Source organism: Vigna angularis, chromosome 6 (assembly GCF_016808095.1).
Source record: "Vigna angularis cultivar LongXiaoDou No.4 chromosome 6, ASM1680809v1, whole genome shotgun sequence".
Taxonomy (NCBI): domain Eukaryota; kingdom Viridiplantae; phylum Streptophyta; class Magnoliopsida; order Fabales; family Fabaceae; genus Vigna; species Vigna angularis.
Window position 1 is genome coordinate 28,997,742 of NC_068975.1, and position 120,057 is coordinate 29,117,798.

The 120,057-nt window shown below is 32.7% G+C and overlaps 7 protein-coding genes, 1 long non-coding RNA gene and 1 pseudogene across 15 annotated transcripts; 6 read left to right on the forward strand and 3 right to left on the reverse strand.

Moving 5' to 3' along the window:
* Positions 1–9,386: 9,386 nt before the first annotated feature.
* Positions 9,387–50,733, forward strand: LOC108342814 (E3 ubiquitin-protein ligase UPL6). Of its 3 annotated transcripts, none has more exons than XM_017580633.2 (26): positions 9,387–9,976; positions 12,789–12,886; positions 13,039–13,166; positions 16,334–16,445; positions 19,017–19,197; positions 24,341–24,523; positions 25,195–25,377; positions 26,592–26,667; positions 27,480–27,598; positions 27,693–27,994; positions 28,107–28,203; positions 28,519–28,626; positions 29,502–29,585; positions 29,663–29,749; positions 29,910–30,050; positions 30,136–30,261; positions 30,958–31,056; positions 31,613–31,680; positions 38,175–38,241; positions 38,826–38,996; positions 39,312–39,401; positions 48,093–48,173; positions 49,258–49,331; positions 49,409–49,480; positions 49,589–49,678; positions 50,419–50,733. In XM_017580633.2, the coding sequence occupies exons 1-26, from the start codon at positions 9,818–9,820 to the stop codon at positions 50,483–50,485; spliced, it is 3,063 nt and encodes a 1,020-aa protein (XP_017436122.1). In that variant the 5' UTR covers positions 9,387–9,817; the 3' UTR covers positions 50,486–50,733. The 3 variants fall into 3 exon arrangements, with proteins under 3 accessions (XP_017436122.1, XP_017436121.1, XP_052735614.1); XM_017580632.2 differs by having other exon boundaries at positions 9,388–9,976; positions 28,519–28,659; XM_052879654.1 differs by lacking the exon at positions 19,017–19,197 and having other exon boundaries at positions 9,388–9,976; positions 24,367–24,523; positions 28,519–28,659.
* Positions 50,734–52,001: 1,268 nt separating this feature from the next.
* Positions 52,002–61,806, forward strand: LOC108342978 (uncharacterized). Of its 3 annotated transcripts, none has more exons than XM_017580938.2 (13): positions 52,002–52,317; positions 52,392–52,601; positions 52,704–52,828; positions 53,490–53,982; positions 54,105–54,290; positions 55,259–55,552; positions 55,936–56,088; positions 57,110–57,264; positions 58,481–58,586; positions 58,687–59,628; positions 59,919–59,997; positions 60,631–60,990; positions 61,315–61,806. In XM_017580938.2, the coding sequence occupies exons 1-13, from the start codon at positions 52,213–52,215 to the stop codon at positions 61,503–61,505; spliced, it is 3,399 nt and encodes a 1,132-aa protein (XP_017436427.1). In that variant the 5' UTR covers positions 52,002–52,212; the 3' UTR covers positions 61,506–61,806. The 3 variants fall into 3 exon arrangements, with proteins under 3 accessions (XP_017436427.1, XP_017436426.1, XP_052735101.1); XM_017580937.2 differs by having other exon boundaries at positions 52,003–52,317; positions 60,628–60,990; XM_052879141.1 differs by lacking the exon at positions 52,002–52,317 and having other exon boundaries at positions 52,453–52,591; positions 60,628–60,990.
* Positions 61,807–63,502: 1,696 nt separating this feature from the next.
* Positions 63,503–67,748, reverse strand: LOC108341850 (30S ribosomal protein S1, chloroplastic). The gene is made up of 7 exons (XM_017579504.2): positions 67,354–67,748; positions 66,373–66,648; positions 66,043–66,123; positions 64,798–65,079; positions 64,604–64,714; positions 64,234–64,320; positions 63,503–63,766 (listed from the first exon to the last, which is right to left on the reverse strand). Exons 1-7 carry the CDS (start codon positions 67,612–67,614, stop codon positions 63,662–63,664), a joined length of 1,203 nt encoding a protein of 400 aa, XP_017434993.1. The 5' UTR covers positions 67,615–67,748; the 3' UTR covers positions 63,503–63,661.
* Positions 67,749–72,213: 4,465 nt separating this feature from the next.
* LOC108341807 (probable protein phosphatase 2C 13) lies at positions 72,214–74,635 on the reverse strand. Its single transcript, XM_017579460.2, has 2 exons — positions 74,247–74,635; positions 72,214–73,600 (listed from the first exon to the last, which is right to left on the reverse strand). Exons 1-2 carry the CDS (start codon positions 74,433–74,435, stop codon positions 72,605–72,607), a joined length of 1,185 nt encoding a protein of 394 aa, XP_017434949.1. The 5' UTR covers positions 74,436–74,635; the 3' UTR covers positions 72,214–72,604.
* Positions 74,636–87,998: 13,363 nt separating this feature from the next.
* Positions 87,999–92,164, forward strand: LOC128197416 (uncharacterized). 2 transcript variants are annotated; one of them, XM_052879285.1, is made up of 3 exons: positions 88,008–88,086; positions 89,688–89,885; positions 90,847–92,164. In XM_052879285.1, the coding sequence occupies exon 3, from the start codon at positions 90,852–90,854 to the stop codon at positions 91,812–91,814; it is 963 nt and encodes a 320-aa protein (XP_052735245.1). In that variant the 5' UTR covers positions 88,008–88,086; positions 89,688–89,885; positions 90,847–90,851; the 3' UTR covers positions 91,815–92,164. The 2 variants fall into 2 exon arrangements, with proteins under 2 accessions (XP_052735244.1, XP_052735245.1); XM_052879284.1 differs by lacking the exon at positions 89,688–89,885 and having other exon boundaries at positions 87,999–88,086.
* Positions 92,165–94,167: 2,003 nt separating this feature from the next.
* LOC108341923 (polygalacturonase At1g48100) lies at positions 94,168–98,979 on the forward strand. 2 transcript variants are annotated; one of them, XM_017579607.2, is made up of 7 exons: positions 94,168–94,257; positions 96,230–96,714; positions 96,856–97,023; positions 97,138–97,182; positions 97,262–97,469; positions 97,571–97,652; positions 98,224–98,979. In XM_017579607.2, the coding sequence occupies exons 2-7, from the start codon at positions 96,313–96,315 to the stop codon at positions 98,729–98,731; spliced, it is 1,413 nt and encodes a 470-aa protein (XP_017435096.1). In that variant the 5' UTR covers positions 94,168–94,257; positions 96,230–96,312; the 3' UTR covers positions 98,732–98,979. The 2 variants fall into 2 exon arrangements, with proteins under 2 accessions (XP_017435096.1, XP_017435095.1); XM_017579606.2 differs by lacking the exon at positions 94,168–94,257 and having other exon boundaries at positions 96,079–96,714.
* An 826-nt stretch (positions 98,980–99,805) lies between these two features.
* Positions 99,806–102,207, forward strand: LOC108342226 (uncharacterized). Its single transcript, XM_017579966.2, has 5 exons — positions 99,806–99,941; positions 100,043–100,106; positions 100,650–100,694; positions 101,383–101,480; positions 101,671–102,207. The coding sequence occupies exons 2-5, from the start codon at positions 100,053–100,055 to the stop codon at positions 101,756–101,758; spliced, it is 285 nt and encodes a 94-aa protein (XP_017435455.1). The 5' UTR covers positions 99,806–99,941; positions 100,043–100,052; the 3' UTR covers positions 101,759–102,207.
* Positions 102,208–104,236: 2,029 nt separating this feature from the next.
* On the reverse strand, positions 104,237–109,737 carry LOC108340921 (probable boron transporter 2; annotated as a pseudogene).
* Positions 109,738–114,255: 4,518 nt separating this feature from the next.
* LOC108342673 (uncharacterized) lies at positions 114,256–118,071 on the forward strand. 2 transcript variants are annotated; one of them, XR_008250064.1, is made up of 8 exons: positions 114,256–114,559; positions 114,733–114,862; positions 115,247–115,315; positions 116,188–116,223; positions 116,992–117,048; positions 117,148–117,207; positions 117,684–117,794; positions 117,870–118,071. It is a non-coding gene; the product is annotated as an uncharacterized LOC108342673 (long non-coding RNA). The 2 variants fall into 2 exon arrangements; XR_008250063.1 differs by having other exon boundaries at positions 114,787–114,862.
* Positions 118,072–120,057: the final 1,986 nt, after the last annotated feature.

Sequence of the window (120,057 nt, forward strand, 5' to 3'; positions counted from 1 at the left end):
ATTTATCATCCTAATAAATAATTAATCTTTAATTATTAATTAAGTATTTGATACTATAGTTCTGCCTCAAAAATTAATAATAATGTGAAAGTTATATTTCGGTTGTTAGAGATTTTATATTAACTAAAAGTAAGATTAATTATTTATAGAATATAAATCAATTTCATGATAATGGATTCAATATTAACTTCCTATGAAAATATTTTTTTTTCGTTTCACATATACATATATCGACATGAAAAAAAAATGTAATTTGTGAATATGAATTAGGTTTAAATTAATTTTCTGAAATGCACCTCCTAATAGTTTAAGACTTGGATTTACTACACTAATCCCACCATACCCCCAATCTAATCTGATTGTATTAAGGATAAGTTAACTCTAGCGAATGAATTAAATCTATATATAGAAATGCTTATTGATTAAATTGATGAGTTGAAAACATAATGGTAGAAGTTTTGGAATGGCGTCCCCCACGTATAGAGAGCTTATTTCTTGGTTTTATTGGCAGACGTCAACTTTTTTATCTTTCTTGATGGATCATAATGAAAACCATGTCACATGTGTGTTGATCCACCTTTCTAAGAAACATGATCACATGCATATTCCATATGTTCCACTATAATGCATGGTGAAAATTTTGGCTTTTTGGTCTATATGCTCTGAAAAGACACAGCACAAAACGCGTAACATGGACCAAAATGTTTGGGACCCTCTATAATAGGCCAAACAACAGTACACACTATAAACGAACCAAACCATTCACTTTAATAAATTACGAATATAGGAACATAGAACCTAGCTCAAGTCACAACCTAGCTTTTGAGTTCGAATCACCAACATTTCCTCCCAAGTGGAAGGCAAAACCCAAAACCACTCTCTTCACTCTCTTACCATATTAATCATTTCGTCCATGTCACAACGTATGGTCTTGGAGTTTGAACTACGCAGCAATGTCCCTTCAAACTGCAAAAAAGCACTACAATTTTAACTTTCTTGTGGAAACCTTAGGCGTAGGGAACATCTGGTTTCGTTAAAGCCCAACACCATTATTCCTTCAGTCGAATCACACATGCCTTAAGTACCAATATTAATATTATAACTTCAAACACATGCAGCAAGTTTTGAAATTTCTTCTTTTCTTTTTTCCTCTTTATTAATTTAACCCTTAAACTGTTCAAGGCATTCGAGAACCCATTAAAAAAGGAAATGATTAACGACTCTTTAATTGGCAATTATGGATCATGCTTTGTCTGTTTTGTTTTGATTCTTTACTTAAAGTTTGAGACAAAAGGACAAAAACTTTATGCTAATATGAAGCCATTTCTTGTGGCTTTCACACCAATGTAGCAAGCAAAGTCCATCAAGACAAAGCACACCATTCGTGCACTACTTAGTGCTGGTCAGCAAAAGGAACGCATCAATTATCTTATTAAGATATTATTATTATTATATATCCCAAAGAGGAAGATTCTTGGTCAAACCAAGAACGTGTGTTTCATTCTAATGGTATTATAAAATGCAAATAATAACCACAATACTACTTAGAAAGAAAAAATTGGACTTGTTTTGATCTTTTGATTTCAACAGAGCTATGTGCAGTGATTTCATTTTATAGGTCACAACACTCTGGAAGGTATCTCAAACCTGCCACTTGATTCACATTCAACTTTGCCTCTCTTAAGAAATCAACAAGCTTAGCCAGTCAAAAACAATACCCAAAAACGGGTATAAAAAATAAGGGTCAAAGAGTCCAAACGGAATGTCAATGACCAAAATATCTTCTTATATTAAGAAATCATCCTAATTAAGTGGGTGAGTTAGTGAGTCAGCTAGGTTAGCATTGTGGCTAAAACTAAACATTTCTGTTAATGTTGTCTTGATCATTGAATTAGAATCAAGCACTGAAACCTTAATTGATTTACAACCTAATACCATTTGAAATCATACAAACAAATAACCCATTTTCTATTTCTGTCGGGTCAACTGCTACCAGTTCTCGCCGTTGGATATCATGTTTCGGTTACAAAAACATATTGTTATTGACTTTTATTTGGGTGAACATGTACAAAATGTTGTCAATTGAAAAATTTTAAGGATTCCTTTGCTAAGTTGTTTTCCTTTTTTTTTTTTGCTGTATTTTTGTTAATTCTTAATCAGGATTGGGCCAGGAGTGTTGAGTTGGACTCTTTTGTAAACTTGAATATTACTTGACCAGCTGTTTCTTCCTGTGTCTCTTTTTTTCTTTCTACACTCCCATAAATTGTAATATTCTCATTTACCCCTCATTAAAAATCCTAATCTTTTTTCATTCTTTCTTCCTCAGTTCCATGGACTGACCTGCACCTCCCTCCAATTGTTTTTCTCTGTTATTCAAGCCCCCTCCTCCATCAATCCTTCAATCCTTTACATGATTACCATCCATCATCTTCTTCAAGTCTTTTCTCTTCGTATGGCTAGGTAGTTAAGAGTGGTTTGTAGTGGAGAGGAGAGAAGATACAATAACTATAACGGAGGAGTCATGCCTACTTCTGATATGTTCCTTTTTCTCTCTAGTGTCGACTTTGGCGCGACGAAGGAGACTCAAATCACAGAAAAAGCAATGTAGGTCAGTTCATGACACACAAGAAGAAAGGGTGAAAAAAAATTAGGGTTTTAATATATTTTTAACGAAAAATAAAAAGAGAATGTTATAATTTATCGGGGTGCAAAAAGGAAAACAGAGAGGTGCATTAAGAAACAGCCTATTGTACCATATAAAACAGAGTCCACCAAGTATGTTATTCAAAGGTTGATGATATCACTCTCTTGCATTTTGCTCTTTGCACCGCTGATTTCTTTTTCAAGATCTTTAAGAAAAATATTTTTCTACGAAAACTATTTTTTCCAGTACATGGTGGGGCCAATTGGGGTATCTAGAAAAAAAAAATCCATGAATGTAAAAATAAAATAAGTTCAAATGATAATACGTTTATTTAAATCTAAAGGCCCGAATATATTTTTGGTTTGGGTCATGTGTTTTTTTAATGCAAAAAGCTTTATCATTTGCACACATGGGTGTTGCTCCCTCCACCACCACACCTTTCTTTCTCCACCTCCCCAATTTTTTTTAATTCTAATTATATCCTTAAATTAAAATTTTTTATTTTTACTATTTTAATTTATTTCAAACCTAGTTCTCCTTACATTATTAAAATATATTAAAAATATATTCAAAAATAATAAATCAAAACATTTAAATTAAATTATTAAAATATTTCAAAAATAAAGAATAAACTAATAAAACAAACCCTAAAATTAAAAATGTAACCTTTGACATCCTTCAACGGATGTCAACATTCGTTTAAGGAAAAAACGGATGTCAACATCCGTTTAAGAAAAAAACGGATGTCGACATCCGTTTTACCTTAAACGGATGTTGACATCCGTTGAAGGATTTTGACATCCGTTGAAGGATGTCACCTCCGTTTAAAGGTTACGTTTTTTATTTTAGGGTTTTATTTGAAGGTTTATTCGAATACGCACGTTGAGAAAGCAACACACGCACTGCACCACTCCACACACTGCACCACGAGAGCCACACTGCACCACGAGAGGGAGACTGCTTGATAATTCTTTCCACCACCACCCTTTACAACTTGTAGTATCTCACAGCGACAAAAGAAAGAGATGAAGAAATATAATGTTAAAATAAAAGAAAAGTATTTTACTCATGTACGGAGAACTAAAATAGATTATTAGTGGAATAGGTTATGAATGGGTAAAATTAAAAAATAACCCTAAAAATAAAATTTTAGTTAGGGACAAAATTGTAAAGGGGAGGTGGAGGGAGAAAGGTGTGGTGGTGGAGGGAGAAACACCCCACACACATAGGTGTTTCTTTTTCAAATAAAATACTTTCAATAATTTGATTAATTTCAACTATACATGTGTTTTCTCTACTTGTTTAATATTTATATTAATTTCATCACTTTTTATTTTTTTAAATTGTATTTGATTAACTTTGGAAAATGTTTATAAATTTAGAATGTTGTCAATAGCACCTAATTGTAATTAATATTTTAAATAAAGTGATTTTAATTAAACATCCTTAAAAACTCTTAATGTATAATGTTGATTGATTACTTATAATTGGTGACGAATTGATATTATAACTGATTAATTTATAATCATTTGTTTAAACATTAATATTTAGATAATTGAATGAGTTTGATGACATGATTATGGTTAAAAAGATAATTTTATCTGTAAGTAATATTTATAGGAATGAGAATGACCAGTCTGGTGTCATATTATGTATTTAAATATATTTTTTTGTCAATTATTGTGTCAACTACTTAGTTTGATTTATTTTTATCTTCATCTTTTTATCTTTATGTTTTTTTTTTATCTTTATTTTTTTATTTATCTTCGTTTTCATATATCTTAATATTTATTTATTTGTAGATAGTTTAGTTTTAAACTTAAATTGATACATAAATGTTATTTTACACCAATAGTGCACCACTCCTTTAAAAATTTTGGAGATTTCATTTTACTGCGAAACTTAATACACTTACCAAAGCTTCACAGTAGCCCTCCTATGGCTTAAAATTAGTTAAGTTATTTGTATTAAACATTAATTATGTCAAAAATTCATTTGCTATATTTATAATTTTTAATTTTGTCAGTAAAGAAACCTTCTTTGAGAAGACGACGAAGAAAAATAAATTTGTGATAAAAAAAATGTGTATTAGCAACAAAAAAGAAATCAATTATTTTACTTAATTATTATACATCATTTAAATTTAATTTAAAAAAAAAAAACACCACGCTTATAAAACATCATTACCACAATTTTCATCTAATCAACTTATTTTTCATTTTTTTTTGTCACTTTATATCCTTGTACAAATAAAAATATATAAAAAAACAGCACAAAATTGAATTTCTAGAAAACCAAATTGTAGCTATTTTTCGCGACATACTCATGAATTGCAGCTTAGAATCTATGTACCAGAGACCAAATTCTTACTCTCTTGTATAAAATGTGGTATGTTTGTAATAAAAAAAATTAAAGTATGCCATCCTAAAAAAAACAGCAGTGTTATATCAGACAAAATTTCTGAAAATGTTGATAAAAAATGTAAGACTTAATAGGAAGAAACATGCTCAAAAGTAATATGTTAAGTATTGAAAAATATAAAAGGTTTCTTGATGCCTATTATTGATGTAAAGAAAACAACTTTGAGATAAAAACACTATAACTAAAGCACTATAACCACTACAAGCGCACACGATTACTAATACTGGTTATGGAAAGCAACGTTCTCAAACAAAAACTTTAAAAGGTGATTGATTAGAGATTCAACTTAGTTTTAAATTCAGATTTGGTGAGTTGTTTTCTATAAGAGAATAGACAATCAGCATAAACAAAGTTAAAAAAAATCAAATAAAACAATAAATCACTAACACCAACTTTGATGGTCTGATTATCTTTAATGACCACTTGCTTAAACCATTATTAGAAGAATACGAGTGCAATAAAGAAATACAATATAATAGAGACATAAATAAGAAAAAATACACTTTATTCCTATATTTGGGATAACTAATTTTACACAATGAGTTGTGTTTTTAGCACACTTAATAATTTCATATTATTTAAGATAGTTTAAATACTCAATCATTCTTATACCTTTCCATATATTTTTTAAGGACAAAACTCCGACAAAATTTTATGTTTTAAAGCGAATAATATTTTGAATGTATGGTGATTGACTATAACCATGTCACTCGATGAACTTGAGATCATAACAATTTGAAACATCATTTATGCTATTATTGATTTTGAAATGTGTTTATAAACCCAACAATGTCATTTGTGAGGAATTGTAATTGTCGAAGTTTAAGTCTAAAGATGTTTCTTGGGTTTAAGATTGTATTAATATGATAATATACTCACATAATAATATATAGTAAAAGTAATTCTAATTTGAAAACTGATTGAGGAAGATAAATTGGTTGACTTGCAGATGTGAGAATATTGAATGTATTCCTCTTGTACAAGTTTAAGGAAAATGGTCATGTGAAACTCATTGAAGTCTCACCCTATGTTTGTTTAAGGAAAATGCACAAATTCTTCATGTTACAGTCTACAAATCTTAGAGAACGAGAGTGATGATTTGTGGAATGTCTTCTTCAATTTTGTTAAGAGAGAACGAATTTGTGATGATTTAGCATGACTTTTTACATGATTACCTTTGCATGGTCGTCCAATCACATCCACATGCCTTGGTGAAAAATGTTTTATTTTCATACGTGTTATCAGTTGGAATGTGTATGCAAAACATGATGTTATTTGTAACAACAATCGTTCTTTTACGTGAGGTTGGGTGGAGAGGAAAGTGAATCATTCTCAACTCGTGCTTTCGTACATCAGTCATTGTACGTGATATTAGTTCAATGTTAAATGCTACCCTCCACTACACTAAAAACATATAAATTAAATTATTTATAATATTACTTTTTTTAATTGATTTTAAAATTAAGAATTATAAATTATTTGTAGTTATTTAATAATTATATAATATATTTTAAATTTTGTAGTGAAAGACTAAAATTAAACACAACTTTAAAGGTCATGGAATGAATAAAATTTTGTAACTTTGTATTATTTATTTACTCCAATTATATATTTATTTTCTCAAAACTATTGTGAACATTTTTCAAATTAATTATAACTAATCCAAAAATAATTTTATATTAATTTTAACAACAAAAGCAATTTTATAGTCTTTCTACTCTCTCTCTCTATATATATATATATATATATATATATATATATATATTATTTTCTAACATTAATCAAATTATTTTAACTTTCACAAACTTTATTCTTAAATCCACTCACGTTACCTCCAAATTCATTAAGAAAAAAAAACACAAACTTTACCTTTAAATGTATCAAATTTCATCCACTTATTATCTCTCAAATTTATCATTTCAAAGAAAAACACTCCTTAAATTCATCGTCTCAAAAGAACATGCCATCAAAATGAAAAGTACACGTAGAATTGATTTGTCCCATATATCTTATTGAAGAAGGAATTTGGATTAAGTTCTATATTAAGATAAAATGATAATAAAAATCTGTAAATCATATTTCTTACTTTCATTTTTTGTTAATATTTATTTATCTTAATTGTTTAAAATGATTACTATTTCAATTGAATGTATTATCATGATTAATTTTAAACATGTTTTAATTAATTTTTAATATTTAATTAATAATATGGGTCGTATATTTATGTTTAAGGTTATTTTCTTTTTATATATATTTTATTTAATCGAGTCCCGTAAACTTTGAGCAGTCATGGTAAATTAATGTTAATGATGTTAAAAGGTAATTATTTGTTAATTCAAATTTGCTTCTCTCTTTAATCTCCTTTGTTCCATTACACGACTCAATCATAAACCATGGCGACAACTACCACCACTCCAATGACACCTACCATCACCATTATCACTTCAACGACACTAACCCCTTTCACCCTCTCTCCTTTACCATGTCCACTATTTTAATTTCACATTCTCTCTTCCAACCTCTTCCAACCTTTACATGTTATAAACCTTCATAAAACTCCTAAAAAAAACTAAAAATCCAACAATTTGAATTAATCACAACCATCAAACTCGTGAAAGACACAACCACCAAGAAATCAAAATCAAATAAGCAAATTGGAACTTAAGATTATCATAATTCACCTGAGGCCAGGAAATAACACTTGGATATATGAAACCTTATGTTGTTGGAGTAAGAGTCAAAATAAAGGATTGCACCTTACAAAACCCTACATTAGGTAGAGTTGGGATATTTGATTTTGTATAGTTCCTGACTTTAAATTTTACTTTTCCAACTTCTTTTTATTTTTAACATAATGATGAAAAGGAGGAGGGTGGATGTGTGGTGAATAAAATGACAATACACAATGTTTATTTATTATCAATTCGCAACAAAAAAATTCCGTCTATGAGAATACTATTTTAAAAATATTTGTTAATATTTTAAAATTTGCAAATATTCATAAATACTTGCAAATATTTTTAAAAAATATTTTATATATATTTAAAATAAAATATAAATTAAATTACAAAAAATATAATATAAATTAAATTAAATACAAATTAAAATTTATTTGAAATTAAATTAAATTAAATAAAATATAAAATAAATTTTCATTTTAATATTTTGCATGTAATGGATACATACAAATACATATATTATAATACTTGCATCGATTCGTTTATAAACAAGTATAAAAAAAATCTCGCTATCTACTATCTGCAAGAAATAAATCTTTGCATATACTATCTATTTTTCACGAATTTTATCACAAATACCTAAAAATATGGATAATTATCGTTAGAACCTTAATTATTATTGTACTTTGATGATGGAGAAAAAAAAACTTGATGGACACATGTCAACTTTATTGATATTAATCCTTATATAGAAAAATGTTTCATTAACCCTATTCAAAAGATATGAAACTAAAAAATAATAAATACAAAAAACAAAAATAAATTATAAATATAATCATAATAATAACAAAGTTACTAATCAAACCATTCTAAATCATGACCGAAAGTTATTTCATAACAAACAAATAATTATAAATATATAATTTTGTCAACTAATATTTCGTAATCTCAGATTAAAGTTTAAATAATCAATAATCCAAGTATTTATAGTACAAACAAAAACGTATTAATTACTTATGGTTATTATAATTAGGATGTAAGAATAATCAATATTTCGTAACAACTTTTTAAAGAACGAGATACCTTTTATTTCATATTAAAGTTTAAATAATCAATAATGCAAGTATTTATAGCCAAACAAAAACGTATTAATTACTTATGGTTATTATAATTAGGATGTAATTATAATTAGGATGTAAGAATAATCAATATTTCGTAACAACTTCTTAAAGAACGAGATACCTTTTATCTCATATTAAAGTTTAAATAATCAATAATGCAAGTATTTATAGCCAAATAAAAACTTCTTAATTACTTATGGTTGTTATAATTGGAATGTAAGAATACCCTATTGACAATAAACAATTCGAAAGATTGAAATTAAAATATTATGTCAACTTTATTGTTTTTTCTTACTCTCAACTAAGTAGAAATAGTTTTACCAATTAGTTTATAAATAATCAGAAAAAAAAATTGCGTAAGTGTTGGTCAATTTAATGAAAGTATATTTCTGGTTGCTTTACAAATCTGTTTATATTGAATTAAATTGTTCATAGTGGATAATAAACCAAGAATTATAACATTTAATTTTCTCTAACCAGCATTGTATTTTGGGAACTTCAAATATACACAAGTTTTTTCATTTGGCATTTGAACCGGTGGTTGCTTGTTCCTTTCCATCAGAACCTTCCTGGCATATGAACACACTTGACCGAGAAAGTTAAAGAAGATTCGCGTTTTCTTTTCTTTTTCTCATTTTCTCTTTGGAGCATCTTCTGCTTATAAATACAGAATTACTATTCTGTATTATTATTATTATTATTATTAATATTATCATTTTCTTCCGCATAATCGAAACCTGCAATTTACGATTCTCTTTCCAGCTACTGCCGCTGCTGTGGTCTCCATTTCCAGGGGGTTCCACTCGTTGAAATCTTTCTCATTGCAGATTTAACTCCGCTTCGCGTGCTTCGATTGTTCTCTTCGCTTCTCTTTCTTTCTTTCTTTCTTTTTCATTTTTGAAAATTAGGGCGTGAATTGGGCGAAGCTCGCGTGGGAAGGAAATCGAATAAACATGTTTTTCAGCGGCGATCCTTCTACTCGTAAGCGTGTTGATTTAGGCGGTCGCAGCTCGAAGGAACGGGATAGAAAGAATCTTCTTGAACAGACACGATTAGAGCGGAACCGGCGTTTGTGGTTGCGCCAGCAGAACTCTGCTGCACTCAGGATTCAGGTTTAGTTTCTCCGCTTCCGCATGCATTTGAGATAATTGGTTATAATCACTATGAAGTAACTTTAATTCAATGGTCTAGTTGCTGTGAAGTGTACCTCAGGTGGATCTACCATGCGAACAATTCTTTATGTTTCTTTGCTTCCATCTTGCAGCTATTGTTGCATTTTAATGCCTTGATTTTGGTAGTGAGTTGCTTGTGGCAATTTCAATTGTTGTTTTTGTAGTCTTAGGTGTGTGTACTGTCAAGTGTTTCAGATTCTTTAGGATGTTTTTGAGACGTGATGATGGGTGTTCTATGTACGCATAATATCATTAGGAATCAGACATAGTGACTTTAGCTGTTTTGAGTGGTGATGCAAAGCTAACTGCTGATTGACTATCGTCATTATTATTATTTTGATAAAAGACGTAGGAGAATTTTACCAAGATAGAATGCACCAGGAGGAGGATATGAAGTCCTCCAATAACTATAATGAAAAAAAATATACAAACATAAATTACTAACATGTGCATATAAGTTCTTTCAACTGCTTGGTTATTGGCGATAACAATTTCCTTTAAATATCTGAGCAGAGGGCCGGGGAAAAGCCATAAACTCATTCCCATTCCATAATTAGATATAATGGTAATGGAAATAGACTGCATTTTGGACATTCTTATCTGTTAGAGTTACAAAACTATTCACGAGCCTCCCCCTAACAACAACACACTCCAACTGCTTTCACTAGAGGAACTAAAGCACTTCACTGCCATCAAATCACAGATTCTTCCCATAACTTTGAAACCTGTGATAGAAAGTTGGTCCAAATTGTTCTAAAAATAAATTTTGCCTTAAAATGGTGACAAAGGTCGTTTTTTTTTCCATTTTGTATAACATTTAAAAAAAATTCATAGTAAACTTTCTTACTATTATTTATACACACACACACATAAATGATTTATTCATCGAATAGAAAATATTGACACTAAAAACACAATTTAAAACATATCAAGCAAAAGTACATTTTTTATATTTCATATCAATTTATTTAGTAGTTTGTTATAAAAATATATCTTTTATTTTATGTGGTATTTTATTTTGAATTTATTGAATAAATTATATATATTGTTTTATTGCATGATTTTAATATGTTGCATAATTTAAAATTAAGTAATAATAAATATAGTTAGTAATAACATGTGATATTCTTTTCTCCATTTGTACCAAACTTAATTTTCTTTCGTCATTGAAGGAAAGTGTGAACAACTTCAGTGTCAAATAAGTTTAATTTGTTTTTAATAAGTAGCCATGGGTACATATGATTGATGAAATGCAACTACAATACTTTTTGTCAAGAATCATATTGGATCTGAAAGCTACATGCTGTAGAGGAAGTCAAGTTTTTTGTCCCACTTGGTGAGCTCGGTTTCACGTATCACACCATTTTGATCTACTAATTTTAGGGATATTCCTTACCAGAGCTCTCTCTAGATGACTTCCTTTAGTGTCCTTTTTTATTTCCCCCGCTTCCTTTCATAGGACCAAAGACCATGCTGTCTACTTTTTCTTCACTTGTTCTTCTCGTGACCTTCTTTTTATGTGCCCAAACCACCTTAATCAATTTTCTACTACTCTCTTGTTAATCTGTCATACAGAAATCTCTTTTTATATATAATAGTTCTATATTAGCATTCTCATTTTTGTTTCTTTTACTTTTCTCTCATGCTGTTTTCAACATTCACTAGTGAGAAGCATAGTAGTATGATAAAACTCGTTGTTGAGTTTGGAATATCATGCAATTACAAATAACCCCATATGTCTTTCTCCATTATATGTAATCCTCATGGATCCTGTGTGACTTCGTTGTTGATTTCTCCATCCTTTTGTAATATAAACTGATCAACTTGTGGAATGCCATGTCCCATTTTTCCTACTTAAGCGAAAACACTTTTTTTCCAAAGTCTATCTCCAAAGTTCAAGTTTAAAGTTAATGTAGGATTTGCTGAATATGTAAAAGCAGTAAAAAGGTTCTCTATTTATAATGATCAAGAATGCAAAATAAGGAAACAAAATAAAGGGTAATAAGGGATATAATCATATAATCCCTGTTCTCGAGCTATATATCTAACCATATCTTGAATATTAGCCATGCATACTTTTCTAGTTATACAGTATCATATCTATAACATTCCCCCTCTAGATGGAGTATATATCATGAAACTTGTAATAGGGTATCATATCTTTAACACTCCTCTCTTAAATTTCAATTTGATTATTCCTTCTTCTCCTTGGTCAAGTTCCAATGATCATTGAGGAAATAAAAGTGTAGTTCTTTAACAGTTACAATGATATGGCATATAAAATGACCGAATCAATTAATCATGCATTGCACTGCATACATAATGTTTCAACATTGAAGATTTGGTTTACAATAGTTTGCCATGCTATTTAACATCTCTCATCTGTACAATCAAAATTTAAATTCAAATTGACCTTATGAACTCGGGTAAATGCCTGTTGAAAGATGCCATGCCATTTACTTGCTGTAAGAAAAAGAAGTTTGTGCAATCCTAGATGCATTATTTTTTTAAATTTAATTTTGGTCAGTGCTCATCCTTTTTTTGGTTCTATGAATTTGTTTTATAAAATTATAAAACAATTTTTAATGTGTACATCTATGGGAAATAAGCATTTCATATTTCCCAACTTTAAAGCTTAGGCCCTTACAATATGGTTTCATATGTGCTATAAACATCTATTACTGGAAAGATGATGAGTGTTAGTCTATCTTTCATGAGCGTCTTGCAAATTGTTGACTGATTCTTGCTACAGAAATGCTTGAGAGGGAGAAAAGTTGTCAGAACAGAACAGTCTAAACTACGAGAGAAATTTCTTAGCATCTATGGGGAGAACTGTCAGAATTTAGACAGGTGAAATTGGATTGTTCACTCTGAATTGTTGCATGACATCTATTTGCTTCCTTTCACTCGGTTTCTCTAAAAATTATTTATTTATTTAGTGTAGTCTGACCCAAACTCTGCACTATTAAAACTGAAGTTAATGCCACTTTATTTGCATTCAGGAATGCTTTTGGTCCAGATTCAGATTTCCTCCGTCAGTTCCTCTATTTCTTTAATGCAGAAAATATTGATGATTTTTTAATTCTTGTGCAAATTTGCCGATTGCTTCAACAGTTTGTTCAAGAGACTGGTAATTTTTAATCAACGTTCCTTTTGTTGTGATATTGTAGTTTATTTCATAATTTACATTTTATTAGGTTTTTAGCAAGTTTCTGCAAGCTGGAATGTCTATTTCTTTTACATTAAGTCCTTCAACCACCAGAAAAATATCTGTTTAACTGACAATGCAACCCAAGCCTTGTCTGACTGAGTGGAGTCAATTATATGGGCATACCAACCAATGCCATCAAGCACGATGAACAACCTGTATTTTAATAAAACAATTTATAGGAAGCTCTCTTTTAGTAGCTCTTTGATAATTATGTGTTTATCTTCGACCCTTTGAATTGAATTATCTTTCATTTGCCAATATATACGCAGCACATTATTAGTGTTATTTTTTTATATTCATTCTATATATATGTGTGAATATATATTTTAATTTATCAGTCTTATTATTCTAAATGTTTTTTATTTTGTTAATAATAATAATAATAGAAGAAGAAGATTAATTGGTTCGTGGTTGGGGTGGGTGGGAGATTATCAGGTCACTGGGTTTTGGAATGCACTGAATGAGAAATGTGTCTCTGCCGCCAACAACTCTTCCTTTGCTGTTGGAACTGGGGAGAATATATTTCGGAGCCTTCATTCTGTAATATTTCAAGATTATTTATTCTAGAATGGGAGAGAATGCATTCCAGAACCCTCATTTTGGATGCTAAAATATTGTTCTTGATTGCATGTTTGGAAGTTGTGCTTTTATTACTTTCTCAAATGTCCATTCCAGTATAGTTTTTATACATGCACTTTTTTTCTTCACCTTCTGTGAACATCCTACTAATAGCTATATTACTACTAATCATCACAAGATAATATAAACATATAAGTAATGTTCATATTACACTTTAGAGTCTCTTATATAAACTTTCATTCACACAGGGAAATTATAGATATATACATATTTAAGAAAAGAAATCAAACAAAATAGAAATTATTTTCCCTCTCTAGAAGTTATTTCTGTTGAGATTTTTCTCCTGAGATATCTTGGGCTCCCATGTAACGATCCATCTTCACAATTTGAAAACAAGACAAAAAAACACAACATGGTAATTCATATCTTAAAGTCTCACAGTCATGTGTATATCAAAACCATATATGCATATTTCCACAATTCATACATGTAATTGAGCAATTCCTTTTTAAATAAGACCATCTTGAACCAATTTGACCCACCTGCAACATTCTACACTTTTCCTACCATAACGTCAACATATTATGTCATATTGCGACTCATTTAGAGTTTCAAACTCAAACTATACAAATTCACCATTTTTTTATCACTTTCAGCAATTCAATATTTTATTCATATAATGCATTACTAACTGATAATGTATATCAAGAACATCAACTATATTTCAAACCTAGAATAATCATCAAATTTCTAAAAAAAAAATCATCACATGCATTATCCAAATAAAAAACACAAGGCTTTGAATATCATCCAACAAAACACATTCCCAACACAAAAACCAAAAAACATTGTGACGAAATCACATCCATAGTCCAAATCATCTACTCTATGGTGCTATCAAATTATAACTAGCTTCACTTACAATTTCAACTTGTTTAACCAAGCTTATGCTCCCAACTTCGCTACTGTCACATGAAGGTAAAATCTGCACATAAAATACTCTGATCAACAATCTAGTCATATCATCACACTCCTGGACTGAGAGAGATTTATCTTTGCCTCATAAACCTCACATTCAAAGTCCTAACCCAAGGCATGCAACCCTTCCCACAAAACCATCTCAAGGAAAACAAGAGCAAAGAAAAACTTACTAAAAAATGACTTTTGATAAGACAAAAGTGTTATACTCTCCACCATGATCTCTAAGATTGACTTGTATCTATGAAAGGATGAATAACTATTTCAGATATCCAGAGAGAAGGCATAGGAAAAATGTTCTAGAGAAGATGGTGTTTGTAAAATGAAGTTTGAACAATTAGCCTTTTCTATTTAGAAGTTTTGTTTACTTAAATAATAAATCATTCATACTTAATCCAATTAAACTACTTCTACTCTTAGCCAAATTAACTTGGTCCTTACACTTTGCACTTTTACTATCATAAATGAAGAGGGTATATTGTAATTTTGGGAGGTATTGGAAGCAATGTCCCCAATTATGTAACACCAATAGTGCAATTTCCATGCAAATCATTAATGTGGAATTCCTTGATTTTTTTAAATAGTTCTTCCAAACATCCAATCCCCTTCACTTCCACTCACTTCTACTCACTTCCTTCTCTCTTCATGTACCCTATACGAAATAGAGGATTAATGGATGTGTTGTAAGAGTAACTCCTTTATCTTTCCTTGTTATTTTTGTTACCAATACCTTTTCCATCTTCATTTTTAATGCATCCACATTATTGAAATCTATTTTCTTCCTTTCTGTCGCCTGACATTTTTGTGCATATATCTTTCCTCATTTTGGGTGAATGAAGATTATTATAACCCCTTAAACGCTTAGCTTTTCCCTGGCTACCCAATTTTTCAGCACTTTTACAAAGGTGCAGCGTGTTGAATCATTTACTCTAATTTGTATATTTTCTCTCCAAACAATTATGTGAATGATTAATGATTTTCTCATTTCTCTCAATGAATTCTTTGTCGTGGATAAAAAAAGTGATAATGTACCACATGACAGATGCTACATCTATAATTTATTAGTCATATAAGAATAAGAATATTATTAGTACCGCGAACTGAACTTCCTGTTTATGAAAGCACTTGCATCTAAGATATTATTGAAATGACATTTGCTAAATATGTTGAAGGATGTACCCTATTTCTGTTCTCATTGTTTGTACGTATTTTCTGCTGAAGGAAGTCTGGTTTTATATAAAAAATGTGGGTATATTTGAGATAGCAGTGAGGAGAATGCAATTGACAACTTAGTCCCACTGTTTTTGTTCCTGCATGTCTTCTGTAAGCCTAATCACAATTCATGGAGTTTGACTAAGTATGTAGACATGAAACCCAAATCTATCATTGTTTTTGCTGTGTGCTGCTGATCTAATATAGAACAAAGGCAATTATTGGTTTGATGATATTTGCCTCTGCATCCTTGCTATTTCTGCAAGTTTTACTTTGGGAATGGAGCTTAATGTGTAGGATTAAAATGTATGCAACAGGGGATGTTGTCCAACTTTTTGCTGCTGAGGACTACTTGTCCAGGTGTGCTTTGGTGAACTATCGAGTGAAGCAATTTGTATATACTTGTATTCGTGCTGTACATCATAATAGGTTGGTTTCATTTGTTTTAAATTCATTAACTTTTGAGCCTTTGGCTTTTCTATATTTTCTTGCTGATTGCTATTTTCCTTTTAGTTTATTGTTTTTTTTGCGTTGGATTCTAAGTTTCTTGTTGCTGTTAAACAATACTACCTCCTTATATCCTTTTATTAGAAGAAGTAAGCAATTAATTGATTAACATCAATGAAAATAGCAAAGTTAGTTAGTTTTAATATTAATTAATAATGTCGTAAATTTAAATTTTATTTAAAAAATAACCAGAGAATTAAATTGTTCAAGTGCTGATTATATTTATCCACACTACTTGTAAGTCAAGGAATAACTTTTCTTTAATGAGTATAACTTCTATGGTTAATAGACCAATCAATGCATCCACTTTTATGGGCAATAAAAGTCTCATTATTAGACTTTGCAGTAAATTAAAGGTATAAAATTTAATTCATATAATTATGATACAAAAATTTGCACCCATATGTTTCCTGTATAGAGGACTGGGGATATTATTAGTTTATTTCTTCTGTTTCATTTGTGATGTTTTTTACGAGGTCAGTAACTTAAAGTCAGAAAAAATGGTTATATATATATATATATATACATATATATATATATACATATTTTTAGATATGAATAATTTCTGGAAATGGTTTTTTGTTTAGACTGGACCTGTATTCCTGAGTTTTCTTGCTTACTTCGATTGGAACACGTTAGAAGTGGTGGCTGAATGGTGAATATGAAATTGAAATGGGTTATAGCCTATATAGGCTGTGGAGGATCTTGTCAATACTTTGTTCTTTTAACTTTTATTTGATTGGCTTGTGTTAAAGATTTAATACTCATGTTGTTCTTTCTTCTTATACCCTAAGCTTTTGGGTGAGTTAGTTGATGACATGGTATCAAGGTCTCTGATCATCAATCCATCCTTGCACCTTCTGTCATAATTAAGTTTATTTCAAGAACAAATGACAAATGCACATAATTATGTGGGTTTGTGCATTTATCGTGGTTCAAGCCCAAATAAATGGCTCATGAGAGGGAAACCTTTTTTTCATCAATAACTTCACTTTTGGGAGAGTTCGTTTTATTAGTGAGAAAATGGAGGCTGTTTGATGGGTTGGAGTATTTTTTGGGAGAGTTTGAAAGCAAGTTTCTACTGCTGTTTTTCAGTTGATTCTCAAATTCTCTAACCATTTTTTTTTATAAAATATAATTTATTAAAGATAGCAGAGAAAAAACAGAGGTAGGGGAAGGATAAAAAATCTCCAAGGAAGTTAAAAGAAGGTAAAAGTACTAAAGACAGTTAATGTAAATAAAAACGAACCATGTTTTGCCCAGACCATACATACCTGAGATCAGAACTTACAGAAATCATTTGAAGATCACTATAAGGGGTCTGTAAACACTGCCCTATCCACTCACATATCTAAAGGCATTGGTATTCCCCCTGACCCCTGGATGAAGGATGTGGTGCACAATGCTATTAGATTTTGTCCCCTTTTATTTTCTTAAAAGAGCAATATTATTAAGTGTAATAAACCAACTCCTCGCAAAGCTTAAGCTGTGGGGTGTGTCAGACAAAGTCTACATGAATTGTTTTATATCAAACATGCCTTTCATGCCTTTGACTTAAAGCAGGGGCAACACATTGATCCTCTCTACCTTGTGTTGTGATTTATGTTTATTTAGAAAAGTGGGAACATCAAAGAATTGAACTCTAGACCACATAGTCACATAGTCTAGGGATTCAAGAGTTCTAGGCAAGTTAAATTTCCAAGAATTTTACCTTTTAAAGGACCCTGGATCAGTTAGTTTTTATAAATTCTTTTCAACACTGTAACAATTTCTAAAACTTTTCATATCTGTAACAATTTCTATTATTTGCTTTCTTGATTTTTCTCATGTCTAATTTTTAAATACATATGGTTAAACTATAGGAAAGAGAGAATTACTGAGCTGAAACTGTATGTTTTTTAGACAACAGAAATGCTTTTTTACATTGAGCAAATGAAATCAACAATAAAATAAACAGAGGAAATTTGATATCCTTTAATAATAAAGATACAATAGGAGAATAATAAAAACATTTCTAATATTACATATATAGTGTAGATATTATTAATTATATAGGATCTACTACTTTTTCTATTGTTACAGCACCTAAATGCTTGTATGCTATAGACATAGCTTAGTTGTTAAGGAATTTTGTTTTTTTAAAAAAAGCTATCTTAATAAGATTTTGATTATTATATATCATGTATACAGGTTATGGTGGATGATGAATTAAACCAGGGCTCTGGTTTGGGTTTTTCTTGTGCCACTTTTACTTCTGTAATAATGAGTTTGTGTTGTCATTGACCTTTTAAAAGGAAGACACACTTGGCATGGATTTTGATGTTGCTGCATTTTTTTTTGAAGAATACTTTAAAACCGTGGAGAATTTTTGTATATCTACTTCTTGTTCCTTTGTTTCTCTTGGGTACATGAAATTTCACATATATAATATAGATTGATAGGTAAGGATTGATTTTTGTGTTATCATGCTTATATGGTATTTTTTCTGCACAGGTATCACTTGAAGGATCAGCTTTTATTAACTCTGAAGGAGTCTAATGTATCTGCTATTCCTTTATTGGAAGTCTTAGTATTGTTGATAGATCCTAAACTGCCGTGGAGCTGTAAGATAGTATCAAGTCTGTCTAAAAACAGTGCATTTAGTCTACTTAGAGAGATTATTCTTACAGGAAAGGTAACATTGCAATTCTTTATTTTTTAGTTTTTATTTCTTGGCACCCTACAGCATCATCCCCATCTAATGCTATATTAAGGTCAAGGAACAAGTTAGGACATCTTGGTTTAACATATTTATATTAACTATCATTGTGCGTCATCTTTTAATTTTCTTAATTGATAATCATCGTACTAAGTAAATATGTTCACCGTAGTGTTAGGAGCCAATAATTGAAAAGAGAAAGAAAAGAAAGGTTTCCTATTGAATACAATAAAAGAACAAAAATAGGAGAGCACTCTCTCCTTCAAGGGCTTCCCCTTTGCAAAGAGCTGAAGCTCAAACTACAATAATTCACTTCTCTTCTCCTTTCCTCTCCTTATTTTACATTTATATCTAACTAACACCTCAAGTAACTAACTCATGGATATCTTAACTAATTTCTTCTGTGTATCGTAACATGTAGTGTATATCATAATGCTTTCTATCTTTATATTGTGTGTGGGAGCATTTTTATCCTGGATAATGTTCTCATCTGAAGTTTTCTTGATGTGTAAGGAAAACTCTTTTTTTAATAATAAACAACTGTGGAAAAACATAAAATCTATATTACTTTCTTAAAACTTATTACAAGATACTACCTATTTATAGAACTATGAATCTAATAGTTAGGCACATCTTAACCTAAGTTAGGCACATCCCAAAGACATAAGTTAGGCACCTCCTAGACAAGTTAGGCACCTCCTAAGATACATAAATATTACATTTGATATTCCAACACTCCCCGACAAGTTAGGCACCTCCTAAGATACATAAATATTACATTTGATATTCCAACACTCCCCCTCAAGCTGGATCATACATATTGTATGTGCCAAGCTTGGAATAAACACACTCAAATGGAAAGTACATCAATAAACTCAAATGGAAACAAAGGCATCAAAGATCCAAAGACGTTGGAGGTCCAAAATTCTTTGTTGGACAACTCCCCAGTGGTGGTGATACTTAGCAGTGTATCACAAGAAGATCGGGCTAATCTCTAGCCCAAGAAGAACTGACGCAGTTGCGTCTATCTGAGACGGTAGTTGGCGGCGAACGGTGGTGGACAGCGGCAACATGAGAGGCCTTCAAAGGCTAAAAGCCACAAACCTGTAGGGTCTTAAGCACCCTAAACAACAATGAATCTTTAGGGACTTAACTGCCCTAATAACAACGAACCTGCAGAAACTGAACTGTCTGCAATGTCTAACAGCAACAAACTTGTAGGGACTTAACCACCCTACAACGGCTGAAATAGCAACAAACCTACAGGGACAAACTACCCTGTGGCAGCTGAAACTTCCCCTCACATGGAGGTGGAAGAACGGGTGAGAACCGATCCGTACAAGGGACAAATCTAAAATCCCATAATATCAAACGAGTCAAATCAGCGGTCGATCTCAAAGAACAACTCCACATGAGCTGTTACAACAAGGCAAAACGGCCCCTGGACAGCAGAAACGGCGTGTGGACAATGGAAAAGGCGCCTGGATAGCGGCAAACGGCGCCATAGAGTAGCAAACGGCGCCGGACAGCACCAATCAGTGGCTGTACAGCAGCAAACTGTGCTGTACAGCAGCAAACTGTGGCTGTACAGCAGTAAACAGTACCTGTACAGTAGCAAACAGTGCCTGTACAGCAAAAAACAGTGCCTGTACAGTGGAAGACAGCACCTGGAGAGCGGCAGACGGCGCGAAGAACGGCAAACAGGCTTGGTCACAGGTTGAATCAACGGAACAGCAACATCAAAAACATCACTGTTGGGAACAACAGTACCCTGGTTCAGATTCTTCAAAACAGAAATTGATTAGTATTTGGAGTCGGCACATCAGTAGTACACGCATCCAGCAAAGTGGAAGTCACCGGTCCAGCAATGAAACATATTATGAAGCACACGGCCAATCACGTCCAGTAGCTTGGAGAGATTAGGAAGAGCACGGAGGGGGAACAACAGCACTTCACGGTGGGCAACAACCTCCACCAGTCCAGCAACTTCCATCCAGCAGCTTTGGGGTGAAAACAACAACTGGTCCAGCAAGGCAGCAGTAGGCACAAGGGAGCTGGGTCACGGCCATGACAGTGGCACGTAGGGAGCAGCCACCAACAGCAAGAAGAAGCGGAGCAGTAGCAGCGTCCAACCTTCACGCGGACAGAAGAACGGCAGCAATGGCTTCTCTGAGGGTCTGAACAGAGAGAGGAGGTCCAGACGACGGCTATGGAGGTGTCGCGGAGACATTCCGACGAGCAGAGGGCGGCGCGTGGACAGCACGCGCCTGTTTGCAGCACACAAAGAGGCGGCGCGTGACGGAGCGTGGAGGAGAATCAGGCGAACCCACCGGCGGGGTTGGCTGTCGCTCGAGGAGGCGCTTCCGATCCGCTGGTCATCGGACGGAACTGCGACGGTGGCCGGCGGTAGACGGTGGCCGGCGGCGGTCGACTCGGCGGTCGACGGTGGAGAGCAGCGGTGACGGCGGAGAGCAGCAGTGCACCTCAAGGCAGTGGCCTAGTTCTCTCGGTCTTGGTCATTGATTGGTAGCAACATGATAATCCCAAAAATAACTCAGCATCACTTAAAATACCAGTTTCAGCTACTGGTCCAAAAGGGAAAGGGAATGGGTTCAAACCCCATTCTGAGACAAATTCTAGAAGAGGCTAATTTCTGAAGAAGAGACTTTTAGGAGGGGCTATCGGCGGCCGAGTCGGCGGCTATGGTGGCCGGCGACGGTGATGGCAGCGGCGGCGACGGTGGCTGGCCACAGACAAAGGCTGGCAACAGACAGTAGCTGGCGATGATCGACGGCAGAGACGACTGGCTGCACTAGTGCTTACTGGAATTTTAGGGACTGTCGGCGGTGGCAACAGCGGCGGACGGCGTAGACAACAGCAGAGAGATGCGAGATAACCGCGAACAACGACACTGGACAAGTGCAAACAGTAGTGATAGTATTGGTGGACAACATATGACAGAAATTTTAGGGGCTGCCGGCGGCCATGGCGGCCGGCCGCCGGCAGACAGCCAAGACCACCAGAAGAGGATCAGACAACTAGCTCTGATACCATGTGGAAAAACATAAAATCTATATTACTTTCTTAAAACTTATTATAAGATACTACCTATTTATAGAACTATGAATCTAATAGTTAGGCACATCTTAACCTAAGTTAGGCACATCCCAAAGACATAAGTTAGGCACCTCCTAGACAAGTTAGGCACCTCCTAAGATACATAAATATTACATTTGATATTCCAACACTCCCCGACAAGTTAGGCACCTCCTAAGATACATAAATATTACATTTGATATTCCAACAACAACTAATGTCAGACTGTTGAATTTGAAGATGTGTTCCTTCAATGTTATAATGTGGTGTTTCTTTTGGACTTGACTTGACATGTGATTGAATTGACTCAAACGTCTGCTGTTTTACCTAAGACGATGTTACATGGATTTCTGGGAGATGTTAGGGACTTCAGTTTTGTCCAACCTGATTATGGTCAGTACAGGCTGACGATTTTTCAAACTGATCAAACCCAAAATTGAACAAAATTACATATCATTGATTTTCAAAATAAGTTCTATGCAAATGCGGGAAAATTATTACATTTATCTTATAACTTTTAATTTGTAAAAAAATTTCAGATTTATGTTATTAGTTACTTTTAATAGGTGGGAGTGGTGCATATATAAATAAAACATGTTAAAGGTGAACATAAAAGGAAGCTACAATGAGTGAACTTGCTGTCTAGAAGTACAGAGTAGATATTAATTGAGTCAGCTTCTAGAAGCTGGTGGCAGATAACATTTTATTTTCTAATGGGTGGGACTGAGGAAAGCCAATAATGTAGTTTATTTATGGATTAACTTCATTATTGTTACAAAAAGGCTGTAGAGCATGGTTATTGAACTCGCGAGTTAACTCATTAACTCGGTCGAGTTTACGAGTTCACGCAGTGCTTTCGAGTTAACTCGTTCTTGTTGTAGGATTGGTAGAATCGGTTGTGGACTCGTTAAACTCGCCTGAAAATGCGAGTCTAGTTCCAATTTTGCGAGTTTGAGAAGAAATTTTGAAAACATAAAACAACCTTTTTAGGTTTTTTGAGCTTTTGTTCAAGCGTTGGTTTTGTTCTCATTGTTCATCTTCGTTCTCGCTCGTCAATCTCATCGTTCGATCTTGCCCTCTGTCGCGCTCTCGTTCATCAGGTTCACCCTCTGTGGTGCTACCGATCTCGCCGTCTGTTGCACCTTCGTTCTCATGATTTGATCTCGCTGTCGATCTTGCTGTTGATCTTGCCATCAATCACGTCTTCGAACTCATGGGTTGTGTATGTGTAAACCCTTTGCCATCAAAACTGTTGGTGATGTCTAAATTGATTTTATGTTTTAACAGCAAAGTATTTTATAGCACAATATTAATGGGTTTCATTTTACAGCACTGCACCAGTCATTTAATTTTTCAAAAATAAAGTTCACTGCACTGTTGAAAAACCCTTGCTGCTACAACATTTTAAGCTCTGGCATTTTATTTTTTATGTTTGTAGTGAAGTTTTTATCTCATTATGTTCGGAAACGCATCAAATCCAGTAGAAGTTAATCCAAGTGCATCTTCATTAGTTAAAAGTAGAAGTAAAAATGCTCCGAGAAGTGGAGGCATATTTAGATTTAAGCATCATCTATGAATTAATAGTTTTTTTCATGTAAAGTAAACTCTTACAAGTTTACTGAACTCTCACAAATTCATGTAAACTCTTGAGTTTGACAATCTTGCTGTAAGGCTGCCAGACAGTCCTCTTACAAGGCCAAGGGAGAATATGCCCTTCATTGGACCACAAAATTCAGAATGCTCTTGTATTCAGATCAAAGCTTGTTTTATATTATTAATGGAAGTTATTAATCTGTATGAAGAAACTTCAATGCAGTGTATTGCATGTGTTTGCGTTAGTTATTTGTGTGTCATTAATTCGAGGAATTCTGAGCTAGTGGATCAAATGTACACTTGAATCTTATATTCCATCCATGTCATAATTCTAATCAGACTGCTTCTAGTTTTTTTTTTTTTTTGTATGATATTTATGTTATACTATGCTTTACTTGAACCCATAAACTACCTAAATGATCTACTGCAGGATAATGCTGAAAATTGTATTTACAGTGAAAAAGGATCATCATTGGAGCGTGTGCTTACTGTTCTAACTAGCCACATTGGTCAGAAGCCATGTATCTGTTCACCTACTGATGCAGTATATAGCTTCTCATCACAGATCCTTTCGATTCCTTTCTTGTGGCATGTTTTTCCAAACCTAAAACAGGTATTCATTTTACTAACCTATTTAATTGACATCCTTTTCTCTGTTTAAGATGAGGTTAAACAGAGGTGTTTCTCATCAAAGATGTTTATTTGTTCTGTAAATATATGGGAGAACTAAAATCCAGATTGAAGTAGTGTTCAAAGTATCTAATCATTTAACATAGAAACCATGTATGATGGTGATGAAATTCTTGGAAATCATTGAAAGAAGTTTTCCTCGGTAATTTTAAACTCCTTTAAAATTCCTTTTATTTCTCCCCTGCTGAAATGCAGAAAATTAATACATTCCAAATTCTTTTTGTGCTGATGGATCTTCATTGTGAAATCTACCAATATAGAATATAATCCTGTTAACCAAAACGGAAGGAAAAGGTCAACATGCCATTCATAATTCAAGTAAAAGGACCACATCGGAAAAAAAAAATCTTTATTTATGTGTTTTGGGCGTCTCTATGCTACTTGAATAATCTGGGGGATTTGGTGACCACCTAAACTGATTAAAATATAAATTATCCTTGTCTCTTTTTGCTTATGTCTTTGTCTTTTCAATTCTCCAGCTTTCATGCTGAATTTTCCTTGGCATGTTGGATAACGTTCTACAACTATTTTTTTCTACTTGCGTTAACCTTGAAAAGTCTTGTGAGAAGTGGGATTATTTTTTTTTCTACTTAGGTATTTGCAAAACAGGGCCTGGGTCAACATTACGTTCATCAGATGGCAACATGGTTACCAAATCTGATGAATTCTCTTCCTAATGATATATCAGATGAATTTCCTACCTATGCCTGTCTTCTTGGAAATATATTAGAAACTGGTGGAATTGCTTTGTCTCGACCTGACTGTTCATTTGATATGGTAAGGAGACTACAATTGCCATTTGTTATTGTTATTCTAGTTTTTAATTTTATATTGCTTTTTATAGTTTAAAAAATGGATTTTAAGCCTAACTAAACATCAAAATTGGCTTGTAAGGTGATATATGTACTATAATTTGATTCGAAATCTCCAAACATATCCTTACGTTGAGAAGGAGAGATTTTGAATGAGCGATTAAATATTTGTGTGCGACTAGATATTTGTAGGTAGTTTGGTAGCTAGTTTGTCTATTAATTTATGGTATAAGAGTTTTTATTTGATTGGCTATACCAGATGTGATAGTTTTTCCTTGAAATTTATAGTTGTGTTGCTTAAACTCTACGCCTATTTTGCTCTTGGGCCTTGAACATTTTTATTCCATTTAAATGAAATATGGAGACTTTTGGTAAATGATAAACATAGAAAAGATGACTAATCTTAATGCATTGTAAGCAACATTCGATGTTGAATATAGTTGAATATCTTAATGATATCAATCTTCGTGGTTGAATATGGTTGAGTGCATTATTAGGTATATACATACTAGTGAGTAGTAAGTACAAAGCTCATATTTTAACGCATTAAACCATGTATATAGTATAAAATTGATGGTCTTAATAATTGAAACATAATTTCTTTTAAATTCAATTTGAAATTATTTATTGGGACTTTTTCTTTATTTTTGTTAGCTTGCAATCTTTTCATTGTATATTAATGGCGAGGCACTTAATTTGCAGCCAAAGGAGCTAGTGTAATGCATTAGAAAACAATTATAAGGAAGACACATGATTTATAGTCAATATATTCGAAGTCTTAATAATTTGATTCTGCTTTAACTATTGACCTATATAAATGTAAAACTTCTTTGTAATACAAAATTTTCGAAATTATGCAAAAGAAAACAATTTTTCTTGTTACTCTTGGTCTCTTGTTTAGGATGAAGGAGGAAGCACTAACAGATTCAAGAACATTTACAGGCTTTGTGGATCAGGGCCGTAAGGCTATGCATTTATCTACCATTACGATTAAACTTTTAACTATCTTCAATTCATTCTACACAAAGTTATGTCATTAGATATGACTGTGAAAGTGTATCTTTAATTTATTTTTGATCGGGAATTAGGCTTGGTGGTTGAAGATTCAGTCTTTAATAAGAATGAAGTTTGAAAGTTATTGTTAAATGCTAAGTTGATTTGTGTTTGTTTTGTATGCAGGCTGTAGACCTTGCTTCTGTTACTACATTTTTGCTGGAATCATATCCATCTCCGACAAGATCTGATGGTAGAGAGAGTACGATTCTGATCAGACATTCAAACTTTTCTTATTAGAGATATTATTCTAGTTTTTAATTTAGTGAGGATATTTCTGAATTTTTTGTTGATTATCGTAAGGTACAATTACATCTATATATACATAAGGAGACTAATTAGGCAATAACCTAACCATTTAATCAAGGATTGATCAGCTTTACCTATATAAACAATCCTCAATATATACACATATACATTGACGTTATGAAGAAAGAAGGCAATTACATCTCTGGCGGCAATATTAAAAAGGCCAAAAGAGGAAATAAAGAGTCAACCCCAGGTGTCTGAAAAATTTAATTAAGTAGTCTATACTTTTGTTTGTGGTATTAGTTATAAAAATGAACTTAAAAAAAGTAACAACCTTAGGCAAAAAATTGACAGAAGCCAATAATACAGTTCTATCTTATAACAGGGGATCCATATTGCAATTTGTCATGACCCGTCAAACAAAGCTTAAGTTATTATTACGTGAAGGGACATGAATGGTTTTATATTACTTCTAACACCATAACATAGCAGCCTAGTTTTACCTGCAACCACTGAGTGTATAATTAAAAACTGCACAAAAGTGGAAGGACACTTTTTTTCAGAACCCCAAACAAGCTAATCTATCATAGAAAAGTTAACTTGCAATGCAAAAATAAGTGTGCAACTGTTTCTATGTTAAATTTGAACATAACTTGAATCCTGGTTACTATATTCAATCATAATTATTAGATTTATCCTTATTTGTATATGGGAGATGGTTCTCTCTTTACCATTTGTTTTTAAGCTGTGAATTGTTAATTTCAGATTCTAAAATTGCCGATGATGAAATGACTGGCGAAGATGAAGTCATGGAAGTAGTTTTGGATAGGAAATTGAATCAACAAATTTCTAATGCCATTGATACTCGCTTCCTTTTGCAACTGGTATACCATCTTGCAAATGATTTCTGTATAATGTCACTTTGTTTTAACCGTTTATTTTGAAAAATTGATGAATTGTGTGTTTTGTCACATGCAGACAACTATATTATTTAGAGATTTTTCATCTTCAAATGGTTCAGATCATGAGCCAGAGGACAGGGAGGTTGCAGCTGTTGGTGCAGTTTGTGGATTTTTACATGTTATCTTCAACACATTGCCACTTGAAAAGATTATGACTGTACTTGCCTACAGAACTGAACTTGTTCCTATACTTTGGAATTTTATGAAACGGTGCCATGAGAACAAAAAATGGTCATCTTTGTCTGAACGGTTATCATACCTCTCTGGCGATGCACCAGGTTGGCTGTTGCCACTTTCTGTATTCTGTCCTGTTTACAAGTAAGGATCTTTTATACTATTTACTTTTTTATTACATGCTTTTATTAATGCATGAATTGTAGATTCTGCACACCTTTAGTGTTTCCTTTAATCATAACCTGTCTTTTATCAGGCATATGCTCATGATAGTTGATAACGAGGAGTATTATGAGCAGGAGAAACCACTATCACTGAGGGATATTAGAAGCCTTATCACTCTTCTAAGGCAGGTAATGGAATGGAATGGAATGCCTGTTTTAGTCAGACAAGTTGTTGAGAGTTCAGAGATTGAAATCTATAGTCCCAGGAAAAGGGGAATTCACTCACATATTTAAAATGAAAAAAAAAAACAAATCTTTCTAGCTCTCTAATCAAGACCTAAACAAGGATGTATACCAATGTGTACATGCATCAGTGTTCCAAGAATTGACTATGCTACATTTTGAAAATGTCAAAAAGATCCCTAAAGTTTTAGTGCAGTGCCCCTTACAAATGTAACGTGCTTTGCAGTGGCAACTGATTTTTGAAGTTTTCTGTTTCTGCAGGCTCTGTGGCAGTTATTGTGGGTGAATCACACCACGTCTGCCAATTTGGTAAAATCGGGTCCTGTCAGCACAGCACTTAAAAAGCAGTTCGAAGCTATTCAACAGAGGGTTAGCATTGTAGTCTCTGAGCTTCTGTCCCAGGTTGAGCAATTTTTCATGTTTCCACACTGTTGAACTTGGAAGATGTTAGGAAGTTAAAAATATATGAGAGGAGAAATAAAAGAGGAGAGAATTAAAGGCGGAAAACTGGTTAGTTAGTTAGTAGAGAGAGAGAGTATAAATAAAAACATAGTTGACTGAGGAGGGGATTATGAGATATTTCTTTTGGGTATAGACTGGTCATCTTTTCCAGTGGAGGAAGGTTGGCTTCCTTGGGGGTGCATACTTGTATTTTCTATACATTACATAATCGATAATACATATACATATACATTCATTACTGTTGTTTGAGTGTTGAGGTGAGAAGAGAGTGTAGATTGGGTTTCTTGAATAAAGAAACCTAACAGAAGATGTGATGATAGTATGATGTTTTTCCAAGGGCATCACTTGATGCTTTACATTATAATGGGGTTATACATTTGTGGCTTCTATAGTGCTATTCTATAATTATTTCTGGGGAGTTTTAGAGAATTTGGCCAGCCTTACATTGTAATGGGTTTAATGTTTCTTATTCCACTTTGAAGGATATCGAATATTTTCTGTAGTGGTGCTTTAATTCCTTTTTCACTAATAAATAATATTATCTCTGGTCCTTTTTTATAAAAAAAATTATATATCATTGGTTTCCTATAAAAAAGAATGGAAGTATATTTTCTTCTATTAATTACAAGGAATATTTAGAGGTTATCCATACTCTTCGAATACTTAATTCAAATTGCAATTTCTTTGATACCTCTGTCCTAAAAGGGCATCTGCACTACTAATAACCTTATGGATCTGAAGGTTCTTTTATCTTCTTCCTAATTAACCTTTATCCCCCACAGCTGCAAGATTGGAACAACAGAAGACAGTTTACATCACCCAGTGACTTCCATGCTGATGGGGTGAATGACTACTTTATCTCTCAGGTATTTCCTATACAATTGATATTTAGGGTTATATGTACAGAAACATGATTTGTTAGTTGTGCAAATTTTTTCTGCAGGCCATTATAGAAAATACACGAGCAAATGAAATTTTGAAGCAGGCTCCTTTCTTGATACCATTTACTAGCAGGGCTAAAATTTTCACTGTAAGAATCTCACTAAGTTCTGATTTGATTCAATTAGGGGTTATTTTTGTATTACAGAATTACACTGGATGATAATGAGCAACTTTGGAGTTTCAGATTATCATAATATGTTACCTAAGTGTTTCATAAACTAGCTTTTGTCTATTTATTGTTTCATCAGTCTCAGCTAGCTGCTGCTAGGCAAAGACAGGGATCTCAGGCTGTTTTTACTAGAAACCGTTTCAAAATACGTCGGAATCATATTTTGGAAGATGCCTACAATCAAATGAGTCAGCTGTCAGAAGATGACCTTCGAGGACTGGTAAGGCCTATGCTAATGTTTACTAACCATTTCCTCCCTGGTCGTCAGGAGAGAACTTGTAAGTCATCCTTCAATGTAATTTCAGATTCGTGTGGCTTTTGTTAATGAATTTGGAGTTGAAGAGGCAGGAATAGATGGAGGTGGAATATTCAAAGATTTTATGGAGAACATCACACGTGCTGCATTTGATGTGCAATATGGATTATTTAAGGTCATATGGATATGATTTACTGTTTGTGTTTCATGTTTCTTAACGTACAACAACTGTTAGATATAAAATGATTTTTGTGCTTCATCTGATAGCTTAAGCTTTGGGAATGGCCTCCGTTAACTCACCCTTCTAAATTAAAGTTGAATTTTAGCACAAGTTAGGCTTGTACATCATATTTATTCTCGCTTTAGTTCTAAAGGGTTCTTGAATGGGAGGCGATGCTAAATATAAAACTCTTCATGCTCTTTTGCCTGACAAACCTTTTGGGATAAGCTGGTTCATTGCAAAATTATTCACATGTAGCCTAAGTTTAGTGCAGAATTGGATCTGGATACTGTGTTAGTACTTTTCATTTCAGCACAGTAGCCAAACTTGAGCTGCAAATTCAACTTTTACATATTGTTGCAGTGGAGTGGCTGGTTTGGGGTGTATGGGTAAAGTGTGAAAGACAAGAATTGTAGTGAATAAACTTTGCAGTTCTTTGTTGAATTTTGAAAATGTAACTGCTATTATGCCTAGTAATAATGACCAACTGTTTGTAATGTGTCATTGAAAATATTTGAAAAAAAAAAGCTTGAGTTTTGAAATCTTTGATTGGACATTGTTTCAGCTAGACACCTTCTTGATAGTCCTTATATTCTTACTTTGATTTATTGGTTTATGATTATCTGAAGTTCTGAACATCATCATATCCAGGAGACAGCAGATCACCTGCTTTATCCTAATCCTGGATCAGGAATGATACATGAACAACATCTCCAATTTTTCCATTTTCTTGGTACTCTTCTTGCAAAGGTATGTTTCTGTCCATTTTCCTCTGTCTTTTTAGTAAGGTGTATCAAGACATCCTATATTTTCTACAAAGTGGCCAAAATAATCCATTCCTTACATGATTTATGAAATCCTACTTTTCAGTCCTTTTTATATATGAAATCAGAGGCTATGCAGCGTTAGTATTTGGCTACCTGTAGTATAGTCCTGTAAACTTCACTATCCAGATGTCAAGTTCCTAGGTGCAAGATGGGTGTTTTAAGATTTCCAATAATGTATAGCAGGAACAAGGCCAAAATACTCCATTTAAGACCTGGTTATTCTCCTCCCTTGAGATAGTGTTTTGGGGTTTAGTTTGGATCAAGCAATCTGGTATAAGTTGCATAGTGATTGACTGTGCTTTGTCGGTCATTGGTCTGTATCAGTTATTTGTTTGTATGCGTTCTTTTTCTTGTGTGTTTGCATTATTTTCCTATATTGATTTTGCTTGATTAGAACAACACTGTGTGTTTGCATTCTTTTCCTATATTGATTTTGCTTGATTAGAACAACACTTCACGCATACAAAATACTTTTGCAGGCTATGTTTGAAGGGATTCTGGTTGATTTACCATTTGCTACTTTCTTTTTGAGCAAATTGAAACAAAAGTAAGACTTAGCTTTATTGGTTTGTTTGCTACAGTTATTATTTACTCTATTTAAGTTCAGATTGTTCAATGCTCAAATCTTGAGTTTCCATGCATTTGTTTAGTTGCTTACAACTGCTTTATGTTGATGTTTTGTGATTAACAAATAACACTTGGTAGCCTTAATGTAATGCGTAGCTGGTTGTGAAATGTGTTTATTTCTTGAAGTGAATGGGCCTATAGAAGTGGATTTCTACTACTGCATTAAATGAGTTTTTTGTTTTTGTAATTTATTTGTGTTTGTGTGGGACTTCCACACCCCTTCTCATGCCGAGTATATACATCTCATGCGTAGGACTAGACTTTAATATGGTCTGATAGTAGTCTGATAGCAGGTGGAAAAATATGCCCAACAAAAAACAAATATCGCTAGGATAGACTCTAACCAGACTCTGATACCATGTTAGATATGATAAAACTATGTATAAGATTAGTCTCCCTTGTGTCTTGTTAAGAAGTGGACTTTAAGCCTAATTCAATCCCACAAAACCGGCTTGGTAAGGTGAGGTTTGTACTCATTTATATATTATAAATCAGCCTTATCTTTAGGTGGGACTTCCAACAACCCTCTCACGCCGAAATATAGACTTCGTTTCGAGCATGAGACTAGACATTAATTGGTGGTCTGATAATAGCCCGATAGCGGGTGAGACAACATGCCCAACAAACAACAAATATAGCTAGGATAGGCTCTAACCATAACTTTAATACCATGTTAAGAAGTGGATTTTAAGCTTAACTCAACCCCAAAACCGGCTTTGTAAGGTGAGATTTGCATCCACTTATATATTTTAAATCGGCCTAAGAAATATCTGAGTTTACCAAGATCTTTGGTTTGAAAATGGTGGCAAAGGTGTTGTTTCATCTAGGAGATGCCATGGTGGTCACTGCCTGTAAGAACAATGTCATCAAGCCAAATGACGAGACCTCACTTCGAGTCATACCAAATTGTTGACTATCAAAAACTTTAGGCTCTAAATACTAGACTCTAATGTCATGTTAATGTTGAAATGCATATGCATATGTTACTGTGTAGCTACTGTGTAGCCCAACTTTGATGGTTGGGATTAATTCCCACCTACTACATACTCTATTTATAGAGTATCACACATTGTAATAAATCAAAAAAAAAGAAATAAAAACTACTTATGTAGTTATTTAACATGGTATCAAGAGCGGGACAAAATCTGGCTTCTGTCATCTCCGTCACCATCGCCGCCGTCAACGCCGCCGTCACCGCCGCCGTCGCCACCGCCACCGCCGCTGTCCACCGTCGCCTTTCCTCCGGCGAAGTCAAGGGTTAGGTTCGCCCTGAGAAGCGCGACCCAACCCTGGTGGTCGCCGTCTCATTCGTCGCCGCACGCTCCCACACGCGCCACCTTTCTCCGGCGACTCTCAGGCGCGTGCATCTCACGCGCCACCCTCCCGGTGTCAGAGCGACACCGCGTCTCCACCAGTCGTCTCGCCTGAGCTCCCTGAGCGTGTTTAGGCACTTCGTTTTGTGTTCTGGTGTTTTTGTTCAAGACCTAGGGTTTTTCTCCCTAAAGCTATTTGTCTCTGTTTCAGTTTTTTTTTCAGATCTGGAATGGCTTCTTCTGGAATTAATTCTTCCTTCTCTGCAACTCCTATCATTACATCTGCAAAGTTGAATTGGAAAAATTATTTGTCATGGTCTTCTGCGGTGGAATTATGGTTTCTTGGTCAAGGACACCATAATCACCTTGAACAAGATGCATCTATGGTCTCGGAGGAAGAAAAACCCCAATGGCAGAAACTAGACTTCCAGTTATGTGCTGTGTTGTGGCAATCGGTTGAACAAGAAGTTCTAGATATAATGAGACCTTACAAGACTTGTTTCTCTTTTTGGAAAAGAGCTCAAGATATTTTTGCTAATGATATACAAAGACTTTTTGATGCAACCGAAAAAGTATCCTCTCTCAAACAAATCAATCACGATATGATTTCTCATATAGCAAAGGCTAGAGCTGCAGTAGAAGAATTAAAAACATTCTTCGTAGCTGATTCATTAGAAAGTATTAACAAAAGACTTGACAAGTATTACATGGTCTTAATCCTTAGAAGTTTGCACTCTGATTTTGATCATGTCCGTGATCAAGTTTTAGCAGGAGATCAAATCCCGTCAATGGATAATTTGGTTACTCGACTCCTTCGAGTACCTACTTTAGTGAAAGAAGGGAATTCAACTGATGTTATTGAAACTGCAGCAATGGTAGTTCCACAAGGAAGAGGAAGAGGTAGGAGTACTCGAGGAGGTCGTGGAGGTCGAAGTGGGCGTGTGCAATGCTCATACTGTAAGAAAATTGGCCATACCCAGGAAAGATGTTATTCTTTACATGGTTTTCCTGATAAAACTGTGCAGGTGTTTAGATCTGATAATCCAGAATCTAAAATTTCCGACGAAGAATATCGAGAATTTTTGAGGTACAAATCTGAAAAATCTACCAATCTTGATCAATCATCCTTAATGTCAACGGCATGCATTTCTCAAACTAGAGAAAGTCAAAATTCATGGATACTTGATTCAGGTGCTTCAGATCATCTCTCTGGTAACCTTCCTTCATTTTACTCCATTTCCTCTCAAAAAATTCCTAATTTAATTACTGTTGCCAATGGATCCAAAGTAGCATCTCAAGGAATTGGCAAAGTTTCATTATCTCCTTCCTTAAATTTAAATTCTGTTTTGTACATTCCTCATTGTCCTTATAATTTAATCTCTTTAAGTCAATTGACTCGTTCACTAAATTGTTCCGTAACTTTTACTGCAAATTCCTTTGTTATACAGGAACATGGAATGGGACGTCTGATTGGGGAAGGACGTGAGTCACGGGGACTTTATTATCTAAAGCCTAGTTCATCTGTTTCCTGTCTTTCAACTTTATCTCCTAAACTTTTGCATGATCGTTTAGGTCACCCAAGTTTGTCTAAATTAAAAATGATGGTTCCAAATCTTAAAAACATTAGTGTCTTAGATTGTGAGTCTTGTCAGTTAGGGAAACACGTTCGATCTTCCTATCCAAAGACATCTGAGACACGATGTAATTCTGCTTTTTCCACTATTCACTCTGATATTTGGGGACCAAGTCGTGTTACTTCCTTTGGTTTTAACTATTTTGTTACCTTTATTGATGAGTTCTCTAGATGTACCTGGGTTTATCTAATGAAAGAGAGATCTGAACTTTTAGACATATTTATGTCCTTTTTTAATGAAATTCAGAACCAATTTGGAAAGACAATTAAAATTCTCAGGAGTGATAATGCCAAAGAATATTTTTCTAGTAAACTCTCATCTTTTTTATCATCTAAAGGAATCTTACATAGGTCAACATGTCCTCATACTCCACAACAAAATGGTATAGCTGAAAGAAAGAATAGACATCTCATTGAAACTGCACGTTCCCTGATGTTAAATACTAATGTTCCTATTCATCATTGGGGGGATGCTGTCCTCACTGCCTGTGTTTTGATAAATAGGATGCCTTCTTCTTCTATTGATAATAAGATTCCTTACTCCATAATTTTTCCACACGATCCTCTATATCATGTCTCTCCACGTGTGTTTGGGAGTACCTGTTTTGTTCATAATGTCTCTCCTGGTCTTGATAAACTTTCTCCAAAGTCTATTAAGTGTGTCTTTTTAGGATATTCTCGTCTTCAAAAAGGATATAAATGTTATTCTCCCTCAACAAAAAGATACTATATGTCTTCTGATGTCACATTTTTTGAAGATACACCCTTCTTCACGTCCTCTAAGCAAGAATGTTCATCTGTTCAAAACATGCTTCCTATCCCATCATGTGATCCCTTAGTCATTCCTACTTCTCCAGTTCCCAATCACACTCAAAATGCAGATGACATTATTCAACCACCTCCTCCCTTGCCTGAAGATCCTCGAGACTCAGCTCCTTCTTCACCAGATTCCCAGACCATGGATCCTTCACCCTCTGTTGAATCTGATCAGGCTTGGCCTATTGCTCTTCGGAAAGGTATTCGATCAACTCGTAATCCTTATCCTGTTTATAACTTTTTAAGTTACCATCGTTTGTCTCCTACCTATTTCTCCTTTGTTTCCTCTCTTTCTAACATCAAAGTTCCTAATAATGTTCGTGAGGCACTTGATCACCCTGGATGGCGACAAGCCATGATTGATGAAATGCAGGCACTTGACAATAGTGGTACTTGGGAACTTGTATCTCTTCCTCCTGGTAAGAAACCTGTGGGATGTAGATGGGTTTATGCTATTAAAGTTGGTCCTACTGGTGCAATTGATCGGCTAAAAGCTCGTCTAGTAGCAAAGGGATATACTCAGATTTATGGTCTCGATTATTGTGATACATTTTCTCCTGTAGCCAAAATCAGTAGTGTTCGTCTTTTTCTTGCCATGGCTGCCATTCGACAGTGGCCACTTCATCAACTGGACATTAAAAATGCCTTTCTTCATGGTGATCTGGAAGAGGAGATATACATGGAGCAACCTCCTGGATTTCGTCGTGCTGCTCAGGGGGAGTCTAATTTAGTTTGTAAATTACGTCGTTCACTTTATGGTTTGAAACAATCACCTCGAGCTTGGTTTGGTAAATTTAGTCGTGTTGTGCAACAATTTGGATTGACACGATGTGAAGCCGATCATTCAGTATTTTATGGGCATTCTACTCCTAACAAATGTGTTTATCTTATGGTCTATGTTGACGATATTGTGATTACAGGAAATGATGTTGCGAGAATTGCTCAATTAAAAGATCACTTGTTCAACCACTTCCAAACCAAAGACCTAGGTCGGTTGAAATACTTCCTTGGTATTGAAGTGGCACAATCAAAAGAAGGAGTCGTCATTTCACAAAGAAAATATGCCCTTGATATTTTGGAGGAAACAAGTCTTACAGATTGCAAGCCTATTGATAGTCCTATGGACTCAAATCAAAAGTTAATGAGAGACCATGGTGAACTTTTCTCAGATCCAGAAAGATACAGAAGGTTGGTGGGAAAACTAATATATCTTACTATAACAAGACCTGACCTTTCCTATCCAGTGGGAGTTGTGAGCCAATTTATGCAAAATCCACATATTGATCATTGGAATGCTGTAATACGCATCCTTAGATATGTAAAAGGGAATCCAGGACAAGGAGTGTTATATGAAAATAAGGGAAGTTCTGAGGTAGAAGGATATTGTGATGCAGATTGGGCTGGTTGTCCAAATGATCGGAGATCTACCACAGGATATTGTATACTCCTTGGAGGCAATCTTGTATCTTGGAAAAGCAAGAAACAAAGTGTTATTGCTCGATCTAGTGCAGAAGCAGAATATCGTTCTATGGCCTTGGCTACCTGTGAACTCATGTGGATCAAACAATTCCTTCAGGAATTAAAATTCTGTGAAAATAAGACTATGAAGTTGTATTGTGACAATCAAGCAGCTCTTCACATTGCCTCCAATCCAGTGTTTCACGAAAGAACAAAACACATAGAAGTTGATTGTCATTTCATCAGAGAAAAGCTATTGTCCAAGGATCTCATTACAGAATTTGTCAGTTCTAATGAACAACTTGCAGATATTTTGACTAAGTCTTTAAGAGGGCCCAGAATTCAGTTTATATGTTCCAAGCTTGGTGCATATGATCTATATACTCCAGCTTGAGGGGGAGTGTTGAAATGTATTATGCATATGTTACTGTGTAGCTACTGTGTAGCCCAACTTTGATGGTTGGGATTAATTCCCACCTACTACATACTCTATTTATAGAGTATCACACATTGTAATAAATCAAAAAAAAAGAAATAAAAACTACTTATGTAGTTATTTAACAGTTAAAAAGTGGACTTTAAGTCTTACTCAACTCCACAAATTTAAGCTGTACTCAACCTCACAAAATTAACTTGTAAGGTGAGGTTTGCACCCACTTTTATATATATATATATATATATATATATATATATATATATATATATATATATATATATTCTAAATTGGTCTTAGCTCTAATCGACGTGGGACTTCCAACAAAAGCCATAAGAACCCAAGAACAAAGGAAACTAGAAAAGAACTAAAAACCTATCTTTTAACAGAGACACAAGTTTCCTCTTAGAGTTTCTAAGTGTGGCCTAGTGAAAATGTCCTAATTAATTTTTGGATGTTCCACAATTGTCATGTACTCCGGGGGTACAATGATTGACTTCCTATTTTATTCCTGCATTCAATTCAAATTACCTTCGATCCTTTATAAAGGTTATGAATTTCTTTTTATTGTGTAGAAAATAAACAAGAAAAATTACATGAACTAATAGGACAAAGGCATATGCAAATTACTGAATAAACATGCCTGTTCTAGGAATATGTAGAAAATGAATGAGAAATTATGCCTAATTATTGATGCATTTGTTAGGTGAGAGGAAGCTATACTTTTCTTTTTTTATGTCTTTATTTTCTGGTTGTATCAGGCACAACTATCTAAATGATTTGCCTTCCCTGGATCCAGAATTATATCGTCATCTTATTTTTCTTAAGGTAATAGCTCATCTTTGGCTTTCATTTCCTGACATCTATTTCATTCTTGTGAAAACTCTACTGAAATTAGTTTATGTAATGTTAGTTATCACTGGACTGAAGAAGGTCTCTTGAAAATAAAATAACAGCTTAAGTTCGTATCCAAGCTATAAAAAAACTAATAGAACTCTATATAGCTTGACATAATTTTTTTTTCCATGAGCAGCCAAGTGTCGATGGTCCTGTGTTGAATTGATATGCACTGTTATGATTAAATGTAACAATTCAACATTCATATAAACATATTGTCATGCTTGCATGTATGATCAAACAACTGAAAATCAACATTAGAATGGACGGGGTATCAGCATGAATCTTATACATTTTTTGACTACCACATATTAGTGTAACTAATCCTACCAAATATATACATGATATACTGCCCCAAATACAAAATATATTATAAGACTATGTTGTCCTTGGATTAGAACTATGGGTGGGGAGTTTGTTACAGAATTGCTTTTAGAATTATTGAAAGATTACGTGTAGGAAAGCCTTCATTATCTCGGTGAGTGTGTCAATCTTTTCCCTCTTTTTTTTAACAGCATTATGAGGGTGACATTTCGGAGTTGGAACTATATTTTGTTATAGTAAACAATGAATACGGAGAGCAAACAGAAGAGGAGCTGCTTCCACGGGGAAAGAACATCCGTGTTACTAATGACAATGTCATTACTTTTATTCATCTAGTAGCCAATCACCGCTTGAATTTTCAGGTAAAGTAAGGCCTACTTTGAATAAAGTTTCTCAATTAACACTCGTGTAAGAGAAGAAATAAATGGAGAGGTGAAATCAACTATTGCACGCTAAACTTTTAATATGATTTCTTGTCTAAAAGTCTAGTGCATAAAATGATTTTAGCTTTTTAGTTTATGGGAAATTTTGATTCATTTGACCTCTCTTTCTTGTACTTAAAGTGTTTGTAGAAAAAAATTAACAAAACAAGGCTTCATTTTCTATTTGATTTAAAATGCATCTCAGGGTGACTGTATTTACGTGTCAAATGTATTAAAAATAACTATCTTTTTTAGATACGTCAACAAAGTTCTCATTTCCTGAGAGGATTTCAGCAACTTATTCAGAAGGATTGGATTGATATGTTCAATGAGCATGAACTTCAGGTTTCCTTCTATCTTGACTGACTTTTAGGCCTCTAAAGCTATTCCTTTTCCATTTGAATTCCTGTTCTTGCATGGTGATCTTATGGGTCTGATCAACAATTGCATGCTTATCATTTTCTCCTACATGGCATAGTTTACACTTGCCATTGCTAGATGGCCAATCACTCGGCTTATTTTTGTCTCTAGCTACAAATTATGTTTTTAATGATCAATAATTATAAAGTGAAAAGTTGGTCTTGACTTTGTTATATTTGCTTATATGGTTTTACCTTCTTAGGAAGTTATTTTAAGTCTAATTTAACTTCATAGAACAAGTTTTCCACTTGAGGTTTGTTCCTAGTTATATATTATAATTTGGTTATATCTCTTGTTGACGTTGAACAATTTTAATCTTTTATAGTCTTTTTCCTAAGCTTTTGTATAGAATGACAGTTTTGGGATATATAAAACCAAGGTTGTCAAACTTGAAAATTTATGTAAACTCGTGAAAGTCCAGTAAACTCGTGAGAGTCCAGTAAATTCGTGAGAGTTTACTTTACATGAAAAAGAAATACTAATCCATAGATGATGCTTAAATCTAAATATGCCTCCACTTCTCGGAGCATTTTTACTTCTACTTTTAACTGATGAAGATGCACTTGGATTAACTTCTACTGAATTCATAATGAGATAAAAAATTTCACTACAAACATAAAAAAATAAAATACCAGAGCTTAAAATGTTGTAGCAGCAAGGTTTTTTCAACAGTGCAATGATCTTTATTTTTGAAAAATTAAATGAATGGTGCAGTTCTGTAAAATGAAACCCATTAATATTGTGCTATAAAATACTGTGCTGTTAAAACATAAAATCAATTTAGACATCATCAACAGTTTCAATGGTAGAGGGTTTACACATACACAACCCATGAGTTTAAAGACGAGATTGACGGCAAGATCGACAGCGAGATCGACGGCGAGATCGACGGCAGTGGGAACGACGGCGCGACGGAGGGTGAACCTAATGAACAAGAGCGCAGTAGAGGGCGAGATCGAACAATGAGATTGACGGGCAAGAACGAAGATGAACAGTGAGAACGAAAGCATTGCTTGAACAAAAGCTCAAAAAAGCTAAAAACGAAGCCGTTTTATGTTTTCGAAATTTCTTCTCAAACTCGCAAAATCGGAACCAAACTCACATTTTCAGGCGAGTTTAACGAGTTCACAATCGATTCTACCGATCCTACAACAAAAACGAGTTTGCTTACGAGTTATCTTGAAAGCATTGTGTGAACTCAAACTCGACCAAGTTAGCGAGTTAACTCGTGAGTTCGTGAGTTCGATAACCATATATAAAACATCCTTTAATACAATAGATGATTTCAAAGTTATATTCCTGGATTTACACATGGACACATTTTCACCATTTGCAATGGTCTGATTATCTTGACATGCAAATTAAAGTGCTTAGGAAAATGAGTCGTGTGATCAATTGCTCCTAAATGAACAATCCAAACACCCTAATGCAAAGGGCCAATAGCGTTGAGTGTGCTCTTACCTTTCATGGGTAGGGTATATGATGATCTAGCCAACTTAATAATTGATTCAATCACTGTTCTCAAATAAGCAAGTTCCTCTTTAAAATCTATGACTTCAGACATTGAAAAACACATAACAAGATAATAGAAAAAACTTGTTTGGAAAAATAATCAAATCATTGTCAAATGAGACTTCATGCTGCTCCGAGGTCCCAACAATCCTATTTTTGGTGACAGCAAGTGGGCGCACCTTTCTGGTTTTTGGTTGGCCGTTATTGAAACAATCCTATTCATGCTGCTCCGAGGTCCCAACAATCCTATTTTTGGTTGGCCGTCGCTCGAAGAGACGGTCCAGATCCGCAGGTCACCCGTCGAAACTGTGACGGTGGCAGCGGAAAGCGGCGGCGACAACAATAGCAGTGACGGCAGCGGAAAGCGGCGATGGTCGGCGACTGGCTGCACTGAGAATAAGAGAAAATGGACCGCCGATTGAAATTTTAGGGGCTGCCGGCGGCCATGGCGGTCGGCCGCCGACAGACAGCAAAGACTCAGAAGAAGATCAGAGAACCTGCACTGATACCATGTTGAATATAGTGAAAAACTATATTTAGATTAATCTCCCTTGTGTAAAATACACACATAGGGTTCTCTATTTATAATAGAAGAAATATGAGCTAAGCCCAAAATACAAATGAGAAATAATAACAAACTAACTAAAAGATAAAAGATATAATATATCTAACAACAGGAAACTGAAGAGCTACGTTTAAGAAGATAAAGTCCTCGAGACTCATGTCCTTCTCCAATCAGGCAACCCGTACCATGTTCCTGTATAACAAAGGAATTACCAGTAAAGGTTACAGAACAATTTAAGGAACGAGTCAATTGGCTCAAGGAGATTAAATTGTAAGGACAATGAGGAATATACAAAACAATTTAAATTTAGTGAATGAGATAAGGAAATTCCGCCAATTCCCTGAGATGCAACTTTGGATCCATTGGCAATAGTAATGAAATGAGGGATTTTCTGAGAGGACATGGAAGAGAATGAAGAAATAGTACCAGAGATATGGTCAGAGGCACCTGAGTCAAGGATCCATGGATTGTGACCTTCCACAGATTGAGATATACCGGCAGTTGACACATTGGACATGGAAGAGGATTGGTCAGGATTAGAAGATTTTCCAGACTTATACTTCAAAAATTCTTGATATTCTTCATTTGAAATTTTGGGTTCATCAGATTTCAAAACATGAACGACCTTGTCTGGATATCCATGTAAGGCATAACATTTCTCTCGAGTATGGCCTATCCTCTTGTGCACTGAGGAGGCATACCACGGCCATCACGTCCTCCTCGGTTGCCTCTGCCTCCTCCTCTTCCTTGTGGTGCTACCATAGCTGAAGTTTCAATAACACCAATTGAACTTTTGTCTTTAACTAATGAAGGTACCCGAAGAAGTCGAGTAACTAAGCTGTCCATTGATGGAACTTGATCACCAACTAACATTTGATCATGAACATGACCAAAATCTGAATGTAGACCTCTTAAAATTAAGACCATGTAAAACTTATCAAGTTTCTTGTTTAGGCCTTCTAAAGAATCAGCCACAAAGAAATTCTTCAATTCTTCTACAGCAGCACGGGCCGTTCCTATGTAAGTAACCATATCATGATTGTTTTGTTTGAGGGAAGTCACTCTTTGAGTTGCATCAAAGAGGCATTGCACATCATTAGCAAAGATATCCTGAGCTTTTCTCCAAAAGGAGGAGCACGTTTTGTAAGGTCTCAAAATTTCTAAGACTTCTTGTTCAACAAATTGCCTTAGAACTGCACATAGTTGAAAATCAAGCCGCTGCCATTGAGATTTCTCTTCTTCAGAAACAGTGGAAACATCTTGTTCAAGGTGATCATGGTATCCTTGACCAAGAAACCATAACTCCACGGAAGAAGACCAAGATAGATAATTTTTCCAATTGAGTTTTGCAGAAGTAATGGTTGGAGTAGCAGAGAGAGACGATGTTCCAAGACCAGCCATGATAAAGCCAAACAAGAAAAGAGGGGAAAAAAAATTGTGGGAAGAAACCCTAAACGGAGCAACCCTCAACGGAACAACAAATCAGAGACCACAATACACTTAGGAGACGAAAGCGAAACGATCGACAGTGGCGCGGTGAAGATCCGACATCGGAGAGGCAGCGCGTGAAGCCCATGCGCCCGAGAGTGGTCACAGAGAAACGACGCGTGACGGCGCGTCGAGAGGAGGATGAGGCGGCGACCACCAGGGATGGGTCGCGCTTGTCAAGGTGCACCGAACCCTTAGCTTCGCCGGAGAAAATGTTGCGACGGCAACGGCAGTGGACAGCGATGACGGGGGCGGTGAACGACAACGTCGATGGCGGCGGAAGCGACGGCGGGCAGTGAGTGGCAACGGCAAACCCTAACCTGCTCTAGATACCATCTTAAATTTGGGAGAGAAAAACTAGTGATAATTGTTAAATATATTATATCTTTTAATTAGTTAGTTATTATTTCTCATTTGTATTTTGGGCTTAGCCCATATTTCTTCTATTATAAATAGATAACCCTATGTGTGTATTTAACACAAGGGGATATTCTCTCCCAATCTTCTCTATTTCTCATATGGTATCAGAGCCAGGTTAGAGCCTATCCTAGCGAGTTCTAAGTGGACATTCTATTCTTCTATTCCACCTGCTATCGGGCCGTTATCGGACCACCCAATTTCTACTATCACGCACGAGATGTCTATACCTCGGCGTGAAGGGGGTGTGTTGGAAGTCCCACATCGACTAGAGATAAGGCCAAATTAAAATATACAAGTGAGGTGCAAACCTCACCCTACAAGCCGGTTTTGTGGGGTTGAGTTAGGCTTAAACCCACCTTCTAACATGGTATCAGAGGTTAAGTACCCTCACGTTTTTGGGGTGATGCAGTTCTCACAGCATGTTATCTTATCAACCGCATGCCATCTTCCGTCCTAGATAACAAAATCCCTCATTCTATCTTATTTCCTCAAGATCCTCTGCATCCATTACCTCTTCGAGTTTTTGGGTCTACATGTTTTGTTCATGATTTTAGTCCTGGTCTTGATAAGTTATCTCCTAGGTCTCACAAATGTGTCTTCTTAGGATTTCCACGGTCACAAAAGGGCTATAAGTGTTTTTCCCCTTCCCTCAATCGTCATTTTATCTCTGCTGATGTCACTTTTGATGAGTCTTCTTTTTACTTTTCACATCTATCTTCTAGTTTTGTACCTCTCCCTGTTACTGTTGATATTCCTCTTATATGTGATCCTCCTGGTGATGCTCCACCCATTTTGTCTTCTTCTTCTTTAGACTCTCATTCACCATAGGATCATCCTTCACCTCCACCCCTTCAGGTTTATAGTCGCCGTAATTGTCTCCCTCATGACTCACTTTCGGTGCCGCCTCATGTGTCTCCTCCGGCTCCAGCAACTGAGTCTGACTTGCCTATTGCCCTCCGTAAAGGTATACGCTCTACCCGTAACCCTTCCCCCCATTATACTGCTCTTAATTACCACATATTATCTCCATCTTTTTATACTTGTCTCTCATCCATTTCTTCTGTGTCAATTCCCAAATCTGTGAGTGATGCCTTAATTCATCCTGGTTGGCGTCAAGCTATGCTGGATGAATTAAGTGCTTTACATGAAAATGGAACTTGGGAGCTGGTCCAATTACCATCTGGAAAGTCTGTTGTTGGTTGCAGGTGGGTGTATGCTATCAAGGTTGGTCCTGATGGCACGATTGATCGTCTGAAAGCTCGACTGGTTGCCAAAGGCTACACACAGATTTTTGGTTTGGATTATGGTGATACTTTTTCTCCAGTGGCAAAAATGACCTCTGTTCGCCTCTTCATTGCCATGGCCGCTCTTCGACAATGGCCTCTTTACCAACTTGATGTCAAAAATGCTTTCCTCAATGGTGATTTGCATGAAGAAATTTATATGGAGCAACCGCCTGGCTTTGTTGCTCAGGGGGAGTCATCTGGATTGGTATGTCGTCTTCGCAAATCCTTATATGGCCTAAAACAGTCTCCTCGGGCCTGGTTTGGTAAATTCAGTGGTGTTGTTCAACAATTTGGTATGTCTCGCAGTGAAGCGGATCATTCAGTGTTCTATCGCCACTCGAGTGCTGGATGTATCTACTTAATAGTGTATGTCGATGATATTGTTCTCACAGGAAGCGACTATCTTGGCATCTCTCAGATGAAACAACACCTTTGTCATCATTTTCAAACCAAAGATCTTGGCAAACTCAGGTATTTTTTGGGTATTGAAGTAGCACAATCCAATGATGGTATTGTCATATCTCAGAGGAAGTATGCGTTAGACATCTTGGAGGAAACAGGGTTAATGAATTGTAAATCTGTTGAGACACCTATGGACCCTAACATCAAACTCCTACCAAATCAGGGGGAGCGTTTCTCAGATCCTGAACGGTACAGAAGACTAGTTGGTAAATTAAACTATCTTACTGTTACGCGTCCTGACATTTCCTTCGCAGTTAGTGTGGTGAGTCAATTTCTAAACTCCCCATGTGAAGACCATTGGGATGCAGTTGTTCGCATACTGAAGTATATTAAAAGATCACCTGGAAAAGGTTTGCTATATGGCCCTAACAACGATACAAAAATTGTTTGTTATTCAGATGCTGATTGGGCTGGTTCCCCTTCTGATAGGAGGTCTACTTCTGGATATTGTGTCTCTATTGGTAGCAACCTGATATCTTGGAAAAGTAAGAAGCAAAGTGTTGTGGCAAGGTCCAGTGCAGAAGTAGAATATAGAGCTATGGCATCAGCTACTTGCGAGCTTGTGTGGCTTAAACAATTGCTTGGTGAATTGAAATTTGGAGATGTCACTCAAATGATACTTATATGTGATAATCAAGCTGCTCTCCATATTAGCTCTAACCCTGTCTTCCATGAGAGAACCAAACACATTGAAGTTGATTGTCATTTCATTCGAGAAAAAATCATATCCGGAGATATCAAGACTGAATTTGTTAACTCAAGCAACCAGTTGGCAGACATATTCACTAAGTCCTTACGAGGACCTAGAATTGATTATCTTTGTAACAAGCTTGGAACATATGATTTATATGCTCCAGCTTGAGGGGGAGTGTTAGATATATTATATCTTTTAGTTAGTTAGTTATTATTTCTCATTTGTATTTTGGGCTTAGCCCATATTTCTTCTATTATAAATAGATAACCCTATGTGTGTAGTGTATTTAACACAAGGGGATATTCTCTCCCAATCTTCTCTATTTCTCATAATAATATTATTACATTGTGTGTTGTGTTTCTATTACATCAAATGTCCTATATAAGGAGCAAATAGACCAGTACACACAAGCCCAAAACTCAAAGTACAATCATACAATACAATATATTTCAACAGAATCCTAACTTTCTACCTCACTCGCACACTTCAATAACACTCACAACAAGAAATTTTAATGAATATGCTGTATTCACATCAAAGAATCAAGAATACAACTGGTAAAAACCAGGAGCTTAACCTTCTTCACCAGGTCTGAACCGGTCTACAACTCAAAGTACAAAACTGTCTACTTGTAACTACAAAAGAGGTCCATTTTATAGACCTTTTCCCGCCCCCTTAACTGCACAACAATTAAGTACTCATCTTTATTTCTCTACTATCTTTCTCCTTTCATAAACCCTCCATGTCCTAACAATATGTCACTTTTACAAGATCAAAAATCAACTCTGTTGTGAACAAAGTCTGTCAATTTATAGCCAAACAACTAAATTTTCATTAGGTTGTAGTTAAACACACACTATGGTATCTTAAAGGTACTTTGTTCCATCGACTACATTATCAGCTATCATTTCTTGTGGAACCCTTGTCATGGAAAAGCCTTTGGTGCTGCCGGTTGGGTATCTGTTATTGATGATAGATGTTCTACTTCAAGAGCAGGAGTTACATCTATTGATGATAGATGTTCTTGGTTCCAATTTAACATCTTGGTAGTCTCACAGGCAGTGAATTACTGCTTGTTCTAGCATTGAGGCTGAGTATAGAAGTTTAGCTCAAACTTCCACTGAATTAACATGGATTTCTACTTTGCTCACTGAAATGAAAGTTTCATTTACAAACAATAGCTTTTGTTGTAAGCTGTTTCCTATAATTAATCTTGTAACCTTATTTCAGATGTGTGAAAATAATAAACCGTTCAGTTTGTTTCTCTCATTTATTTTCTTCAAGAAATTCGTAGTTCAGGTTGAATTCCACTCTTACACTGCCTCAAAATTCTCCAGCTCCTTCACCAATAACTTGTATCACACTTGAGTCCCTTAATACACCATCTATCACTTCTGATCCATCATCTTATTAGTCTATTTATGTTCCTAATAAAGCTACAGTAGTTAACACTCGTCCTATGTAGACTAGATCTACATCTGGTATTCTTCAGTCCAGAATTCATCCTTCATTGTTTCTTACTCATTCTAAACCTGAAATGGTTAAGCAAGCTGTTGAGGATGCAAGTTCTCGGGCTGCAATGCAGCAGGAATATGATGCACTTATGCAGCAAAATACATTGGACTTGTATCTCTACCTCCTCATAGACAAGTTGTTGACTGTGGGTTTATAGAGTCAAGGAAAATGCTGTGGCTCTACAAATACATATAACGCAAGATAGGTAGATAAGGGGTTTCATCAAGTACCGCAAGCACCCCTAGTCCACAATTAGTTGCAACCTCTTTGAGAACTTCCTTAACCATAGTCTCAAGGGGTCCGACATTATCCAGATATAAAACTTAAAGTAAAGCATAGAAAGTTTAGGAAGTGCAGACGAAAAAGTTTGTTTTATGAAATTGAGTTTGGTCTTGAAGTTCAAATTCTAAGAGGGTATAAAGTGCATTCCGAATGATATCCATGTATTGTAACCAATAGCCATAGTTTTTTTGTGAACATGTAGTAGTTGGAAGGCTTGGACTTTTAGAATACTTATTTGTTGATAAACTTCAATAGTTTTCTGAATTTTTTTATACACATTGTTTGACTGCCAATCTTTCTGGATTCAGTTTTCAACTAATTCAAGTTTTCTTTTAGAATCTGTAATTTGTCTCAATGTAACTCAACTTGCTTCACACTATTGTTTTCCATAGCTTTTGATATCAGGTTCACTTGACAGCTTGGATGTTGATGATTTACGGCAGCATACGAACTATGCAGGAGGCTATCGTAGTGTAAGCTTTCTAGTATTTATGTGAGGATTTAGTCAGTAATGCAAAAGCAAGAAACATTTAAATGATACCCTAACTGAAAAAATCCCGAGATTGTTCTTTTGCTTACTTTTGTTTTTTTCCTATAATTAATTGTTGGATTTTGAAGATATATAAGATTGAGATTGTAGAAACTATGAGAGAAATGTCATGTCTTTTATTGATGTATAAATCAATCACGGAGTTACTCAGCCTAGGAGAAAGTACCCATTTAAGGCCTATATGGATAAATTCGTCTATAAATATTTAATAAAAAAAGAAATAAAGAAGGAAAAATGAAAAGAATAAACAAAAAAACTCTCCGGAAGTTAAATTAATTAATACATATGTTAATTTGTAGACGTTTCGTATCAAATAATTGTTTTTTGTTGTTCTTTTTCCTAACTATAAACGACCGTGGAGAAACATATCCAAAGAAACCCTTAATTTTTGAAGTGAGCACATAAAATATGGTCGCCAAATGCTTCCCATCTCCACTCAAGAAACTGAATCCTAAATCAGCTCCTTTAAATTCAATAAGCTCATTAACTGTGGAGCTTTTGTTTTTACATTTTAACTCTGTAATGTGAGTATTTTGAAGTTTTGAATGCATTGGGTTTGTCATTCAACATTGGATCAAATTTGATTCACATTAGGGTCTTGGTCAAACAAAAGAACAATTTCCGTGGGAGAATGTAGTCTTTTCAATCTTTTAACTTTTGAGCATAGCATTTGGTTGGTGCATAGTGATCCGATTCTTTAAGGGCAGCTCTTTCTAAACCAATTACTGGATCTGGTTATGTTTTCATCTTCTGGTTTCTGTTGCACGGGAACTTCCTCCAACTTGGTTTTCTCTTTCCTCCTCGTTGGAGGATAGCTTGCGATCTCCCGATTTTTACTTTCTACATAAAAGGGATGTTTGCTGATCTTGTAGCTTACGTTTTTTTATCTTTTCCATCTATCTTAGTGTAAATATCAATAGTCTGAATGTCTTAGCATTTGAACCATTATGGCTTATCAGTTTTTCTTTTTATACTTGTGAATTCTGACTTATGTTTTCTTCTGATAGGAGGATTATGTTATTGAGACGTTCTGGGAAGTTCTTAAAGGCTTTTCATCAGAAAACAAAAGAAACTTTTTGAAGTAAGATGTACACCGCAATAACATTTATTTTCTCTTCTATGACATGTTTGTGGGATAAAAATTTATTATCTTTACAGATTTGTGACAGGTTGCTCTCGGGGACCATTGCTTGGATTCCGATATCTTGAACCTTTGTTTTGTATACAAAAGTATGCTTTGATTATATTAAATATTTGTTCTAATTCATTTCTACCAGAGCTGGTATATTTTACAGACAGAAGAATCATATTGGAATTGTCTGATGTCTCTTATTATAGGGCCGGTGGTAATGCTTCGGAGGAAGCTCTTGACCGATTACCGACATCAGCCACCTGTATGAATTTACTAAAGCTTCCACCTTATAAAAGGTTCGTTATAGTACTAGCTTGTCTTTACAGTTTGTAGTGTGTACATTAAAATTTGTTTGTCTCTACCGTTGTAGAGTGGTTTGAAAATTAAAGATGTTAGAATTAATAACACTGACATAAGTAAGGAGAAATTTTGCTTTGTCAATTTATAGCGGTGAGTATGTGTAGAGGGAGAGAGAGAAATTAGATTGGAAACACAAATTAATCGAGATAACCTGATTCTCTCGATTTGACATTACACCGTCTTGTTGACATAAGTGTGCACAAGATTCACGGAAGTCTAATGATTCTAGTGTTGCAGAAATATTGAAATATTATCTTTAGCAGATTTAAAAATTTGAAAACCTTTTTACCTGATCTGAAACCTTATTAGGTGGTTATTGGATATTAACTCATAAAATACGATGTTTTTTGTGAATGTCCTTAATGTTTGGGGATTGTGGATATCAGTCGTTATATTAGAACTTCTCTATAATAATTGTTAACGCTAATTTTAGTCCGAACATTGTTCAAGCTCGAGGGAGGACATATCTCTGGTTTATGATTTCTATTTGAGCAGTATTATTTACCTCAAATTTTTCCATGGTTACGACTGGAAAACTAGTTTTTGAGCCACGATAACGGGAACTATTTTTCTTAAGTCTTGTCAATATTCATGGATTTTTGCATGTTCTGATTCATTTTTGCATCTTTTTTATGTTTTTTATGTGGCAAACCTACTCATTCATTGTTCACTGCAGTAAAGAGCAAATGGAAACCAAATTATTGTATGCCATAAATGCTGACGCTGGATTTGATTTGAGTTAAAAGGAGGCACAGCAATTTACGGCATGATTTCTTTTCCACAGCATTAGAGGTTCAGTAGTATTTTTTACTAGAATATCCGGTGTAATGTGAACTGGGGATAATAGGAGTGCCATGTACATAATATTCATTTTCATCTTCTGTCAATTTGTCCTTAAATGTAAATATATTTGGCAAAAAATAATTACGGTGGGATATTGTTTTGTATCACTAAAGTCCTATGGAATTAAAAATTTCAGGATCGAACTTAACTTACAGTTGATATTATCAAACATGGCATAGCGTCGATATTACATAAATAATGTATTTTATATGAATGGGAATATATATTTAAAGAGGTTAAATTATCCAAGTGTGGTCATAAATGAGTTACATATCTACCCTTGATTATCTTTCAATCATACAGCTCATATAAGTATAAAGTTAGTCATAGGTCCTAGATTCATTCCAAGGACATTGACTAAATAGACTTTACCATCAATACGTGTCCATTTGATATTCACACTTTTTTTTATCTTTATGATATACTTTATCTTTTTAATAACTATTATTTAAATTATTAAATAAATTTTATTATAATTTTATCTTTTTAAGAACTATTTTTCTTAAATTCAATAATTACCAATGCTAAATGATTATTTTTTTAATTTTATCTTTTTCAGTCGTAAAATATTCATTTAGATAATTAAAAATAATAAAATTAATTATTTTTATTAAAGGTATTTTATAATTTATTAATATTTTTTTTATTTTAATAAATAAAAATCATTTCACGATTTAATATTAGTTTTAGATATTAGTGAAAACAAGTGTTACAATATTAAGTATTTTTTTATGATGACCAAAGTTAACAAAATTATTATTATAATCATGACATTTTTTTATAGTTTTTATTGCAAATAGATATTTAAGTTTAGTAAATAGAAATTTTTTTAATAATGGTCAAATAAAAATAATAAAATTTAAAATGCAGTTACGTAATTATTTTAATTAAAAAATAGTTATGTAAAGGGTAATGGTAAAAAATTGTTTACAACAGACAATTTTTAAGGAAATTTATTTTTGTAATAGTTCTTTTATTGTATATAATATTTAATCAATTTTATTATTTTATCTAATAAGTTATATATATATATATATATATATATTAGTGAAAACAAATTATGCATCTGTTTTCGCTTTTTTATAAAATGATAATGAAATTATAGTTATAAAAATAAATATAAATAATTTTGTAATTTAATTATACATAATTTTTATTTATTTTTGTGAATGATTTTTATTTATTTTATAGATGATTTTTATTTATTTAATTTTAAACAGTAGTTAAATTTAAATAAAATAAAACTTAAAAAAGTAAAAATAGAAAGAAAAAGTAGACACTAAAAAAAATCTTTATGTATATATTTTGAACATAATTAACTATCAAAACTATGTAATACTTTTTATTAAATCAACAAATTAAGGAAAGACATATATGTATTTTCTTCATATACAATTAAAAGTTGTTTAAAACAGAAAAAATAATCCAAAAAAGTGTAAGACTAAAAGCCTCCCCTTGTCTCTCTTCCTCTCCCTGCAACCAAATACAGAACAGAATATACATTCATGCTCTTCCCTCTTCTTCTTCTCCAAAACCATTCTAATTAATTAAATCAAAACACACTATAAAATTATATTCTTTTCTTCTTCTCCCCCCTCGCACTAATTTATCAAAACCCTAACACAAGATGGTGAAGGTGCGAATGAACACCGCCGATGTAGCCGCCGAGGTTAAATGCCTCCGGCGCTTCATTGGAATGCGGTGCTCCAACGTCTACGATCTTTCTCCGAAGGTAGCTCCTCCCTTTTCATTTTTCGTTCTTTCACTTTCCTCAATTCGATTTGATTCCATTTTTCTTCTCTGCAGACCTACGTGTTTAAGCTGATGAACAGCAGTGGAGTTTCGGAATCTGGGGAGAGCGAGAAGGTTCTACTGCTCATGGAGAGTGGCGTGAGATTGCATTCTACTATCTACATGCGTGACAAGAGCAACACGCCTTCTGGTTTCACTCTCAAATTGAGGAAGCATATTCGTACGAGGAGGCTCGAGGATGTGCGCCAACTTGGGTACGATCGGGTATAGTGTAACCCTCTTTCCATATACCATCCACCAACTTTTTTTTTTATTTCGCAAACCAAAAAAAATGTATAATTTTCTTTTCTATGAAAACTGTGGCAGATTATTCTCTTCCAATTTGGACTTGGGGAGAATGCGAACTATGTTATATTGGAGTTGTATGCTCAGGGGAATATCCTCCTCACAGATTCTAGTTTTACCGTCATGACTCTGCTGCGGTCTCACAGGTTCTTGCTAATTTCTCTTCTGTCCTCTACTTCCCATTTCTGTCTAGGAGTCCTTTAGAGCAGATTCTTCATGTTTATTTATATAAGAAGAAAATAAAAATAAAAACAAGAATGACATAAGTAGAAGTTCTTTTATTTTATGCATTTGTAGAAGTTCTTTCATATTATATTGACTTCGCCGCAAACTTGGGGAAACTTATTTCACTTTTCCTTCTTTTCTTTTCTTTTAAAGTGTTTCTAGACAAGTTTACCTGAACAGACCATAAAACTACTGTGCTATAAAATATTAAGGAGGGACTGTTTGAATCCCCGTAACCTATGTTTTCACCAGCTCACAATCATAGGATCTTCTGTTGAGAGTGAAGTGTGCATTTTGTAGGATCATGAGAGTGTCCCGTTGATTGTGTATGTATTGCATTTTTAGATTTGAATCTTTTATTCATGCCTAGTCGAGCTAATTGGCATGGTGTGTTATGCCATCAGACCTTGCTTTTTAATCGGGACCAATTAATTAACATTGTCTTACTTCACTTTCAGAATCCATTAGCTTGCATTTTTTTTTATGTTCTTTGGGGCATGGGTTGTTGGTTATTTAATTTACCTATAATTGGGATTTTGAAAATGTTTGTGATTAACAGTGGTTGCCATTTGTCATTAACAGGGACGATGATAAAGGGCTTGCAATTATGTCACGTCATCGTTATCCTGTTGAAAGTTGTAGAGTTTTTGAGCGAACTACTATTGAAAAGTTGTGGGCATCTCTGGTGTCTTCCAAGGAAGATGATAGCGATGAGACTGTTAAGGTCAATGGAAATGGAAATAATGCTTCTAGTGTAGCAAAAGACAAGCAGGGAACCCAAAAAGGTGGCAAGGTATCAACACTGAAAATTGTCCTTGGGGAGGCACTTGGTTATGGACCTGCACTTTCAGAACATATAATATTAGATGCTGGCCTAATTCCAAGTACAAAAGTTCCCAAAGATAAAACGTGGGATAATGCTACTATTCAGGCTTTGGTCCAAGCTGTTGTGAAATTTGAAGATTGGATGCAGGATGTTATTTCAGGTGAAGTCGTCCCTGAAGGATACATTGTGATGCAGAACAAAAATTTGGGGAACAATTCTTCAATATCTCAGCCTGGAAGTGTTAGCCAGGTTATGTTCTATTTCTCTGTAATTTTAGCAGCACTATAAACTTTGAGGAGAAAATAGTAAAAAACTTCTTACTCAGATGTTTGTGGAATTTAGTGTTAACATATTTGTGTCTTTTGAGACAGATGTATGATGAGTTCTGCCCCATCTTACTCAACCAGTTTAAGTCAAGGGATTATACAAAATTTGAGACATTTGATGCAGCCTTAGATGAGTTCTACAGCAAAATTGAGAGTCAAAGAGCTGAACAGCAGCAGAAAGCCAAGGAAAACACAGCTTCTCAGAAACTTAATAAGATTCGCCAGGATCAGGTTGGTAGCGTTGCCCAAACTGGCAACACACTTATTTAAAAGTCATGAGCCATGTGGCACACAATCATGTTAATTGAATATCTCACTTTTGGATCATATAAAGGTAGTATTTCTTAGTTTCCATTGTTCTTGTTTGAGTTAGATCCTCAATGCATGTGGTGTCAAAACTCTTGTTGAACATAAAGCATGTGGATTTGAAAGTGTATTTTAAAAGATGCAATAGGCAATAGTTGTATCCTCTGAGGCCCATTATCCTACTGAATATGATGGACATTTATAAATAGTGGTTGCGTTGTGTCTTTATCACTGTTTTAAATTATTTTAATTCCCTTTTTTAATTTTTGTTCTTTTGTTTTTTATACATTTGTACTAATATTGATTTGAATACATCAATAAATAATTTGTTTTGTTTATTATGTTTCTAATGACTTGTGCTCATTTTTAAAACAAATTTTCTTGTAATTTCAATTTTTTTATGTTTGGTTTAGATTATTATATATTATGTTATGGCAATATGATCTCCTATAATTTTTAATATTTACCAGATTGTGTTCGTGGTGGTTTCAATTTTTCGTTTGTACATGTGGTTCCATTTTGCAAAATATAAATATTTGGGCTGTGCTACTTGAAATTATAATTCTCTTGCTACAAAGGACAGGAAAATAAAGGGGGCCTATTTGGTTTCCAAAATTGTTATCAGTTTTCTTCTTTTATTTTCATTAATTACATGATAGGACTGAAGACAAAACATGTTTTTTTGAACCAAATAAGCTCTAAATTCCATTTTTTTACTTCAGATTCATCAAAGGGGTCAATTTTAACATGTGTATCTTTAACTGCTGGTTCCATCTATAAATTAAAACAATTATTTATGGTTGCAAGTGGTAATACTGGACACAATTATAACTTCAAATAAATATTTAGGGCATCTGATACTTAGCATAACATATCTCATTTTTTCTATGTAGGAAAATCGAGTACATGCTTTGAGGAAAGAAGCTGATCAATGCGTTAAGATGGCAGAATTGATAGAATATAACTTGGAAGATGTGGATGCTGCTATATTAGCTGTTCGAGTAGCTCTAGCAAAAGGTATGAACTGGGATGACCTTGCTCGGATGGTAAAGGAAGAAAAGAAAGCTGGAAATCCAGTAGCTGGCCTCATCGACAAGCTCCATCTTGAGAGGAACTGCATGACTTTATTGTTAAGCAACAATCTTGATGAGATGGATGATGATGAGAAGACACTCCCTGTGGATAAGGTTTTTATTTATTTATCATGCAAAGCAATAAAGTCATTCAGAGAAAAGTACAAAGAGAAGGGAGGATAATGATCCTCCTCAAAAAAGGGTGAATAGTAAACAATAAAGTAATAAAAGAAAACATAGCAAAGCTATCTGATGCATCATTTAAAGCTTTAAAAAAAAAAGAGTTATGCTCCAACCACTTAAACATGCCAATGATGTTTACCTTATTTTCTTCTCCTATAGGCTAGTCTTATGTCTATAAGTCGGCATTATCACTTTTTCATCTTAAATTATCACTATCCTCACCGATTTTCTTCATTGTTTTTGAAATGCTGATTTTTATTGTCTTTTTCTCCTGAATGTTTAACATTACTGACTATAGTATCTTGATGTTCCAGGTTGAAGTTGATTTAGCTCTTTCAGCTCATGCCAATGCTCGGAGGTGGTATGAACAGAAGAAAAAGCAGGAGAGCAAACAGGAAAAAACTGTAACTGCCCATGAAAAGGCTTTTAAAGCTGCAGAAAGAAAGACTCGCCTACAGCTTAATCAGGTGGTTAAAATTTTTTTTGGTGAATCTTTAATCTATATTGAAAATTAATGTGCAGATATTAGATTGCTATCTATAAGGATCCAATTGCAAGGTATGGGACTTGCATCCTGCATTGAAGTATAGGGTACTGATGTGGGTTTATAAGGCCTTGAGCACCCTGACTAAAGCAGCTAGCTTTTGTAGTTTGGTTCTCTCAGGAATAACAAATGGTGTTAGAGTTGGTTGAATGTCTCAAAGGGCTGACCAAAATTGCTGAGTGAAGCGTCTTAGAGTGTGTGCTGCTGTGATGTTGACTCTTGGGAACAATGCTATGTGACTTTAATTTGTGGGGTCTAAGTGATTTTTTCTATCCCGCTCCCTTTATAAGCATCTTTTATGGTAGGGTTTCCTAAGTGTTTGGGTGCTTATTAATCATTTTTTTTCAAAATAAGATCACCAATCTGACTGGGAACTAGACCTCTATTCAGTTCATTTGAGGCTTAAAAAACTAAAGATGCAGTATGTAATTACTGGAAGAATTAAGCAGTGTGATTATTTTGCAGAGTTTGTCTCATTCCAACTTCAAGTTTATTGGGTCATTATGATCATATTATATATAGGCATTATAAGTTTGTTACTTAATTGGGTTTCCATTTGTGGTAAGACATACAAGTCAACTTGTGCCTATTTTTTTTTATCCTGTATATTTTTCTGGATCTTCCCTAGGCAAAATTTATTATAATCTGCTTCGATACTTTCTCTGCTCTCATGAAACTGTTTTATTTTTTTAAAGATGCTTCTGAATTTCCTTCTTTGATCATATTTTGTCATCTTTGGTGTCTTCTCTCCAAATTAGAAGTTTATCAATGGTCTTTTTATTCCCTATCGATTCTCTCTAAAATAGAAATTAACAATAGGTTTTTTTTCTCCAATTTTATATCTGTAATACGTTCATATGCAACCCTAGTCTGATTTCTTTTGCATTCCTGATATCTCTACTTAACTAAATTAATTATATGTTTCCTATCAAATTTATTTCCAGGAAAAAACTGTTGCCTCAATTTCACATATGCGCAAAGTCCACTGGTTTGAGAAATTTAATTGGTTCATTACCAGTGAGAACTATTTGGTTATCAGTGGACGTGATGCACAGCAAAATGAGCTGATAGTAAAGCGGTATATGTCAAAGGGAGACCTGTGAGTATTTCTTGTTATATTACACATAAATTTCTACCTCCTTGATGCTAATGCTTAAATGTTGAGTAATGTTGAAAATAATATTAGCATGGTTCAGATTCTATCTTCTTTTGAATGATAAACACTTAACTGTTGACATGTCTCAATATTATTTGAAGACTATGTTAAATTCTATGTCGTTTGAAAAAGAAAATTTTATTTAACCAAAACTTCCTATATACTTGATTAAGAACATTTGAGTATTTCAAAAAGTTCTGAGATCACTGTGAATATTGCAAACAATGAAGAAAATCACGGGAAACTTCCTTTTGTTAGAGTTGGAATACCGAATACCATTGAAAATTAGAGATTTGCTAGTTTGTAATTCATTGCTACACTGAAGTACCTGGGACGTGAGGTGGGGGAGTTAGGTATTATGGTAGTTATTGTGGTTTTCCCCAGTTCCAACATAGCTAATGCTATTCAATTGCAAATTGTGGGACTTGAGTCCACATTGAAAGTATGGGTTTGTACTGTGCGGGATCATCGGATGTGAGTGCCATGGCATTGCAAATTAAGGTTCTTGGAAATTGTTCTCATGAGTGCATTGGTTTTCTTTGTTTGGTAACTGACATCTGAGGTTGGTTTATATCCAAAAGATTTGTGGTTGAAGAAATAATCCTCTTTTTGTATTCTCTTCATCTTAATCATCTTTCTTTGTTACATCGTCAAGCTATTAGCAACTTGTATTCCTTCCAAAATCATTTATTGTCTTGCATTTTATTTGTTGATCTTTGAAACCTCGATGATAGAAAAAAAAAAAGTATGGACTTCGATGCACTTTCATAGTAATTTGGTTCTACCCATCTATCTTCAACTTAATCTTATTTTCTCATTGCATCATCAACTTGTATTCGTTTGAAAACCATTCCTCGTCTTGTAGTTTTCATTTTTCCCCCTTAGAGCCTCAGATAGAAAAACTATGGACTTTTATGCACTTTCTCATATCTCTTCATCAATTTGGAGATTTTTGGTCTTAAGACTTCTCAGAAGCTGGAATCTTGTAAATTTTATTTTCAATTCAAATTAATTTTACCATGCCATTTCTAATAAAGCACCTGGAACATCTGTAAATGTTCGTTAGAAATAAAAGTTCAGTTTAAAATTTTAAACATTTTTCGGTTTTGAAGTATATGATCTCTGATTCTCTAATTTCATTGATTTGTTCATATAATAGGTATGTACATGCTGATCTGCATGGAGCTTCTAGTACTGTTATCAAGAATCACAAGCCTGTTCAGCCAGTTCCACCACTGACCCTAAACCAAGCAGGATGTTTCACAGTATATGCTTAACACCTGCCTATACTTTGTTATTTAAATTTAGTTTTTTGGTTGTGAAATAAACCAAACGTTAACTTTACCACATCAATTTGGAATGTAGGTCTGCCATAGCCAGGCATGGGATTCAAAAATTGTTACTAGTGCCTGGTGGGTTTTTCCTCATCAGGTTAGTAAAACAGCTCCTACAGGTGAATATCTGACAGTAGGGAGTTTCATGATCCGGGGAAAGAAAAATTTTCTTCCACCACACCCTCTTATCATGGGTTTTGGCCTACTGTTTCGCTTGGATGAGAGTTCATTAGGATCACATTTAAATGAACGAAGAGTGAGAGGAGAGGAGGAAGCAACAGATGATTATGAAAATGCTAATCTCGAAGACAAATCTGATTCAGAATCTGAGAAGGATGTTGATATAAAATCTGTCACTGACTCAGAAATGAATGGTAACTTGTCTGCAGATTCACACAAACCCCTATCAGAAGACTTTTCCAAAGATTCATCTCAAACTGGTTTGGCTACTATCAGCTCCAAAAAGGAAATTTCACGTGATCTTCCTGTGAAAGAGACAAGTACATCAAATATGTTTGATAGGGAGATATTATCAGACACTAGCAGAGATTGCTTAGTTGCTGTCCCCCCTCAACTTGAGGAACTTATTGACCAAGCTCTGGAACTTGGATCTGTTGCTAAACCAAGTAAGCTTTATGGAACTGAGAACTCTCAAATTGATTTAGGCAGTGATAAACATTTGGAACAAAGTAAAGCAGCTGTTAGGGATAAACCTTACGTATCAAAAGCTGAGAGACGAAAGCTTAAAAAAGAACAGAAACATGAAGATACAGATTCAAATGTTGAACATGGTAAGGATGAACCGAAACTGAAAGGTATTTCTGCAAATCTACCTGCAAAGGAAGATCAAAATGTGAAAAAAGGTGGTGGTCAAAAAATCAGCCGTGGGCAGAAGGGAAAATTGAAAAAGATAAAGGAGAAGTATGCTGACCAGGATGAGGAAGAACGGAACATCCGAATGGCATTGTTGGCTGTGAGTTCAGTAGCTTACATGTCCATTCATTTCCAACCACAGAATAATTTATATTTTAGCCTCATGCACCATCTGCTTTATATTTGCTAAGATGAGTCCAAAAGATGTTAAATTTAATTAATACTGTAATTCCTAAAACACCTTTTGAATAAATGAGTGTAGGAGAACATGAGATCACATAATGGAAAATTTCAAGAACATATTACTGTTTCCCATCTAATTCTTGCATATTTCCTCTGATTTCCCTGGCTCCACCTATAACTGTCAACCTATTTTTCTGGTATTTGTAGTCTTCTGGAAAATCAATCAAGAAGGAAGAGACGTCATCTGAAAATGATGCATTAGACAAAGGGAAAAAATCTGGCAACGGTAAGCCTTCTAAATAGTTTCATAACCAGTGTTACTGAGATTGAGCTAACCAACAAGTTTGGTCCCAGCTTGATTACAATCCGACTGCCTTAAAATTTGGCATGTAATTATGTGAATCAATTTGTTTGTTGAGTTTGGCTAAAATAGATAATATAACCATTCTGATTGGTTTAGCTCAAATAATTTAGATTTGAGAGCCAATTTGAGTTGAGCTGGACCAAGCATTTCATTAATAGATTCATGAACATGCATATTGTATTTTATATGAAGTTGTTTATGGTAATAAATTTAGTTTGTATAATGTTTTTTTTTCATTGTCTTAATAGACTTGTTTTATGAACTAAACAAGTCGACTGTGTCACAAGTCAAACTTCCAGGAAATTCTTTACCAAGTTCCACTATTTGGTTCATGCACAGTCTTTGGGCCTCTTTGAAGGATTGAATAGTTACCCTGCTTGGTTCACTGCCCAGTGGTGGTGTACTTGTTTTTGTAATTCATTGTGTCACTACCTTGTCTGTTACCTAATTATGAGATCTAAATTTCACTGTACATTAGACACTTATTTATATGGCAGTTATTGCAGTGTTTAATTTGTTTTATTGTCTATTGCTTGTAATATGATATTGTAGCAGGTCCTGTTGAAGCCCCAAAAATATGTTACAAGTGTAAGAAGCCAGGTCACTTGTCTCGGGATTGTAAGGAACAATCAGATGATCTGATGCATAGGAATGCAATTGGTGAAGCTGAAGAAAATCCCAAAATGACTGATATTGAAACTTCCCAAGCAGACAGGGTGACAATGGAAGAAGATGATATTCATGAAATAGGAGAAGAAGAAAAAGAAAAACTAAATGATGTGGATTACTTGACTGGGAATCCACTTCCTAATGACATTCTCTTGTATGCTGTTCCTGTCTGTGGTCCTTACAGTGCACTTCAGTCTTACAAATATCGGGTGAAGATAATTCCTGGACCAGCGAAAAAAGGGAAAGGTTATTATTATTATTATTATTATTTAATTTACTGTATTTCTTTTTTGCTATCTTGTATTTTGGACTAGTAGTACCTTGTAGAAGTAAGTCTTAGAAAACTACTTTTTAGTTCGAATATTTGTTCTTTCATAATTGGCGACTAGTATCTTCATATGGTTCTGTAACTGTTGCATTTGCTGCATGTTGTATTATTTCTTTCCTGGAGTCTATGATATACTCTCTCTCTCCTCCCCTGGCCATGGCAATCTATGTTTGTTTTAGAGTAGTCGATATTTGTTTCAAGAGGTGGCCATAATTATTTTTCTTTTTCCGTTTTTTGTACAGCTGCAAAAACTGCAATGAACTTGTTCAGCCACATGTCAGAAGCAACAACCAGAGAGAAGGAGTTGATGAAGGCCTGTACAGATCCTGAGCTAGTTGCTGCAATTATTGGTAATGTGAAAATATCAGCAGCCGGCCTTACTCAATTGAAGCAAAAGCAAAAGAAAAGCAAGAAAAGCAGCAAACAAGCTTGAAGTTAACTCTACTTCCGCACTTCTGTAGTATTTACTCAGCTCAAGTTTTGTTTCTGTTTCTGTTTCTGTTTCTTTTCTTTAGCTTGAGTTTAGAAATTTGTATATTGTATATCCTTCCTAATTTCGAACCTTAAGGAAGTTTTCTTCCCGTCAGTTTTATATCCTGTTTGGTTTTCTGCCCTACAGTCATAGAACAGTACTGTCTCTCGATTTTATTGAGAAGATAGTCTCTTATATTGTAAATGAGTTTTCATCATCGAACGACAATGCTTTTATTTAACAATCTTTTGAATTTTAGAAACTGTTCGTAAATGAAAAAACATTTTTTTATTTAGTTTTATTCTTATTAAGCTGTAAGTCTAATTGTATTGTAATCTGTCTATAAATTAGTTAAATTTTATTTCTTTCAAATGTAATTTTAATTTCAAATAAGTTTGATTCGTTAACTATGTCAAATTAGTCTTTTATTTAAATCTAGATGTCAATTTGGCCTCTTCAGATATTCGGTCTTAACTTATGAGTTAGGGTAAAAACTTATAAAACCAAAAAAAAATAATCATTAAAAAAAGTTCATGAAATAAAAATATATAAGAAAAATGTAATTAACTTTTAATATATTATAAATTTAAGTATTTTTAATTTTTTAATTAATTATATACAAACATTTTAATAAGGTTAATACTTCTAAAAGTTTTTATATATTAAATAATCATATATTAAAATTTCAAATTATTACATTCTGCTCTAAATCTTCACGTGTTGAATCACATTCTTCAACTTAAGTTAACCAACGAATTAAATTTTACCAAACTAGAAGTTTTTCCTGTTAAAATTCTAAGCTCAAGTCTTTTAAATTTTATCAAATTTTTTTGCTAAATATCTCAAAATTAGAAAAATTATTTTATGCTTCTAAAGTCCTGTAAAATTTTATATTTGAATAAAAAAATATTTGCAAAATTGAAGGAAATTTACATAAATTAGTAAGATGTGTTTGTCATGAAATATAATTAACATATACCCTACCCCTCAACTAGTTAGTGCGCTCACTGTCATGAATTATAATTACAAAATTATGGGTACGTGACTTTTGCTTCCTGCTTGGATTATCACAGGAATTTTACCAATAATTCAGAAAAAATTTGGATGTAAAGAGAATTACAGAAAAGGATATGTTATCAATAACATGCGATAACAACAAATTTTGAGTACTGTTATTGAAACTAAAATCTAATAATTAAATTAAGTTATAAATATAAAAAAAAACATGAAAGAACTTAAAACTATAAAAAAGATGTGACAGTTTTTCGGAAAATTTACTCAAATCCATTAAAATATAATTAGTACGATTTAAAAAATATACAAACTTGTCTCTTGAATCCTTTCTGTCCACCTCCTCTTAAATATTTATATAAAATGATTAACCATAACAGGAGTAATCAAACAAGAAACTTTATGTATGTTCTAAGATTTATTTAAACTATGTTATTTGTTTACTGTAATAAAGTATAATAATTTTAATGAAACGGTGGCGGCTTCTACTTTTTACAATACAATTTTTAAATATTTAAAAATAAAAGAACCTTAATTATAGTTGGGTATAACATATTAGAGTATTTCCAATAGAGTCCTTAACCAGTTGTTTATAAAAAAATAGTTGTCTTATAAAAGTTGTAGTAAAATGTGACAACAGGAATTTATACAGGAAATCATATTTAACAAGAAAAATAAGAATAAAAAATTAAAACAAATAATAATTAAATTACTTTTAAGCTGTCAAATAATAAAATGTAAATAAGAAATTATAAAAGTGTGAGTTCTTACTAAGCAAAACTTGCATAAACTACTTAAAAATTATGTGTTGCTTATAAGAAGCCACACAAGAGATACTCTTGGCCTGTAGCAGTTGGTAATGATGAAGTTATCAGAGACAAATATGTAAATCTTGTTTTTGAACTGGTTTTCACTATTTTCGATCTAATCAAAGATAACAGCGACAATAGCTCGAAATAATTTAGAGAGAAAATGAAGAGTTCTACAACAGCCTATTCTACAAAAATGAGTTGCTACAAAACCGGTCTTTACATTAGGTTCGTCTTTCTACAACAATATTCAGACCAAGGTATAAAAAAGAAAAACAAAAGGCTCTCAGTTCAGAATCATGACTCTTCAGCCAGGGGTACCTCACTCAGATTCACTCCCTCTGGAGGCAAGTCTGAAGAAAGTGGTCCTAAGATTCCCTCACCGCTGAGACCTAATCCACCCTGTAAACAAAAAGGATAGGTACGAAATAGGTTCACCCAATGAACAAGCAGTGCATCTCTATAAGTATTCATGAATGCTATAACGTGATCAAATAAATATATCCAACCCAAAGATGAAACTTGTAATAGTTGGAAGCAAGAATATATTCATATATCTTTAGTCAGTAAAATGAGTCATTTAGGACTCCAAACTCCAAAATATCAAAACTACTGGTATCCTAACTAGGATCATCAGAATTGAAATGCATATAACACTTTCGTATTTCATCCACTAAAAAGGACCACCAAAACACCATTTAAATAGTCATTTCAGAATCTATAATGCTTATAGTCAGCAGAAGTATGTGACTTTACTTTTTTTAACAAAAGCGAAAATGCTAATTCGTCACTGTACCTACTGCAATCTAACTAGGCTAGAACTCCCTTCACTATCAATCATTGAGATGAGATTTTGAACAAATAAATACCTCTGGCTGGAACCTGAGCATATCAGCACGAGCCATAGCTTCTGCTTGTGCGATTCTCTGTCTGAATGTCTGAGCCATCTCCTCCGCCTGTAAAAAACAAATTTAGAATTATAAGGGTGCCTTTTTTTCAAATGTGATGAGAAGGTTTGATTAGATTTGTCACAGAAAGCAAGAGATAGAAAGAAGTTATAACATAATCAAAGGAACCCTGTATTTTGGCTGTTCTACGATATCAATCAAGAGGAGAGAAGCAGGAAGTGGAAAACTTAAAATAAACCATGACAAGTGAAGCCACTTTGAGTGCTACAATCATAATTTATTTTATACAACTAGCAGGCAAAAATCTTGATTTACTTCTTTTGAATTATACCTTCTCAAAGACAAGCTTTGGGTTGCGAATCATGTCACCAGGTGAGGGTTCCAACTTCTTTGTGGAAAGACTTACACGTCCTCTCTGCCTATCATGACTTAAGATCATCACCTAACCAAACAACAAATGAGATTTTATGTTCACATAACAGCAGTGATTCCAAGCAAATACAGTGTAGCTTATCATAGGTTTACCTTCAGAATATCACCAGGTTGAAGAACAGTCGCAATGTCAGTTATACGGTCATGACTGATCTGACTGACATGAAGGAGGCCACTGATTCCACCAATGTCAACGAAGGCACCGTATGGCTTTATGCTTTGAACAGAGCCAATGACTACGGATCCAATTCCTAACTGTCCTTGGCTCTCAGCCACAGCTTTGCGGTGACTGAGGACAAGTCTAGACTGTTCCTCATCCACCTCCACAAACTTAAAAGAAATCTCCTGCTCAAGAAGCTCTTCTCCAGTTGATTTCTAAGGAGAAAAGAGGCAAAAGGGAAATTGCTTGAGTGTGCTGCTGAAATTGTAATTTTTTACAATAAGACAGAAGAATGAACATGACATGAAACTTTCTATTTACCCAAAATAATCTACATTAATTTATTGAAGGATAGAAGTACTGTTAGTAAAATTGCATCAAACAATTTCAATATTGATGTTAGTGGAAGTTGGACATTTATAAGTTTAGTAGTGATCGATACTTGTCAAAGAACTATTCTATTATGGCTTTGTTATTCTCCATATCATTTAGGAATATAAATGAGTTGAGTTATTTGTGAAATATTGAAACTCCACCCGTTAAATGTTTGATGAAGCACATAACAAGCAAAACAAACTCAAGCTTTTGACTTTCGACTTGGATAGGTCAAGCTACCTTGAAATAATTAGGCTTGACATTAAAGGCTCAAGAATACATGTACATGTGTACGTAAATAAAATAATAATAAAATGTGATTGATCTAAAAAAATTATGATTATATATAACTTCTATGTTCAAATACTCTCTTTCACGTCTTACTTCTACTTCTTTTTGTAAAGAAAATGTCTGTTAAATACAATACTGATAAAATTAAGAAAATCATTAAGAATATATTTGATAAAGAACAGTTATAAATGAGTTAAACAAGTCAAACTGAAGCTTTATACTTCCTAACAAGTCAAGCCAAAGTTTTAACTCTGAGCCAAGCTTGAGCACCGTACTTTTATGCAAGCCAAGTCTGAGTTTCAAGTGTTCAGTGCAGTTCAACTCATTTATACACCTTTTGTTAATATGCTTTTGAGATTTACATCTTTTGAAATACCTACAATTAAGTTAACCATATTCAATTCTTGCTCCCACCAAAGCCCTTATTATACTTTCATTAATGCCAATATGTTGAGCTTTTGCTACAAGTTGAATATAATTCATGCCAGTCCATGAATGTCAAAGAAGCTTACCGCTGATATCTGTGAAAATGGAACAAAACCCTTGAGGCCTTCCACTTGAGCCACCAGACCGCCTTTGTTTGCACTGACAACCTGCCAGCCATACAATATACATAAGTCAGAAGATAGAGATGGATAGGGAAATGAAACAGTTAATGCAATCCACGATCAAATAAACAAATTCTCAAAGGTAACGGGATCAATTTTTCTTATGCTTTACTCTATAATTTTTACTTGAAAGATTTCCACAAATCGATGTCATAACAAATAAGACTTGAAAAAAACAGATAAGTTAAAAGCCAAATCCTAACCGAATTAAGTTTCTCAGTTAGCAAAACCCACCTTACCCTTGACAACAGCATCTTCAGCCTGCAGTTGTCTACAGCGCTCCCATGCAAGGTCATATTGGATAGACCTCAAACTCAGGATCAATGTATCATCCGTTCCATTCTCACCAATGATCATAAATTCCTCCCTCAACCCAGGAACTATACCTGCTTCTTCAACTTTCTTAATTCTGCTAATGCAAGCCTCTTGCAGCGGCAAGTAGGCTGTGGACTTTGCAGTAATGTCAACATAAGCTCCACCCGCATCTGTGGCAAAAACAGTGCCCTTAACCTGAAAAACCAAACAGCAACCGTCACTAGTTCATTTCGAAAACCCTCAAAATGCAAGGGTAAACTAAAATGTACTACACCCCATTAAGATAACTTCTTTGTAAACACTTATTAAAGAAAACATGTGAGGGAAAAAAAATGTAAAATGTACTAGGCCCTATTAAGATAAACTTCCTTGTAAACACTAGTTAAAGAAGAAAATATGTAAGGAAAAAAGAATTTTAGTTTCTCCGGTTAGGTATTATTTTCTGCGAACTCAGTTCATTTTACCTTTTTATGTTCTCTCTTGCATGTATAAAAACGTGTATCCAATCATCTCTTACGAAGAAGTTTATCCAGATAGGACTTAAGTATAATTCAGGCTACAATTACAAACCCCTCCCAAGAATCCAAAATTCAGTCCTCAACCCTACTAGATATTTAGGGTCTCTACCACTTGCGCTACATCAGCTGCATTTTCTACAATCTTTTATAAAATCAAGAATAACTATATAACCTAAATTAGTCACATCAGCTGCATTTGTCCATAATTCTCTACAACACATGGACAGAGACAAAACAGCAACTACAACCACACTTTAAAACCTCTCGCCCCTCTTTCATTTTCTTCACACACAATCAATTAGCAAATGCCGTAAACACAAAACACTCTCAACCACAAACAACTTCAAAACCATTTTTGGATGGTAAAGGGAAAGGAACGTGCCTTAGTGCCAACTTCGGATTCGTAGTCATATTTGTCGAGAGCGTCCGTGAATTGCTGGAGGCTGAAGGAGACGCCTTCAGTGGGAGCAGTGCGGCACCTCTCGTACGCTTCTTCGAAAAGTGTTTTTAGTCTCGCTCTCTCTTTCTTCTGCGCGTTCTCTATAGCCACTGAACAGACCACCGGAGCCATAGGACGCCGTTGATGCTTCGGCGGCGGCCTCCATCCCCACCGCAACTGCGACGCCGTAATCGCCATCGGCATGGCAGCTTTGTATAGTGCAGTCTTGGTGTTTGATAGATAAGGCGTGAATTATCGAAATGAAAGGAAATTAAGTAATTGTTTCACTTTTTTTTATGGCGCAGAGACTTACAACTTCAAAGATCAAAGTTATAATTTCTAAACAAATCTCTATTCAAACATCCTTTGCTTTCCCTCTGTAATACCACAATGTAGCCACATAAATTTCAATTTAATTATAGTGACACTAAAAATAGGAGACGACTAAATAATAGAAAGTAAAATGTTATTTTTTAATACAGTAATTGATATATGTTTATTTAAGTTTTAACTCCGAGTAGGAAGTTTGAATTGATTCTCTATTAAATTTTAGTGTTTTTATTGAGTCTTCAAAAATTCAAAAAATTTAATTGACAGAATTTTCTTTTTAATTAAATGATATGTTAATTAAATATTTTATATATTATTTTGTTTTTATAAATTTATCATAGAAGTATTATTTTATCTACCGTAAAACTTTTTTGTACCAATAGTTATATGAATAAAATGCGTCATTCGTTATACTTGTTTACTAAGCAGTATTGTTTCATTGTGTCTTTTCAATTTTACTTTTAATTTGAGATGAAGAAATCATAATTCAAATAAATTGAACTAACATGTTCCAGCCACAACTTAATTTAAAAGTTAAATGTTCGTTACAAAATCATTTGCAATGAGCATTGTTAACTGTTAAAATGAAAGATGTGCTTGTGTTGCAAATCAATCATTTAATTAAGGTTTAATAGCCAATTTAGTCCCCACTTTGGTTGAAAAATCTCAATTTAGTCCCTCGTTATAAAAGTGTTTTACATTAGTCCTAACTTTTAAAATAGTGGGTCAGATTGGTCCCTTTCGTTAAATATAAGTTAACGAAATTAATGGATGATGATATGACACAGCTTAAAGCTGATGTGTTAGATTGGTCCTTTCATCATCATCATCAGCTTTAAGTTCTGTCACATCATCATCCATTAATTTTGTTAACTTATATTTAACAGAAAGGACCAATCTGACCCACTATTTTAAAAGTTATGACTAATTCAAAACACTTTTATAACGAGAGACTAAATTGAGATTTTTCAACCAAAGTGAGGACTAAATTGGTTATTAAACCTTTAATTAACTGTTGACCAACTAAAATATAAATATATAAATATGGTCATTTAAAATACAGGATCAACTAAGAAAGAAAATACAACTAATTTGATGTTCCTTTAAGATTATAGAATGAGCCACCCGGTATCGTATCCAAATTATCATAAAATTCTTAGAAAAAATTGGAAACAAAAACATAAATTTATTGTACTAATAAACCTTGACTCTATCACTGTGTAGTAAAAGGTGAGTAAAATAGGAATGAAAGAAAAAAAAAATAGCCCTTTCGTTACAATTTAAAATATTCGCATTCTATTTATTGTATGTGTGGAGAGTGCTTAATAAAAATAGTTGTGTTTTATACAAACTTGAGCAAAACTTATCTATGTGGAAACAAAAAGTCTGTAAAATAAATTTTTAGCATTACTAACACACTTAAAGAAAGTCTCACGTCGTGGTTTTCTTAAATTTTTTTATTTTTATTTTTTTAAAAAATAAAATAAAAATATCACATGTCAAATTGATATTGTGTCATGTGATAATGACAGCGTGACATTTCCACGTGTTATTGTCAGGTCACATGTCATTGCATTAGTTTCAGTTTGATCCTTGTATTTTTATTTTGTTTCAATTTGATTCATTTACTTTTATTTTGTCTCAATTTGGTCCCTCTATTTTTATTTTGTTTCAATTTAGTCCTAATTTTAAAAATTAAATAATTTTGCCCCTCTCCAAATTCAAATAAAATTTAACTTTTATATAAATCTTAACAAATATTCTTATTAAAATTGAAATTTTTATTAAATATTTTTAAAAAAATTAAATTTGTTTTTATTTTTATTTAATTAATTATATAAATGTTAAGTATGTTCTTTAAATATACCTATAAGAGTTAAAAGGAAACAGTAGCATAACATGGTGGTGTGAATTTTTCAAATAATTTAGTTCATTGAATAAATTATTAATGTGAAATTTCATTTTTTTCTTAAATAAAAAATTGGAGAAAGTTTTTGTGAAAATGATAATTAGAGGTAGTTTCTCTTTCATGATCTTCCATGAGAACTTTCTCCATAAAAAATCACACTAACATGTCATGTCACTTTTTTTTAAACCCTTATTTATAGGTATATTTAAATAACATAATTAACATTTATATAATTAATTAAATATAAATAAACTTAATCTTATTAAAAATATTTAATAAAAATATCAATTTTAACAAAAATATTTGTTAAGACTTATATACAATTTAAATTTTGTTTGAATTTAAGGATGAACAAAATTGTTTAATTTTTAAAATTAAGACTAAATTGAGACACAATAAAAAGTACAAAGACCAAATTGAGACTAATACAATGATACAATGACACGTGGCACTGTCAATACCATGTCACACTATCATTGTCACGTGGCACAATATCAGTTTGTCATTTTTTCAATTCTTGACATTTTTATTTTATTTAAAAATAAAATAAAATAAATAAAAATAAAAAATAAGAAAAAAATAATTCAAAAGAAAACATCAATTGACATGTAACATCCCTTTAAGGATGTTAGTATAAAACTAACGATTGTATAATGATTGAATTATTTTTAAGTTGTTATAAGGGAAAGTGAAAACAAAAATTTATAAAACTGTGAAATATTTATAAGAACAATCCATAGATATAAAATTTGTATAATGATGTGGTAATACTAAATCGCAATTAAAGTGAAATACGAGGCGCTCTTAGATAAAATATCATTATGATTTCTATTCTTTTTCTCTTCTTTTAGTTTTTGTTATTTTTTTATTTTTCATTCACTGTTTTTTTGTCTTGTTTTGTTGCTTATTAAATAGATATTTAACATAACTTTGTTTACATATCTAATGATTGCGGATTCAAAATCTGAGTTTAAATACTGAAATAAGAAAGTTAAAAAATATATAATAAAGGAGATTCCTTAAAAGACAATTATTCAATTAATATAATGTTAATATTTTATGTGCATTGAGTTCATATTGTGTTTTTTTATTTAATCTCCTAAGAAAACCCATAAATTATTAGTGTAAAAAGTTTAATATTAATTGAACAACAGTATCAAATATACCTAAAAACAGCATCTATTTACATATCTGACTTTGATGATGTGAAAATTTGGACTCCATAGTGGATTAATTGTTTCATTGAGTGGGTTTGGTTATGGTTTTTGGATGCAAACGGTACAAACATGTCCTCAGTTACTGAAACATACGGCAAAGCTGTCACATTTTTATTGGGTGCTATAATAATACATAAGCACTCCAAATGTTTTTGTCTGAACCATTATCAAAGCCTAGTGTCTTCTCATGTTCCTTTGGCTTCCAAAAGGATGCAACATGAGGGTCCTCAGACAGATTAAAGCAATATTACTCCATGCTGATTCAACAAGTTAAGAAACAATGATAATTTAATAGTCTTGTATTGTGGTACCAAAGTTTAACCATTGCAATTGTTCACAGATTCAGATATTTCTTATTATGATTCTCTCCAAGTGTGATGTTTCTCTAAATGTAATCAAAGTAGAAAACACTGAGCAGGTATTGGTAATATCAGGTTGTTGAGTTCGATTTTAACAACCAAACACAGACACAACGACCAGATCAATTTTATGATGCACTGATCATGTTCGAAAGTGGAGATACGTCTTAAAGTAGGTTTTAGGTTTAGCCATACAAATCCCATGGTTGAAAAGAGTCTATTCAAACCAAACCCTATTCTAAAATGAACCTTTTATAACTGAGATTATAATTTAGTCAATCAAACATAAAATTAGTATAATAATATATGTATCAATCACAGATAGATAGTAAAACGCCTGGTCATTTTATTTTTCTTTTATGAGCTTATGCAGAGGTTAAATTTATCTAAGCACCAGCCAATGGCCTTACAAGCACACAACACAAATGTTTACAACCCTTGGAGAACGACGTTACGTCCTTAAATAAAGAATGAAACACAAAATCAGGTAATCAAGAAGTAGTTCAATTCACAACAGACCAAAAAGATTATGATAGGTTAACAATATTTTTTAATAATATTTTTATAATAAATTATGTATCATTAATTTATTTATTGATTCATATATTTAAAATAAACTAATCACAAACTATAAAGATGATTATTATAAAAAAATTGTAAAAAAAAATAAAAAAAATCTTCCTTCAGAGAAACATAAAGCCACATATTATACAGGTGTCCATCATCCTATCATCTAAATGCAGCGTGGAAAGAAAATCAATAGCGACGTTTATATCATAATCCACTTTTATTATTATTGTTATGAACTCCCTAAAATTTCATATAGTATTTATTATAAATTTTATTATGTTTCTAAAATAAATTATATCTTCAAATAGTAGTTCATATGAAATTGTATTTTCCAGCGCCTTGACTCTGATAGCACTTGAGAGTTTGAGAGAATTAGAAGTAAACGTGTAGAGAGAAAAAATCATATAGGCTGCATATAGGCTGAAACGTGCCCTCTACCCAACTATCTCATCCCATAAACAAATCTCTGTTGAATGCAACAGTCAAGAAAATAACTAGTTTGGTCGATGCATTCACCTACATCCTTGCTGAGAAGTCTAAATCATCTCATAAAATACAGATCTAACAATGATCTGAAATCAAATCCTCCAGTGTTCCCGCCAAAATTAGCTAGCTACTTGTTTCTCAACATCCACCAAAATAACCGAGATAAATTCCCTAAATTAAATAGTTCTAAACTCCCAACAATTATCCTTTTCTATCACTACAAAACTGTTGACTGCTTGGCTCTAAACCTAAAACAGCCTACAAACACGAATCAATCTTTTCATGAAAGGAATGATTGTGAATCGTGCAAACCATATTTACATTCAGTTTCCCTCTAGCAAACTCCTCAACCTGTTCCGGGCCTCTTCAGACAGGGAGCAAAATCTGAATCTTCGCCTTTGGGGTAGACAAGACTCAACAATCTGGACAGGGGACAAGCAGATAACAATCGCAGTAAGATTATCTGAGGAGTGTAGGCGCAAAGCTTCCTTAACTAGCTCTCTGGCACATTGTTCAGGATCGTCATGCCTTCTTAATCCACGCCGCACCAGACTAACAGCATCCTGGCTTGACAGTACATCCCAAATACCATCACAACCAATGATCAAGAACTCATCCTCCTCTGTCAATGTGACCACCTGAACATCCGGGTCGGCAATAAGAGGCGACACAGAACCAAGTGCATTTTTCAAGTCCCAATCCCCAAGAGCACGAGTCACAGAAAGATGACCATTGAGATACCCATCATCAATATAACCACCCATCTCCTCCACTCTCCTGCGTTCTGGTAAATAACTCGGTCTGTGATCTTGGGACATATCAACAGCTACGCCTCGCTTACAAAGAACAGCTCTACAGTCCCCAGCATTAGCAACCATCAAATACCTCCCGAGTACAAGAGCAGTCAACGCCGTTGTTCCACATGAACTACTAACACTTCGTTCATCAGCCAAGGTAATGTCTGCTCCCAAAAACGCCTTTCGATGAGAATCTTCCAACCTCTTCAGAAAAAGCGCATCAGCATCGTATGATTGCAGCATATGAGCATCTTCAAAAAATAATCTCATAGCGTTGTTTTTAACAAAGGCAGCAGCATCTGGCCCTCCATGCCCATCAAAAACTGCATAAAAAGCACTTGCCATAGGATGCTCAAAGTTGAATCCAAGGTGCGCAGCTAGATCATCTATCTGAATGTGCTCATCATCCATAGACCCCCTGGGTCCAATATCAGCACAACAGCCAGATCGCACATCTGGTGTAAACTTAGTAGCAGGAGCCTCTAAACTTGAATCTCCAATCATCTCAGGCAAACTCACAGCCTAAGAAACACACAAGACATTAGTCAGCACAAAAATATGCAATTCATTTAGGTTAAGGGAAATTATGAAACAAAGATATACAGACAAATCACAAGAATTGCTTCTACGCTTCTTATACTAATAAATCCTATCATAATTGAACCAATTGAAATACAAACTAACATTAACACCAGTTGCACCACCTGATTTCACCGAGGGACAAATGTTTAAAACACAATAAACAAAGTATGTTTTCTTATTACTCTTTACGCAAGGTATAGGGAAAACAAATTATAGAAACACCCGATTCAAAATCCTGTCAAAATAATTACTGCTTCTGGAACCCCCACAACCATTCCACACGAAAATTTAATCTCCCCGCCCCCAAATCTAACAAGCAAAATAACGAGCAAGAACACGTAGATAAATGCACACCGACTAATGCATAGAAAGGGAAATCAAAAGGGAAAATTTAAAATCAACCGATTCAACTTCCAAGAGAAAACCGACACCAAAATAAAACGAAACACCACTTTTTACACCGAATAGAAACAAAACCAAATCCCAAGAAGGAATCTCAGAAAAAGGAGAAAAGAAATCAAACACCGAAAGAATAAAAAAGACAATAAAAAAATTCAGGAAAAAAAGGGAACCCAGAAGTACCCACCGATTCAAAACGAGTCGTTTCCGTAGAAACAGATTCGGCGGCAACCCTCACGTGACCGAAGATGGGAACAACGTTGGAGGTGGGCGAAACATCAACCTTAACACCGTGTTCTTGCGCCACGCAAAGGTGGTACTTCACGTCCAGCATGGGCATGCTCTTCTGGCAGATGATTTCCGTTTCTACGACCATGTTCTTGCTCACGATGATCGCCAAGACACCGCGTTTAGCTCGCCTCTTCCAAAACCACTGCAACGGATCACTGGGGCTACGGTTTAGGGATTGCGAAAGCGTTTCCAATTAGGGTTTTCCTTTTTTTCTGAGAGCTCTTAACAACAGAATTTCCCGTTTGCTTTCGTGCGTTTTTATTTGTTTTCTTTCGCCTCAAATTAAGTAGCGGGAGTATTTATATACAACGCGCTATAACGAAATTTCACTTCACTGTACGTCAAGAAATTACAATAATACCCTTGGTATAGATTGAAAAGATATTTTGCGTCCAATAAGCGAAAACGTTAAAATTGTGAAATTACGAGAATCACCCTATGCGCTGTTTAATTTGCTTATTAATTAATACGTAATTAAGTTTCTTTATGTATATGGATTTGTAGCAAATAATGATAATGATTTGTGGTTAGTTTGGATGATTTGTGTAAAATATATATACACCATAGACAATATTCCTTTTGTCAGGACTTAATGTCCACTATTACACATCTACTAAACCAATATTATATTAGAAAAATCTATTTTTGAAAATATCATTTAATCTTTAAGATATTATTTTAGATTTAAAAGTATTGTTTTTGGTATAGAGATTTGTATTCTGTTTTTAAGATTAGAAAAGTAAAATCTTTGCGGTTGAAGTGATGGATTAAAGATAATATGTAAGAAGATTATTATAGCGGAAATATGCTATAAAGTTAGTTAAGATAGTTTAAATTTTTTATTGCGTTTAATGAATCTTTCTAGAGATATGATGGTCATGGTCATATAAATTTCTAATGGATTATTAAATCAGTATTTTAATTTTGTTTTCATAATTTAATTCGACTCTGAGATTAATTATTGAAAGTACAACAACTTTATCGTATAAAGATGCGTAAACCTTGAGTTTAATCATTTTTCGTTATCAAATAAGTACATAAGTTGAACAAATCTTTCTATTTATCTAAATTCGAAAGATTTTACTATAAACAACCACGTTTTACACGTGTTTTATTTTGAAGTGGTAAAGTATAAAGAGGGTTATAAGCTACTAAATTATGTGCTAGCATATAAGATTTTAAAAAAATATATCGAATGCAAAATTTAATATTATAAAAAATCAAATTTCAACTTTTAGAATCCCTGCATGTAAAACAATAAAAAGACATGACATGTTTCACACATGCATACATACTAAATAAACAATAAAAAATTTATGCCAATTAAACAATAAAAAGACATGACATGTTTTACACATGCATTGATACTAAATAAACGATAAAAAATTTATGCCAATTAAAGTGAAATATATGTGTATATGGAAAGACACGTTCTCCGTTTATTTCTCCACAAAATTGAATGAGTTAGGTTACCTCCTACTCTCCAAAATGTTTATGGTGAAAATAATAACAAAGAAAATATGGTCTATTTGCTTGTAAGCTGTCTTCATAAGTTGACCTACAGCTTATTTATTAATTTATAAATTACGAGGTCAAAGTTGATAAACTAATTTATAAATTAATAGTGTTTGGTATAAATAAATTATATAAATCAAATTTATATTTTCAAATAAAAAGTATGTCATCATGTAATTATATTTTATATTTTTTTAAGATACTTACATTTTTTAGTATTTATATTTATATTTTAAAATTTGCATGCATTTTTTTTACTAAGTTATTTCATTTGGTTGATCTAATAAATATGGTTTAATACTCTATTTTGTTCCCAGTTTCGTTCGAAAATGTTAAATTAGTCAATCCTTTACAAAGTGAGTCAATTACATCTTTATTTAATAAAATTTATATCAATGAAATCTCTTACGTTAAATCCGTACGAACGGTGTTAATTATTTTTCTCTCTCTTCTACTATTTTTCTTCTCTTTCTTCTACTATTTTTCTTCTCTCTCTTCTACCAATTATACAATATTTACTACCAAATGGAATACCCTTAGGTTTCTTTACAAGTATCACTCTCTTTAAGAAAATAATTTTATTTAGTATTATTTTTATAGTGCTTTTTTTTATATATTTACACTCTTATTTTTTTTTAATTATATTACATTATAATTAAAAAAAATTGAAAGTCTTGCTAATTAAAAGAAAATTTTTGAAAAATTGATTAAAAATAAATCTAAATATATATTTTTAATTCCTTTAAAATAAGTGAGTTTATAATTTTTTTAAAAGGTATTTATTTCTTAATTACTCTAAAATTAAAAATTAAAAAATTATTTTTTTAATAATTTTATTGTTTTTGTTTAAATTTTATGATCAATGTAATTAAGCATGCATTTAGTAAGTGAGTTTATTAAAAAATAATCATTATTAACATATTAATAATTAGTTAATTTTGAAACAATCACTAAATATTTTAAATTTATAAAATAAAAAATATATTTTAAAAATTAATTATATATTAATACTAATTTTACCTTTAATAAATATATACTTTTTGCCTTTAATACTATGTAACAATTCGATTAGATCAATAGAATTAAAAAAAAATTTAATAAAAATAAAATTTTCTACTGAAACTTTAATTATAATCATTTATTTCATTAAAAATAAAATATATTAATGTTGATGGTACTAAATCGATTATTTATCTAAAAAAATTATAATTACCATAATCAAATTTAAGTAACTTAAAGAAATTAAAATAAAACTATATTTAAATTTAAATTTTGTTTTTTATGATATATTTGTTATCAGATTAAATAATAAAGTATATAAAGATTTAATTTATTATAAAAATAATTATTAATATAGTTGACTGTTGTACCAACCAAAGGATAAAGTAAATGCACATAAAAACATTTCACTCTTCTATGCAATGAATATTGTTAAAAAAGTCCTCATCATGTTTATGAACATAATCCAAAGACAAAAGAAAATGATCTGAATATAGGTCTGACAAATACTACTTGTAAGATCCTTGAAAATATTTGTAAGTTAGATACTAGATAAAAAAAAAAAAAATTGTGAATAGTAAATTGTGAATAGTAAAAAGTGAATAGTAAAAAAAAAATATATATATATATATATATATATATATTTTTGGAAAGGATAAGTATTACACGTAGCTTTGAGATCAGAATTCACCAATTTGCAAATAAAAAATTATTTTTGTAATAGTAAAATGAATAAAAAAATGAATAGTACAAATGAATAGTAAAAATGAATAGTAAAATTTTTTACTATAAATAGCCAAAGGGGGAGGCTGAAAATTTACACCAAAGAACTTAGAAAAATGTTGAGAGAAGAGAGTTGGAAGAATTTCTAATTTCAAAGGGGATATTCTGGAAGTTTTCAGAGAGCGAGGAGATTAAGTCTGTAATAGAGGTAAGGGAAGCCACTCCTATACTTTGCTTTTCTCTAATCCTAAATCTTGAATATGTAGTATTTTGTTGTTGTATGGTCTTGAATTTTGAATGAGAACATTTATTTGTTTCTTTTGTATTTTTGGAAGGACGAGAAGTTGTATAACCGGCTCTGCTAGATTCAACTTCTTGTTTCCCCAAAGCTTTGGTTGTTTCTTATATCTTTATATGGTATTTTTGGAAGGACGAGAAGTTGTCTAACCGGCTCTGCCAGATTCAACTTCTTGTTTCCCCAAAACTTTGGTTGTTTCTTATATCTTTATATTGTATTTTTGGAAGGACGAGAAGTTGTCTAACCGGCTCTGCCAGATTCAACTTCTTGTTTCCCCAAAGCTTTTGTTTTTTTTTTTTTTTATATCTTTATATTGTATTTTTGGAAGGATGTGAAGTTGTCTAACCGGCTCTGCCAGATTCAACTTCTTGTTTCCCCAGAAATTTTATTGTTTTATCTATTCTTTTTATTGCATCTTTGTGGAAGGATGAGAAGTTGTCTAACCGGCTCTGCCAGATTCAACTTCTTGTTTCCCCCGGAATTTTTATATTAATATTATTTTGATGGTAAGGGCAACTAATTATTTTTGTATGAATTTATAAATATACGAATGTTGAACTGGTGTTCTCTTGCGAAACTGTTTTATGACTTTTATTATATTGGGTGTTATAACTGAAACTGTTAAATTATACATGTTGTGATGTGATGAATTTATTGAATGAGTTTGTTGGCTGAAATTGATCTTGTTGGAAGGTCTGGAGTAAGGGTTCTGTAATAGCTTATATATGAGTATTAAATAGATATACAGATACTGTTTGAGGTTGTTTTGAGAGGAAGTAAAAATATTATATTGGGTGTTATAACTGAAACTGTTAAATTATACATGTTGTGATGTGATGACTTTTATTATATTGGGTGTTATAACTGAAATTGTTAAATTGTACATGTTGTGATGTGATGAATTTATTGAATGAGTTTTTTGGCTGAAATTGATCTTGTTGGAAGGTCTGGAGTAAGAGTTCTGTAATAGCTTATATATGAGATATACAGATATTGTTTGAGGTTGTTTTGAGAGGAAGTAAAAATATTAAAATTAGACATTTTAGATTTAGAGCATAAGACAACAAGGTAGATAAATTAAATAAATAAATAGATTAATTATTGAGGGCCTCCCTTTGTTGGTAGGATAGAGGAACCTTAAAAACCTGAGTTGGCACATCCCTGATCATAGAGCAGCCCTGGCCTGGTCCAGTCAGTTGTGACTAGTCATATGTGCTGGCGTCGAAGGTGAGTTTGATGCGTTCAGACATCTGGGTCCTCTCCAGTGACCAATTGGGGTAAAGAAAAATCTCTACTAGGATGAAAATAAAATAAAATAAGTTGATTGTAGATGCATAATATTATCATGGTAAAAATTTCATATATATTTTATTTATCATTACATTGAGCCCAGACTTTAATATGTAGTTCCTACGATATGTTGATATATTTTGGTTGATCCATGATCTTTGTTTGGTGAAAATATGTTGAGTTATACTCGTTATGGGCAAAATGAGTTTATAATATGAAGCATGATATATGGAAATATGTTTAATTTATTGATACCAAAAAAGGTTATTATGAATTCATGATTAAAGAATGAACATGATTGAGTTAGGTGGATAAGAGGGTATGAATTGTTGGTTTTATGAAATGTTGGAGTGGATATGAGAAATCATTACTTATGAAATGATGTTTACTACCGGGAGTAGTATGTTCGAGTTATACCATGAGAGTTTGGTATGAGCAATGTAACACCTGAGGTTTATGAAAGCAGGCAGAAAGTGGTCTGACCATAAGGCTTTGACATAAACATATGATTCGTAAGTTATATAGAAGCAGGCAGAGAGGGGTCTGACCATAAGGCTTCAGAAAGTAAGACATAGTATATAAGTGAGGCTTAAGGAAGCAGGCAGAGAGCGGTCTGACCATAAGGCTTCATGAGTAAGCATGGTACACTTGTAAGATTTATGGAAATGAGAAAGATGATTTTGATAATGATGAATTAATGACATCGGAATAATGATATTTTATCAATTATAGAAATACAGGATTATAATATTTTTATTACAAGTTTAATGATTTTATGATATGGTTGGCTTACCCTTATTTGTTTGTACTATGATCATATAACTCATGTTATATGTGATTAGATAATGTTGCAGATGCGGTTGAAAAAGATTAGAGATGAGAGAGATGCGGGGAAAAACTTTCAGGGATTTTTTTTGTAAAAAGAATAAATTTGTATTGGGAAGATTATGTTGTGTAAAACTTATAAGTTGAAATTTCAATGGTGAAGACTATATTGTTTAAAGTTTGAAAGTTTGGTATTGTACTTTGGAGTAATTGAAATAAAGTTTGATTGTTTATATGAGATATCAAATTAATTTAGTCTCTACTATCAGTAATACCCTTTAAAATATTAGGGTGTTACACTACTGTTTGCACAGAGAAGCAGAGGGGAGAGAAAAAAAGTTAACAATATTTCTGTATACTTAACGGAAATGACTTGATTGAGGCAAATTGTAGTAAATGGGAATACAATTGACACTTTTTCAAAAGGAGAGACTTAATTGACATAACTCACCAAAATTGGGGACAAAATAAACTATTAAACCAATAAATATTAATCAAATGTGTTTTTTAGTTTTCATAAATTTTCTTTTTCTGTTTTCTCAAATTAAATAGTTATCGCCTTGATTTGTTATATTTTTATTGTGTATAATTACGAGTAATAGTACGTAAAAAAAATCACTAATAATAATCATAAAAAAACTAAATTGCAAATACCTTATATATTGTATTCTGAAAAATTATATAAAAAAAGTATTCTTGCACTTAATAACATTGATCAATTAATAGTTTATTGCTCTTATCCAATTACTCTTAACTGAAAAACACAATTAAATAAATATTTTTTAAAACTAATTTTATCTTATTTAATGATGTTATGTTTAAAATATTTTTATCTAATTCAACTTTTGTTATTTTTTTCCTTATATTAAGTATTGTAGTTTGAAAATGAAGAAAAATATTTGCAATTAAAACAAATTGTTATATATACAGTTGGTAATGACAAGAAAGTCGTTGCAATTCCGTTGTACGGTTAAAGATGAATATCTAGTAAATTGGTGGAGCACACACATTCTAAAGTAGGGAGCATCCCTTTAAAATAATTGGGACTAGTCAACCATAACATTTATTTTTTTATCACCAAATCTGTAAAATATATGGTCAACACAATAATGAAAAGATTATCATTGGTAATTTGTTAGAAGATTAATCTTGTTTAAATTAGTCTTTGTTTATATGTCTAATCTTTTCTTTCTTTTTTTATTCTAAACACCCTCACATATTATTCCTATTCTTGAAAGTTTGTTTATACAATAGTTGTGGTGATAGGCGTTGAAAATTTAATCAATATAAGTTTTGTATTGAATGAAAATATAAAAAAATTAAGTAATATATAAAATAGAAAATCTTTAAATTTATTGTTTTAAAAGTAAAAACAATATTATTTTTTATTTAAATTTGAGGAAACTTCAATTTAAAAGGTACGGGAGAACATGTGATTGAAAACAAGAATAATAAAAAATAAAAAACTCCACACAAAAAAATATTCATATATAATATTCAGTCAATTATGGAAGTATCTGGTTTATTTCAAATATTATAGTATTGTATATCGTAATGGTCAACCTGCCATGCCAACTGTCTCGTATTATACTGTACAAAAGAAAACATTATTTGACATCAATAATTATCATTTCACAACCAATCATAAAAGGAAAATGATTCTAATAAAAAATAAACTTTATGATTATAATAAAAATGAATTTTATATTTATAATAAAAATAATAGAAGTGGTGAAAATAATATAAAATGAGCGAATTTTTGGAGTTTTGAAACATCATTATTCATAAAAAAAGAAGTATGAAATGACTAGAATATTTAATTTCATCCATTTGGATAAGTTTGTCTGGCATAAATTTCAGTCGAAGCAGTTATGTCTGATTTACTTCACAGTCTGTATTATTTTTTTAATATTTTATTATTAAGGTGGTTCTTTATATTTTTAAAGTTCTGATGTAATTTCTTACTTTTTCAAGTCATATTGTTAGTAAAGTTAAAATATTTTAATTCTTTAATAAGTTTTGTGTTTTAATGTTATATTATTAGAATATTCTTTCCTACACTTGCATATAAAATAACAATTTTGAGCTACAATATCTAATTATATATATTAAACAATTATATGTTTCATATATATAATTATATACTTCAAAATGTTATAATTCTTTAAAAGTAAAATAATTTTAAATTTAATTTAATTTTATAAGATTAGTTTATAATATTAATGCGTTATATAAAATTTATACTCATTAAGTTTATTTTATCATTTATGAATGTAAAATACAATTGTGCTAAAACATATATACTGAATATAAAATTAGTTATTAATAAATATTTGACAATGATTCCATAAGTTCAATAAATAATAAATATTAAGATAATATTTGGATCCTTTAATTTTAATTTGATTTTCAAAAGTAATTATTAAAATATGATTTATAGTTATTTATATCTTTTAAATTTATGTTGTTATTTTTAATGGGTGTGTGATCTCCAACTCATATAAATCATATTATCATACAATATCAATATTTATTATCATTTGTATTGTTAATCAAATATCATATATTTAATTATCATTTTTATTGTTAATCAAATATCATATATTTAAACATTTTTCATCTAGTTATATATAAATATAATTGTTACTTTAATTTAATATAAAGATCGTAATAAAAGGTTTAAAGAATAATTTTGATGTATTATTTCAAATAGTAAAATCTCATATATATATATATATATATATATATATATATATATATATATATATATATATATATATATATATATATATATATATATATATATATATATACACATTCAAGGATACTATAATTCTTCATCTATTAAAGGAATGACATCTGCACAAATTTACATAAATTATAATAATATTTAAATTATAAAACATAATATTTTATTGCCTAATATTCTTTAATAAAATATTTAGCATATCTTAACACCCCCACTCAAGTTGGTGCATGGATATCACACATTCCCAACTTGAATAGAGATTCATTAAACAATCTTCTTGACACTCCTTTGGTGAGAACATCAGCCAACTGCAATTTTGATCTTACAAAAGAAAATGAAATTATTTTAGCTTCAAGCTTCTCTTTAATGAAATGTCCATCAATTTGCACATGCTTTGTTTATATCATATTGCATATAGTCGAAATATTGTCACAGTACAAACCCATAGCTTCATTTTGTTTAAAGCCCAAATCTGATAGCACATTTTTAATCCACAAAAGTTCACATACACCTAGTGCCATGCCTCTAAATTCTGCTTCAACACTAGATCTTGCTACTACAGGTTGTTTTTTACTCCTCCAGTTTACAAGATTCCCTCCTACAAAAGTAAAGTATCCAGAGGTAGATCTTCTATCATCTTTTGAACCTGTCCAATCTACATCAGTGTACCCTTCTACCTTTGTTTTCATGATTTGAGAACAAAATTCCTTTTCAAGGAGCGAACTTCAAATATCTCAAAATCCTTTTAACAACATCCATATGAAGCTTCCATGGGTCATGCATAAATTACTAACAACATTCATTGCATAGGTGATATCTGGACGTGCATGACACAAATAAATTAATTTTCCTACCAGTCTTTGGTATCTTCCTCTATCTATGATTGCTGAATCTGAGCATTGAAAGAGTTTGTGATTTTGTTCAATTGGTGTATCAGCTGGTTTACTCCTAAGCAGCCCGGTTTCTAATAGTAAATCAATAGTATATTTTCTATGGCATAGAAAAATACCATGTTTTGATCTAAATACTTCAATACCCAAAAAGTATTTGAGGTTTTCAAGTTGTTTCATCTCAAATTCAGATGCAAGGTATTGTTGTAAACTAAAAATCTCATCTTGGTCATTTCCTGTAACAATCATGTCATCTACATATATAATCAAAGCTGTAATTTTTCATTTTTCTCCCTTAAAAAATAAGGTGTGATCAGAGTTAATTGCTCTATAGCCAAAAGTCTTCATAGACTTGGTATACCTTTTAAACCATGTTCTTGGGGATTGTTTTAATCCATATAGAGCCTTCTTTAATTTGCAAATATAAATTTCTTCTGAAATTTCTCCATGTAGGAAAGCATTTTTCACGTTAAATTGTAGAAGAGGTCAATCTTGGTTTGCAGCTAGCGGCAAAAGTATTCTCACAGTATTGGGCTTGGCTACCGGTGCGAACGTCTCTTGGTAATCTACACCATAAGACTGTGTAACCTTTAGCCACAAGTCGTGCTTTATACCTTTCAATAGTTCCATCAGCTTTATACTTAATTGTAAAGACCCATTTGCAGCCCACAGTTTTCTTCCCTCTTGGTAAGGACACAAGATCCCAAGTGTTGTTTTTTTCTAAAGTTGTCATTTCCTCAACCATTGCTTCGGTTCATCTAGGATATGCCAAAACTTTCTGTACATTATTAGGAATAGAAATTGAAGATAATTGAGATACAAATGATGCATATGACTAAGATAACCTGTGAGATGACACATATTTACTAATGGGATATTTAACTTTGGCTTGGAAGTCTGGTTCATATTTAGCTAGAGGTTGACCGCGGTTAGAACGAGGTGAAAGATTATATTGAACAGTAGTAGACTCAGTGTTTGGTGTGTTGATGGTCTCACGCAGACAAACACCAATTCGATGATCAATTTCATCTAAATTAGTATTATCAGAGATAGGATCAAAAGGTACCTCTGAAGATTCAAGCTGAACCTGTGGATAAGATTGAGCCAATTGGTTATGATCAGAAGACACTGTATTATCCAGAAAAGAAGGGTTCATATTTAGGATTGGCTCACTTCCTGCAGAATGATCCTTACACGATAATTTATCTTCACAATCAAACATACCAACATCATGATTATGCACTTCACTTTCATTGCCTCCCTGAAGTGGAGAATCAACATAAAAAAGTTCATGCTTATTAAATGTCACATCCATAGAAATAAAAAATTTCCTTGATGGTGGATGGTAAGCACGATAACCTTTTTGAGTTGATCCATACCCAACAAAAACACATTTGATCGCTCGTTTTTCAAGCTTTGTAAGTTGATGTGGGTGTAAGTGAACATATATAAAACATACAAAAGTATGAGGTGGTAAATAAACTATGGGAGGAAAGATACAATGATCAGACAACACATCAAAAGGCCTTCGAATGTTAAGCTCACTAGAAGGGGTTCGATTAATTAAATAAACCGCAGAGCTCACAGCCTCACCCCATAAATGAGATGAGACATTACCATCTATCAAAAGTGATATTGTCACCTCTAATATATGTCTATTTTTTCTCTCAGCCACTCTATTTTGTTGTGGTGAATAAGGACATGTAGTTTGATGCAAGATGCCTTTACAATTGGTGAGAAAGGACATATGGTGAAAAAGGCCTTTAGAGTTCATGAACTCTATTAATTCAGTCTTAAAAATATTCTCCTCCATTGTCTGATCAAATGACCTTAATAGATGTGTTAAATTGTGTAACAATCAAATGATAGAAGGAACGAACCACATCACACAGATCACTTTTATATTTAAGCAAATATACACAGGTTACTTGAGTACAATCATCAACAAAAGTGATAAACAATTTTTTTCCATTATGTGTATATTGTGGGGCAAGACCCCAAACATCTGTGTGAATTAATGAAAAAGGAAAATCAGTTTTGTTATTGCTTAAAAGAAACACAACACGATGATTTTTTGCCAAAACACAAGTTTCACAAAAATAATCAGAAATATTACATTTATAAAACAGTGATGAAAATAATTTTTTTAAATAACCAAAAGAGGGATGTCCCAACCGTCTATGCCACAACCAAATTTCTTTTTTGTTTTTATCTTGTATGGGATCGTTCGCAAGACAAGTCAATCCTTTTTTGATGGTTCGATTGTAAGACATTTTCAAGATAATAAAGTCCTTCACTCCTTCTACCATTAACAATATTCTCATTGGAACGGATGTTTTGAAAAGGACAATGGGTTGGATAAAACAAGGCAACACAAGAATGTGATTTGCTTAACTTGCTAACAGAGATAAGATTACAGTTTAATGTAGGAACAAATAAAACATCAGGAATCGATTAGGAGGGTGAGAGGGATATAATACCTATACCTTCAATAGGAGATGAGACCCCATTGGCATTAATAATAACAGTTTTAGAATAATTAGATGAAAAAGTAGTAAATATACGAGGATCACAGGTCATATGATAAGTAGCAACCGAATCAATTATCCAATCACTATGCTTAGTAACAACAGAAAGATTAAGGGCAGAGTTAGATATACCTAACTTGGTCACAAATCCGGTAACAGTAGAAATATAACTCTTAGAAGCAGCAAAAGTTCTAGAATAATGTTTCTCCGATTGATTGTCATCTGAAGAAGCCATTAGAAATATTCAATGAAAAGAAAACATTGATTCCTATATTGTAGAGGATATCAGTGTTTGGCTCTTGATACTATAATAAAAGGTTTAAAGAATAATTCTGATGTATTATTTCAAATAGTAGAATCCCATATATATACATTCAAGGATCCTATAATTCTTCATCTATTAAAGGAATGACACGTGCACAAATTTGTACAAATTATAATAATATCTAAATTATAACTGATATAATATTTGATTGCCTAATATTTTTTAATAGAATATTTGACATATCTTAATAGATTTTTTAAGCGAAATATTTCTTTTGAATACAAATAAAGTTGAATAAATAATTTTATTTTCAGTATGATTTTCATTTAAGTATCTAAAGATTTTATTTGAGAAAAATCATTTCAAGGAAAAATAGTTTGTTTCATTATAATTATTGGTTAAATGGTAAAATTACACTTGAAATAAACATTTTAAAAAATAGAGACTTGTCTCACTCTAATACTCACTAATGTAATAAAACAAAAATACAATTTCACAACAACTTAAAAATTCATCAAACACGTGGTTTCAATATATTTCATATTATCATCATCTATATTTACATTCAACCTTATTTATATTATGGAATTAAATTTTGGCACATTATATCCACATCCCATCAACATTAATAGTATGCACTTTAACATACCTCAAATTCATTATTCTTTTTCATTGAATTGAATTAAAGCCTTCGACCAATCCAAATCAAAACTGATTATTCCAAACCTTCAATGCCTGGAAATTTGGTATTACCTAATTTTTAATCCTTTTTAAAATGAGTAAATTTTAATTTTAGCTCCATAAAAACTTATTATTGCTTTTGACTTTTATATAATTAAAAAATATCACTTTTGGTTTTTATTATTATATTATATTAACTAACTATTTACTTGCCGAACCAAAATCAAATAACAATTTTAATTGAGAATACTTAACACATATATACTAAGTATCATTAATCTATCTAAAAATAAATATCAGGACTGGAATTATATTTAAAATTTTAAGAAAAAACACATAAAATATTAAATAAAAATTAAAAGAAAATTTAAGACATTTAAAAATATTAAAAGAAATTATTACACTTTTTTATAAAAAAATAAAGAAAAAAAAGTAAAAGTAGTTAATTTTAAAAAATAAAAATATATTTAAATTTAGCAATTTTATAATACATTAAAATAGTGTTGTATGGTATTTGTCCCGTGGCATATATAAGAGACATAACTTGGGTGTAAAATGATGCATCTGAATGGTCAGTTTTAAGCTTTTGTCTTGAGGAACCATCGCAGACATCTTTTATTAAATCCAGAAAACCAAACAAATATATGTTTATTCACTGCTAATCCATGGTCGCCTATTGTATCTACCAAACTCACTGCAAATAAAAACCTGCACAAGGTTTTGCCTTTCCAGTCACTTTCCCACAATTGCTTAATGCAATCACTTAATTACTATATTATCATTCATTTCACAATTATTAATCACTGTTATTCTGCCTCTTATGCCATCTAAAAGCCATATCCTCAATATATATATATATATATATATATATGGTAGATGAGAAAATGCAGGTTATGCAGTTCATAATTAGCACAGACAAAGATAATCTTCTCTCTGCAAACATCATCCTTAGCCTTCGATAACCGACTAATCGGTGAGTCTCAGTTCTCTTTTTTCCTGTTAATGTAGTCAATATTTTGTTGTAATATTTTCAAAAATCCTTTTATTGACTTTAATACTTATGTTTTAGTTTTTTTCAATAGACTTTATTAAGTTTTACTATTATGTAAAATATATTAGGACTTTATCTTACACGTAACTTCAAAGTAGTAATTCTATAACGTATAAAACTATAACTATTTTAATTTAAAATACTATTATTTGTCCTAATTATGTTAATTGTTGTTAACGATAAGGACTAAAAAGTGACGGTTAGAAAATGTAAGAAATTTAAACTTAGCAATCCAATTGAGATATGTTTATAAGAAAGAAAATTATATTTGATTTTTTTTTTATTTCACGTAATAATATATTAGTAAGGGGAATTTAAAAACTGAAAAAAAAAACAGTACTAAATTGTAGGTAGTTAAATTTGACTAAAAAAGAAAATAAATAAGGATGAATCGTGCTGACAGAAAAAATTATAAAATTAGCCTTACGTTTTAGAAAAATAGCAATTGATACCTGTCGTACAAATTATATTTCCCATAACAGTTTCAGAATTGAATAGAAGTATAAACAGAACTAGAGCTTAGGGTGTAAGTTATAGTGGCCAATGTTTGAGGCCCAGTTAAGATTATAATTGGCCCATCTATGTTTTCTTTTCAAACTTCAAAAAGAATCCAATCTCTATTCATCCGATTTGTTCACAGTTCAAATCATGTGTATAAACTAATTGGAAAATCTCAAACCACACGTTCATTTATATTACTGAATTATACTCAAACTTATTTTTTAAAATAACACAAGACTTTATGTAGAATTCAAAGATCTTTTTACTACTATTCGTAACCTTTCTCTTTACTCCTGCCACTACCACGATCACAACCACGACAACAAAAAGGAAACTCTTACAAAAAATTCTTTATCGATCAAGTCAACATTAGGTCAGAGTTTTTTAGTTAAATATCAATTAATGTAAAAGTGAATAATAAATTACCATTAATATTCTATTTATAATGTTTTACTTGTTGGCCATGGGTTTAATTGGATGACCACGTCTTGTGTAATTCCTGAAATCTTGAGGCCTGCTGGCCCATTTACCAAGTAAATGAGTTTCATCTTTTGATTAAGTCTATTCATGCATTTTAGAAGATCGTAGGAGATGTCGGTATCCGGTATTTGGATTTTGGTATCCAGTCCATGATACCTAATATTTTATTATGCTAAGGCTATAAATTTTACTTTGAAGGACCAAAAGGTCTATAGCCTTGTACAATACATTAATCCTCAATCTTCTCATGACTGAAAGGTATGTAAAGAGTGCTTAGTGTTTCTCTTGTAATTGAAGCAAGATGTCGGTATCGATATTCACTAGTCCAAATGCTCGAGGTGTTTGCAAGCAAAGCTTTGCAAAGAAATTTTGTTATTTTTGATCTTATCCATATGAGTATAGTAGCCCCCGACCTCAAAGAGAATAGCAATGAAGATATTTTAATGATGAATCTCTAACCTTGAGGGAATGTGACTACTAGTTAAAAGGTGACACACTAATACAAATTTATTTTACTCACAAGTTACAACATTTTCATGAAGGGATGCAAGGTTCATGGGCTTGAATGAAATGGGTATATGGCCCATTAGGTTTGGAAGTTGAACTGTCATCATCTCGCTATAAATAGAGGAGGGTTAAGCATAAGTCATCACATAGTTACTTGGTTATACTTGTTGTGATTCATACTCGCCAAAGAAGTTTGCCTACGTTGAAGTGCAATGACCTTTTCCTTTTAGCAGGTATGACTAAATCCTTCAATGTTAGTAGTATCGATAGTCGGGTGTCGATCTCTCCAAATACCACATCATCCTTAAGTATGGGGATAAGTCCCGAACATTTCATAGAGACTTGGATTGACCCTCATAAGGAGCATGTCGAGACCTCTTCGAAAGCGAAAGAGGGGTATGACTAGGTTGATACTGAGGTGAAGACCCAATTATCGGACTACAGATGTGCTCAAATACTCTAGAGATGGTCAAACAGTATTTACATTTTCAATCATGGAATGTCGAAAGATATAGTTTCCTTAAAGAGGGCTAGTGACATTGATTGTGTTTGTCATGGCAAGGAGAGTTATGAAGATGACTTCTTCTATGATTACACCAATATATTTACACAACTTCATGTCTGGATACCTTTTGACGAATTTACGATAGGTGTGCTCCGCCTTTTAAATGTTGCACCGACACAAGTACATCCTAATGGACGAGGATACATACAAGCCTTCAAGTTACTATGCAAGTGGTTGTACATAGACCCATCTCTTGAATGTTTTCTATACTTTTACTGTACCCATCCTCGAGAGCCGGCATCCTGGGTGTCGCTAATAAGAAAACCTAAGGCTCCACTATTCAGGTCATATTCAGACTCTTTTAGGAATTTTAAAAGGAGATTTTTTAGGATAATCATTAACAAAAGTGGTTAGTCCTACTTTTATAATGACAGTGGGAAGAGAAAGTTCCCTTTCTATTGGACCGACAATCCCTTAAAGTACCAGAATTGGTCTCGAGACCGTTTATCTACCAAAGACCGAAAGGTTATTGGGGTGTTAGAGAAATTGCCTCAATAGATGCCGGCAAGGCATCTAGTTAGAATTTAATTGTGCCACAAACCTATTTCTGAATTGAAGGGTAAGCAAATAAAATTTGTTATCTTTGGGCACTTGTTGAACTGATATGAGCATGTTTTTGTGTTTTGCAGATTTCATGGCTCAACACACACCACAAGTTGGTTATGAAGACGACCTCTTCACTGAGCTCAGGATGCAAGTGGAGAAAATGGCTAAAGAAGTTGGGCGAACTGATGTCCCGAACTTGCAACAACCCGAGACCGATATCTATCATCCAGGATTCGACAAGAAGATACTAGAACTCGAGAGGGGCAGGGGTGTGGGTAAGGAAAGAAAAAGACTACGAGCCACTATATTGGACGAGGGCAAAGATAAGGATGGAGTAGCAAGGCTCTCAACTGAATTTAGGGAAGGGGCCTTTGACATTAGTGAGTTGGAAGGTCCTTTAATTCGTATGCACAAGGGGGTCTCCATTGAGTTAGGTGGCCATGAGCGTAAGGTCATCAATGATTCTGACCCTGAAATCTTGTTTAGGGGTTTACTTGAATTTCAAACTCGAGCCTTGGTGCTGAGCCGTCGGGTGGTACACATGGCCCGAAAGGAGTTGAAGGGGGAAAGCAAAATGAAACTAGCTAGGGACTTGATTGTTGAGAGGAATGTTCGTGAAGAAGAGCATAGGTTTTGGGCTCATGAGAAAAAGAAACTCGAGAATGAGAAAAAGCTACTTGAGAAAGAGGTTCAACGTATGAAGTCATGGAAGGCCGGATGCTTAGAGGCTGAGAAAAAAGTTAGGAAGTTGAACGCTTTCTTAAAGGAATATGTCGAGGAGGTGACTAAGGATGATCTGCAACATTTATACAACTTTGTTTCTAATGCACATAGGAAGGGTTTTCAAAAGGGTATTCGCCAAGCAAACTTCCTCTATAAGGAAGTATCAACCACTGACTTTCGGTTCGACGTTAATAAGGACATCTTTGATGGTCGGATGCTTGACGACATCGAGATTTTCACCCTGGCGGGTCAAGAAGCTGAGAGAGTTGTTGTCGAGGAAGATAAGGAAGATGAGGAGAATGTTGAGGACAACTTGGTAGAGATGTGATGTCGAGCCCTTCTACAGTTGGGGAGGATGTTGAGGATAGCTTGGGTAAAGATGTGATGTCGAGCTCTTCTACCTAGGTTGATGTTACGGCCGTGGAGGAAGAAAAGGAAGATGAAGTGGACCAATAATTACCTAGATTATGTAGATTTTGTTGGTTGTGTTTTTTAGTTGTGTGTGTTTGGATATGCCTTTTTATAATGTTTGGCCAAGTAGGCCTTTGTTCTTTGATGTGCTAAATTGGAAGATGAATACAACAACTCCTCCGACCATCTTCCTTGGTTGAGCCCAACATCTTCTATAGTTCTTCAATAATAATTTATTGGCAGCTTCGGCCTGTCCATTGCACTGAAGGTGTTCTATCGAACTAGTTATATGCCTGATATCTAGAACTTTACCAATTCTTTATCTATAAATTGTCGTCCGTTATCCGTGAATATAGTGTGAGGAATTCCATACCAACATATGATATTCTTCCAAACAAAGCATTGGACTTGCTGCATTGTTATGGTGACTAAGGGTTCGACCTCAATCCTGAGTAGTTAATAACTTGACTTAGTGTCTTAGTATCGATTAATGCACAAATGAATAATAAATTACCATTAATGTTGTATTTATAACGTTTTACCTCCTTGACTATGAATTCAATTGGATGAGTTGTGCGGGTCCATTAACCCTAAAGTGCATTGATCCATTTATTAGATAAACAAACTTAAAGATTTAGGAAACTTGAATACCCAATATCCATGTTATGGTATCCATCCATGATACTGAGTATTATATTATGTTAAGGCTATAGACCTATTTAGTAGTGTTATTACAAATTTTCTTTAAAATCATATGATAATTTTTTTTTTCTTTCATTAAGAGATACGTATTTTATACTACTTTCATGACTCAACTTATTGATGAACACGTCTAGATGGAATATAAAATCATTTTTGAAGTATTTTTTTATCAAGCATATAATATTTAAAAAAAAAACTCCAACTTTCTAATAAAATGTCATAATATTATTTTAATGTTTTGAAATATTATTCAATTATTGATACCTTGTAAGTTATATAAATACATTTATTTTACCTATTATCTCCAACGAAATTCCATTGGTTATTTTTTAGCGTTTGCTCTGTATTTCACTGTTGCTTTTAGCACACAAGAATGATCTCATTATAAAGTTGTCATTTTCAAAACTTTAATATCAACCCTTTTATATCAAATTAAAAAGAAAAATTGAAAGAGCATAATCGAACACAATATTATAAACACCAGAGGATATTGAAGTTGGAGCTTGCAAGCTTTCATCAGCAGTCGAAACACGCATACAAAGCTACAAAATTGTTACAATAAGCTAAGCAAACTAAAGCTTGTTGAATCATAGAAGCATATTATAACAATTTCGGAAAAACAGCACGATTAAAGAAAATATAAATGCTTCATGTGATTTGATCTGTTCCATTGTTAGAGTGGGAAAAACGCCTGTGAACTTGGAACGTAGCATCAATATTCCGATAAGCTGGTGATCAGTCTTTAATTAAAACTGTGATGGAAGCATGCAGACAAGATTAAGATTAAACTAATGTTAACCTCAACAGGTGTCTGAATCAGACACCAGAATGCAGTGTTTTATTCGTAATCTTCATACGCTGTCTGCATCAGTGTCTCAAAATCAATGCCATTAGAATCCTAAAAACAAAGCCCTGTGAACAAAACAATCTCCAAACTTTTTAATCAACCCTCTTTCCATTAGCCCGTGACACAAACTACAAACACCACCCCGTGAATTCTCACCTAACACGTGTCACCTCTTCCTTTCTCCTCATCATATATTGTTTCCTCAAACCAAGTGAGCGAAGAAAAAAGAGCACACACACATGCATAAACTCTTGGATTTCTGCAGAATCTGGTTGTATTGTAGCTGCATGTGACTATATAACATTGTGCTGGAACTGTGATATGATGATACATAGGAAGAAAAAGGATATTTGATACTATTTACAGGAATAAAATAATTTTAATATAAACAAATTGTGGTGACAGAGGACCCACGTTCTGAGCAAACCAACCAGTATCTCGGCGAGTGAGGCGCGTGTATGAACCCCTGCCACATGGCATAGCAGAGAGCCACAAACCATGCTGTCACCACACAGCACCATAAAAAAGTGCACCCTAGAATCTCTCTAGTCACAAACTTTTTCTCTGTTGAAATTGCGATGGTTTATTTGCTTTTGAACTCTCTCATCTTCTGATTGTACACACGTGACAGGTTAAGACAAACATGAATCCATGCACATTTATTTTCACTTCGCTAGTCTCTTCTATAAAACCCCACTCCTACACATATTTTATACAGCAACTCATACTTTCTTACACTCACATACTTACAATACAGCTTCATGTTTGCTACGGCAAAGAGATAAAGAGCAGAAGAAAAAAATTGCACCAGGTGAATCACAAAGTCTAGTTGATTTTCCAATGTTGCTTTATTTGGTTAAATGGGCACGTAAGAGATATGAAAACATTGGATAATTTTGGTTTTTTTTATGAGTCATTTTCTCTGTACTAACTTTTTATCTCTTCGTGTGTCTGTTTAACTATCTTTGTTTTGTTTTTCTTTTTTTGCATTAAATCATAAGGGGTTTGGTTCCACCCGTGAATACGTTAATTCTGTTGTCGTGTACCAAAAATTGTCCTTCTTGCTAATTCATAGCCACAATGAGCTAACCACATTCCCACGTCTACTCTTCTTTGTGTTCCTCTTAGGCCCCTATAGCTCCTTTTCTTTTTCTTTTACATTTTTTTATCATACTATTTTGTGTCACGTTTGATTTAAAGAGAAGAAAAAAATGGAATACACACCTTGTTTGGTTTTTAATGATGAGAAAGTAAATTGCTGTCATATCTTTAAAATAGACAGATAAAGTTAGAAGAGTACTGCTAACAATATTCTCTCAATAAATATTCTACTGTAGTTAAGATTTATTAAAAACTATAACTAAAGGAGATAAAATTATTAAACTATAGATAATTTAATCCAATCACTGTAATTTCTGAGTTATCAACTTTAATCATATCTGATTATTGTAATTCCCTGTCTGTTATATCTGAATTGCCTTAATAAAGTAAAAAGAATGCACCAAGGATGATAGAATAAAGCATTTTGATCAGGGTTATTAGTTGATCAATCTAGCAACCAAGAAAAAGTTTCTTATTCATTTCATGGAAAGATAAATTTTGTTGAACTCAAACTACAAATGTAGCTGTCATTGATAATGTAAGTTCATTTATTTTTTGTGCCTTCCTATTCGGCTCTGTATGTTCACGATTCCCACTGTGGTTAGCTTTGTTCTTTTTTGCTATCTGCTGCTCTGTTAATCAGAGATCTGATTCTAACTTACAGCAATAATTCACGTGCTGTATCTCATACAATTGTTATTTTTCAATAGCTACATGTCTGTTTGGCCACCTCCAAGGCAAAACCAAAGATGAAATATGTCACACAATCACCAATTTTCATCTTCACAAATATTTTGATAATTTTCTTGAACAGTATTATTACCTTCTGTTTCTTCTTTATTCTAATTTAACGTGCGTTCAGCCTACACTTAAATTCCTTTCCTTTTCCTAGAGGGTCATATATATTTGTTCTAGTTTATTACCAGAAAACAACTTGCTTTTCTTGTGTTTTAACCCAAGCAGTCAGCAATAATCGAAGACACGTTAAACTTACAGGCATTGTTAATCAGTTGACTCAACAAAGCTCAAAAATGCCATGGAACTTGATGCAGAGTTCTGTTGTTTTCCGTGTATTACACCTAATTCGGTTTTATTTCTCTGAGCTTAATCAGGGAAAATACGGATGAACAGATAAGGAATAAAAAAAGAAGAAAAAGTAATAGAAGTTTGGTCAGTGATGGCACAATTTTCTAGAAAACTTGAGCCTCAAAAGTTCTGAGCATACACTTTTTAAAATTGAGCAGAGTACAGTTTCTGAAAACAAATTCAGAAAATAAAACTAGTGGTTCAAGAAGCAAGAGGAGAGCGAAGGTATAATGTCACGGACCACAACACAATGAACAGATACGATTAAAATAAGAGGATGGTCACGAAATGAGGTTGTAGAACAATGACACCGTGGCACGGTTACTTCACAACATTGACCTCCAAAGCCTCTAAAATCGTCCAACTGTTTCCTTGAGAATCAGCCAGGATTCTACACGTGTCCACCTCATGCTTTTGAATTTATTCATGAACTATATCTTGTATGTTTTGAATATAAATAACCAACTTAGCTTCAGGATACTTCTTACTATAGGCCAATCTGCTTCCATCTCTTTACAAGTTAGTTTAATCTCCTCCATTTATACTTGTTGCTGTATCATTTCTGAAGCTGGACTCTTGCATTCTCTTATCCACAGGTTTCAATCATCTTCAGGAGCTTTCACATTGGTGAAGTGACATTGTTAGTTTAGTGTCAAAACTCATAGAATTGAAACCTGCAATGAGTCTGATTCGATGGTCTTTTATCCTATGGATTACCATGATTCTTTTTATCCATAATTGGGATAATGTGGAAGGAAGGTACCACTATCACAAAGGGCAGAAGAAAAGTCCCCCTACACCAGAGGAACCTCCTTCACCTTCACCTCCTTCCATTTCCCCTGCTGTTCCCTCTGATCCTTATCCCAGTGATCCTGGGGATTCCCCTTCAAACTGCATTTTCGATGTAAGATCCTTTGGGGCAGTTGGAGACGGTTCAGCTGATGACACACAGTCATTCGTGGCAGCATGGAAAGCAGCCTGTGCAGTAGAGTCAGGGGTTGTTCTTGTTCCAGAAAATTACTGTTTCAAGATAACTTCAACTATCTTTACAGGTCCATGCAAGCCTGGACTGGTATTTCAAGTAAGAATGCTTGTTGAATTTCCTAGTTCTTCATTCTTTCTTTTATGTTATATAACATGTTTTGTCAGAATGTTGAATTTCATTTGTAGTTCTCTTTTGTTCCTCTAATGTAGGTTACTAACAAGGTTCTAATGTAAACAGGTGGATGGTACCCTCATGGCACCTGATGGACCAGAATCTTGGCCTAAGGAAGATAGCCACAGTCAATGGCTTGTGTTCTATCGACTTGATCAAATGACTCTTACTGGGAAAGGAACCATAGAAGGCAATGGGGAGCAGTGGTGGGATCTTCCTTGCAAACCTCACCGGGTAATCATTGGATCAGAATCATATAATAACAGTCACACCATTCTATTATTTGTTGTATACTTATTTAATGTTGAAAGAACTCAAACTAAACGGTAAAAAAAATTGGCATTTCAGGGTCCCGATGGAAAAACTGTATCAGGACCATGTGATAGCCCTACAGTGAGTGCACTACTCTGTTTCTACTTATTTTTTCCAACCCACATGAACTGTCCTAAAGTGTTTCTCTTCTCAAATGTAGATGATACGGTTCTTCATGAGCTCCAATTTGGTGCTGAGTGGGGTAAAGATTCAAAACAGTCCTATGTTCCACGTGAAATTCGATGGTTGCCAAGGAGTACTGATAGACAAGCTGTCAATTTCTTCTCCTAAACTCAGTCCAAATACTGACGGAATCCACTTAGGAAACACAAAGGGTGTTGGGATATATAACTCCATGATAAGCAATGGTAAATACCAAAGAACAATGACTCATTTCTCAATATAGAACTTTTGTTCTGTTTATATTCATGCCAGAAAAGTTGTTTAGAATAATGTGATTTTTGAACAGGTGACGATTGCATCTCGATTGGACCCGGGTGCTCAGACGTGGACATAGAGGGTGTCACTTGTGCTCCCACCCATGGTATTAGGTACATGTTACATAATCAATCTTAATTTGAAGTTATATTGTGTTGCTAATTATGTTAACTTCTCATTAATGATGACTGATATACGAATATCATAAACAAATGAACCCCATTGGCATTGGCGCTTGCTAATTAGTATGATATACTATCTGTGTTTTGTTAACTGATTCTAGAACCATTTCTAAAAGCAAAACGAGTGAAAAGTGACTTCAACCAACTGCATGAGTATAGCGACTTTACAAGTTGTACCCCAAGATTCCAACTAATCTATCTTCCACAAAAGAATAAAAAGTTCCACCTTTCAAATGATCCTCACCAATTCACCAAAAAGTTAGGGTCACAGGAGTTATTTGTTTACCTTCTTATTTTAGTGATCTTTCTAGGTGTATTACTTTAACAGTTGGAACAGTTCATACAGCCAATAATTAATAATACCACAGTTTCTATTCTTCATTTCTGGCCCCTCATGATTCCAGAGCAGCATCTTCTACTCTGTTGCTTTAATTAGACATTTCCATAATGTTAGTTTCAGCATTTTACACCAAATGCTTAACATTGGTCATTTTTTCCACAGCATTGGAAGCCTGGGAGTGCACAATTCGCAGGCATGTGTCTCAAACTTGACTGTTCGCAACACCGTCATAAAGGAATCAGACAATGGCCTGAGGATCAAGACATGGCAAGGTGGAACGGGGTCAGTGAGTGGCCTAAGATTTGAAAACATCCAAATGGAGAATGTGAGAAACTGCATCATCATTGACCAGTACTACTGCTTGTCGAAGGAGTGTCTGAACCAAACTTCAGCAGTGCATGTAAACAATGTGATATACAGGAACATAAAGGGTACTTATGATGTGAGAACTCCGCCTATACACTTTGCTTGCAGTGACAGTGTGGCATGCACCAACATAACACTCTCTGAGATAGAGCTTTTGCCATACGAAGGGGTATTACTAGATGACCCTTTTTGCTGGAATGCTTATGGAACTCAAGAGACCATGACTATACCTCCACTTGATTGCTTAAGAGAAGGTGAACCTGATACAGTCGTGGAGCTCTCTGCCTACGAATGTAGTGCTTAACGTGTCACATTGAATTATGGTTGCCGTGGGAAGTATATCATATATGACATTGTATGCATATAGAGCAGAGAGAGATTGTGATTGTGGTGTTGTATTTGTTACTTAGGATTCGTCCCTATTTGGGGTTTCCCCTTGTGTGTGATGAGTAATAGAATTTAGTCTCCTTTTTGGGACCTACATTGTAATAGTTTGATTGGCCATTTACATATATAATATATGATAGGTTTTAACTATCAGCTTTAGATTCATTTCAAGAGTTTAAATTAAGAAATGCAGTTCATATCCGAGTCTCCAAGTGCACATTGCACTTCAAGTTGCACATTCGTACCCGTGGAACTAATTAAAAGTAGTTTCAAGAAGATATGTCTTGTGAGTAAAAGGTGATAGAAAAGTTTCTATCTTTATTTGATATTTTGAATTATATAATATAAAAATAAAAAATAACTTTTATATTAAATACTATTGTATAATTTATAAGTTTTTTGGATTGTCCAATCCAAATTGTAAAATTTTAAAGTTATTTTCTTTTTCAGATTACATAATTGAAAAAAAGGTTAAATAGAAATTTTAATATTAAAAGGTGTCGGATGAAAATATAAAATTACAGAAAGAATTTACCTGATTTTTGAGTCATTATAATTAATTTTTTTAATATATCGATTCAAGAATCACTCGACTCGTTCTACGGCCGATTCTTCCCGCACCTCCCTCCATGTATCCCTACACCTCAAATTAAATAATTCCAATTTTACCCATTTTAGATTGCAGAATTCAAAAATCATTTTTTATTTCCGAATTATGCAATCTTGAAGTCATTTTTTTTCTTAAAAACAGACTTCTGGATTTACTGTTCGAAAGCCTAAATAGCTTTTGGATTATGTAATCTGAGTCAAAAGTTTACAATCCAAATTTTGTTCTTAACCATTTTCGGCTTTGAGACAAAAAGTCATTTATTTAATTTTTGGATTATACAATCGATAAAGGGAAAAATAGGAAGTTTCTTGGGCAATGTAATAGAAATCGGCCCAATAGTGCAATCTTACTCTTGGGCTTTTTAGACCACTAAATCACGATTCACTCTTCTCCGTTTCTAGTACCGTAAAACGCAGAGTCGTTTAGTTTCGCACGGATCGCGAATTCACGTTTTGTGCTCCTTTGCTTTGCTCGTAAACATACCTCGAGAACTCTGAACCAGAACTAGTGTTAATCGGTATTAGACAAGCGCCCACTACCTAATTTGTTGGTTAACTAATGTTCTCTTTTCTGCCTGCTAACTGTTCGATGAATTGCCTCTGTGTTTTTGTTTCGCAGACTCTATACCATGCCGTCCCTTCAAACTGCTCTGCCTCCTGAGCTCGCCAACAATACTCTTAGGGTCAGTCACACACCAAACCTTCTGTCTTCAATTCAATCAAACTCCTACCTCTACTTCGCTTCCATTAGTCTGAAAAACATAATTAGTGTTTTGCTCCCTTTATCTGGAATTTTGGTTTCAATTTGATCCCTTTTTAAGTTTAGAAGATTGACTAGCAATGGTAATTTTTACTGGAGTCACATGTTTCATGGTTTGACGTTTGTGATGTTTCACCTAATCTTATAAAAGGTGTGTTTGGAAGTATGTTGGAATGGCGATGAATGCAAAAGCTGTATTTTCCGATGCACAAATGGGAAGTAATTAGAGTGTTAAATTCAGTTGAAAAGGGAGTTTTGTGGGATTAAACTGAAAATCCAAACACATTAAATTCATGTATTAAAATAACAGAAGGACCAACTTAGTGTTTTGAAGACTTAAATTAAACTTTTTAAACTTAAGGGACCAAATTGAAACACAAATTTAGATGAATGATCAAAATTCTAATTTATCCTTTTAAAAAGTAAATAAAATATCTTATTTACTTTTATGACCTTTGTTTTACAGCTCTACCGTGAATGCCTGCGCAGAGCTAAATATATTGGTCATCGGGTGAGCCATTATTCTCTTTCTCTCTCTTTCAAATAGATTCACTTGTAGCTAATTGCTGTCAACGTAATTTAAGTATGGCACATGGGAATCCCCGCCATGGTGATTTTTTGAAAATTTGGTTGTATATGTCTCATGTTTATGATGCATGTTTCTTAGGGACATGTAATTAGTGTTGATGTTTAAGTATTGTGACTTAACGTGTTAGACAAACTCTGATCCTATCAGTGCACTGCATTATTTTCTTCATCTTTTACTTTGTGCTTGTGATGCTATTCACCCATGATCGTGGTATGCTTCTGCATTGGGGTAACTGTCGTATTATTGCTTTGCTAGTGATGCATTATTTTTACTGAAGCCCTGCATTAGTCACGACCTGTTGAGATAAACTTTTCGTGAACATTTTGAAAAGGAAACTAAGAAGTAAAAGGCGTTAAACTTCTTTCAAAAGTTGAAATTGACTTGTGCACTTCAGCTTTTAAAGAAACTTTCTTATCTACCTCTTCAAAAAGTTGATGAATGAGGTGTATTAGTTGATTTTAACTTGCGGTAGAAGTTTATTTCGGTTTTGATTTTCTTCTAGAGAAGTACTTGTGAAGAAGTTTACTTAAACAAGGTTTAAACATCTTCATGTCTGATGATGCTAGGACGTGAGAAACTGACTATGCTGTATGCCTTCTTGCTGTTGCAGAAACATAACACACAGCTTCTTGTTGATATGGTGAGACAACAGTTTAAGAAACACAAGCATGAGACAGATCCTGAGAAGATTCAGAAGTTGAAGGATGAGTAAGCTTGTATCTAGTATTGTACATTTATATTGTGCACGTTTGTTATTAGTGTGGCCCCTTTTCTTCTACTGCTCCATTTCCCCTTCACCAGCCAATACATTTCTAATGTCTCAGCTCAACAACATGGGCACATGTGTGTGAAATTTACGCTTATCTACTTATTTTTAGATTTGTTTCTGATTTTGCAGTGCTGCAAGGGGGCTTATCAATCACATATTGTATGAGTCAGAGCAAGTGACAGGTTCTAAATTTAGCAAGACTAAGCAGCCTAACTAATGATTCGGTTCGTCCATGAGGGAAAGGTTTGGCAGATCAAGCATGTATCAAAAGTCTTCAAGGTTTTTATGGTTATTGGCTATTTTAAAATGTTATTTAAAACAAAATTGTGGAAAATAGGGCGATGGCTTCTTTTGCCGGTGCGACTTCCATATCCACACTGCTCAAGTTTCTTAAGTTTCTTCCAAATGTTTCAGTGTAGAGCTAATAAACCTTTGAAGAAATAACAGTAATCCGTATTGCTTTTTTTTTTTTTTTTTTTTTCAATTTTAGTTTTTGGTTACATTGTAAAGGGCTTGTGCATGATTGCAAAGACGGCAAAGTCGAAGTCTATAATAAGCCCAGACGCTGGATTAATTAGGTTTCAGATTTGCACGCGTTTCTGAAGTTCCTGGGATTGTCACTTGTGAGTTTCTGAAGCTGCATTGTTTTGAAGTTTGGTAAAGAAATTTTCTCTGTGGTGTAGGTTACTCACTTTCATGCTAGATTTTTATGTTCTCCATTAACAGTATTTAATTGGTTAAAAACAGTAGAATATATTTTTTTTTCTTTTGACAAAAAAAAAAGGAGAGAGAGATTAAATCCTTTTACAGTCAAACCAAGCCAAGATGTTGGTGTTGAAGGTTTACTGACAGGTCGTGAATGAGTTATGTTTGTTATACTAAACACGATTAACCAGTTCTCTTGGTTCAGCACCTGGTTAAAAAAAGCTTTCATATTAATAGCATTACTGTCTACTAAATCATTTGATAGGATGATGATGGGCTACTAAAGTTGTCTTTTTGAAAGACAGTGTCTCCATAATTATTACAAGAATGAAGAATGATTATTTTAAGAGCTTTTTTGTACAACGACAGATTTATGGAGACATTTTATCAGATAAAAGTTGAAAAAGTGGAAGTAACATTAAAATACCTCATAATAGCATTGCCTAACATTAAAAATCAAAGGCATCAAACCATTCTAACGACTTTTTCTTTTTTATTCACAGACATTAACCACTTTTACAAAATCCTACAATAGATAATTTTAGAGTAACAATTTCCTTTTGTCAACAAATAGATTAAAATGATTTTGAGACAAAGTCACCTTTCATGTCAATTAAGTATTATATTTTTTTACACACTTTTAACTTAATAATTTATATTATCTATCATATTTCTTGTCTTTAAGAATGGTAAATGAGTTTTACAAGACGAATTAATCATGAATGTCTTAAAGGTATACTTTTATTATTATTATTATCATTGATTTTGATTAATATTCTTCATGAATTGATGTAGGTGGATGAAGACAAAAATTAAGGGAAGAAATTCTTAGATCTCATGGAATTTGCACAACAGATAATCGTTCACCTATAGCAATTTCTAGATTCGCACTACCTCTTCTAATTATAAATTCATTTAGTGAGAAATTGTTCTTCTAGTGAATACTGTTCAGTGACTATCTATTCATTTAGTGAAAATATTTTGAAGAGCAATAACCAATTTAATGACTAAGCCACTCAATGAATCGTCTAAATTCTGAGTATAGTTTTGGAGTTGGAAAAATTAATAATAAATCGACAACAAACTCGACATTGAGTAGGTTTCTATTAGAAAGAAATATAGTTAGATATTGTATTAAATGAAATATAATTATAGTTATTCTGTGAAAAATATTGAAGGAAACTATACTTACAATCATTTAGTAAGATATGATTATTATAGTTGATATTATTCTGAAGTGAAACATTTACTAAATAAAAGAATGATATTTAAGAAGCATGATAAACAAATCACTGTGAGTCAATAACAAATTAAAATTGAATTGAAATATGTAAAAAAAAACTATAAAATAATAATCTAGGAAAAAACTAAATAACACGATAATAATAACTGTATGAACAATAAATTCATTGATTAACATAAGAGTTTGATTCGTAACATATAGGTGGATTGAAAACATGTTAAAAAATATATATTATGAGTTATTTTTGTTTATAATAGTTTAATCTATGATCATTTATGGCTTTTGTAGTTATGTGTATCTGAAGCTTGTTATACAATTATTTTTGTAAGCTTTGAAGTCATTTCTAGTTTACTCTTTAAATTTTATTGTTGTTAACTCTTAAAGTTATTTTATCTTTAATTCATTATAAAGTTTTCTCTAAAGTACTTACTACCATTGTTATGATTTTTTAATTTTCTTGTTTGATTCTTACTTCGTTTTTCAATTGCTTTTCTATAATTCTAAATGTTCAAATTTTAACATTTATTTGTATATAATTAAATTTGTTTGATCAAATACTTTTAATTATATCATGAATTAAATTTAAATTTATGCCGGAAATTCTGATAGATTTAATTCATAACGCTAATTTAAATTGAATTTGATGGATTAATTCTATCTACCTGTGTATAGAATCTGAAAAAACTAGATAATTAACTATTATAATTGTCCTGTTCCTCTAGAGTTTAGAACTCAAAAATCTGGATAAAACCCTCAAACCTAATTTTAAAATTGGAAAATCAAGTATTAGAATGATAATCAATGTTCCTTAATTCCTAGAAACTACTTGCTTTTCATGACATAAATATGTTTGATGCATTTATGCCACTAAGCATTGAAGAAGAATCCTTGTATTAGAAGCCTACAATAATAAGTTACTATGAGAAGGATGTATGAGTGTTCATCTTGATTTCTTCAAATTGGATGGTGGAGTAGCTTCTCCAGGGCTGAAAGATCCTCTCCCAACACTTTGATGGTTTTTGATTTTTCTGAGATGGCTTATACCTTATCTGGTAACCTTGGACTTTGAACACTGGCTAACTCTTGGGATGTGATTGGAGTGGAGCTCATGAACTTAGGACTGCAAACATGTCTTATCTCACCCCTGCTTCTGGTGATTATTCCATCTACAATTTCTCCATCATCTGCAAAGGAAGCTGTCTTGTTCAAGTCCCCTTCCTGCACAAACAGAGCAAGCATCATAAAAGGAACCTAAGTGTGATATCATTTCAAACCATCCAAGTGGACATTCAATGCCAATTATACAAAGTATGAATGCCTGTTTGCATTTATCTGCCTTCAGCATGTAGCTAAATAAGGTGAACTTGGGTATAGTATTGAACACTTACAGTAGCTAGGCTGAATGGTAAAGCAGGTACTTCTTCATATTCTGCAGCATCTAAATCTTGAAGGTGTGCTCCTTTGAAAACCTTGGGCAGAATGTATTGCCTAACGGGAACCAGAAACATTATCATCAATGGGAATAGAACCCCAGCTGTTGGAATCCAAGTGATACCAAAACAAACAAGCAAGTAAGCAGTCTGGAAGACTGTAAACACTGCAATTGTCTTGAATGGAACGGTTTCCAAATAAGTTGCATGGCACTCCTCCAGAACTCTACATTTGTTTCACAGTGTGAAAGATAAAGCAAGGTAAAGTCAGTGAATGCAACTTTAACTGTCCCAAAAAGAAGGAAAACAGATAGGAAACTTTTAACATCATATCCATACTTGTATCTTCTGCTTGGAGCAGTTAAAATGAATAAAATCCGTTCCCAGAACTGGTTGCCAGGTAAGTTTTCAATGGCCATGAAAGCAAAATAACCCCATAGCACAGAAGTTGGAATCATTTTCAGGAAAGGCATTGCTGCTACACATCCTACTACCATCACTGACTGGAGCAGGTTGCTCATTCGTTGCTCTTTGACCTCAACAGGCAATAAATCATCAATTTCCTTCTTGACATCAAATATTGACTCGTCAACTGGAGCATTTATACTCCCCATGCATGATGCCAATTGAATTGTCGACTCTTTCAACTCTTTAAGTCCCTGTTAACAAAGTTTAATAAATGGTGGATGATTACATTGCATGCCACTTTTTGTTTGAACTAGAGACAATTAGGAACATATTCAGTTAGTTAAACCATTAAATCAATGATACAATATTCAAGTTCTCCTGTTCTGAAGAGTGAGAATGTCATACAGGTGAAAGGGGGTGGGGAGAGTGACAGAAAAAGTCCACAATCCCATGTACCTTTGAGGAAGATTCTTCGTGAGCTAGAGGGGTTTGCATCTGCCAGTACGCATCTTGCATACTCCCATATACTTGTCCCAAACTTTCTTGTTTTCTCATAGAACTTCGTGCTGCAGCAACAAGCCGGTTCCTAAGTAACTGCAAATCACCCAAATATAAGTATGATGATAGTAGCAGCACATTAATCACTATGTATTCTGTTTTTACTTTCTCCTTAAAGATTGTACTAATGAAATGTCTACCTGGTGCTTCAATGTAGCTAAACTTTTGGTATGCATTGGAGATTGTGGAATAACACCGTTGGACGGAGGAATTCCAATTAGACCACATATTATAACCTGTCATTCAGTTAACATATCAATGTGTCACAACACAACTAAGGATCACACTCGGTTTACAAGAAGATCAGGAGACCACACACAATATCAATCTCAAATTGCCAAGGGAAAGAAAGAGCATTGGGCAAAAGTCAAAGAACTAAGCAATTTTATATAAAGCAAAGGATCAAAAAGAGCAAAGAGCTTTGTGTACCATGAAGCCCAATAGAAGTAAATCATAATGGAAAGAAGGTGGCTTTCTTAAATTGAATTCTTTCTGCTGAGCAAGCTGAGATGCCACACTATGGTCGAAATAATATAGAACAGCAATCATTGTTGCTGGAATAAATGCTCCAATAATATAGAGAACTGGTACTTTCAGCATGTCCTGTTGTGATTTTGAATATTTTATTAAAAACTTCCGTGGAAGAACTAAGAATATAAAAGATGAAAGAAAAGTTTAACAATCCTATTTCCCAACATAAAATAATTTCCACAGAAGAGCTCATGCCTTTATGACAGTCCAGTTTTCAAATGCACCAGAGGACCATGGATTTGGACTGAAAAGACGCCTAGGAACTCCTTTTGGAATACTTCCAGCTGGAATATAAGAAATGGCAGTCCATACTAGAACCATCAATGGGACACCATAATCTGCTATGAAGCCTCGTAAACATCCTGTAATAGGAGGAAAATAATCTAAGAACTACTGAAAATAATGGGAAATGATCAAAACATTAGTTGAAAGGATCTTTTTCAGTTATTTTCAAGTAAAAAGAAAATCCTCAGTCGATCATATTTAACCTCCAGATGTTCCAATTCCATTTTCAATGTAAATTTGATAGATGTATGAAGGTCATAAAGCTTGAGCATTGTAGGTTCAAGCCTTCATTGTTCATTAAAGAGAATTCATCTTACAAAATAAACAGTAGCAACAAAATTTTTACTAAGACAGAAATTCACAACTTCGAAGGTTCAATGCTTCAAAGATAACTTTTGGAATATTCTTCAGGCAATATTCAATTTACAGATCAGCAAGTCAACTCAGTAACATGAAAAACAACTATCATAACGGAATGTTAATTTGAATCCATTACCCTATCCCTCAACAACCTTGTTCCTTATGCAGTTTGTATTTTAAGGTCAGAATTTCAGTTAATTTATTTTATTATTGTCACATAATACGTTTTAAAAGGGGAAGTAAAACGGGATGGGGAAGGATTAAGCCAAATACATACCTTCAAGCAGAAAACTGTGCAGAGAAAAGTCAATGCCATGCAACGTACTTCTTATTACCTTATGTTAAATAGTTCTTGCAACAAAGAATGTACATCTCAATGAATGAATGCAGTATTTCAGCAACTATTATCAACAATCCACCATTGACCATAAGGGAAAGAAAATTTCATGCTTTCTTAGGTCATATCATATTGATGATGCAAGTGCACATATGATTAGGAACCTCACATTTCACAAGTCTCACCTGATCCATATCGCCAAGACCTTGCCTTTCGGCTTTTCAATGCTGTATGCAAGAGGCCAAAGGACAGAACCAAAGAAAACATGCCATTTCCAAATCTCCATGAAGATTGAAACTCAGGTGATGATGGGTTTGCTCTCTCAGGTATGTGAAACTCATGGATGAGTCCCTGTTAAACCCAATTAGAAAGCATGTTTATCAGTTGATAAGATTTTCTTCCAATCATCTTATATTTTCATTACTTCAGACTAGAACCAAAATCATTTGCGCTAAAAGAACTCATGAGTAAATATTACTGCCAAAGAAAACTAAAGCATGTCTCTTACTTTAATAGCCTCTTGCATAAAAAGCATTGCAATAAGAAGACCAAACAGTTCCCCTGCTAATCGAGTGAACCTGTTGATGATGGAGCAAGCTCCCAAGATAGCCAATAGGAACAACAAGATGGCAGTCCACACGCATACCCTGCCCATAAATACACGAGGAATCTAAGTTTCTTTTATAAGGCATCATACAAAGAGTAACTCGTCAAAAAAATTATAACTAAGAACATAAAATGGCTAAACTACTTCAAACATGAAAGTGAACGAACTATACCATCCAGTCCATGCTAGAAAGAGTTTTGAACCCAATTCTGGCCTTCCTTTCGCAAAGTTGAACATGAATGTATACATAATTACAGTTGGTTCAGCTACTCCAAGAATCAGTAAAGGTTGGCCTCCTATAATAGACTGTACAATTCCACACAAAGCAGTAGATGCTAAAGTTTGAACTGCGGTAAGTACTCCATCTGGAAATTGTTGGAACACAGTAAATCAAAATTTGAGGTACACTATATTACTGTCTCTGCATTTATCTAATCAGCTATCTTAACATAAACAAATTTCCATACATGGACAAAACCCAAGAAAAATATGGGATATGAATAACAAGCACTGTACCTGTGTCTCTTTCCAATTGTTCTCCAAACGAAATAACAGGAATTGCTGATGCAAAAAATATATACGTGGTAGGGGCCAATATCCTGAGAAACAACAGTTTAATTAAGAAGTTACATTCAATAAAAAGAAGTATGAAGTAATCGGGAATTGCTTAAAAAGTGTAGTAATTTCAAAGGAATAATAACTGAATTAGAAAAATAAAATAAACTTTATATCTTCGTATAAGTCATGCCATCAAAATACACTCTCCTAATAAAATAATTTACTATTTTTTGTAGCATAAGAAGGGTTTACCTGAAGCCTGCTCTAAGACCACCAATCCAGTCTTGCTTGTAACACATCAATCTGCCTTGAAGATCATTTTTAATTCCACGAAACGGAACAAATGTATCTTCCATAGTTTCTTAACCAAAAGCAACGGCAAAAAACAAAACCGCACAAGTATTAATACTTTTTAATACTTTAACAGCAGCACAGATTTGCAGCAACAGCACTGTACTCGATTATTTAATCTCGGCCGACACCAATGCATGTGCTACGAGCATCACAGCAATGAAGAACAATGGCCACACACCTATGGCAAAATCAGCAAGCAATCACACATCATTATGATTTATAGCAAGATTTAAGCAAATAAACCCTTTTAACAGAACCCCAGTGGCAGCACAACACAACAATGTTGCACCATCTAACCCAAAGCGATGCATACCATAAACTTACAAGTTAAATTAAATAAACAAAGCTTGAAACCCCAGTTGGAGTATGCATTACTTAATGATCAAAATGATGGGAAGAGTAAGCAATAAAAGGAACAAAAAATGAAAGCTTTCGTTGTGGGAACAGAGAAAGGCTGAGGAGAAATTTGAAACACATAGCAGTGAATGGAAAGTGGGTAAAGGACAATGTGGGTCAAAACTAAAAGCGAGTAAAAGAAAGCACCGTCATTAGTCATTGCAAAAGAGCAAGCATTTGAATGGGGCACGGAAAGGGAAATAGGAACATGCCTGGAAAAAGCTAAGAGAAAAAGCTACACTATAATGGCTGTTTGGAAGCAAGGGTTATGTTATGTGCTGCAAATGCAATGTATGATGATGAAGGGAGAGAAAATTACAGTGAAATGGATGTTTCGTTGCATGTTTCTCCATCCCATGTTTCATTACTTAGCTTTCGTTTGCAATTTATACACAACAGCTTCTTGGTTTTGGGGTCATGATTGGACAATACTACCAAACAAAGATTATCATGCTTAAATAAACACGTTTATAATATTTATAAAAAAATTAAGATGGTGAACAAAATGATTTTATAAATTAAATTGATTCGTATATCTAATTATTGTAGAAACTTTTATCTGAATTTTTTTTTTGTTTTCCTGATAAAAGAGATAAATAAAAGATAAAAAATAAAGTATATCCATACCATGTTCTTCCATGTTATGTTACCATTTCTAGCCCAGTTTTTAGCATTTTTTTTTCTAAGACTTTTCATTTATTTGCTTTTAATTCAGCAGTAAATTTCAGTAGCTGGATTCCCCATTTATTTGTAATAAATGCTTATGTGTCATTTGACAACTCTGAAAATATTTTAGGTTTAAATATTTTATCTATCAAAATCCCTAACCAAATAAACGTTTTAACCTACATTTTTTACAAAAAGTTGGACGATTTTATGATACATTTCATAATTTACTTATTTTAATCATTATGTTACATTGCTTATATGTGATAGCAACAGTAAGAAACTTATAATGATAGGAAAGAGAGATTTTTTTTAAAATATCTTAGAATTTCGACTTAAATTAATTTAATTTAACTAAAATAATAATATGAGGGATTATTTTTCAGAAAAATGAAATTCCAGCAATGTGACAACTATTCAACGTTTAATTTAATTTAATATATTATTAATGTGATGTATGTATGATCACCGCGTATCTCATTGGATCCACAGAAAAAAAATTCTCGTATTTTGGAATTTCGCTTTGATGTTTTTGGATTTTTCTTCATTTCTTTTATTAATTTAACATTTATATTATATGTATTCCCTTGACACTGGTTTTGCACATAGTTCTCTGAATACACGGTGTCATGTTGCACATGTTGCACGTGAACAAGAGAATGTCTAGAGTCGGTTTCAAAAATACTTTTTGAGAGATTATATAATACATGCAAAATTAAGTATACTATAATGTTTATAATTCATTTTTTATATCTTATAAATGAAAATTTTTCCTTTCATATGAATAAATATATTTTATTTAATTATTAACAATTAGAATCTTAACTTTGTGCGAGTAATCGCAATGTGATTTCACCTCTGTCTCCAACAAAGTTCAATAACTGGGTTGAATGATATGTGGATGAAGATTTTTTACATTAGATTTAAAAAATATACTTAATTAAATTTTCATCATTCATAATTTAATATAACTACTATCCTGTCACTTTACTTACACGTTAGTAGGAATTTGTTTAAATTTAAATTTAAAAATTTTGAGATGTGAAATTTAAAATAATTTTTGGTCACTTTTTTTTAATAATATTATTTTAGGTCACTTTAATTTAATTTGTATTAATCGTAGTATCATACAATAGTATTTTATTTATTTCTAATTTTACTATAAATAATGTATTTAGTCAATTTGTCAGTGACGTGGAATCCAAGTTTACATGACAAACATTTGAGGTTTCAGTTAATGATAATTATTATTATTCTTATTGTTGCAATATAAATGTAAGATAGTTTATATTCTCAAATATATTTTATAAAATAATGAGTTAATTACTTATTAGCTGTGTTATCATATATTTTATAACTTGAAATAAATTCATGATAAATGTTTTATTTATATAGTCTCATATGATGCTTGAGTTAAGAATAACATAGCCTGGTTAATATAGTATATTGAAATACTTTTAGGAACATTTTTTATACACATAATTACATAAGTCTCCCAACATCAAAATGAGTTGGATAAAAATATGTGGGCCATTAAGATAATTTTTTAATTGATATTTAAGGCGATTTAAAAACCTGAATAATTTTAGTAATCTTTGTATATCTTAGTTTGATACAATGATCAAATTTAACACCATGCTATATATCTTTTTTTGGTACATATTTCAAATATGTCAAAGTGTTTTAAAAAATAGTAATATTGTCAAACATTACCTAGTAGTTATTCCTTGTAATATTATTATTCATGAGTAATAATTTTTTAAAATACGAACATTTTGGATACGGGAGGTATACTTTTTAACATTAATTATTTCAAAAGTATTTATTTAATTATAATTTGTTTGGATTCATATATATTATACTTAATCAATTGTAAAGAAAAACAATTATGTACAACCCCTAGATGTAATTATAAAATTAAATTTGTTATGTATTTGGATATCATTGAAACTAAATAAAGGTTATAAGTTACAAGTGATTTGTAAAACAGTTCAAATTAATTTTAATCCATAAGAAAAAAAAATACCTTATTAAGAAACTTTAGACAATGGAAATTGAAAAGGATTAAAATAAAATATAAACAATAAATCCTTTTAAGACAACAGAGATTAAAAAATAGTATATAACCAATAAAAGAGATTAAAATTACATGTGAAAAAATTAAAATGTATGATAAGTATAGAAACTAAGAAATAAAATTTGTATAACTCCATGAACTAAATGAATTATTGCATTCTATATGTATATAAAGTGGTATGTTGTATAACTAATTAACTAAAAAGTCATGTGGCATAGAATTATTCTGGTTGAATTAATATAAAAAAAACTTCTTTGACATTTTTTTTAATTGAGTTAGTGATTTTGAATTCAAGTTTTGAATAATTATTGCGATAATATTAAAAAAGAATCTACAATAGTCACTCAAATTAATCATAATGAAAACCTAACTAATGTATGTAGCCAAACCTAACTATATGAAGTACCAAATTATTTCTAAAATTGTACATGATAGTACCAAATTAATTATAAAGTTGTTTCAAAGAAAAAAAGAAAAAAAAATTACTTGTGGGTTAACAGTAAAAAAGAAAATTGATTCTATATATTTCAAAATCTTTGAATCTGTAGTCTACTTTACAATAGTAACTATTTCAAACCAAAATATTGGCTCAATCTAATTGTTATTGTTCCATAAGAGGAGTTAGGTATAAAATGCATCAACCCTTCTTCATCAACTTCTACAATTGGAATGTTCATAAAATTTAAACATGCATATTCTGCATTAATATTATATATATATATATATATATATATATATATATATATATATATATATATATATATATATATATATATATATATATTAATGTTGGTTTTTATATATGAAAAAAGAATAAGATACTGTTATTTTATATATGGACAAATCTTACATATACAATTTCTTCAACAATTTTTTTGATATTACTCTCAAATTTGAATTTAACTGAAACTCGATGTAAATATTTACAAAAAAAAATTATCAAAAGTTGAACTTAAATTCTAATATCAAAGCACTTAACCTTGCTTAAGTTATTGACCAAAAGCAAGACATAGTTAAAAGAAACAATCTTTGTTGAAATTAAAATAATGGAGTTTTACATAAATCCTAAATAAGTGGAACAAGACACAAATGTTCAAATATATCGAAATATGGTATGAGTTGAGTTGTATTATTATTCCTCCCTCTAAGTTCAGTTCATTGGATCTATGTTTTTTTTTTAATTTTTTTTATGAACATTCCAATTGTAGATGTTGATGAAGAAGGGTTGATACCTAACTCCTCTTATGGAACAATAATGACCAAACATTTAATGCCTAATCTGAATCTGACAGTCAATGTGTTGAGATTTTGAGTAAAAAATCAATATGGGTCAGCATGTCCCCCCTATCATTGTTTTTTATTTACCAATTCATGAAGAAATAATTGTCTTCTAACCTACCAAATTGCCCTAATTGTCACTTTTCATCCTCTCTTAATAACAAGAATAGTAATATTATTAAGTATTGAGAAAATATCAGTTTCTTTTATTTCCAAAAGAAACTGTACTGTGTCTTTTGCATGGAAAAAAGGGTTCTCCTATCTAATATTATTAAGTTAGGTATATTTCCCAATTTATGAATAATTAGTTCATCAAAGTTAATTAGTGAGAGAAAGAATAAAAAGATGTCAAATAAGAATATGTGGTCTTCACCTTTTAGATATTTGTCTATTATTGCATGCTAACTTCACAACCACACATGCAAAATCAGATATCTTGCATAAATAAATCTCTTCTACATGGATGCTCACAAATTCTTCTTCTTTGTCATCACTCACACGTTTCAAATGTTGCCACAAAGTAGTGTCTATTTGTTATATGTTATATTTAAAAATATATATATTATTTGTTTCATTACTTGTCAAATATATATGATTTTTTTATATAAATATATTCGTGAAAAAATATCTTAAGAATTGGTTAACTCATTCAAAATTTATCAGATCCACTCTAATTTTCAAAGTATTTTTTCTTTATCACATCATCAATTACATAATTTTTACTTTTATGTAGTTTGTTTAAACAATATATTTTATTTCATGAAACATCACTACAAAAATAATTAATTTTAGGAGGGGTTATTTTCTGGCAGTTTTAGAAACCCCGAATAATTCCGGCGGTTTTAATAAAACCGTCCCTAAAATATGAATTTTTTTTAATTTTATAATACTTACAAACGCATATCCTTTCCCACTGCCTTCGGTTATTCACTTTAGGAACATCTATTCTAATTTGGGGTATACTTTCGAACTCTAAAACCTTCTTCCCGTCTTCATAAAAATTTCTCCCAAACCCTACCCTGCATCACAATCTTCTCCTGCTAGGCTTTGTATTCGTCTTCTTTGGCTTGACTTTGTGTTCGTCTTCTCTTCTTGTTTGGTTTCGTGTTTGTCTTCTCCTGCGAGGTGGAGCATTGAGGTGGAGGCGTCGAGGTGGAGGCATCAAGGCATTTGTGGGTTGAGCGAGTTCAAGGTACTCTGACGCGCTCCCGCACTGACCGTCAAGGTAAGACTGTGTTCGATCTTGGCTCTCTAGTTTAGGTTTTCGAAGTCATTTACTTACGAACCACTTCGATCCCATTCACGAAAAATTGCAAATCCATATGCTCTGGTTTAATTTTTGTGTTTTTTGTTATGGATCAATAGCTTGGTAAGTTGTTTAGGATAATCTTCTCGTAGATCTAGCATTCGTGAAATGCGTTATTGCTTGTTTATGTATACTGGAAAGTGCAGATACTGTTGTATCTCTTTTCATCTGGTGTGAAGCTGAGTTCAACTGTTTAGGTGCAGAAATAGCGGGGAAGCCCAGGTAATGGTTTTTGTGACTTAGTAGCTGAAGTAGTAATTTAATACCGTTCAGTAATTATGTTAACTTTTCTCTTGGGCACTGCAATAAATAAATGGAATTTTATAATGTGACTTTGTTGATGAGATGCTTCATCATACTCGTCTTTTAATGAGATAAGCTTCTTCTAAACTACTTACAACATCAAGCATATCCTTTTCTTCATAAAAACATATTGAGCAAAAATTTGTATTGGAACATCTTCCATTTTACCAAATAACAAATGTTTGCTTGTGATTTATACCTTCTGAGATGAAAATAATATGCCACTCTATGCTTCTTTTTTTTATTAAATATTGTTTATAATTATGGATGACAAATTCTCAGTGTTGTATCTTGAATTCTCAGGAGGAGTGCTTGCTGAGGTTACAGAGTCGCATTGACATTCCATACGATAGTTCTATTCCTGAGCACCAGGTATCTCTTCTATTGATATTGTTCATGTCACGGTGAGTGATGTGGTAATGACTATGTATGAAGTTCATCAAAGACTTTAAGCCACCTGCACATAACTTTATGTGCTTCTGATGCCTTACCATGTGTTCAACCTTTTTTACTTGAAATAGTTATAATTTTGATATAAAATAATTAGCAGTATTTATTGGATTCAACGCACTCTGAAGCAAGCATGAGAAATTTATGTTGTATTTTTCATTATTCATATTCTGTTATTTTTTCCTTTTAATCGCATTCTATTTAACAACAGTCTTTTATTACAGTTTTAGAAGGAACCTTAAATGTTTGGTAAAAAGGTTGAGGTTTGATAGTGGGAAGACAAACTTAAAGGTTAAAATAATTTTCTGGTACACCAAATCTTCCATTAGAGAGATCATTTTCTCAAAATATACACTTGGGAATTGCATGCCCATGAAGTCTCTTATAAATATGAAAATAATTTAGGTGAAATGCTCTTGAATATATGATTTGTAGCAATATGTGATTCAGTAGAATGTGTATCTTCCTTTAACATGTGCAATGTTTTGTTTATAGAGAAAGCAATTAAGAGAAAAGAGAAAGACTTTTGGCCCCCTCAAAAGTCAAAACGCAAGTTCGTTTTGTGTTTCAACTTCCAAATAAAAGCAAAAGAAAAAATCAGATTTGTGATTGAAGGCAACATGAAAATGCATTTTGGCCTTTGGATTAAATTTTATGATGCATATATTTTATGATGCATTAAATTTTGGCTTTTCCATATATGATGCATTAAATTTTATGTAGAAGCCCGTTAGTTTGAAACCAAGATCTTGATTTGAATTGTTATACTAATATGCGTGTGTTATATGTTGCAGTGGTTAGCAGGAAAACCCAAAAGAAGAAATTAAAAGGTAGAAGGAAATGAATGGTTTAAAAGATAGTGTTGAAGGAACGTCTCTTTCGATCTTCCAGAGACATGTTTATTTATTAATATAATATGTTGTATTATATGTTATATCTTTATTAAATGATTTATTAGTCTCCTTATTATTCCAACCGCCTAATAAGCTATTAAATGATTTGGCACTATGATCATCATGTTCTAACCTTTTGGAAAAAATGGGTGATACAACATACCTTTTGGAAAAAATGTTACTATTAGTATATGGCTTGGCCTCTTAAGATGCCTTATGAATTCAGTATGTTAGATTTTGAGCAACAATCTCATCTCCATCTTTGAGCATTCTATGGAATGTACAGCTAGTAGGAGCTTATTGGTCTCCTTATTATTCCAACCGCCTAATAAGCTATTAAATGTTTGTCCTTATTCTGATTTGGCACTATGATCATCATGCTCTAACCTTTTCCAATGTTTTTTCTTGGTTCTTTATCATTACGGCCTTTGACTACTGCTATTACTCACTTTTTGCGGATCCTCGTTATACTGTCATGTTTGCTTTAATTTTTCTTCTTCGTATATTTAGATAGAATAGTAGATCGAAACATGAAGCTGATTCCACATCATATTGGGTTTAGCTATCATTGCCTTCAATTTATTTATGTGTGCATTGAAGAGTAAAATGTATGCCTTCGTTAAATTATTTAGTTCATTTTTTTTAATTCTCTTTGCTTTGTTCAATCAACATTATAACTTTTCATATTTTTTGAATTTTTTTTAGCACAGTAGAGATAGCAGTGGTGTAACTTATGTTGGGAGATCAATTTCATTCTTTTTAGTAAGTGTATTCTTGTATATATTCTAATTTATTTTGATGATCTAAAAATTCATAATCAATTGTATAACAACATTTTTTTATTCACTTCTTGTGTACCAGGGAGTCCTATTAGCTGTGTTACAAGATTTGGAGATTGTTCTGCTAAAAAATTCTCAAGCGGTAACACAAAAAATTCTGACTTTGTCCTCATTTTTGAAAAATGTTCTTGTAAATTACTTGTATTTCTTTTTGTTATGTATTATTCTGCTCATATGTCCCTAGGTTGAGTATGTTGCAACTTCCTATCATGTAATTTCACTCAAATATTCTCCTAAAATATTCTCTCCTTAAAATATGAAGTTCCTTCTTCAAATGTTGTTAAGAAATTGGAATGACAAGCTGGTAGTTTGTCAAGAAATGCAATTTTAAGAAATGGCAAAGTCGTGAAGAAGTATATGAGCACTTAATTATTAAACCTTTTCCAAAAGGTTATACAATGTGGCTTCTACACGGGGAGAGAAGAGTAAATGACGAAGCTCCTCAAGTAATGGTCGAAGAAGATGGTGGAAGAGTTGAAATTAATGATAATATGTGTGAAATGATTAACATGTTAGGTATCATATTTCTAACTTTTTAAATAAATTGTTCTGTTATAGGTATCTTCATTGACATCACAAGTCAATGAAATGAAGGCAATCATGACACTTTTGTTGCAAAATCATCAAGGTCCATTGCCTTCACAATTTACAGTATTTCAAAGATCATCGGTAATAATTGTTAAATTTATTTGTATGATTTTTTTATTAAATATATTATCGACTAACTATTATGTTATATTGTAGGTATCTGATCAAGGGAGTGGGCCAAACAATGGATGTAATGAAGAAAAAAATTAGATATTTTTATTGAATACTTTTATGAGTCATACTTTTAGTATTGAACATCTATATTGAATATATGTAATGAACTTCTTTCTTTTTAATTTTTATGTATGAACAATTAGTTGTATGAATGATATTAAGTTGAACAATGTAGTTTAATTTATACAATATTATTCAATTTTAGTTCATATTAATTTATTGTTTGTTTTGTCAATAAAACCATTTTTATTATAATCTAATTTTATTACAATAAAAAAAATGAACTATACAAATTCCCGGCGGTTTTAAAACCCCGGTAAACTAAACCATCAAAAGTAGGGGCGGTTTTGAGATAACCCCGGCTAGTTCCGGCGGTTTTTGAGTAGCCCCGTTATTCCCGGCGGTTTTCATAAAGCCCCAACTAATTCCGGCGGTTTCTACAAAACCCCTGGAAATTCCGGCGGTTTCTACAAAACCCCTGGAAATTCCGGCGGTTTCTGAGAACCCCCGCTAATACTGGCAGTTTTTTCAGAACCGCCGGTACTTGCTTGGCGACGGACGTTTTCCCCCCAGTTTTTCCAACCGCGGGAAATATGATTTGCGGGGGTTAAAACCGCCGGTAATATTTTAAAAAACCCCCGGTAAAAATACAGATTTTTGTAGTGCATAAACTTTAATTTTATAAAATTACACTGTTTTAGACTACACATTTGATAGATTATGTTCCTTTTTTAATAAATTTATTTTTTGTTTATTTTTTATCATATGAAAATATTTAACTATAAGTGTTTAATTGTTTAAAAACCTTATCTTTTCTTATCAAGTTTATTCAAATTTGAGTAAGTACTTTCATCCTCAACATTTACAAAAATAATAAATATTGTATTTGTCATAAGATTTCAATCATTTATAATTATTTATTATTTAATGTATTTACTTGCCATTTATGTAATTATTATTTAGTACTTTATTTTTAGATTTGTGTGATAATAATTTCTTTTTTTGAAATTTAATACTCAAGAAGAGAAAATGTGTCATTCTAATAAATTACTGAAAATATCATCTTTTCTTTCTTTGAATTTTATTTTTGCAATTTTTTGTGAAAATTTATGTAATTAATACTTAGGACATCATAGGTACGAGTAATTCATTATCTAAAGGGAAAAAAACAAAGATAAGTATGAATTTTTTTCTTCAAAAACAGATATAAATATATTCATATTCTGTTCACTTGGTAAAATCAATAGATATATCTAATCTTTTTATTTATCAGTCCTTTAGCATTTACAGTTTGGTTTCACACATTGAGAAAATGTATTTGAGTTTCTTGCCTAAGAATCTTTTAACTTAACTCTCACTCCCACATTGAGCATGTTTAGTTCGATTTTAAGGTAAACAATCTTTAACTCAACTTTGCGTTTTAATAATATTTAATATCTCTAAACTTGGTTGTACACTTTGAACATCAATAGTTCGATAATATGCTTTGACATTTTTAGTTTAAATCTATATTTGAGAATGTTTAGTTTAAACTTTTACTTCAAAGATGAATATATAGTCATATTTTGTTCAGTTGGTAAAATCATTATATATCTAACCTTTTTATTTATCAATTCTTTGATATTTATAGTTTGATTTGACATATTTAAATTTCATGTCTTAAACATATTTAGTTTAACTCACACGGTTAAATATATATATATATATATATATATATATATATATATATATATATATATATATAATTGTTTCAATCTACATCTTCAATTTTTTCATTCTACATTTTTAATTTTTGAAAATGGCTTCACATTTTTCTTTATTAAATTTTGAAATCTAACGAAAGATTTTTAGTTTTCTTCATCAAATTTTGAGATCTGAAAAAATATTCTTTTTATCAAATTTCAAAATTATGTGAATAATTATTCAAAGACTTTATTAAATTTCGAAACTTATGAAAAAATAAAAAGAAAATTATAAATTTTAAAATTTGATTAAACTTTTTGAAAAATTTTCATCAAATTTCAAAATTTAATAAAAGAAAATTTATCAAATTTGGAAATTTGATGAAGCACATATGAAATATAGAATTTTTTTAATTGTAGAAAACAGTTTTGAAATTAAAAAAAAATAGAAATACAAGATAAAATGATTAAAAATACAAAATGAAACA

What these genes read in the sequence shown, in the direction of transcription:
- LOC108342814 (XM_017580632.2), top strand. Translation starts at nt 9,818, where the DNA reads ATGTTTTTCAGCGGCGATCCTTCTACTCGTAAGCGTGTTGATTTAGGC. An exon ending in ATCACCGCTTGAATTTTCAG is followed by an intron (nt 38,997 to 39,311) that starts GTAAAGTAAGGC and finishes TATCTTTTTTAG; the next exon opens with ATACGTCAACAAAGTTCTCA. An exon ending in AAGCTTCCACCTTATAAAAG is followed by an intron (nt 49,679 to 50,418) that starts GTTCGTTATAGT and finishes TGTTCACTGCAG; the next exon opens with TAAAGAGCAAATGGAAACCA.
- LOC108342978 (XM_017580937.2), top strand. Translation starts at nt 52,213, where the DNA reads ATGGTGAAGGTGCGAATGAACACCGCCGATGTAGCCGCCGAGGTTAAA. An exon ending in TATATGTCAAAGGGAGACCT is followed by an intron (nt 57,265 to 58,480) that starts GTGAGTATTTCT and finishes TTCATATAATAG; the next exon opens with GTATGTACATGCTGATCTGC. An exon ending in ACCAGCGAAAAAAGGGAAAG is followed by an intron (nt 60,991 to 61,314) that starts GTTATTATTATT and finishes TTTTTTGTACAG; the next exon opens with CTGCAAAAACTGCAATGAAC.
- LOC108341850 (XM_017579504.2), bottom strand. Translation starts at nt 67,614, where the DNA reads ATGCCGATGGCGATTACGGCGTCGCAGTTGCGGTGGGGATGGAGGCCG. An exon ending in AACCTGGTGATATTCTGAAG is followed by an intron (nt 64,715 to 64,797) that starts GTAAACCTATGA and finishes TTGTTTGGTTAG; the next exon opens with GTGATGATCTTAAGTCATGA. An exon ending in CAAAGCTTGTCTTTGAGAAG is followed by an intron (nt 64,321 to 64,603) that starts GTATAATTCAAA and finishes TGTTTTTTACAG; the next exon opens with GCGGAGGAGATGGCTCAGAC.
- LOC108341807 (XM_017579460.2), bottom strand. Translation starts at nt 74,435, where the DNA reads ATGGTCGTAGAAACGGAAATCATCTGCCAGAAGAGCATGCCCATGCTG. An exon ending in AAACGACTCGTTTTGAATCG is followed by an intron (nt 73,601 to 74,246) that starts GTGGGTACTTCT and finishes TGTGTTTCTTAG; the next exon opens with GCTGTGAGTTTGCCTGAGAT.
- LOC128197416 (XM_052879284.1), top strand. Translation starts at nt 90,852, where the DNA reads ATGGCTCAACACACACCACAAGTTGGTTATGAAGACGACCTCTTCACT.
- LOC108341923 (XM_017579607.2), top strand. Translation starts at nt 96,313, where the DNA reads ATGAGTCTGATTCGATGGTCTTTTATCCTATGGATTACCATGATTCTT. An exon ending in TTCCTTGCAAACCTCACCGG is followed by an intron (nt 97,024 to 97,137) that starts GTAATCATTGGA and finishes TTGGCATTTCAG; the next exon opens with GGTCCCGATGGAAAAACTGT. An exon ending in GACCATGTGATAGCCCTACA is followed by an intron (nt 97,183 to 97,261) that starts GTGAGTGCACTA and finishes TCTCAAATGTAG; the next exon opens with ATGATACGGTTCTTCATGAG.
- LOC108342226 (XM_017579966.2), top strand. Translation starts at nt 100,053, where the DNA reads ATGCCGTCCCTTCAAACTGCTCTGCCTCCTGAGCTCGCCAACAATACT. An exon ending in TCGCCAACAATACTCTTAGG is followed by an intron (nt 100,107 to 100,649) that starts GTCAGTCACACA and finishes TTTGTTTTACAG; the next exon opens with CTCTACCGTGAATGCCTGCG. An exon ending in ATTCAGAAGTTGAAGGATGA is followed by an intron (nt 101,481 to 101,670) that starts GTAAGCTTGTAT and finishes CTGATTTTGCAG; the next exon opens with TGCTGCAAGGGGGCTTATCA.